We start from the raw sequence: 141,898 nt of genomic DNA, 5'->3' as shown, positions 1-141,898 counted from the left end.
TCGGATGAAGACCCTAAGGCTGGAGAGCAGATGCCAACGCCATGGCCCACAGGCAGCTAGAGCCAATTCTCCTGAAGGCAGAGTGCTCACCACAGGGGGGGGGACAACCCCCAGGCTGGTCTTCCCCAGGCCTTCTGGGGACGCTCTTCCGGTACTACCCCGGAACCTCCAGACTTGCTTCTTCAGGGTCCAACTCAGCCAGAGCCAGTTCTGGTGCTCACAACGGCCAGGCTCCTTGCCTACCACCATGGCCCTTCTCCGTGAGAAATGGGCCACCCCAATGACACAAGGGCTGAACACGCAACGGACGGCCAGGCAGCGCACAGCTCCAGAGCCATCACCTTGAAGTTCACATAAAGCCAGAGGCGGGGAGGGAGCGGCAGCAGTCTTTCTTGGCCTCAAAACCTGCCATCTGGTCAAGCTAAAAATAAATGCCCCATTTTCAAGCAGAAGTTTATCAAATGTGACTGCAAAGGCCCCAAAAGAGACACCGGGGCTCTGGGGGAACCACATACTCTGAAACCTTTAGCGCCCTACAGGCAGCTCCCCTCCTCCACATAGGAACCCAGAGCAGCGTTCCCTGGAGGGCTCGGGAGCCTGTGGTGGTTCCTTACAGTGAGAAGAACTCAAAAGGAGAGCTCTGAACACAGCATGAAAGGCCAGCCAGGTGCAATTATGGGAGCAGCACTGCCCCAGGCCCACCCATCCCGGCCCATCTGCCCTAACCCATCTGCTTCTGTAAGCAAGCATTCTTCCCTGCTCACCTTGCTCTAGCCAAGATGTCAACAGAGGGTGTCCTCTGTGCTGGCTGCCAAAGTGCCTGGGAGGTCATGCACATGGGCACACACACACACACACACGCACACGTATGGCTTCCTGAGCCACCAGACAGAGCAGAGCACACATACACACACAATCACACCTCCCACCTCCCCAAGCACTGACTGCTACTTTCAAAGGCCAGCTGACCAAGGGCATGCTTCCTGCCCTCCAACCCCTCAGGAAGATCCGCCCTGTGGGACAGCTCTGCTTTTCTCACAAACTGCCTTAGCTCAGGGCAGAAGATGACAAAGATTCCCCTCGTGGCCAAACTCCAGCCAGGCAACTCTCAACCCTCTTCTCAACAAGACCTCAAGCCTGATCTAGAAAACGAGACTCTTACTGTTGGCTCACACTTGCATCCTAGCTACTCATGTGACTCAGATCTAAAAATTACAGTTCAAAGCCAGCCTGGGCAGAAAAGCCCATGAAACTCTCATCTCCAAATGACCAGCAAAACGCCAGAAATGGAGGTGTGCGTAAAGTGGCAGAAGGCCAGCCTTGAGCAAAAGAGCTAAGAGACAGAGCCTGGGCCCTAAGTTCGAGGCCCGGGACCAATACAAACAAACAAACAAAATTAGACCCTGTCCTTCCCAGGTGTGAGGGTCATACCTGTAATCCCAGCACACAGGAGTCTGAGGCAGAAGGATCACAAGTTCCCCGCCAGTCAGGACTAAGTTATCTGACAATCTTCATCATAGACCCTCCAGCTAAGAGCTTTCACACTCCTCTCCTTCCACATGGCTGAACGGGTGACAGTTCTGGCAGCCACACGGGAAATGCCCACACTAGTGACCTGTGACCCCGGCGGGTCGGCCCTGCACCCAGCGCCTTGGCTATGAAAGAACCCGCTGTGGATGTGTGGCACCTAGGAGGCGTATGAGGCCAGCTCGGTCCACCCGGCCAGGCCAGGCCCCTCCTGGCCACGCCCACTGGTCAGGCCAGCCCCTCCTGGCCACGCCCACCACCGTCGGGGCCACGCCCCTGGCTATGTCATGTATCTCTGGCCACGCCCACCATCGGCCACGCCTCCCTCCCTCCAGCCCTGCGGCCTTCCTCCTGCCGCGTCCCCACAGGCCGCCCTCACGAAGTCGGTCTCTCCCGCGCTTTTACCGTGGCCGGCATCGGGGTCTTCACCCTCGTCGGTGCCCGCGCGGCTCCTGGACAGAGGGGCCGAGCAGTCCCAGAGACCGGCCGAGCCGCCTCGGGGTCAACGGCCGCTCTTCTCCCACCTTGTGGCTGAAGGAGGCGCAAAGGATGCTGGGCCGGCGGGTCACATGTCTCGCGTAGCCCAATCACAGGCAAAGACCCTGAGCCTATGGTAGGCTCTGCTGGAGGGGGCAGGGCTTCTTCCAGCCAATCCGTATGGCTGAGATGGGCGGGACCAAGGGGGCGGGCGCTCCAGGCCCCGCCCCAGCCGTCCCCGGTGTCCAGGAGGAGGCTGCTCCTGGGGGGCCCCAGAGCTGCAGCGTGCGGCCTGAGGGCGTGGGCTTGGCTGGGAGGCGCGGCTCCACTCGGAGCAGAAGGTCCTGAGTTCAAACGCCAGTGCCTCAAGATCAGCAAACATCAAGTACTGGGAGTACCCTGAGCCGCACCAAGAGCGGCCCCCGGCCTGTCCGCCCTCCCCCCTGCCTCTCTGGGAGGGCGGACGCCCCTGCAGTCCCCTCCCCACCCACTCCCTGGCCTCCGGCGTCCACCTCTCGGACATGGAAGTGTGGTGGCGGCCCACCCAGCGGGGGCCTCAGAACGCGTTCTCCACTCCTCGAGGGGTGAGCCCGAGCCCACACCCACCACCACACTCGACTGACTGGAATTTTCTGGATGCGCCGCTTTCCGCTGAACATCTCATTTCCAGTTTTCAGCGTTCCCACGGCGTGCTACGCCCTGCTCAGCGAGGGTATGGTTTACACATCACCCTGAGACTGCCATGACACACGTCAACCCAGGTGACAGACACCCACGTCTGCGGATGCGAGCTGGGTGTCGGCAAGGCTCGTGTGGGAGACACTCGGGGCACAAGGCTGGGTCTTGGGAGTCTGTGGCCGGGACAGCTTACCCCAGGCTGAAGACACTGTCACCTGGACCCCTGGAAGCTGGCCCGTGTAACATCTTCATTTCATACCTGACACCATGTTTGGCTGGCCTAATAGAGAGCAATTCACAGTCACTTAAATAATGTCTTCTTGCTTCCGTAGGATGCAAAAATGTCTCTCGCAGAGGAATTCCATTTCGTCTGTCTTGTCCATTGTCTCAGTACCTACAATAAAAGATTCCCAAGAAATGTGGGGGAGCCGTGGACAGTCCCCTAATCTGTCCAAAATAACCAGTCCTAAACAGTGCTCAGCCGAAGAGCGAGTACCTGCCTAGCCAGCTCAAGGCCCTATGTTCAAATATGCCAGTCACAGGTGGCCATAATGTAAGAGGCCATTTACATAAAGTGCCCGCAACACACCAATCCACTGAGACAGAGAGTGGCCTCCTGGGGATTAGAAGGATGGACAGCAAATACTGAAAATACATGGTTTCCTTGGGGACGAATTAAACAGCAGAAATGTCACCATAATCTGTAAGTACACTAAAAGCCATGGTGTTATGTATCCTAAATCTGTGAATTGTGGCCATGCAAATAATGCCTCAATATGTCTAATCTTTACGGGGGGTGAGGGGAAACAACAAAAAACGTTTGTTTAAATTCAATGTGAAATCCTGGGTTGGATCTTGGAGTAGCCAAAAAGCACTTAAGGAAAAATGTACGAGATCTAACAAAGACTGTGGTTTAAGAGCATTACACCCCACACAATGGTTTCCCATTTTCATCGGTGTGTTTCTCATTTTCCTAAGTGCACCTAGGCAAGGTGTTAATCTTAGGAGAAAACTGAGTGGGGTATGCAGGAACTCTCTGCATTCAATTTGCACTTCCCTGTAAACCTGAAATCACTTCGCACTTCCGCAGAGAGTTTAGTGAAAGCACAATGGTAGAAGACAAATCTGCCAAACTCTTAACTCCAATTAACCAGCAAAAAGCCTAGAACTGGAATGTGGTGCAAGTCATAGAGCACCAGCCTTGAGTGAAACAGCAGAGAACAGAGGGTCTTGAGTTCAAGCTCCAGTACCAGTACAGACACAGAAGTGGTCGGGATGGCCAGACAGGGACTACACGTGCACATCTGTACTCTCGGCACTCAGGAGGCTGAGGCAGGAGGGTCTCAAGTCAGGGTCAGCCTGGGATACAGAGCAATAACAACTACCAAATACAAGTCGGGTGTCAGTGGCTCACACCTATCATCCTACCTGTCAGAAGGCTTGAGATGTGAGGATCATGGTTCAAAGCCATCTGAGGCAGGAAAGTCCATGAGACTCTCATTTCCAATTAACTAGCACAAATCCAGAAGTGAAGCTGTGGCTCAAGTGGTAGAGTGCTAGCTTTGAGCAAGAAAGCTCAGAGACAGTGCCCACGCCCTAAGTTCAAACCCGAAGACTGGCACACACACACACAAAAAAAAAAATGGGGAAAGCTATTCCAAGGAAATGTAAACCGCTTAAATAAATTAGATCAGCCAGGCACTGGTGGCTCAAGCCTGTAATCCTAGCTACTCAGCAGGCTAAGTTCTGAGGATCACAGTTCAAAGCCAGTCAGTCCATAAGACTCTTATCTCCAAAGAACAACTCAGAAAACGCCAGAAGTGGCACTGTGGCTCAAGTGGTAGAGCGCTAGCCTTGAGCACAGAGAGGCTCAGGGACAGAGTCCAGAGCCTGAGTTCAAACCCCAGAACCAGAAAAAAAAATCCAAAGATCATAGGTAAGTTCTCTAAACAAATGCAAGGATGTTGCTCAGTGCGGTGTCGCAGGCGCCTGCTAGTGCCTGCCCTTCCCAGCAAGGGCGGCTGGCAGCAAGAACCAAAACGGGGGCTGGGACATTCTTCACTGAAATAGAGAAACCAATCCATAAATTCATATGGAACAGCAAAAAACCTAGAATAGCCAAAGCAATTCTAGGCAAAAAAAGCAATGCAGGAGGTATCACAATACCTGACTTCAAGATCTACTACAAGGCCATCATAACAAAAACAGCATGGTATTGGTATAAAAACAGATCGGAAGACCAATGGATTAGAACTGAAGACCCAGAAATAAAACCGCACTCTTACAGCCAACTGATATTCGACAAAGGAGCTAAAGATATACAATGGAATAAACATAGCCTCTTCAACTACTGGTGCTGGGAGAACTGGGCAGCCATATGCAGAAAACTCAAAGTAGACCCAAGCCTATCACCATGCACCAAGATCAACTCAAAATGGATCAAGGACCTCAACATCAGACCTGAATCCTTGAAACTACTGAAGGACAGAGTAGGAAAGACACTAGAACTTATAGGCACAGGAAGGAATTTCCTGAATAGAGTCCCAGGGGCACAACAAATAGGAGAAAGACTCGACAAATGGGACTACTACAAATTAAAAAGTTTCTGCACAGCTAAGGACATAGCCACCAAAATAGAAAGACAGCCAACGATATGGGAAAGGATATTTACCAGCACAGCAACAGACAAAGGCCTGATATCGGTCATCTACAGAGAACTCAAAAAACTAAGCCCCTCCAAGCCCAATAAACCTATTAGGAAATGGGCAAAAGAGCTAAAGAGAGACTTCACAAGAGAAGATATAAAAATGGCAAAGAAACATATGAGGAAATGCTCAACATCCCTGCTAGTAAAGGAAATGCAAATAAAAACAACCCTGAGATACCACCTCACCCCAGTTAGAATGGCCTATACTCTGAACTCAGGAAACAACAAATGCTGGAGGGGCTGTGGGGAAAGAGGAACCCTTCTCCATTGTTGGTGGGAGTGCAAATTAGTACAACCACTTTGGAGAACAGTATGGAGGTTTCTCAAAAAGCTCAATATAGACCTACCCTATGACCCAGCCATACCACTCCTAGGCATCTATCCTAAACAGCAAAATCCAAGATATCAAAAAGGCATTTGTACTACCATGTTTATCGCGGCACAATTCACAATAGCTAAAATATGGAAACAACCCAGATGCCCCTCCACAGACGAATGGATCCAAAAAATATGGTACTTATACACAATGGAATACTACATAGCGATTAGGAATGGTGAAATATTGTTATTTGCAGGGAAATGGTCGGAACTCGAACAAATAATGTTGAGTGAGACAAGCCTAGAACACAGAAAACAAAGGGGCATGATCTCCCTGATATATGACTGTTAACAAAGGGAGACGGAGAGACAGTAGAGACCAAGTCTGTGAATACTGTATATGTTCTTGATACATTGTATATTGCATATATGTCAACCTGACCTAGACAAGGGATAGAAAAACAGGTTGTAAGATATCATAAGAAATGTTCACACTGCCCTACTATGTAACTGCACCCTCTTTGCACAACACCTTGTAAAAAAATTTATGTCCAATTAATAAAAAAAAAAAATTGCTATTTAAAAAAAAAAAAAAAAAAAAAAAAAAAAAAAAAAAAAACCAAAACGGGGGCTGGGGATATAGCCTAGTGGCAAGAGTGCCTGCCTCGGATACACGAGGCCCTAGGTTCGATTCCCCAGCACCACATATACAGAAAACGGCCAGAAGCGGCGCTGTGGCTCAAGTGGCAGAGTGCTAGCCTTGAGCGGGAAGAAGCCAGGGACAGTGCTCAGGCCCTGAGTCCAAGGCCCAGGACTGGCCAAAAAAAAAAAAAAAAAAAAAAAAAAAGAACCAAAACGGAAACACCCAAAGCTTGCCAAGTACCGTGGTTCCCACCTGTAATCCCTGCTACTGGAGAGGTGAGGATCAAGATTATGGTTCAAGGCCTTCTGGGGCAAAAAGTTCATGAGGCCCCCATCTCAACAAATGGCTGAGCACAGTGACTGGGGCACACCTGCCATCCCAGCTATGTGGGAGGCGGAGACTGGGGAGCCTGCTTCCGGGCCAGCTAGAAGCAGGGGGGGGGGGGGAGCCTCAAGTGGTCTTGTCTCAAAAATAACCAGAAAAATAAGCTGGAGACGTGAACCAAGCAGTAGAACAAGCGCCTAGCAAGCCAGGAGCCCTGCATTGAAACCCCAGCGCATACACACTGATAATGAAGGATGACAGTTTCGTATTGTAGCTGAGGATGAGGGAAAGCTAGCAACAACGTATCCAGATTTGCCAAGAGCAGATACGAACCGTGCTCCCCATTCAGCATTTACTGGAGGTGCGTGCAGGTCATCCTACAAAGTACACAGCTTAAAAACATCATGCCCGAGGCCATACACATTATGTGTTATACGTGTCAATTCAAAAACGCAAACGAGAGGAGGTGCGGCGCTCAGGTGAAGAGAGCGGCTGCTCAGCGTGCGCGGACCCCGGTTCCACCCTCAGCACCACGGGCGCACAGAAAGAACAAACCGCCTGCCTGACTCAGCTTACCTGTGCCGAGAAGAAAGTGCGGTGCCTGTGGGGGGAGCTCACGCCCAGTGTTGGGGTGCTGGGCCTGCAGCCACAGGGCTGCCCCAGGCATGGGGGGCCGGAGCAGCACGAGCCACTCTCCCTGTTCTGTAGGAAGTCTGGCTTGGGGCTGGCACAGTGTCCTTCCCTGAGAAGCTACCTCCTTTCCAGGCACAAGGCCTGAGGTCAAACTCTGGTACTGCGAAAATAAACAAAGTTTGTTGGGGGCTCGGGACCCCCTTCCCCCCGTTTCTCCCGGGGGGGATGCCTGATCCCAAACTGTGAAAGACACTCAGCCCTACCCCTCCCGCCGGACTGCGCTAAGCTGAGGAGAAATGGCGAAATCCCCTTCCCCGTCCGTCCCCCTTGCGTGTCCGGAGCCGACGCAGGAAAGAAATTCCGGGGAGTCGGTCTGGATGGTCCACCGGTCTCAAAAGAATCTTTACTCAGGGAGGAGGTTTACATAACGGTAATGGCGGGAACGAAGAGGAGGGACTTGGGTTGACTAGCTGATTGGCTGAGCTAGGCTGCCCATCAGGTGATGTCATGAAACTTCCTCTATGGGCGGAGACCACAGCCCTCCAAGAGCTGGGTCTCTGGGGGCTCCGCCGCCATGATGGCACACACGTGCTTGCCCCCCAGGGGCGGGGACTTCTCTTCTGGTTGAAGCCGGAAGATGGGGGTGGCTAGCTTTTACACTGCTGGGGGAAGGGCAGCGTGAATCCCCAACAAATGTTCACCCCTTAAGGGAAAATACATGAGCTCAAAGCAAGCCTGTGCTTTAAGAGATTACAAAAGAAGACCTTTTGTGTGTGCAGGTCCTGGGGCTTGAATTCAGGGCCTGGGTTCTGTCCCTGAGCTGCTTTTTGCTCAAGGGTAACTAGCGCTCTACCACCTGAGTCACAGCGCCACTTCCCGCTTATTTGGTGGTTGACTGGAGACAAGAGTCTCACGGACTTTCTGGTCTGGGCTGGCTTTGAACCGTGATCCTCAGCTCTCAGCCTCCCAAGTAGCCTAAAAAGCTTTTCCATTGTGGCCAAAGGCCCTTGGCTTCACCATCTCAGCCACTGCCAAGGGCATTGGTCACCACATCCACCTCCAGAACGTTCTCATGCTGTCCCACGGAGCCTGAGTCCCCTCCGTCGGGACTCCTCCAGGTGCCAGTGCCCGCGCGTGGGCTCATAAAGGTACTGGTTCACACCACAGCTGTGTGGCATTTCCCTTACCCCCCCCCCCAGGAGGGCTCGGTAACAGGAAGTATCACTGGACACTAATGGAAGGTGGTAGGTGCTCATGGGAAATCTTCCAGCCCACAAATGGCAATTCAGCCGTCTTAGATAATCTGTAGGCATTAATGGATGATGGTGGTGGCAGCTCAAGGCTACCACTCCACTACCACGTGAAGCATAGCTCCACCTGTAGCTTCTTTTGGTAGTTTATTAGAGGTAAGTCTCATGAACCTCCCTGCCCAGCCAGGCGGGTTTCAAACAGCAGCCCTCACTGTGGATTGACTAGGTCCCTTCTACAATCCCTTTCCAGGCAGCCAAGAGCAGAGCTTGCTTCTCTAGGTTGCAAACAGCACATCACCAGGGGAAACAGAAAACGAGAGGCCCAGGCTCCTTTAGACGGTGCTTTGTTCCTTGCGTCGGCACTGGGGCCTGAATTTAGGGGCTGGGCACTGTCCCGAGCTATTTTGCCCGACGCTGGCATTCCACCACTTCCGCTACCGTTCTTCCAGCTTTTCAGTGGTTCATGGAAAATAAGTCTCTTGGACTGTCCCACCCCAGCTGGCTTCAAACCACAATCATGGTGCCGCAGTGTCACGATTCCGGCGTCCCTGGCACCTGCTGGCCCATCCAGTGTTTTGAACAGAATTCCAAACAGGAGGGGCTGGGGATATGGCCTAGTGGCAAGAGTGCCTGCCTCGGATACACGAGGCCCTGGGTTCGATTCCCCCAGCACCACATATACAGAAAACGGCCAGAAGCGGCGCTGTGGCTCAAGTGGCAGAGTGCTAGCCTTGAGCGGGAAGAAGCCAGGGACAGTGCTCAGGCCCTGAGTCCAAGGCCCAGGACTGCCCAAAAAAAAAAAAAAAAGAATTCCAAACAGGAGACCCAGGGGAGCCTCGGCGTGTCCCGTCGCAGGCCCCTGGGGAAGGGACATTCAACTCGGCTCCCCCCACTCACTTCTGTCACCAGTGATTCTTCTGCCAGGGTCCCACTCTGCCGCCCAAGTTGGTCTCAAACCTGTGGATTCAAGGAACCCTGCCACCGCAGCCTCCAAGGGCGGGATGTGGAGGGGCCGCTGCGTGGGGTACCCCGCTTGTGAGACGTCACACTGCAGCAATCTCCAGCCTCACTGCAGATGGCAAGTGGGCACCGGCCATGCACACAGCAGGGCCCATGACGTGTGGAGCCCTGCGTGGGTGGCCTGCAGGGCAGAGGAACACAGGAGAGCCCCTGGCCAGCCCAGGAGTACCCCCAGGGCACACCCCTCCTAGTGCCAGAGTCCACGGCTGGAACCGAACACCGCGGCAGGACGACCCCTCCCCCCGGCTGCGGCACTGAGGCAGAGCCAGCACGCAGACCAGACCGGAACGCCAGCCCCTCCAGGACGTCGTGTGAGGACGCGGGAGCGGGCCTGACCTGCAGGGCACCCCGTGCTCCCCACTGCCCCCCACCCGCGGCCACGGCTTGCCCGTCTGCGCCCCAGGCGCGGCCCCTCCCGTCGGCTCCCCACCCCCTCACACAGGGTGGGAGGGACTTGTCCACCCGGCCTGCAGGGGGCTCCACAGGAGACCCGGCTGCCCCGCCGGGTGGGGAGGCCGCAGCGGCCGGTCCCATCCTGATCCTCAAATCACAGAGCGCCAGCCTGAAAGGCGGAGGCCCACCGCACCCCGTCCAGAGACGCGGCAGCTCCCCGGCGCAGCCCCAGCTCCCCATGGGGAGTGGCCACCACACGGGGTGCTAGAGCACAGGCCAGCACCCGTGAGGGGCTGACAAGACAGGAGCGCCCGCGAGCTGCTCCGGAAGCGGAGGAGGGAGGAGCACGGCCCCGTGCCAGCCTAGGTCACGCGTGCCAGACCCCGTCAGAAAAAAGAAAGTAAAGCCACAAGGGCTGGTGCGGGGCGCAAGGGAGAGCGTGCCGCGGCCTAGCAAGCACCCAGTACCCCCAAAACGAGGAGGAAAGAGGCACGACCAGAGGGAGCTGCCGTCGGACTTGGGACTCTGGGCCTGTCCCTGTCAAGAGCTTACAGTGGCACGGGCGACACCAGCTCCTGTGCAGGCAGAGCGAGCGCGGGGTGGCCAGGCTCTCCCGCCAGCTCCCACGCAGAGCGATCGCGGGGACGGGGCGGCCAGGCTCTCCCCCCAGCTCCCGCACAGAGCGATCGCGGGGACGGGGCGGCCAGGCTCTCCCCCCAGCTCCCGCACAGAGCGATCGCGGGGACGGGGCGGCCAGGCTCTCCCCCCAGCTCCCGCGCAGAGCGATCGCGGGGACGGGGCGGCCAGGCTCTCCCCCCAGCTCCCACGCAGAGCGAGCGCGGGGACGGGGCGGCCAGGCTCTCCCGCTTCCTCCTGAGGCCGAGGCTGCCTGGACCTGCTCTGCCCAGGCCCACCGGGCCCTTCCGCCTCGGGCTGTGTCCTGAAAGGCAGCCCGTCAGCTACACGGCTCTTGGGGGTTTGAGTTGTTAAATACATTCTCTCTTTTGCTTAGAATTCTTGTTCAAACCCGGGTGGAGACGCGCCCGCGTGGGCTCCGAGGCAGAGCCTTGTGATCACGGAGCCTGCGCGGCTTGCAGGGGCGAGCCGAGCGACCAGATGGCCACAGGCCACGCGGGCAGGGCAAGCTGGCCACCGAGACACAGGGCCCGACGCCCCTTCCACTGCAGAACGAAGGAGCCAGACAGCCAAGGAAATAATGGAATCAAAAAAGTTTATTCTGAATATTTAATAATTAAAAAAATCATACCTATGAGGTGTGCTACAGAAATGCGGATACAACAGGCGCCTATAAAGCCTGTCCCCGGAGTGGAAAGGCCAGGGCTGGGCCGTAGTGCACTTCTGGAGAGGAAAGGCCAGCAGTAAGCTCCATCACTCCGAGTCCCAAGCAGGGAAGGGGCTGCTGGGCTCTCGCGAGGACAGCCCGGTCCAGCCTCCCGGCTTCTCCACGGGGACCAGGGTGTCGCCATGAGAAGCAGCGGGCGGGGCCAGCCACTCGGGAGCAGCTGGGAGAGGCCCCCGGGAGCTCTGCCTCGCCCCCATTGAGTTTCAGCCAAACCCATCCACTGCCTTGTGCTGTGCCGGAATGGTTTGGCGAGCAGCACACTCCCTGATGGGGCAAACCTCTGCCACCCACAGGGGCAGACACGCACTGGGCTGCCAGGCTTCGGGGGCTGTGGGTCTGAGCCCAACACCAGCATCGGGCATGACACTAACACGGGCCTTTTGCGGCGGCCTGGAACGGAGACAAACAGGGAGGGACAGGCCCTGTGGCCCTTCGGGCGGGGGCGGGGGCCTCACGGAAGGCAGGGTCCCAAGGTAGGTGCGGCGATGGAGACGAGGCAGGGAGGTAGCCTAGCGGGGAGCCTGGGTTGTAGCTGTCACGAACCCTGTGATTTCACATGGCGAGACTGGAGGTTCTCGTTCCTGAGGCTGGACTCAGCCGCTCTCCTCACCCAAGAAGCCAGGCTGGCCTTGGCCACCCCCGGCCCCGGTCCACGCCGCACACGTGGCCGTGAGTGCGCCGGCCTGCGCTAGAAGCCACTGTCACCCTGGACACCAGGACACAGCACTCGGCACCGCAGGAAAACTACTGGCCCCAAAGTGGCTGCCCGTGACAGGCAACGTGGCAGAAAAAGAAAAGATTCCTTCAGTGGGTAGAACAATGACCCAAGTCCTCCTAAGAACACGATTACAATATATTAGCGAGTTCTGGGGCATAGACATTTTTGAAAGCATCAGCGAAAGTATTAAATATAAAAGCCGTATGTATATCCCCCTCCCCTCCTTTGGAAACACACAAGCCGAGCCCCGGCGCGGCCAAGGCGTGGCCTGCGCCCCGCGGTGGCGTCGGGCTCCTGGCTACTGCCGCAGCTCCACGTAGTTGGCCGGGAAGAGCCCGTAGCGGCCCTTGCACACCCCCCGCCACCAGCCGTCGTCGATCATCTCGATGTTGGTGATGATGTCATCGGGGTCGAAGGAGATCTCGTCATCGCCCGCTGGGGAAGAGCAGACGGGGGAGGTTCGCGCGCGGCCCCTCCGGCCAGCCGCTGCGGCGGGCTCGGTGCGCCTCAGCCACTGTGCTCCCTCGGCCCCAAGGACAGGGACATGCGACAGTGAGGGCGGCCACCACACAGGTGCTCTACCGGGGCACAGGAAGTCTGAGAAGCCGAGACAGTGGGCCGGCCGGGAAGCAGGGAATGAATGCCCACAACATGGAGCTCCGCGAGTCGTGGGGGGGCCTCCTTACAGGAGACGTCAGGAGAGGTCAGGGGCACTGGAAACGCTGTCAGAGGACCTGCCTGGCACCCCAGAAAGTGCTCCTCAACCACCGTGGATGAGGTGGTGGCACCCACCCTGACAGCCAGGGACAGGTGCAGTGACGCAGGAAGGCACGGGCAAGAACTCGCCATTCACAGCCCGGAGGGCAGGACAGCAGGCGACGTGCAGCGGGCAAGCTGTGTTCCCAGGGGGGCCCTGTCCCCCCAACAATGCCCACTTGAGGCCTTCAAGAACTGAGAAAGCCTACAGAGACTGAGGGGTGGGGGGATGCGACCTGTGAAGGTGGGGGGTGGGGTGGGATCTGTGAAGGTGGGGGGGTGGGATCTGTGAAGGTGGGGGGGGGGTGGGATCTGTGAAGGTGGGGGGGTGGGATCTGTGAAGGTGGGGGGTGGGATCTGTGAAGGTAGGGGGTGGGATCTGTGAAGGTGGGGGTGGGATCTGTGAAGGTGGGGGGGTGGGGTAGGATCTGTGAAGGTGGGGGTGGGGTGGGATCTGTGAAGGTGGGGGGTGGGATCTGTGAAAGTGGGGGGTGGGGTGGGATCTGTGAAGGTGGGGTGGGATCTGTGAAGGTGGGGGGTGGGGTGGGATCTATGAAGGTGGGGGGTGGGATCTGTGAAGGTGGGGTGAGATCTGTGAAGGTGGGGGGTGGGGTGGGATCTGTGAAGGTGGGGTAGGATCTGTGAAGGTGGGGGGTGGGGTGGGATCTGTGAAGGTGGGGGGTGGGGTGGGATCTGTGAAGGTGGGGTGGGATCTGTGAAGGTGGGGGGTGGGATCTGTGAAGGTGGGGGGTGGGGTGGGATCTGTGAAGGTGGGGTGGGATCTGTGAAGGTGGGGGGTGGGGTGGGATCTGTGAAGGTGGGGTGGGATCTGTGAAGGTGGGGGGTGGGATCTGTGAAGGTGGGGGGTGGGGTGGGATCTGTGAAGGTGGGGTGGGATCTGTGAAGGTGGGGGGTGGGGTGGGATCTGTGAAGGTGGGGTGGGATCTGTGAAGGTGGGGGGTGGGGTGGGATCTGTGAAGGTGGGGGGTGGGATCTGTGAAGGTGGGGTAAGATCTGTGAAGGTGGGGGTGGGGTGGGATCTGTGAAGGCAGTAGGGAATCTGATGAAGATGGTGGAGTGATCTGGTGAAGGTAGTAGGGTGGAATCTGGCAATGGAGGATTGGGGGGATCTGGTGAAGGAGACATGGGGGTTCTTGGCAACATATGACCTACTTTTGTAACATTTCAAAAACAGTGTGTGTGTGTGTGTGTGTGTGTGTGTGTGTGTGTGTGTGCAGTACTAGGGCTTGCTTGCACTCAGGGTGCCGTGGTCGTGCTTGGCTTTTTCCACTCAAGGCTGGTGCTCTACCACTTGAGACGCCTCCATTTCTGGCTTTGTGCCAGTTGTCTGGAGGTGAGAATCTCTCGGCTATGTCTGCCCGGGCTGACTTCACACGGAACCCTCAGCTCTCAGCCTCCCGAGCAGCTAGGATTACAGGTGTGCGCCACCGTCACCTACTATGTTCTAAAACCATACCCAGAAACCAGCCGTGGGGCGGCGGGGGGCAGGGGGGGCCTCCCATAATCCCTGGGGACCGCAGTGAGGCCTTGACTCAGAAAGAAGGTTAAGGAATTGTAACCAGGAGTGGCGGCGGATGCTTATGTGGTTCCAACTACTAGGGGCTGAGACAGGCCTGCTTATGCCCCCCTCCCCCGCAGTTCAAACCCAACTGCACAACACAGCCACACCCTTCCAAAAGAGAGGAAAACAGTACAGTCTGGCTTGGGGTGAGACTCTCCGGGAAAGGGGGGGGAGGGCGGCTCACCAGCCTGGTAGTCGTAGAGGGCGATGGCTGTGACACCCAGATCGTTCTCGTACTCATCGTATGTGTTCTCTGAAAGCAGGGTGAGAAAAAGCTGAGCAGGGGGCCGGGAATATGGCCTAGTGGTAGAGCGCTTGCCTCGTATACATGAAGCCCTGAGTTCGATTCCTCAGCACCACATATACAGAAAAAGCCGGAAGTGGCACTGTGGCTCAAGTGGCAGAGTGCTAGCCTTGAGCAAAAAGAAGCCAGGGACAGTGCTCAGGCCCTGAGTTCAAGGCCTAGGACTGGCAAAAAAAAAAAAAACAACAAAAAGCCAAACAAACAAAAGCTGAGCAGAGACTGCAGGCCAGCGCCTTCCCTATTGACATCTTTGGGCAGCACGCCCAAGACTCGTGCCAGGAGGACACGGCGACATCTCCCTGTCTAGCAGGGGTTGGGGAGCAGGAAGTCAAGCCTTAGAGCAACAGAAGGCTTTCAGCTTTGAAGGGCAGACGCGGGCACTACAACCCCAGGCACCCACCGCCCAGACCTCCCACTTCAGTTTGAGAGCAGAGGTCTTAATGACTCAGGAAAGACCAGGATAGCTCTAGGCAGTGGGGGGACAGTGAGAAGACGTCTCACCCCAACACTGCCCTCCAGTCAGGAGTTGGGGGGACAGTGAGAAGACGTCTCACCCCAACACTGCCCTCCAGTCAGGAGTGGGGGGACAGTGAGAAGACGTCTCACCCAACACTGCCCTCCAGTCAGGAGTGGGGGGGGACAGTGAGAAGACGTCTCACCCCGACACTGCTCTCCCGACTGGAGCGGCTTCTGCTCTGGAGCCGGCCCATACTGCTTTGGGAAGGGCTGAGGTTAGACCACCCCACACCTCCGCGGGAAGGGCTGAGGTGGGCGGTCCTGTGTCTCGGGAGGGAAGCACATGTCTACAGCAAGACCTTCTCGGGGTCTGGCCCCGTGTCCGCCCACTGGACATGGATGGGTGGACTGGGGGGTCTCCCCCCCCCCATTGGCAGGGGCTGGAGCGAGGCTCACCTTCTTGGTAGTGGCCGGGGGCTTCCGTGCTCTCGTAGACGGCCTCCGTGGTGTAGGCCAGGCCCTGCTGGCTGCTGGCCTCTGAGAGGTCTGTGGCCTTGGTGCTGTAGGCAGGTTCTGGCTCACTCCCCGCCGCGGGGCCTCGGTAGCTGGGCTCTGCCTTGAACGAGGCTGCATCCTGGGGGGCCGTGGGGACCTCTCAAGGCCCGTTCTGGGGTCCACCCACCTCCCAGGAGCGCAGGCCCGCGCTGGTCCCCAGGTTCTCATCGGGCCACCTTGGGTGGTGCCCGCTAGACACACCCCAGCCCGCCCACCCCCTCCAGGCACTGCCTGGAGCTGCAGGCAAGGGGGCAGCAGGGTTCTGGCCTAACAAATTCTCCATCCCTGCCGGGACAGAGCCACCACAGAACCACATTCTAGAACACAGGTCTTAAGAGATGACCACCTAAGTTATTCAAACCACCGGCCCTTAAGCTGTCTGGCGTCGGAATCAAGGATTCTGCGCAGCCCGCCCTCCCCATGCAGGGCAAGACCAGGAACTCCCCCGGGAGTCTCAGAGAGGGTGGCAGGTAGGGCAACCTCCTCCAGGCAGGAGCTGAGGTCCACCAGAGTTCACGCCCAGGGAGCAAAAGGCCACGCGCTCCCTCTAGCCAGCGCCCTGCCCCAAGGGGAAACATGGGGCTGGCCGCCCGCTTGCGGTGTGGCAGCCTCACGCCGGCCCCTCTCCCGGCAGGGCTGTGGATCATCACACCGCGGCCGCGCACCCGCCTGCGCCAGGCTCCTCCTCACCCAGGGCCCCGGTCTGGGAGGCTGGTGACGTAGGGACAGCTCAAGGCCACACCCCCACACCTGCCACGCGGGGGAAGGGCAGTGGTGCCACAGGGACAGGAGCCGCAGCGCGCCCGCCAGTCACCACAGGGGCTCCTGAGACTCGCTGTGGTTCGAGGACCCGGTGGCCTGGCAGCGCGTGGAAAGGAGCCCCAAGCGCAGACAGTGTGCGAGAGCCAAAGAGGAGACTCGGGGTGGGGGGACAGGCCCAGAGCAGGGTCAGCCCAGGTGGGGGGTGCTGCCCGCCCCGGGCTCCGCAGCAGCGCTGGTCCACGCAGGCGGGCGCGACATCCGCCTGGCACCACCCGGACGGCGTCAGGACGCCGGGCCTCGGGCGGGGAGCTCCTGAACCGAGTGGAAACACCAACCTCGTAGACGGGGCTGGAGGGCGGCCTCTCCTCAGCCGGCTCGGGCGTGGGGGACGCGGGGGGCGTCTGCTTCTTGGCTCGGGCTTGCTCCTGTCACGGAAAGACAGCCACGTCACCCTGCCAGGTCGGCCCACATCCTATCTGTGCCCACAGAACCAGCGTTCGCCAGGACAGCTCTCAAGTGAAGCACAGAGGACCCCTCGCACACCGGGTGAGGAGGGCAGGGCGCCCCGCCAAGGCCATGAGGCCCATCGGGCACTCTCCAGGACGCCCTGGGGGCCACAGTGCCAGGCCCCGCCACACTGGAGGATGCCAAGCTGCCCCACACAGCGCCGGGGCAGAGGTTCCCGCTGGCACGGACCGCTGAGGGGGGCTTCGCCAGGCCACCCGGTGGCCCAGCTGTTCCAGCTGTTGCTGCTCTGGGTCTGGCCCTCACTCACTGAGGTGACGGCTGATGAGCCCTGGGGACCTGAAGGGGGGGAGTGCCTCCCGCATGGGGCAGACATGATAGCGCTACCAGCCAGGCCACGGTGGACAGACAGTTCGTTGCCACAAAGCACTGCACCCCCAGCTGCTGTGACCACGGCCTGTGAAAGGGACTGGAGGTACAAGTGACTGCGGGAGCCTCTGAGGGGAAGGCTGCCCCGGGCCACCCCACCACCTGTCATTCTGTCCTAACAGGAGGGGTGAGCACAGGAGACAGGCCCCAGGCCATAATGTCGAAAGAAGGCACAGGCCAGGAGCCGCGAAGCACAGGCGCCCTCTAGAGGCTGCAGAAACGAGGCAGCCTGGCGTTAGACGGCGTGAAGTGACACCCGGAGTAAGACTCTCGGGAGTAACCGCACGGGAGAGGCCTGTGGAAGGAGAGGGTGCTTGGGGACGTGGGGACCCACCTAATGAGCCAAGCGTTCCTGAAGGCCCTGAGCAGAGCCGCCACGTCCGTGGGCTCTCTGGTGAAGCACCACCCGCTCAGCCCGCGATCCACCCGCAGCCGAGATACCCAAGGCACCGGAGGGCAGGCCCGACAGGCCGAGCAGAAAGCTAGTGTGGAGGCCAGGGCGGCCGGGCTCACCCATCCTGTCCAGACGCCACGCCCAGCCCCTCCCCTTCCCGGGTGCAGCCAGGTGTGTACCCGTGTGCAAAGCCCAAAGGTCACAGGAGAGCCCGCCCCACACGCAGCCCCGCCCGTCCGCGGCTTCCTCACTTCCAGCCTCCTCCTGGCTTCCTCCTGCTCCTGCCTTTCCTTGGCCATCCGCTGAGCTCTCTCGGCCTCCGCCTTCCGCCTGTCTTCCTGCTCTCTCTCCTTGGCCAGGTTTTCAAAGTTGGCTCTGATGTTACTGGCTTTGCTGGTCACTAGAGACAGGAGAGAGGACACCTCCCTCAGAATACAAGCCCAGGACAAAAGCTGCTCAAGGGGAACGCCGACTCCCAGGGGGCTGGCACCCACGGGGCACCACAGCCTCATATCCAGGACCTTCCGCTTGCACACACACACACACACACACACACACACACACACACACACACGCACACACACACACCACGCACTCCCTCGGGATGAAACACAGCGGGAAGTACTGATCACAGTACATCTCCACCCCTGGATACTCATGCTTCCACTGGCTGCTGTGCAAGAGCTGTGTGCCTTTAGTGTCAGGAAGACATGTCCAGTGCCCAGGCACAGTTGGCGGGAAAGTACACGGTGATGTTTGTCATCAGGAGGGAACCCGAGGCTTTCATGCAAACTCGGGGCTTTGGAGAATTTGTTGGGGCCACCATGCACCTTGTAAGGGGCCCTTAAGATTCAGGTGACGAGCTGTATGAAGCAATACATGTCCACAGCGGCACGTGCCGCCCCGTGGGGGAGAGGGGCTCTGCGCTCCCCCCCTCGCCTGCCCAGCGCGGGCAGCCTCCATTCGCTCGCTAGGAGACAGAACGGGACAGGCCACTCTGCTCACTAAGTGTTCTTCCAAGTTGGAAACGGCAGCTATTTTCCAAAAGGAATGTTATCAGGTCAGTGTAATGGCCTTATTTTCAAACTCCTCTGAAACACATCGGCTAAGATGGCCACGAGCACTCCCCGGCCCTCGGAGATTATCGTGCACGAGCGAGCGCTCTGGGACACACAATCAGGCCCTCTGGTGACCCTGCTTCGCCACGCCGTTGATGACCGCTCTCCCGCATTGCACTCTGGCAGCCCGTGCCAGGACAGGGTGGGCGACCCGGTCCATGGCACGCGGTGAGGCGCGAGGCCTCCGCGTTTGCTCACAAGGGGACGCCAAGATGCTTTTCTTCCGCCAGTGGCTGTGGCCAACGAGCTCAGGGAAGTGACCTGTGTGCGGGTCTCAGAATCTGCCACAGGACCCCCGGGGACACAATTCAGACATCTCTCCAGGAAATGCCCGCAGAACAGCCCCACCTAGAGCCCCAGCACTAGGCACGATGGAGCAAGCGGGACGCCGTCAACTGTCCCAGTGTCTCCCCAAAGGCCCAGTAGCCACGTGGGCTGAGGCCGCAGCGCTCCCGGCTCAGCTCCGCACCGGACCCTGAGCACCTTCTCCCTCCGAGCCCACTGTGGACGTTGGGGAAGCGAGACTCACCAGCCTCAACCGGGATGGTCTTCTGGTAGGCGGAGGACACCTGTGCAACCTCCTCAAAGGTGGACGCGTTCTGCACACAGGAGAGGGGAGGACAGCGCTCTTCTCAGACTCCGCGCGCACGAAGCCTCACGGATCAACCACCAGAGCGTCCCCAAGTCCCGACAGCGCAGCGCACGCTCCTGGGTCCCGGGGCCTGGCCCACTCCCTCCGCACCCTGCCCAGCGTGCCTCAGCACCGCACGAGGGCACAGAGACGGCAGGGCGCCGTGCCCGTCATCCTCGCTACTCGGGAGGCTGATCTGACGCCAGCCCGCGCAGGAAATGTCGTGAGACCGTTACCTCAATAAACTACTCAGAAAAAACCAAGTGGCCCTGTGGGGCCAGTGGTAGAGCTCTCGTCTCGAGCAAAAGCAGCTCAGGGACAGCACGAGGAGCGGGGAAGAGGGGGAGCAGGAGGGAGAAGAGGAGGGGAGGAGGAGGGGAGGGAGGAGGGAGGAGGGAGACGAGGAGGGGGAGGAGATGCAGATCACACAGATGCTGCGTCTGCTGGGGACGGGCCAGGGCCTCTTCCGCAGCCCAGCCCGTCCCGCCCGCGGGGAGCCTCTGCTCCGTGGGTGAGGGCCGGGGCGCGTCCTGCCCTCTCCTAGTGGGGGTGAGCTTGCCTTCCTTTCCTTTTCATGGGCTCTCAGTTGGCAGTACCAGGCTGAGCTGGGCGCTGCCTGTCTGTCAGGGCTCCGAGAAGCATCCCACTCCAGGCCTCTGATGGAAGCCGAGGCGGGGCAAACACACCGCTTCCTGCGGCTTCACGCCAGCCGAGGGGCCCGAGAGACAGCCAGGGAAGGCTGGGACGGACACCGGGTCAGGTGGGCGCTCCGAGCCAAGCCCCAGCCCACACACGGAGCACGGCTTCCATCTGCTCACACTTCCGTCCCCCTCCTTCACGGGCCGGAGGAGGCGACGCTGACCTCCTCTGCGTCCACCCAGCAAGCACAAGCTCGGCAGACTATCCCAACCCCAGCACCCGCCAGACAGGACAGCCACTTCCTCAAACCCTGACCGCAAAGCCACAAGCCGCCCCGGGGCCTCCTCCGCCTCCTCTAAGCAGCTGACCACAGCCCTCGCGGGAGCCGGCGCCATCCAGCCCCTCGCGGACTCTGCCCCAACCTTCAGCCCCGCCGCCCTCCACCCCGCAGGCCCAGGGGCCGAGCTTCTCCACTCAATCCCAGCGCGGCTCCCCTGCGGACTGCCCTCCACCCTGCGGCCGGGCCGTGCCATCCACTCAGGACAGCCCTCGCGTGTCTGCCGGCTCCCAGCTTTGCCGCCCTGTTGCACAGTCGGCTCTGCGGCACGGGCAGTGCCCCTGCCCTCGCCCACGGCCGCACACCGCACCCCTGCTCTCGGTCCCTGAGCCATTTCCCACGCGAACTCCTGCTCACCCCCAAAACCCAAACTCGGGGGCCTGGGTCCTCTGAGGGAGCAGCCAGCTGTGAGCTCCACGGAGGCCGGTGTCACCGAGGAGCAGCCATGCTGCGGGCGAGCCCGGCAGAGCGGCGGGGAGGACTCAGTGCCACCAGGCAGCCGAGGACCCCACTTCCGACATCACTAGGCTAAGACGAGGCAGCCCTCACTCCAAAGCTTTGCACTGGTTCCCCAAGGCTTGAAAAGCAAAGACCGGCAGGAAGCTTCACACGGGAGCCCCTGGGAGAGGACTGGCGTCTTTCCACAGGAGCCTTCCCGCGGTGAGGAGCCTCGAATCAGCCTTGCACACATTGCAGGTGCCACACAACTGCAGTTCCAGCACCCAAGAGGTGGGGCAGGACGGGAGTGTTCGAAGCCGGCCTGGGTGAGACAGCAAGACCCCACCCAAAGAGGCCAGCACTGCCCCTCTCTCCAACCATCTGCAGAGGGCCCGATGTGCTTTGTCCAAGACAGTAGCCACTGGCCATGCGCACCCCCCCCACACCCCACCTGGCCACCCCACCCGCAGCCCTACGTGCCCACTCCGGTGTGACCTAGCTCTTCGCACATGGCCAACTCTCCATCTGAGCCAACGGGAGTCACGAGGTCTAAATAGCCATGTGTCCCCAAGGCCCCCACTAAAGTCAATGTCTGGACTCAGCTGAGGCCCCCTGCCCTGACTGCTAGGCTGGGGCCAGGCGGACTCGGCCTGCCTAGTCCCCAACTGGGAAGTAAACAGGTGTGGCTCACAGGGGCGCTGAGGGGCCAAGCGCCAAGCTCCCCAGGGGAACCCCAGCCCTCAGAGCTGAGCAGAGAGAGGACACCGACACAGCGACAGGCACGCCCAAACCTGCAGGCAGAGCACTGCCCGTCTCAAAGCTCACCTTATCCATCCGATCCTTCTGGACCCCGTACTTCCCGCCAAATCCTTTGGCGTAATCTGAAAGGTGGCGAGAGGAGGCTTGCTGTGAGGCCGGGCGCGGGCGGGGCGGGCCCGGGCTCACCGCAGGCGCATGCACACAGGTCCAGAGGCAGCCAGGAGACGCGCCCCGAGCCAAGGGCCGCCAGAGCTACCGGGGGACGGGCCGTCCTGGCCAGGCAAGTGTGGCGCTAGCCGCGGCGTGCGGTGCACAGGCGGGGGGGGGGAGGGGCCATGCATCGGCATTCTCGAGGGACTAGGAAGGGACGGGGCAAAGGCTGGCAGGACAGAAGCCGAGAAAGGCGGGCACAGGACAGGCCTTTGCAGTGGGCCACTTCAATAGCACAGTCTTCCGCACCAGCCAGGGGCCTTACTGCCATCTGTCTCCCGTGCGCCTGCTCAACTGAGCACTACATAGACACTCAGCTGCAGTGCTCTTGCTTTTTAAAAGAAAAAGAAACTCCATGTGGAAACCTTGCCAGCCAGCGGGGCTGCTGCAGCCACACATGTCCACGTGACAGTCCCACTGGCTGGCAGCAGGCGGCCAGGCTGGCCCAGCTCTGTCTCTTGTCTCCATTCTGCCCTGCCCTCTACCGTGGGCCTAGGTCCTGGTCCCCAGGGCCGGCCACTGAGGGCCACGGAGGGCTGCCACGCCAGCTCCGGCCTGCCTACCTACAAGGGTCTTCCTGGCTTTGTGGCTGCCATGTGGCTCTGTGTGGGGCAGGCTACACATGAACGGTGTCGGAAGTACGACACAAACGAGACACCAGCACAGACGCAACACAGAACCGACATGGAGCACCCCCTCCACCTCGGAGGCCGCTGCAGGAACTGAACACGACATAACCTGCCCACTGCCTCTGCCCTCCACCCCCACGAAGCCTGCGGGGCAGGGCACAGGGAAAAAGGGAGCGGGGAGAGGACCCAGGCCTGGGTGCGCAGCTCCCGCTCAGGGCTGGTGAACGAGGCCAGCGCCCTGGCAGGGAACCTGAAGCCTGGCTACGTGGGGCCACACTGCAAGGGGAGGCGGGGTGGGGACAACTGTGCCTTGCTGGGACTCGTGCTTGGCCAGTCTCTCCTTGTAATCAAACCCCACAGCGGAGGAGTCCTGCCTCTCGGACTGAACACCAAATCTGCCTCCGAAACCCGTCTTATAATCTGGAAATCCACAAGCAACAGCGGGGAGAGCAAACCAAGAGCAAAGACAGGTCAGGTTAGAACCACACGAGCAGCACACGCGTCCACGCAGGGCCCGATGGCCTCGGGGCGGTCGGGGAGGTGAAAGGCCCGACGGAAACCAGCATGTCCAAGCTGAGGCCTGAGCCAGCAGCGGGCAACTGAGAGACCCGCGACTACACTGGCAACCGGGCAGCAAGGCCACTCCATGCTGGGGCTGCTGGCCAGAGCGCGGCCCTGCGTGAGACCGGCTCCGCATGGGAAGAGGCTTGGCAAATGTCCCCCACAGCCCTGCTCCCCACTCCCCCCAGGACTCGTTTCCCTGGGACAGGCCACCTATTCTGATCAGGAAACACTGCCATTTCGGAGTGTACTGCACTGGGGAGACGGAGGCACAAGCTTGCCTAAGGGGCTCAAGGCCCTGGGTTCCATCCCCCGCACCACCAAATGAGCCACGGAACAGCCCACAGTGGGAGCCTCCCTCCGGGGGCGGGTGTGGTGGGAAGGCGGGGCCCTCCGGGTGGCACAGGACAGCGTCACACAGTGAGGACAGAACACCACTAGGACAGGAAAACAGTGGACAACTCAGGGATGGACCTAGGGATGAGGAAAGTTCCAGAAGGCCTGAGGAATGTACCTTTTTGGGACTCATGCAGCTGCAGCTTCTCCTGGTGATCCCAGCCAAGGGCACACTTGTCTTGTCTGTCTGTCTGCACACCAAACTTTCCTCCAAACCCTTTCACATAGTCTACGTGCACAACAGAAGGCCACGGTGGCCCGTCAGCAGGGGCGGGGCCCCCGGCAGGACACCGCAAGGAACACGGCCCGCACAGCTCCGGTCGCTGCCTGGCTAGTGTCGGGGAGGAGACCCTCCTCAGGGCGGCCAGAAAGCCAGCGGGTCTGTAACGTCAGGGCCCTGCCAGACAGACAGCCACAGAGCAGCTCCAATGCATGCGGCACGGACAGCACTGCGACCGGGGCACCGGGGGCACGTGCGGGGCGTGAGCCCAAGGCGAGCAACACCAAGACTGGGGCCCTAGAGCGCACACTCGCCCCGTTACAAGGGCATAGCCAACCCACGGCCACCCGCTTTCAGGGCTTCCCTTGTCCTACCCAATGCCCAGCCCCCAGGGAGTCCCCACTAGGGAGGGGGGATGGGGAGGGGAGGGGCGGGGCTCAGGCACCTTTCTGGGACTCGTGCTTCTCCGTCTTGCCCTGGTACTCGAAGCCCACGGCGCTCTTGTCCACATTGTCCTTGTCTATTCCGTACTTGCCACCAAACCCCCTGGAGTAATCTAGGGGGAACAGGAGCCACAAGAACCGTCAGCGGCAGGGTCTCAGGAGCCACTAAGAGGCGCTTTCACTACTCCATTCCTCCTCTTAAGAAGCCGGGCATCGGCTCAAAAAGTTTGTATGTCACTTTTGAGTCCTCAACTTCTACTTCCTGCACAGGACATGGGCAGGATTCTGCTCTACTTTATAGACTAAAATACATCCTTGCTATAGCGAAGTGAACTCCAAGAAAAAGAGGATATTTTTCCTGTATTGTTTTTTTTTCTTTTTGTCTTATTTGTTTATTTACAGAGAGGCACAGAACTGAAGGCACAAAGGGTGAACCACCACAGCAAGTGGTACTCGCTAGACAGTATACTGAAAATGAACTATACCACTGGTGGGTGGGGACGGGAGGGAAAAACTGGAGAGGAGGGAATTAGTGATACTGTCCAAAAAGAAATGTACTCTTTACCTGACAGATGTAATTATAACCACCTGTACGTCACCTTTACAATAACAAAAGTATTCAACACACACACACACACACACCCCCTTGCTACAACTTTTTAAAAAGCTGCTGGGTACAACTGGCTCACGCCTGAAACCCTAGCTACTCAGGAGACTAAAGATCTGAGGATCTCAGTTCAGTCTGAAGCCAGCCCAGGTGGGAAAGTCTTTGAGACTCATCTCCAATTAACCACCAGAAAAGCAGAAGTGGAGCTGTGGCTCAAAGTGGTAGAGCGCTAGCCTTAAGCAAAAGAACTCAGGGACAGTGTCCAGACCTCAGGTTCAAGCTCCAAGACTAACAACAAAAAAAAAGGCTGGGGGGCTGGGGATATGGCCTAGTGGCAAGAGTACCTGCCTCGTATACATGAGGCCCTGGGTTCGATTCCCCAGCACCACATATACAGAAAATGGCCAGAAGTGGCGCTGTGGCTCAAGTGGCAGAGTGCTAGCCTTGAGCAAGAAGAAGCCAGGGACAGTGCTCAGGCCCTGAGTCCAAGCCCCAGGACTGGCCCCCCCCCCAAAAAAAAAAGGCTGGAGATGTAGTTCAAGTACCTGGCAAACACGAAGTATTGAGTTCAAACCCCAATACTACAAACAAAGAAAGGGAAAATGAGGAGGGAAAGAGAGGGGAGGGAGGGAGGAAGGAGGGGAGGAAGGGAGGGAGGGAGGGAGAGAGGAGCGGAAGGAGGGAGAGAGGGAGGAAGGATGGATGAACGGTGCGCTTAGGCACTAGGATGGGAGAGATGTGCACCTTTCTGGGACTCGTGCTTCTCCGTCTTGCCCTGGTAGTCGAAGCCCACAGCGCTCTTGTCCACCCGGTCGGCCTGCACACCGTATTTGCCCCCAAAGCCACTGGAGTAGTCTAAGGCGACAGGACAGTCATCTTGGTGATGTTTCGTTTCGTTAAATGAAATCTGTCTTTAGGGTTACAGCTCCTAAGAAGGGTAGTATTCTAAAATGGACACGCCGCCCACAGCTCCTTCAGGGTGATATCGGCACGATGGAACTCTGACTCCTCCACTGCTGGGGGCCTTCATCTGTGCTGGCCAAACCCACTGGAAACTGACTGCTCAACGAGGATACCAGTGGCTCATCCTCGTTACTCAGGAGGCTGAGATCTGAGGATCTCAGTTTGAAGCCAGTCCAAGCTGTTCAGTCCATGAGGCTCTAATGTCCAATTAACCACCGAAAAGCTGAGAGACATCACAAGGCCCTGAGTTCAAGCCAGGTCAGCAGCTGAAAGCCTGGGCGGGGAGGTGGGGGGGCCCTGCTGCCTGGCTACACCCACGCCTCGCCCCAGTGCACTGCTTGTGGGCTGGGAGCTCTTTCCTGCATCACAAGCCTGCAAAAACTAACTGACTCCTCAAAAGGCGGAAGCAGATCACGAATGCCAGGCCAACCTAGACTAGAGACCTGTGTAATCCCAGCCTGAGAGGCAGGGATTAGAAGAGTAAGGCTCAAGGCTAAACCAGGCAGAAAATTAGTAAGATCCCGTTTCAATACACCGGGCATAGAAGTTTACACCTCTAATCCCAGATACACAAGAGGCACAGGTATAAACACTGAGCTCTGAGGCAAGGCCTACGCAAAAATCTAAGACTCTATCTTAAGAAATAGAAAGAGAATGGGAGCATGGCTGACGTCTCGACTACCGAGTGTGAGATCCTGAGTTTCAAACACCAGTCCTGCCAAGAAATGAGGCCGTGCAAACCACACCCTGCGCTGCGGGCGTGTGCGCGTGATGACGCAGACCGGGGGGCACCGCGCGATGAACGCTCAGCACCCAGCGGCGCGGCGCAGGGGCGCTGCCCACACCTGGCCGGGCTCACCTTTCTGGGAGGCGTGCTTCTCGGTCTTCCCCTGGTATTCGAAGCCTACAGCAGACTGAAACCACAAAAAAATGCAAGTGAACACATTCTTTAAATGCCTCTAAAACTATCACTTTTTTTTTTTTTAAGGCCAGGACCAGATTAGGAGAAAGCTTTTTTAAAGACAAAATCATGCTGTTGTTGTTGGTTTTTTTTTTGGGGGGGGGGGCAGGGGGTTTGACCCTTGGTTTCCTAAGCCAAGTACCAGTGGCAAGCGTGGCACCGTGCCCTTCCCCACGGCTCCACGGTGCCGCACGGCCCCCACACGCTCTGCTAGCCATAAGCAGGGTGCACGGCCCGAGCTGGGGACTCCCGTCACCCCACGTTCCAGGCACAGAAACGTGCAGCGACTAGGCCACAAGCCAGTTCTCGACACCTCAGCTCAGCCAGAGCACCCACCATGAAGAATCTGACAGCTAAAGAGGAGAGAGAAGGTGGGGGCCCCAGTGCAGACCACAGCCCTGAGACACATGTGCAAAGCATGCGCAGAGGACTGGACGGAACGTGGGTCCTGCTGGCCCACTGGGGCCCCATCTCATCAGGCACCTGCAGAAGAGTTGCCAGGGGCCATGTCCACAGCCATCACAGCCGGGGCCTTCCTTTCCTTGCATTATACCGGCCTGCTGCCTCCCTGTTGGTGAGGGCAGTGGGCGCGGAGGGCCTGGGAGGTCGTGCTGCACGTGGCAGCAGCGTGTAGGGTGTGGGCACCGTAGGCAGCGCGGTCCCCAGGACACATCACACCCCTCCCCCGCCTTCCCCGAATCCCAGCACTCACCTGATCAACTCTGTCCATCTGGACACCAAACTTGCCCCCAAAACCCCGGACTGAGTCAACCTGCGAGCAGTGCTTGGAAAGTTTGGACTGGTACTCGTGGCCGACGGCGGACTGGAATGGAGCACAAAGACAAACCGCATGTCACCGGCACACATCCATCTGTGCCACACTGCCACCCACCCCCACCCCCCTCAGTGTCACCCACACCCACCCCCCTCATTGTCACACACATCCACCCCCGTCACCCACACCCACGCCCTCAGTGTCACCCACACACATCCACTCCCCTCAGTGTCGCCCACACCCACACCCTCAGTGTCACCCACGCCCTCAGTGTCACCCACACCCACACCCTCAGTGTCACCCACGCCCTCAGTGTCACCCACACCCTCAGTGTCACCCACACCCTCAGTGTCACCCACACCCTCAGTGTCGCCCACACCCACGCCCTCAGTGTCACCCACACCCTCAGTGTCACCCATGCCCTCACTGTTACCCACACCCACGCCCTCAGTGTCACCCACAACCTCAGTGTCACCCACGCCCTCACTGTTACCCACACCCATGCCCTCAGTGTCACCCACGCCCTCAGTGTCACCCACACCCACGCCCTCAGTGTCACCCACGCCCTCAGTGTCACCCACGCCCTCAGTGTCACCCACGCCCTCACTGTTACCCACACCCATGCCCTCAGTGTCACCCACACCCAGGCCCTCAGTGTCACCCACACCCACACCCTCAGTGTCACCCACGCCCTCAGTGTCACTCACACCCACGCCCTCAGTGTCACCCACACCCACGCCCTCAGTGTCACCCACGCCCTCAGTGTCACCCACACCCACGCCCTCAGTGTCACCCACACCCTCAGTGTCACCCACGCCCTCAGTGTCACCCACGCCCTCAGTGTCACCCACACCCTCAGTGTCACTCACACCCACACCCTCAGTGTCACCCATGCCCTCAGTGTCACCCACGCCCTCAGTGTCACCCACACCCACACCCTCAGTGTCACCCACGCCCTCAGTGTCACCCACACCCTCGCCCTGTCACTCATGCCGTGTGTCACCCAAACCCTCAGTGTTGCCCACACCCACACCCTCAGTGTCGCCCACACCCACGCCCTCAATGTCACCTACACCCTCAGTGTCACCCACACCCACACCCTCAGTGTCACCCACGCCCTCAGTGTCACCCACGCCCTCAGTGTCACCCACGCCCTCAGTGTCACCCACACCCTCAGTGTCACCCACGCCCTCAGTGTCACCCACGCCCTCAGTGTCACTCACGCCCTCAGTGTCACCCACGCCCTCAGTGTCACCCACACCCTGTGTCACCCACACCCTGTGTCACCCACGCCCTCAGTGTCACCCACACCCACACCCTCAGTGTCACCCACACCCTCAGTGTCACCCATGCCCTCAGTGTCACCCACACCCTCAGTGTCACCCACACCCTCAGTGTCACTCACGCCCTCAGTGTCGCCCACACCCTCACTGTCACCCACGCCCTCAGTGTCACCCACACCCTCACTGTCACCCACACCCTCAGTGTCGCCCACACCCTCAGTGTCACCCACACCCTCAGTGTCACTCACGCCCTCAGTGTCGCCCACAGCCTCACTGTTACCCACGCCCTCAGTGTCACCCACACCCTCACTGTCACCCACACCCACACCCTCAGTGTCGCCCACACCCACGCCCTCAGTGTCACCCACACCCTCAGTGTCGCCCACACCCTCAGGGTCATCCACACCCACGCCCCTCAGTGTCACCCACACCCTGTCCACAGTGTAGTTCACATACACCCACACCTTTTGGTGTCACTTGTACACACGCATGCAGCAGTCACCCACACACATTCACTCCCCCTTAGTGTCACCATGTCCAGAGGAGACAGGGAGTCCCCTCCCCCGAGGAGGGTAGCAACCCCCCTCCGTGGGGACATTTCCAGGGACACAGGTCTCCACTGAAGTCGGCACTTCCAACCGCATAGCCCGTGACTGGGACAATGCATCTGCCTGGCTAACTGCAAGGCAAGGCAGGAGCCGGCCTGTCCCCGGCTGGCACAGCACATTCCGTGACCCCATCCGTGAAAGAAGAAGGTGCGGGGGCCTCCTGGTCACACGTGGACCGTGGGACATGACGGCCAGGATGCCGCACACACCCCACCTGGCGTCAGCCGACACTGCCCGAGGTGCTGCCCCCGCGTGGCCCAGCCCTCCCGCAGGGCAGCGCCCCCGCGTGTGGAGAGGGCGCGTGCCCCCACGGGGTCACCTGAGCCAGCCTTCTCACCCCACCGGCCAGATCCTCGGGACAGCCAACCCGACCCCGCGGGCCTCCCCTGGCTGTTGACCTACCAGTGCGAGGGACAGCGGGGCCCTGAACTTGGGCAGTGGTCACCACATGGGGGACACCTATGTCCCTCGTCCTGAAAGACTTTGGAGCTACGATGCTGTCCTTCCCGGGCCCATGCTGAGCCCATTGCTGTGGCAATGATCGGGCCACGGAACATGCCCCCCCAAGCCCCGGAGACAGCTGCCCTCGGCCTCTGGAGCCTCACCCAAGACAGGTGGGCAAGGGCCACAAAAGCGGCCCCACCACAGGACTCGTCAGCACGCTCCCCGAGAAAGGAGCCGCGAGGGAGCGGTTCTAAGAGCGTGGCGGGCGACTGGGCTTCGTGGCTGGCCTGTGGTCCCGCGTTTCATCTCCCAATGCCAGGGCAGCCAACGTGGGGACAGGTGGGCAGGAAGCCCGCAGGAGGGACCCTGACCACCTCTATCCTGAGAGAAGCGCGCCGTGAGCTCAGACAACGGCGTCGCGGAGCGGCAGGGGCGCCATCCACACCCCGCTCGCCGACAGCACCGTTCTAAAGCCGACACCACCTCAGTGCTCACCGACGGGACCCAGCCTTCTTTCAGTTTCTAGAGCGGACAAATTACAAACAGCCAGGCAAATGTTCCTGAGAGTCTTGCAGCACTGCCATGGGGGGTGGGGGGAACACCCTAAACCAGCAGGGTGGAATGGACGGCGGTGGCGGCGGTGCCACCAGCAGCACCCTCGGCGCCTCCAGGACAGACAGGGCCTGAGCTGCAGGTTTAAGGACTGGTGACATCAGCCAACAAGGGGACCAGGCGGGTACAATCACAGCTATCACAGTCCCCAACCCAGACCTGAGAGCCCAAGTTCTAAAAGAACTCTGTCATGTCTGGAACTGCATTCCGTGCCTGCGAGCCTGAGCCGCATCGGGATGGCGGGGGGCGGGGGGGGGGCCCTTCTGGTTGACAGATGGGTCTGCTCGCTCACCTGGTTTTCATTTTGCTTTCTACTGGTACTGGGGCTTGAACTCAGGGCTTCTGCTCTCCCGAGACTTTTTTGTGATTGTGGCTGGTGCTCTACCACTTGAGCCACACCTCCACTGCAAGCTTTTTGGGGGTTAACTGGAGATAAAGAGTGGAGGAATTTCCTGCCTGGGCTGGCTTCAAACCAAGATCCTCAGATCCCAGCCTCCTGAATAGCATTATAGGCATGAGCCACCAGTGCCCGGCTTGCTCTGGCTGTTAAAAGACCACTAGACTTCTTCTAGAATCCCAACAATTCTTCTCTCACCCTCTCTCTCTCTCTCTTTTTTTTGCCAATCCTAGGGCTTGAACTCAGGACCTGGGCACTGTCCCTGGTTTCTTTTTGCTCAAGGCTAGCACTCTGCCACTTGAGCCACAGCGCCACTTCTGGCTTTTCCTGTATATGTGGTACTGAGGAATTGAACCCAGGGCTTCCTGCATGGTAGGCAAGCACTCTTAACACTAGGCCACATTCCCGGCCCGACGATTCTTCTCTCCACATTGCCTGCTTAGCGAGGGTACACACGGGAAGAAGGACACACTGACAGCCAACAAGCGCTCTGTCCCCATCAGACTACAGCTCTGGGCACTCTCTGGCTGTGGTGGAGGTGCCTGGGCCCCCAGTCCACTCTGCTTCCTGAAGCAGACACTAACCAGATGCAGCATGCAGCAAGGGAGGGGGGAATGAAGTACCACCTGACCCTCACCCCGCTTCTGCCGCCTGTTAGAACAATCTCATGGGTCTCGGACACAGAAATTCACCTGGACAACAATGCCTGCGCAGTGTCAAGACCTGCTTTACTGAAGAGGTGCCCACGCTCACCTGTCTACGGCCACTCCTCCGTGAGGGAACCAGCTGAGCCTCCTGGGGGAACACTGGCTCCCCTTTCCTAGGAAGAGAGGTCCTGAAGCCCCTTACCTCGCCACTGGGCGCCAGTGGCTCACGCCTGTGTCCTAGCTACTCAGGAGGCTGAGATTTAAGGATCGCAGTTCAAAGCCAGCCCAGATAGGAAAGTCAATGAGACAATTCTCCAAAATTAACCACTGAAGAGCCAGAAGTAACAATGCAGCCCAAATGGTAAAATGCCAGTCTTGAACTTAGGAAAGCTCAGGGACAGCACCTAGGTCTGGCACGCAAAAAAAAAAAAAAACTTGCTAGGTTTAGTCCATAGCTTCTGTTGCCATCTGCAAGGCAATGGGCGATCACTAGGACTGCTCACAGGGGCTCACCAGAGCTGTTACCCAGAACATACCTCCCCCCGCCTGGCTAGCACTCAGGCGCCCCAGGAGGCCCAGGCTGCTCCCTGAAACCAACAGACGCACATGGGCGGTTGGCCAGGAGGTGGTAGGACTGTTGTGTGTGATGCAAACACACAATGGCTGGTGACACTGGCCAGTGGGCAGGCACCAAGCAGCGGTGAGCAGGACGTCTGTGGTCAGGACTTGGCCCTGCCCACAAACCCTGCCTACTCACCGACCCTCCCCAGCCCCTCTGACCTGTCCAAGAGCTGCTGGAGAAGGGAGCAAGAGCCGTGGACGGTCCAGTCAGGAGGACGCTCAGCCCCTGGCCTCCGCAAGCCGCTCGCACTGCGCAGCTAGGTGGTGACTCCCCGCACGGCCGCCCCGCAAGCACTTACTTTATCCATCCTGTCCTGCTCCACACCAAACTTCCCGCCGTAGCCATGGGAGGCTTTGGGTCCCGTCTCCAGCTCCTTCTCCTTGAGGGTCTGGTGTTCCTGGAAGACGTTTTCTCTCAGCTTGTGGATGCTGGAGGCAGAGACGAAGGGGGGGACCATCAGACACACAAACAGAGCTGCCCAGGGCAAATGGAGCCAGGTGCCAACATGTCAAATGCCACGGCACCGCCCTTCCCGCCCATTTCCACCTTTCCCTGACTAGGGCCCCTCGTGTGTCCATGGGTCACCCCGCAACCTCAAGCAGCTCTGCTGTAACCCGGGCTTCACATCATTTGGGGAAAAGCTGCTCAATTTAGTAGCTCTGTGAGGAGGAGGAAACAAGTCAAAGGTCCCAACCTCAGATCCCCAAGGCCACTCCCTGGACGAGAACCGGTGGCACTGAATCCTGAGTTAGCCCTTATTTTTATTATTTTTATTGGTCATGGGGCTTGAACTTAGGGCCTGGGTGCTGACCCTCAGCTCCTTTTGCTCAAGGTCAGCACTCTCCCACTTTGAGCCACAGCTCCACTTCCGGTTTTCTGAGGGTTAGCTGGAGGTAATAATCTCATGGACTTTCCTGCCCAGGCTGGCTTCAACGCAGTCCTTAGAAGTCAGCCTCCTGAGTAGCCGGGGTGACAGGGGGGAGCCACATGTACCTGGCCCTTTTGTTCATTTCTGGTAGTGAATTGGCGCTAAGAGCCTGGCGAGGATGCAGCTCCGTGACAAAGCACTTGCCTGGCAAGACCAACATCCTGGCTTTGACATCCAGTATAAAAAAAAAAAAAGAACTTTCCTTCCAGGACTGGCCTCAAACAGCAATCCTCAGATCCCAGCCTCAAGTGTGGCTAGGATTACAGGCAGAAGCCACTGGGACCTGGCCATGAGTTCATCCTTTTAAGACTCCAAAAGTATGATAGACTACACTATCATTGCTGCACTATATTATTGCTGCACTAATCAGCACAGCCAAGTATGGAAAGTCTAGAGGCCCTACAATGGACAAATGGATCAAGAAAATGTTTACATACATATATAAACATTTATATATATACATACATACACAAACACATTTGTTTATATATTTATATGTATAAAAACATTTATTTATATATTTACACACACACGTGTGTTTGTGTATCTAGTCATCTATGAGGAAGATTATGTCATTTGCAGGAAAATGGCTAAACCTAGAAAAGTTATGAAGTGAAATGTCAACTCAGAGACAAAAGGATGTGTATTTTCTTTCGTATGTGTAAATTAGATTTAAAATATAAAATAAAAACAGAGAGCCGGGCACCGGTGTCTCATGCCTGTCATCCTAGCTGGTCAGGAGGCTGAGATCTGAGATCGCGGCAGTTCCAAGCCAGCCCAGGCAGGAAAGCCCGGGAGACGTTTATTTGTGGGAAGCACCACAGATGTCGGGAACTCGCCCTTCCCTCGTAGTCCTGGGGAATGTGACCCGCTTAGAGACCAGCTGCATTCTCCCATCCAACCCAGGCACATCAACAGGAAGCAGAGGGGCTGAGCAGAGGTCTGCAGATGGGGCCAACAACCCAAGGCTACCCTCGACTCCCGGCCTTCCTCATTCCAGCTCCTCTGCAACCTGGCCCTGAGCTGCAAAGATACAGGGCTGGCATTGATATAGTTCCACAGACACACTCGCTCAGTTCCCCTCCACACCTCAGGCGATTCCGAATGGCTGTAATTCAGTTCTCATCACTCAACTATTAAATCTGCAGGGCGCCAGAGCACTGCACTCCCAGGCCCCTTCTGGGGAGTGTGGGCAGAGCAAGCAGAGGAACCAACGTGAGTCTACAGGCCGCCACGCACACTGCCTTCTTCTGGAGGCAGGCCCTAAACCTTCCTCAGCCAAAGACATCGCAGGGAGGCATGTCAGGGGTTCCCCGAGACTGAGCGGGTCCTCCCCTCAGCGAGGCTACAGACACAGGTCGGGACTGAGAAGCCCCTCTCAAGCCAGCACAGGTTGAAGCCGGCAACGGTCTGTGTGCTGTGTGAGCCTGCGCAGGCCTGCGCACTCGGCAAATGTCTCTCCATCTGCACTTCCTGACCAGAAAGCAAGTGGCACACACTGCCGGCTCTTGTTAACAGGATCGCGTCCGAAACAAGGACACGCTCCCGCCTCCCGTTTCAGGCTTCCCCACAGCCTCCCACTCAGCTCTCACCATACTCAACCACCACGGACTGCAAGAACAGGGGCTTCTGGTCTGCTCCTGGAAGGGCCCCACCCTTCTAAGGGAAGAGCTGTAACTAACTCCACTTCTAAGGGAAGAGCTGTAACTAACTCCACTTCTAAGGGAAGAGCTGTAACTAACTCCACTTCTAAGGGAAGAGCTGTAACTAACTGTTCCTTGATACAAAGCCCCGCATGTGCAAGTGGAGTCGGCACAAAGAGAACTGCACAGGGAAACGTCACGGGATGCCTGTGCATAAAGACAATCAATGCAGGCATCGATGCGTGCGTCCTGTCCGCCTCCCCCTCCGGAAGCAGCAGTAAGCTAACCCAGAGGCTTACTTGATGTGCTCCTGGTGCCCAGACCCCTGCACGGTTTTGGCGCCCCATCTTTGCTCCTTTTCACTCACATCATTCTGCAAAGAAAAACAAGCAGTAGCTGGCGCAGTCCACATGGGTGAACAAGCAAACAACCCAACCCGACAAAAACCCGGGAGAAGGCCACGCAGACTGACTCCTACCACAAAATCAGGGTCAGTCTCCCAGTCATCAGCTCCCCCGTCGTCCTGGGCGATGGACACGGCATGGCCTGCCGACGCTTTCCACATCTGCAAGGGCAGCACTGAGGTTAGAGAACAGCACGAGAGTCAGGTGCTAACTGCCACCGGCTCTGTTGCAGGCGGCGACAGAAATACTGTGGCTTCACTACCACTCCGTTAAAGCTGCTTCCAAGCAGAAAAAGACGTATTTGGGGCTGCACACAGGGCGAATGTCACGTTACATTTACTTTACCACCCGTTTAGAAAGCACTCATTCTGGCTGCAAGTACTCAGTGACTGTGCTCATTTACACTGGTAACTTAATAAATGTTTCAAGCCAGCGAGCGGAGGTTGGCTCTGCCATCTACTCAGGACAGTCCACAGCACTCGGGAAGGCCAGGTCTCCCCGTCCCAGGGCCTCCAGAAGCGACATCACCGGTGTCGTCTGCCAGAGGCAGTGACGTATCTCGAGACACCAACACACAAGTCCCGCTTCCTGTAACCTCACGCGCCGGAGCTCTGTCGGGGCGTGCATGGACTCCTTCCCCACCAGACACAATCTCCCTTAGGCCAGGAAGGAATGGAAGAGAAACTAGATCAACCAGAGCTCCGGCCAGGGCTCGGAACACAGGGAGCCCGATTCCCTCTGGGCTCCCCACGGGGGTGTGGGCCTTGAATCCCACGGGACAAACGGTCTCGGCTAGCTCGAAAACCCAGCTTCTCCGCTCTTCCTGCAGCTCTGCCAGGCCTCAAGTCCACACCCAAGATGCCAGTGAGGGTTGGGACAAGGGGAGGGGCACAGTGAAGATCTGTGCCACCAGGTGGAGGGGGACATAAAATGGCCATCTTGAGCTTTACCTAGAAGCCCCTCACGTGGCAACAGCTTCCCAGACAGGCTCAGCTCCCGACAGGACTTTAGGGAGCAGAGGAACACACCACGAGGCCAGACCAGACAGCCCCCTGGCCCCCTGGGTGGGTACCAAGGACTGCCCCTGGGAAAGGCTGCGTGGGGGGCCGCGGTGCCAAGTGTGGACGTAGGGGGCCGCCCTCCATTTCGCCCACTGGGGGGCTCAGGGAAGGCGAGGCCGACTCACGAAGGTGGAGGAGGGCAGCTCCCGCCGACTACCTCTCATTCCCATCGGGGAAAGGTGGGAGGAGTGGGACCTGTCACCTGGGGCCTCCCAGCTCCCAGGAGGTGGTGCGGAGAAGAGGCTGGCCAGTCCCCAGGGAGACGGCAAGGTCTCCAGCTCCTCCGTTCCAGAGCTGTCTGCAACTCCCTTTATCATCTTTTTCTTTTTCTTAAGGGGCACAATTAGGGGACGGACAGTACTGAGGTTTGAATACCGGACTCGAGATTGCTAAGCAAGCACTCGACCACCTAAGCCGTGCCACCAGTCCTGCTTTTTGCTGGTTTTTCAGGCAGGGTCCGGAGCTAACTGCTTCTGGGGTGAGTCTGGAGGCTGTGATATGTCAACCTCCTGAGCTGCTGGGGTTACAGGCGTCGCCACCATGCCTGACCTGACCCCGGCTGGCTTCAAACCTCCAGCCTCAGACCTCAGCCTCCTGAGTAGCCAGGAGGCCCGGCATGGGCACCGGCGCCCGGTTCTGATTTTAGTTTTTAAGCCATGACATTTATTTTCAGGAAAATCCCAACATCCCAACGCAAAGAACAGCCCCAGGCCCCCAGTGTACTGAGGGGATTTCACCCTCACTCCTAGAGGAGAAAACTGGGGTGTTCGCCATCCACACACCTTTCTTTCTCGCTGTCCGGAGGCAGAGGCGGCTCACCGTGGGTTTGAAACTCGGTGATGCAGCGAGGAGCCACCGGGCATGGGGAGCACTCTTCTGTAGAGACAAGGAGGAAGCACACAGGCTGTCAGCTGGCAGCCTCCGCACAAAGCCCCACGTGTGGAGGCCTTAGGGGAACCTCAGAGACGCCCCAGACATAACAAGGTTTCTTAAAGCACTCTGGACAGAGGGCAGGAGGCTGGCATTCTACTAATCCAGACGCTCAACACAACAGCTAGAGAGGGAAGCTCAAAGACCTTCCCAGTGCATGCCATCTGTTCTCAGGGCCTCCACTGTCCTCCCAGGACTCCTGGGCTTCCAACTTAGGACATTGGTAAAGATAATAAAATCTTACTACTACAAGGTTTTGTTTTATTTCTAGGAACAAAAACCAGAGGCAGGACAATTTCTAGTTCAAGGCTAGCATGGGCTACACAGCAAGACACGGCCTCACAACAACTCAAAATGATAACAAGATAATAAAAAGAGGAAGTGGCGCTGTGGCTCAAGTGGTAGAGCACTAGCCTTGAGCTGAAGAGCTCAGGGACAGCGCCCAGGCCCTGAGTTCAAGCACCACGACCAACAAAAACAAAACAAACCCCAAATAATAACAAGAAATCAGCATGGAGTGACGATGGCTCATGCTTATAAATCCTAGCAACTCAGGCAAAGATGTGAGGGTTGCAGTTTCAAGTTAGCCCTGGCAGAAAAGTCTAGAAGACTCTTAGCTCCAGTCAACCACCAAAAGGACAAAAAGCCAGAAGTAAAGCTGTAGTTCAAGTGGAAGAGTACTAGCTTTGAGGGAAAAAGCTCAGGAACGGCACCCAGGCCAAGTTCAAATTCCAAGACTGGAACCAAAAAAAACAACAATGTGCTTCAAAAGCCACCATCAAGAAAGCACAAAGAACCAGGCACACAGCACGCGCTGGCAGTCCTAACACTTGGGAGGATCAAGTAGATCTGCCTGAAGCCAGGAGGTTCAGCATAGCGTGGGCAACAGAGACCCACCTCATGAAAGGGTTTGGGGGCGCAGTGGGCTGTCTGTAGCTCAGCGGGGCTACACAGTTCAGCGGTAAAGCACATGCTCCGTATGTTCAAGGCCCTGTATTCCATCTCCGACACAGAGAGGGGGAGGGGGCACGACAGGGTTATGGGTTATGGAGAAACGGGGTGTCAAACGCTGACATACAGTGCTGATGGGAACTGAGGATGGGAAGATGGGTTAGCCGCAGGTACCACATGGCCCAGCAACTCACAAGAGCAAGGAGAGCCAAAGTCCACACAAAGCCTTGCACGTGGATGCTTAGATAGCGGCAGTGTGGAACAGCCTGAAAGAGGGAACTGTGCCAACACCCACACACCAAGCAACATTACAGCTGCACAATGGAATAGTAGTCAGTCATAAAAAGGAGTAACTACACACTGCACTGTGAATGAACCCTGAAGACATGAAGCCCAGAACAGCCTGATCCAGAGACCACAGGCTGCAGCCTCGTTCATATGCAATGCACAGAGCTGTGGACAAAGTACATCAGTGGCTGCCCACTGGGAAGTCATGGCTGAAAGGTACAGGCTTCTGTCTTTTTGAAGGGCTGAACTCTCGCTGTGGCTGGGACTACTCTGTGCTCCTATAGTTCCTTCTAGCGGTGATAAAACTGTCCAAAAGATGACAAGAAGGGATGGTTGCCCCCTCTGTAAATATACAAAAAAAACAAACAAAAAAACCCCACTGCAGAGTACATTTGGGGTGGGTTTTTTGTGTTGAGGAAGGGAAGGCTGTGCTATGTAGCCCTGGCTGGTCTTGTTTTCTTTTCTTCTTTTTTTTTTTTTTAAGTGACAATACAATTACTTCATCTTTTTATAATCGTCAAGTAGTTGTATTATAAAAGGGTTTCAGTTGAACACTGTCCTTGTTTTCAAGGCCTCCAGAGTGCTTGAACTGCACTCTCTAAATGGGCAAATCGCATGGTATGTGAATTATATTGCAATAAAGTGGTTACAAAACACCCTGTTGAACAGATAATGCTTCCACCCAACAGGAATGCTGTCTTCCTTTCCCTTCCAACATTCCCACATGCCGAGTACACTGCGCCAGTGGTCCGCTCTGCTGCATACAAGCAAACATCTCCGCCCCATCACAGAACTTTTTTTTTTTTTAATGGATGTGGGTCTTGAACTCTGTGCTTGGGCGTTGTCCCTGAGCTCTTCAGCTCAGGGCTAGCGCTTTACCACTTGAGCCACAGCACCACTTCCTCAAAGAACATCTTATTGGCCTGACGAACACACAGCCCAGAGCCAGCTTTCCAGAAACCTGTGTACCACAGCACAGCAAAAAGCTAGAGAGCGCAAATGCAGCCGGTTGGCCCAGGCAGCCGCAGAAGGCCCTTCCTAACACCCCAGGATTCAGCAGTGCACCCTGCATTTTAGGGCCAGGCCCAGAGAAGGGACCACTAAAGGGCAAGCTGGCCCCTGCTGTCAGTTGCCCTGGACAAAGAACCCCACACACAAGCCAGGGAAGGGCTGGCAAGACCCAGGGACCACTGTGTACCTCCAGAGGGCACAGACAGGTGAATCACCATTGTGCTCAAAGCCTTCTGTAAGTGTGGGTCTGTCTGCCAGGCCTGGAGTTTATACACTTCTCCTGGCTTCTTCCATTCAAGGCTGGCACTCTCCAACTTGAGCCACAGCTCCATTTGCAGTTTTTTGTTTATTAAATTGGAGCTGAGTCTTAGGGTGATCAAATGGGATCCTCAGCTCTCGAGCTCCTGAGTGGCTAGGATTACAGGGGTGAGCCACAAGGACCTGGCTTGCGCTCACAATTCCAAGCCTTGTGAAGACCCATCCATCACAGACTCTCCATTCAAAGCCCACCCAGCACTGGCTGCTCAAGGAGATGAGATCTAAGGATAATAGTTCAAAGCCAGCCCAGACGGGAAAGCCAATGAGATTCTTGTCGACACTTAAATACCCCCAAACCAGAAGGCGTGGCTCAAGTGGTAGAGTGCCAGCTCTGAGTAAAAAAGCTGAGTGCGTGACACCGCCTAGGCCCTGAGTTCGGGCCCCGGTACCCGCGCCGCGCGCGCACGCAGGCCCGCGGCTAGGGAGGACCGGCGATCGGAGGCCCCTCGGCACCCAGCTCTTCATTCGGTGTCTGACCTGACCGATACCGCTCCGACCCGAGCCTGGCGTTGACTCAGGCTGGAGCCGGTGACTCACCGCGCGCGCCCCAACCCCGGGAGCCCGGCGGCGCTCCCACCCTCAGCGCGCCCGGCCCGGGGAGCCGGGGGAGCCGGGGAGCCGGGAGCGCAGCCCCAGGCCCGGGCCGCCCAGGGGCGGGCGGACCCCCACCGCGGAGCCCGGCGGGAGGGACCACGGGCCCCGGCCCCAGACCCCCGCACACCCCGGCAGCCCCGCCGCGGCGCAGGGCGGGCCGCCGACCCCCTGGCGGGGCGGCCCGGGCGCGCGGGGCCCGGAACCCGGTCCGCGGGCGGGCCCGGCTGCCGCGGACGCCGCGGACCCGGACGCCCCGTCCCCGCCCGCCGCGACGCCCGGCCCCCGCGCCCCTCGGGCCGCCGCTCGGCTAGGCCGCGGCGGGCTCCGCAGCGCCCGGGCCCCAGCTCCACAGCGGCCGCGCCCGCCCGCCCGCTCCCCGACCCCGAAACCGCGAGCGGAAGCGCGGCCAGACGGCCGCTTCCGCCCCGCTCCTCGCGGCTCCCCGGGGCCTCCCGCCCGCGTCCGCTCACCGCCGCAGTCCCGGCCCGCGCCCGGCCCGCGTCGCGCCCGCAGCTCCCGGCCCGCTCACTTCCGGCTCCCGGGGGCGGGGCCGCATCCGGGACCCGCGAGGCCACGCCCCCTCCGGCGCGCACGCTCCCGGCCTGGACAGCCAGGCCTCCGCCGTCGGCCCCGCACCCAGCCCCAGCCCCAGCCCCCAGCCCCGTCCCGCCCCGCCCTTCCACCCACCGTCCACCCCGCACCCGTCCCGCCCTTCCACCCAGCCCCCACCCCGCACCCGTCCCGCCCTTCCACCCAGCCCCCACCCCGCACCCGTCCCGCCCTTCCACCCACCGTCCACCCCGCACCCGTCCCGCCCTTCCACCCACCGTCCACCCCGCACCCGTCCCGCCCTTCCACCCACCGTCCACCCCGCACCCGTCCCGCCCTTCCACCCACCGTCCACCCCGCACCCGTCCCGCCCTTCCACCCACCGTCCACCCCGCACCCGTCCCGCCCTTCCACCCACCGTCCTTGTTAGGTGGCACATACGGCCTGACCTAACGAGGGACTGCTGGACTTTGGGCCTGTAGTCCACAATCCCAGGTTCAACATCAGAGCCAGAAACTGGGGTTGTCAAGATCAACTCAAAATGGATCAAGGACCTCAACATCAGACCTGAATCCTTGAAACTACTGAAGGACAGAGTAGGAAAGACGCTAGAACTTATAGGCACAGGAAGGAACTTCCTGAATAGAGTCCCAGGGGCATAACAAATAGGAGAAAGACTCGACAAATGGGACTACTACAAATTAAAAAGTTTCTGCACAGCTAAGGACATAGCCACCAAAATAGAAAGACAGCCAACCATATGGGAAAGGATATTTACCAGCACAGCAACAGACAAAGGCCTGATATCGGTCATCTACAGAGAACTCAAAAAACTAAGCCCCTCCAAGCCCAATAAACCTATTAGGAAATGGGCAAAAGAGCTAAAGAGAGACTTCACAAGAGAAGATATAAAAATGGCAAAGAAACATATGAGGAAATGCTCAACATCCCTGCTAGTAAAGGAAATGCAAATAAAAACAACCCTGAGATACCACCTCACCCCAGTTAGAATGGCCTATACTCTGAACTCAGGAAACAACAAATGCTGGAGGGGCTGTGGGGAAAGAGGAACCCTTCTCCATTGTTGGTGGGAGTGCAAATTAGTACAACCACTTTGGAGAACAGTATGGAGGTTTCTCAAAAAGCTCAATATAGACCTACCCTATGACCCAGCCATACCACTCCTAGGCATCTATCCTAAACAGCAAAATCCAAGATATCAAAAAGGCATTTGTACTACCATGTTTATCGCGGCACAATTCACAATAGCTAAAATATGGAAACAACCCAGATGCCCCTCCACAGACGAATGGATCCAAAAAATATGGTACTTATACACAATGGAATACTACATAGCGATTAGGAATGGTGAAATATTGTTATTTGCAGGGAAATGGTCGGAACTCGAACAAATAATGTTGAGTGAGACAAGCCTAGAACACAGAAAACAAAGGGGCATGATCTCCCTGATATATGACTGTTAACAAAGGGAGACGGAGAGACAGTAGAGACCAAGTCTGTGAATACTGTATATGTTCTTGATACATTGTATATTGCATATATGTCAACCTGACCTAGACAAGGGATAGAAAAACAGGTTGTAAGATATCATAAGAAATGTACACACTGCCCTACTATGTAACTGCACCCTCTTTGCACAACACCTTGTAAAAAAATTTATGTCCAATTAATAAAAAAAAAAAAAATTAAAAAAAAAAAAAAAAGAAACTGGGGTTGTGCTGTGCTAAGGCACTGGGTCTGTCGCGACTTGTGACTGACAGGAAACTTGGCCCGCCCAGCCTATGGAGGGTGAGATGTGGGACTTGTTACAGGCCGGGCCCAGAAGCCAGCCCGCCACCTTCTCCTGTATTGCGCAGGCACCCGAGTCCCAACTGCAAGGGACGGTGGGAAATGACGCACAGCTGCTTCCCCTGCCTGCTGGGGGCAGAGCCGGAGCCTTGCCGAGCAGCTCGGGGGCACCGCTCCCTGCACGCCCGCGGGCCGGGCTGGTGCAGCAGGCTGCGTTGCTGCCCACTTTTCCGGTTGGTTTAGAGACTAGCCACTCCTTTTTTTTTTTTTTTTTTTTGCTTGCTTTTAATGCTTGATTAATGGAATTGCAGGGCAAAGGACCAGACTCTGAGAATCCCAACGGGCCAGGCCCAACAAAAGGAGCACACCCCGTACCTGTAATTCCCACCACTTGGGAGGCCGCGGCTCTGGAAGCCAGCCCGGGCAGGAAAGTCTGTGAGACTCGTTTTTGCAGGTCGTGGGACTTGAACTCTGGGTCTGGGCACTGTCGCTGAGTTCTTCAGCTCAAGGCTAGGGCTCTACGACTTGAACCACAGCTCCACTTCCAGTTTTCTGATGGTTAGTTGGAGATAAGAGTCTCATGGACTTTTCTGCCCCAGCTGGCTTTGAACCGGGATCCTCGGATCTCAGCCGCCTGAGTTGCTAGGATGACAGGCGTGAGCCACCCGCGCCTGGTGTCTGTGAGACTCTTACCCCCAGTCATCCACCGAAGAGCAAGAAGAGAAGCTGTGGCTCAAGGGGTGTTAGCCTTGAGCCCAGACGCTCAGCGGTAGTGCCAGGCCTTGCGTTCAGGCCCCAGGAGGGCAACTGGCAGCGGCGAGGAAGACTTAGGGACTCTGATTTAAGCTTTGGATGACAAAGGGCGGGTTGGGAAGCAGGCACTGCTGACTGGTCTTGACCGGTCTTGGTCACAGGCGTTTCTGGCTGATGATTAACTCAGACTGGTCACTTGGCCTGGCCCTGAGAAGCCATTAGCTGCCCAGGAAGCACTCTGGACGCTCCCCAGAAGCCGAGGTGACTGCGGGAGGGCACACTCCAGTGCGAGGAGGGCCCAGACGGCGGAGTGAGCTAGGCGGGGGTGGCCCGAGTCCCCCTGCAGTTTAACACCCTGTGGCACTGCACAACAGTCACCCTGGTCCTCAGAAGCTAGCCACACTCCTCAACCCTGCTTGGCTGACACTCCAATGGCCTCGGGGGCGGGGGGGGAGGGAAGCAGGGAGGTGGGGGAGGGCGCGGCTGGCCTCTCAGGGGAAATAAATGTCCTCATGTTCAGTGGCGAGGGGTGCCCAGTGTACAGAGCCTCCTAAACTGTATGCTGAATTTTACTTTTTTAAAAAAATGATCTCTCTAGGGGCTGGGGATGTGGCCTAGTGGTAGAGCGCTCGCCTCCCATACATGAAGCCCTGGGTTCGATTCCTCAGCACCACATATATAGAAAAGTCCAGAAGTGGTGCTGTGGCTCAAGTGGCAGAGTGCTAGCCTTGAGCGGGAAGAAGCCAGGGACAGTGCTCAGGCCCTGAGTCCAAGCCCCAGGACTGGCAAACACACACACACACACACACACACACACACACACACACACACACACAAACAACTCTCTAAGTAGTTGTACAAAGGTGTTTCAATTCAACCTAGCAATTTCTAAGTATAATGCTAAGCTGTACAATTTAAACAGGGGTACTGTAGCTCCTTAGGTGATGTTGAAGGGAAATGAATCTCCACAAAGGAATCTCACCCTGCCTCTTCCAGCGTGAGCTCCCCCCTTCCAGTTCACACTCACTCACACTCAAAAGACAGGTCTACCTCCCACCCCCAACGCTATGGAAGAGACCCCATGTGGCAAAGTGGGTATCTTGAAGGAGGGCTGGCGCGATTACCCCTGGCCCCTAAAGGCCCTCAGAGATCTTGTAGGATGATCTGCTCAGCTCTCCTCAGCAGGGAGGCCCTGTGAAGATGGGGCCTTACATTGAAGGTTGAGGACCCCCCCCCCCCCCAACACACACTCGCGTCTGGGAGAAGCGGCCCTGCTGACTCCTTGACTGTGAACTTGGCCTCTGGAACTGGCAGAGATTGAATTTGCTATTTGAAGGGCACGGGCCCTTCTAGAGCTGCTCTTCTGAGGGAGGCTGGCGCCGTTGAGCTCCCAGGGCTCAGGAAGGGGACGTGGCCTCTGGGATCCCAGCCCCGCTCCCCCCGGTTCTACCTTCTGGAGAGAGCAGGCTGCGGGGCCTTGGCCTACAACTCTGATTAGTCTCCTCGGGGAAGACAAGGACGGGGAAGCGTGGGGCTGGGGTCTCCCCGGCGAGTGGGAGGGCCCTGTGACCCCTCCTCATCCTGAAGGTCTCACCCACGTGCTGCGCATGCTTTCTGAGCTTCGTGGAGTCACCAGACCCCAGCACTTGGGAGGCACTTCCTGCACGCTGGCATGGCTGACGCTCAGAAAGGCAGCGGCTCCCGCGTCACACAGCACCTCGTGGCTCGCGTTCCCGAGGCTCTGCGCTCCCGGGGTGCTGGCGGCTGCGTGGCGTGCATTCCCGGGGTGCTGGCGGCTGCGTGGCTCACGTTCTTGGGGTGCTGGCGGCCGTGTGGCTCGCGCTCCCGGGGTGCTGGCGGCCGCGTGGCTTGCATTCCCGGGGTGCTGGCGGCTGCGTGGCTCACGTTCTTGGGGTGCTGGCGGCCGCGTGGCTTGCATTCCCGGGGTGCTGGCGGCCGCGTGGCTTGCATTCCCGGGGTGCTGGCGGCTGCGTGGCTCACGTTCTTGGGGTGCTGGCGGCCGAGTGGCTTGCATTCCCGGGGTGCTGGCGGCTGCGTGGCTCACGTTCTTGGGGTGCTGGCGGCCCCGTGGCTTGCATTCCCGGGGTGCTGGCGGCTGCGTGGCTCACGTTCTTAGGGTGCTGGCGGCCGCGTGGCTCACGTTCTTGGGGTGCTGGCGGCCGCGTGGCTCGCGCTCCCGGGGTGCTGGCGGCTGCGTGGCTCGCGTTCCCGAGGCTCTTCGCTCCCGGGGTGCTGGTGGCCTCGTGGCTCCCGCTGCCTGCTCTAACCACCGACAGCGGCTTCCCAGGCCACTTCCGCCTGCCCCAACCTCTGCCAGCACGGCTGCTTCCCAACCGGGTGGCGCTGAGAAGCAGGCTTGCGGCCGCCCCGTGCCCACGCAGAGTCGCGCGGGGACCTGCGGGGGGCCAGCACCCCGGGGTGGACACGGCAGGGCGGCCAGCCCAGGAGGGGAAGAACCAGGAAGCAGGGATGGGAGCGGGTCCCCGACTCAAAGGCGCCCCAGGCCTAGGCTGTAAGCGAGACTGCAGGGTGGCGGCAGGAGGCCCCCTCCTCCCTCGCGGTTGGGAGAGGGCGGCTGCAAGGATGGACAGAGCCCCCCCGCCCCCCCACTCCAGCTTCTCACTGCTTTCCAGGGGGGCGGCAGAGCAGGCAAGGAGCCCCGCAGCCCATCCCAACCCCGCCTCGGTCTCGGCACGCTGGACTGGCAGTGGAAAATGCTCCAGTACTTTATTGAAAGAAAGCAATAAATAATACTGTGATAAAAATAGTTCAAAAGTAGACTGTACATTAGTTACATAGTTGGGAAGTTCACAAAAGATTAATAGAAAAACAGAATGGTAACAATGAATTATACAAGTGAATTAAAAGCAGAACGGATGTCAAAAGGCATGCTGCCTCTATGGACCAGCTGCAGAATAAATAACGCACCTTGATCGGACTCGCCTCCCGCTGGCTTTTTTAATTTGCCATTTAAAAAGTAAAGGTTACATGTGCTACTTGTACAATCCAAAATGGCTATACCATCAAAATCTAAAAATGTAGGACTAGGTTCATTCTTGAAACATGTTTAGAAACAAATGTAAAAAGATGATTTACATTAAGAAAAATAAGGCCTTTATTAGAGTGGCAGGGAGAGCGGCCGCGGGCCCGGCAGCCCTGCTCTGCGCTCGGCTGTGAATCACAGTGCAGTGCCCCGTGATTGGTCCTCAAGGAGAGGCTTTCTACCCCCCACCCCCACCCCCACCCCAGGGGGGCGACCCAGCCGTGGCTCAGCTCCAGAGGTGGAGCTGGGGAGGGGGAGCAGTGCCCGGGGTGCACGGGAGTGGACTCCCACGCCAGGGCTGAGGCCAGGCCAGCACCCGGACGCCGCTGCAGGAGAGGCTGCGCTCCGTATGGACTGTACACGTAAGGCCGGTCGCTCCAGGCCCGCCACGCCGTCTGCAATGGGGCCTGCTCGCTTGGAGAGCAGCTGCAGGGCTGGGTAAGGGAACCACACTGCGAGGGTCCGGAGGACTGGATGAGTGCTGTCAAACTCTCTCCTCTGTCATGGTTTTTCATGAAGAAATTAGACAGTGATAATCACACGAATGCATCATTTACAAAACCCCTCTATTTGTTCACAGGATTTATACATACAGGCGTTACAGTACATTCGTTCCAAAGACTAAAATCAGATATCGGAACATGAATTTATTCAAAAGGATATTTATAGCCGGGATATACATGAAAAAGTAAGTAGCTATATAAATGAAGACCATAAGTTTACATAAATATAAGAAACATTAAATTCTAAAATATTTTCTCTATGATATTCATGGATTTTTCACTAATTTAAAAACTCTGTAATAAAATATCTTCAGGTCCATATAACAAGATTCCACTGGATGAAACGCAGTCCCCGCTGGGTCCCTGCTGCAGGGTCATCTGTAGAAGTAGTGCGGGTAAACTGGAAAACAGAGCAAACAGAAGGCCACTTGCCAGGGGGCCTTAGACACACGCAGATGCACAGCCCACCCCGGCTGCCCGCCCCAGTCAAGCAGGAATCACTGCATCACACGCACACGCACATGCACACACACACACACACACACGCAGGAATCACTCCATATCACACACACACACACACACACACACACACACACACACACACACACACACAGAGCTAATTCCAGATTCCAGCTAGGTCCCGGGGCTTGGGCAGAACAGGCGAAGCTGTCTTCCGCTCTCTGGAAGACGCAGGGCTGGGCTGGAAGGCTCTGCCAGGCCGAGGCGCACACTGGCAGGTCACCGTCACTGGAACCCAGGCACAGTAATTGAGCTTTGTGTTTAAAAAACAATCAGAACTGAAGGCTGTGTCACGTGCTCAGATGTCACCCAGTACAGGACACCCAGCAAGCAGCCGGCCTGCTTCACAGTGGACAAAGCTGTCCCCATCCTGCTCCGGACCCTCCCTACCGTACCTGGCCCACCCACCCCAGACCCCAGAGCCCCACAGACACAGAGAGCGAGCCAACATTCTCAGGGTTAAGGAAGACATAGAAATGAATCTTTCCCTTAAACTGATGCCACACTAAGAGCCAGCGGGTTAAGATCTTCGAGCGGGCGCTCTGACCCCAGGGCCAACACCTGGCCCACTGCCAGCCGCAGCTCAGGACAACGCCTAGGTTCCAACTGTCTACTCACCGACGGGACAGGAGCTCTAGCAGGAGTAAGTCCTGACTGTAGCAGAATCCAATCTCTGTGTCGCTGACACACTGCCTGTCTCCACCACCGTGAGAGGAAGCGTGCAAACACAGCGTGCAGTTAGTCTTAGAACACCACAGAGGGCACAGACACATCCCACAACTCTGATGACAGGCGGGGGAGGGGGAGCGGCCTGGAGCGCCAGCCGGAGACAGCCGAGGGGCACCACGGACGAGTGACTTCAGACCGACCTGTGCACGGTGACTACACACGACGGCTTGGCTCTGCTTTCACTGAGTTTGCACCCCAGAATCGGTCCTGTCTGCACCTCAGATGTGAAGGTGCAGGAGGGGAATGTGCTGCACTCATGCTGTCGGGATAGGCTAGAGGGAGGCAGGCTGACAAGGACAGTGGGCCAAGGCAGCGACTTCGCTGGGCAAACCCCAGCTTCAGCCTCAGTGTCAGGCCGAGCTTTTGGCTCCGGCTGCAGTAAGGCAGCCCCTCCACAGGGGAGCAGCTGCGGCATCCGCGGCCCAAGCTGCTGTACCAGCTGCAAAGCACCTGAGCTCCACAGGGGCAACGTCCTGCCACCTTCTAGAAAAGATGCTGAGACAGCTGGCACTGGGAGTGATGATGCAGAGTGTCTGGAAATAAAGGCCTCGGGCACCTGCGGGGGTGGCCTTTACCCTCCCCTCCCCGACGAAGCCAGTAAGGTCACTGTTTTCAAGGGCCTTCATGATTTATAAGAGTGAAAAGGCTTCAGCCTAAGAAATTTACTACCACACCTTTTTCTTTCTTTTTTGGGGGTAGGGGGGGGTGGTGGTGGTGGTCATCGTGAGGCCTGAACTCAGGGCCTGGGCACTGTCCATGAGTTGTTCTGGCTAGCACTCTACCATTGTGAGCCATAGCACCACTTCTGGTTTTCTGGTGCTTAATTAGAACTAAGTCTTCTGGACTTTCCTGTCTACACTGGCCTTGAACCACTCTTACATCTTAGCCTCTGAGTAGCTAGGATTACAGGGCGTGAGCCACCCACACCCAGCTTCGGTTCTTAGTAGGAGCACTACACAAAGGAAAGTGAGCTACAACAAGGCAACGTCCCCCAGGAAGGCAGCAGCACAAGCTGAAGGCCCAGGCGGCCACAGGGAGCACTGACAGTTACCTGCAGGCTCCTTGAAACAATGCTGACTCTAAAAGATGCTAGTCAGGGCCTGGGAATGTGGCCTAGTGGTAGAGTGCTGCTTGCCTCGCATACACGAAGCCCTGGGTTCGATTCCCCAGCACCATATATACAGAAAAAGCCAGAAGTGGTGCTATGGCTCAAGTGGTGGAGTGCTAGCATTGAGCAAAAAGAAGCCAGGGACAGTGCTCAGGCCCTGAGTTCACGCCCCAGGACTGGCACAAAAAAAAAACAAAAAAAAAAACAAAAAAAAAAACAAAAAAAAAACCAGATGCTAGTTAGAAGACACACTGGGTTTTCCCCTGTAGGTATATTACTCAACTCAGGCAAAAGAGCTTGCTCTGTTTTTATCTAGGACACTGAGAGCAAAACCTACTTGTGGAAGGGACTAATGGCAGAGAAAAGCCAGGCAACCCTTGCCTCAACTTTTAAACACACACGTCCAGCCGCGACCTGCTCGGCACGAGGGGGAAGTCTGTGCGTGGCAGGGACTGCCAGCAGCCACATGCACACGCTGACACAGGTTCAGACTTCCCAGCTTCCTATGCGCTTTGTGTCATCGCCAAAACCACCAACGACTACTCTACTGCTGCGCTAGGCATGGCACAGATGGGGAAACTGAGGCGGGGCACATCTTATCCTAGTATCTCCAGGCAGCCCGGCTCTGGGCCCCCAATGGCTCTCAGCAGATGGGCACCATGTCGGAGGGGAGATGCCCAGCTCAGCCAGCTGTGTTCTCAAGTCAGCGTGCTCACCACAGTGGGTCCCCAAGTCCCCGGCCTCATCAGCTTCACTCCCCAGCTCCACCCCCGAGGCTCCAGCCTTCCTTCCCTGCCTTCCTCTAACGTGAAAGGTAAGAGCCAAGGGCAGGAGACAGGAAGGGTCGAGCTCACAGGCGGTGAGAACTGGGTCAATGCAAGTCCGCTGAGCCACTCTGGAGAGATGCCCAGGGAGCAAGCCAGCGGAGTTCTAGCTGTCACCCTGCAACGCTGCCTGTCACACACATGGACTGAGCCTAAGACAGGACAGGTACTAGCTTTATTAGTGATTCAACAAGACAGGAATTTAAAAAACAACAACCTCTGTTATTGTTAATCCTTAATAAACGAATGTTAGGATTACTTTTCAAACCCTTCCATCTGGGCATGCACCCCCACCCAAATGCCCTGAGCACACGTGGCAGCCACTCTGGGCGGCCCCCGTGCCCGCTGGCAGGCGGGGCGGCGAGGCTCCACCTACCGTCCATCTGCATCTTCTTTGGCTGCATGGAGGGGGAAGACATGGAAGAAGTGACCCGGAAGTTGGCCGGCAGCGTCTCTGCAGACCCAGCAGCCAGGCCGCGGAGGTCCTTGGGTCGGAACTTTTTCCTCCACGAGGGTGCTCTCCTGAAGCTCTTGTCGTCGTCCTGGCAGACGAAGAGGCGCGCGAGTAAAGCACAGCAGATGCATCCGCCGCCGTCTCTGCTCTACATGCAACGTAGCCCCTCGCTTCCCGGGCCCCGATGCCCACTCTGACAGAATTGCTGACCGTGCTGGGCAGCCCCACAAGAGACAAGGCTGGTCCCGGTCACCCCCTGCATTCCTACACCCGTCACCAGGGTCACACTTGCCTTACAAAAATAACTTTTATGGGAAATAACTCTTCCCTTGTCTTGGGAGGTTTTAAAATTTTCCATTTGGCTGTTTGTTCCTTCCTTTTACAGTGCTTGGGACTGGAGTGGGGGCTTCCCCAGGTGAGCCCCACGGCGGGGCTTGGGACTGGAGTGGGGGCCTCACCACGTGAGCCACCACAGTCGGGCCACACCAGGACAGCCCTTGTGGTTGAGTTTCTTTTTCAGATAGGGCCTCCTAGCTGACTTTGTCCCAGCCTGCTTCCCTCTGCTTCCAAAGCACTGGGAATTATAGGCTGACACTACCCAACCCTGGTTTTACAATGACATTCAAGATAGGAGCAAACTTGCATTCTATCAGGATATTGCCAACAAGTGCTATGTCTCTAGAGGTAGCTCTGATTCCCCATCAGACCCAACAAAAATGCCCCATTTTTATTTTTATTTTTATTTTTTTTTGCCAGTCCTGGGCCTTGGACTCAGGGCCTGAGCACTGTCCCTGGCTTCTTTTTGCTCAAGGCTAGCACTCTGCCACTTGAGCCACAGCGCCACTTCTGGCCATTTTCTGTATATGTGGTGCTGAGGAATTGAACCCAGAGCTTTGTGCATGCTAAGCAAGCACTCTACCACTAAGCCACATTCCCAGCCCTGGCTGCAGACATTTTAGGATGTAGAAATCATTTTTGAAGGAGATCAAAAATTAGCAAAAATGGGGTTGGAGGTGTGACTTGTGGTAGAGTACCTGCCCGGGAAATACAAGACCTGGAATTGTAGCCCCAATACCACAAAAAAATGGAATAAAATAATCAGCAAAAATGCAAATAATCTCAGCATCTGGAAGGCTGAAATAGGTGGAACCACAAGTTAAAGGCATATGACTATTTTATCAAAAACAGTCTTTTGTGTGCTGGTGCCAGGGCTTGAACCCAGGGCCTGAGCATTATCCCTGAGCCTTTTTTGCTCAAGGCTAGCATTCGACCACTTGGCCTACAGCTCCACATCCAGCTTTTAGGTATTTAACTGGAGATAAGAGTCTCAGGGACTATCCTGTCTCGGCTGGCTTCGAATCACGATCCTTAGATCTCAGCTTGTGAGTAGCACCAGTTGGCTGTGTGTGTATATGTATGTGGGATATATTAGGAGTTTACTTGCTAAGGAGTGTGTAAGATCAAAGTGCAACTCCTAAAGCGACATTACTTATACATGGTCCTAACTATAACAAAGAACCTTACTCACCATAAATTTAAGCAAACATACCAGGTGTCAGTGGCTCATGTCTATAATCCTAGCTACTCAGGAGGCTGAGATCTGAGAATCATGGCTTGAAGCCAGCCTGGGTAGGAAAGTCCATGAGGCTCTTATCTCTAATTACCAACAAAAAGCCAGAAGTAGAGCTGTGACTCAAGTGTTAGTTCACTAGCCTTGAGTAAAAAAGGTCAGGGTCAGCATCCAGGCTCTGAGTTGAAGCCCCAGGATTGGCACAAAAAAGCAAACAAACAAAAAGACCCTAGTACAACCCTGAGTAAAATTCAATGGTAGAGCACTGGCTTTGATCAACAGCATCACAAAAAACAAAAACAAAACCCCAACCAACCAAGCAGCAAAAATTCCAAAACCATTAGGCTGAAACTTACTTCATCAAACCTTCTGTCAGTTCCCATGACTAAAAGGTTGTTAAACTCTCTTTCCAAGACCGTGCGAGCCTGAAATAACAAAACCCCAAACCTTCATCAATGTAGTTTGAAAATTATTTACATAATGCAATTATTACTATTATTATTTTGTGCGACTTGAACTAGGACTTGAACTCAGGGCCTGGGCACTGTCTCTCAGCTTTTTTGCTCAAGGATGATGCTCTATAGCTTCACTTGAGGCTTTTTGGTAGTCAGTTAGAAATGAGTCTCACGGACTTTCCTGCCCTGGCTGGCTATCTTCCGTTTTCTGAGCAGCTAGAATGACAGGCATAAGCTACCAGCACCTGGTCCTGCATTTAGTTTTTAAATCAAGTGCCTTATAAAAGGCACTTACTGAACCAAGTGCCTGTGGCTCACACCTGTCATTCTAGCTACTAAGAGGCTGAAAGAGATCTGAGAACTGCGGTTTGAAGCCAACTCAGGCAAAAAAGTCAGTGAGACACTTATGCCCAATGACCACCAAAAAGCTAGAAAGGGAACTGTGACTCAAATGGTAGAGTTAGCACTTAAAAAAAAAAAAAAAAAAAAAGCTCAGGAAATGCGCCCAGGCTCTGAGGTCAAGCCCCAGAACTGGTATTAAATAAATAACTAAACAAATAAATAAATGGTATCAGTACTAGGAATGCACTGACTGATTCATGGTAATGCTTGAAATCAGCAACCTGGAACCCATAATGTGTTGGAAATTACAAGCTTTAGAGTGTGCTGTGTGGGTTGGTAGAGGTATTAGCAAAAGGTAAATAAAAATTTCCAAAATCTCAAATGTGTTCATGAGTCATGAAGAATTACATAAGAAAATTACCACAGAAGAAAATGAATGAAAACTTCCATGTGGCATACCTAAAAATATTTGTTTTAATCAGGACTACATATATCATTTTTCATATGCATACACTGGAATGAAAGTCTCCTTACTCTGTTGCTAAGAGCACATGCTTGCAATAGAAAATGAAAAGATAATAGAGAAAAGTCATGAAAGACAAAGCGTTTGATGATTTGGAACATTACTACAGATTACGAGAAGGGATTGCCAGTTGTCTGAGGGCTTTTTACCCTTTAAATAAATAACTCAATGTCTACCGTGGGAGCCCCGCTGAGTGGGGTAGAGATGCGGGAGGACGGGGTGTCACCTGTGTGTTCTGCGTGGGGATCTGCAGCAACAGGGCCAGTGCGCTGAAGTCGAAGGTTTCATCCAAGGCCAGCAGAGCTCCGTGGACGCCGCTCTCCACGAGGTTATTGGCGTATTCTTTGAGGCCGATGGACAGGATCCACCGCATCACTCGGTCGTTGCTCCAAACGAGCACATCTGAAAGAGTTGAGCAGGTGTCACTGCGGCCTCCCAACCTGCTTCCGCGCACACATTCCCGCCACGCAGGAGAAAGGGTCTCCGGTTCTGAAACCAGGCATGAGGCCCAGGGGCTGGAGATGCTGCCAGATAACAACCCGCAACCTGCTTCGCCCCATCATGCCAGGCAACATTTCTGCTAATTATTGCACAAAGCCATGTAGGGTAGTTAAGAGGAGCAAAGTTGAACTGGGTATCCTGGCACTTGCTGGCAGTTCTAGAGACTCTGAAACCGAGGCCAGGAGTTCGGACCAGGTAGAACTTGATTTTTAAAAAGGGTGGGGAACTGGGCACTGGTGGCTCGTGCCTGCAATCCAACTCAGGAAGCTGAGATCTGAGGATCACAGTGTGAAGACAGCCCAGGCAGGAAAGTCCATGAGACTCTTCTCTCCAATTAGCCACCAAAACACTGGACTTGAGAGATAAAGCTTAGGGACAGTGTCTTGGCCGAGTTCAAGTCCCAGGGCTGGCATTAAAAAAAACAAAAACCCACATCCTACTTGAGTGAGTCCTTATAGTTGAAGGTTTTTTGAAAAAATTGGAATTTTCGGGGCTGGGGATATGGCCCAGTGGCAAAAGTGCTTGCCTCATATCCATGAAGCCCTGGGTTCAATTCCTCAGCACCACATATATAGAAAATGGCCAGAAGTGGCGCTGTGGCTCAAGTGGCAGAGTGATAGCCTTGAGCAAAAAGAAGCCAGGGACAGTGCTCAGGCCCTGAGTCCAAGGCCCAGGACTGGCAAAAAAAAATTTTAAATGGCATTTTCTATGTTCCCTTCAGAATACTATTGTCAAGGGAGATACAGTAGTTTTTTTGTATTTTGAGACAAGGCCTGTCTCACTTGGGTCTAACACAGTGTCTCCAGCAGCACTTCCTGCAGCCTTGTAAGTAGGGAATGAAGTTGCTGTGGATGTCCTACTTCCAGAGAGAAGGACAGGATAAGGGGCCAGGCCCAGGCAGGACGGAACCACAGCAGCTAAGATGCAGGCACGTTCACAGTCTCCACAAAGGTTCCTTCCCAACACAGAAGGAGCTGCTCAGTTAGCCTGGGCATCTTGCTTCACTTTTAACACCTTGAACACTTTCAAACTCTCTCCATTTATTTTCCAGCCAGGATCTCGCTATGTAGCCCAAGAGGGCCTCAAACTCAATTCTCCTGCCTCGGCCTCCTGAGTACCGGTATAACAGGGGCATGTCAACATGCTCAACTCTTCCACTTTAAAAAGAGGAAAACTTCATGTATCCACACATTGTAGACCTTGGAGATTTTTACAATTCAATTTGCTCTCGTTGATATCTAAGTCCTATATTACTGATTACCCATCACTTTCAGAAACAGAGTTTACCACTTATATAACAAGAAAGAACTAGCTAGGTGCCAGTTGCTTAAGCCTGTAATTAAATACTAGCTACTCAGGAGGCTGAGATCTGGGGATCATGGTTCAAAGCCAGCCCAGGTAGGAAAGTCTGCAAGACTCTTATCTCCAACTAGCCACACACACATACACCAAAAAACCAAAAACCAAAAAACAAAACAAACAAAAAAACCGGAAGTGGAGCTGTGGCTCAAATGGTACAGCACTAACCTTGAGCACATAAGCACACACACACACACACACACACACACACACATGCACGTGCACATGCACACACACAGAGCCATTTCATTTCCAAAGCCTTTTCTGGTAGGAGGCCACATGCATGCACTGTTGAAGTATCACACTTCAAAATGACTTTATCATGAGTAAATTGTCCTTCAGGTATGCCACCCTGCACATGACCACCGAGCTACAGTTAAGCAGCACAGCCCTCTCAGTGTGTGTGTATCCAGATCTCCCAGATGGGACAGAAAGGAATGTGGACCAGCCCGTGGAGAGGATGCAGGTGAGCATGGAGTGTCCTGAACAGCACCTGGTGGGCCACCCCCCACCCCCCGCCCCGTAACTGCTTCACCAGGGCTTTCCCACCATGGCAAGTGTCATCACTGACTTCCTGACCGCCCAGGCTCCCTCCTGGGCAAATGGAATGTCCCTGTCCCTGGAGGGGTGGTGCGAGGGAAGCAGAAGGTCCCCGCAGGACTCCCTGCTCCTCCTTCAAGGACTGGCTGGAAGCTGTGTGGGCCCGTGTCCCCTGCTCTGAGAAAGAGCCACATAATGCTCTTTGTGCTACCGCAGTCCAGTGAGCAAGCAGCGGGGACCCCACCACCCCAGTTCTGCTGTGTTCCATCTAGTAAGTAGGCACGGCCTTTATGAGTGAGAAAATGCGTGCTGTACACAACAAAAGGAAAACTAAAGTCACAGGAAAAACACCACCCACGTACTCAAGATCTGCCCAAGCTTTCAAGAGCATTCCTCCCCCTGTCCCTCCCTCCCAGCATCATGCTGGCCGGCACCCACCCTAGGCCATTGCAGAACAAGCAGCGGCAGAGACCACCAACCACAGCCGACTTACCTTTTACTTCATTCTGACTCTCTTCTCTTTTTCTTTCCAGTTCCTTACGGTCATAATTTAACCTTCTCAGGCACATAATTCCACACTGGAAACTGTTTCTATTTACAGGAAGAAAGAAAAACGTTGGGTGGCAACTGTAAAGAGTCCCTTTTGGGGTCCACGAGCAGGACCTTTGCACTGACTGACCTGTGGAAGCTGTCCACCATTTTCAGCTGTCCCCGCAGGTCCTTCTTGGTCAGGTGGTCCAGCATCCTGGCATCCACGAGGCACTCCATGAAGTAGCTGCGGTACTGCGGGAGCCCCAGGCTGGGCAGCCACTCGTTGCCAATCCACTCATGGTTCATGTCCCCGTAAGCGAGTGTCTGCTTGGAAGAAACGAGAGCTATTAGGCTCAGATTCTTAACCCACTCCACGTTCCACTATAGATGAACGACAACAACGCTCTCAATTTCCAAATGGAATTGATCTCTGCCCCCACCTTTTAAATTTGTTAGTAAAATTTCACATAAAAGGAATCATACCATTAAGAACTTGCAATTCATTTGAGATAAATTTAACAAACCACACTAAAACTGTAACTACCAATAAATTCTCTTTCTTAAATAGTTTTGATTGCAATAACATAACAAGAAACGGTCACGACTCATGAACAAGTTTGAAGGATCAATTCACCTTTCCTCATTGAAATGATCTCTGTCTGGTTTTAATTTTAATACTTTTGCTTTCCTAGATAAACCATCTCTCATTATTTCAACCTTAGTGGTTAATTGAAGAATAGTTTTAGAAAAGTGTTAAACCAATGGCTAACAGGACCGAATTGGGAAACAAGCAAATATACGATTGTAATCAGAATACAAATATTACCAGGAGACTTCAACTCTCTTCCTGAGGAATGGGAGGAGGGGAGGAGGGAGGAGAGGAGACTCATGACAGATGGAGACTAAAGCAACACTATCAGCCAACTTAACCTGCTTGTGCCTTATAGAGTCCCCACCCAGCGGAGTATTCGTTAGGTAATTAATTAACGACTTAGAGGGATCCTGCCACGCTACCTGGCTGGAGTGCAGAGGCCACTCACAGACTCGCTCCCACTCCTGACCACCGACGGGAGCGCAATACCGGTGCCAAACTTAGCAACTGATGGGCGCAGTGCACTACAGCCTCACACGCCTACCATCAAGCGGTCCTTCTGCCTCAGCCTCCCAAGCAGGTGGGACTCAGACATGCCCCCATGCCTGGTTTCAGAACATACCTCGGTTGTATGTGTGGTTCTGGGGATTGAACCCATAGCTTCACACGTGCTAAGCACACATTCTACCACTGGTCTTAGTATACTTACACTCTAAAATCAAACAGTGTGTATTCTCTGACCTCAAGAGAAGTAACTTAGGAATCAACAAGCCAGGTGCAGTGACACACACCTGTAGCTCCAGCTACTCAGGAAGCTGAGACAGGAAGACTGCTTAAGCCCAGGTATTGGAGGCCAGCCTAGGCAAAGTAGTGAGACCCTGTCTTAAAAAAAGACAAATAAATAAAAAGTAAAATATCTACAAAACCACCATAATAGCCCATGCAAAAAACTTAACAAAACATTAGCAAATCAAATCAATAATATATTAAAATAGAAGCTACAGCCAAGGATACATAGAAACCCAGGTTGAGTCAGTATTTGGTGGGAAAAATAGTAAAAATTTCCCCATGAATAGACTGACAAATCGGACTATGTCACTACAAACACGTGTGCAAGTGCCACACTGAAATTGATACGCAACTAACGTATGCTAATGGAAACAAGAAAGATGCAGGAAAAACCCCATCACCCACCAAGCCCCACGAGCTGCAGGGATGGACGTATACTTGGGGGGAGGCCAGAGGCGCTCCCTACGACGAGGCACCAAGCATCAGCACTGCCCCTCAAGTTCTGGTCCTTGTCACAGAAAAGGAAAAGGCAGAACAGTCGTAGGAGGTGGAAAGAACACAGTTCCTTTGGCGGAGCAGATGGCACCATTACCAGTACGGAAAAGGAGCCTGTGAAATTAGCTGGCAACACTATGCCATGAGTCAGCAAAGGTGCACAATACACAGTCCCGACGACAGCTACTTCATCACAGCAATAATGGCTGCATCCCAGAATGCAGGCCTGGGCGGCACGAGGAGCCAGGCGCGAGGGGCCCCCGCACACCACGGGAAGGCCCTGTGCCCTCTCCATCATGCCCACAGGAGCCCCGCACAGCCTGCGGCACCCTCCCACTCACTTTGCCTCTGCCTTTCACAGCGGCCTCGCCAGTCCCACGCGAGAACAGAACGGTGGAAAGCTAAGGAGGAGGTTCCAAGTCTCACAGGAAATGCTCGTGACTTCCTCTGAAGAAGCAGAGGGAGGGGCGGCCGTGGGGGGAGGCTCGGAGGTGCTCCCTCTCGAGTCCTCAGTTGGTGGGCGTGGCCAGCATCTGTGAGGTGAAGGGAAGGAGAGGAAGGCAGCGTCCTCTCCCTCCTCCTCACTTGCACACATCCACCTCTACCCGCGGGCGTGGCCGCGTCCCCTGCCAGCCTTCGGGAGGAAGGGAGCACACAGCACAGCGGGCTACGGCTGGCCACACGGTGGAGACCCAGGGCAGGGCTGCAAGGGCCAGCCAGCTCTGTGCTCCACCAAATGTTGAGCACGGCAGAGCAGGAGGCTCGGCGGTCCCGCAGCTGCAGCAGGGGCGGGGGGGGGGGGGGATATGGGGATGGCGTCTCGCGGCTGGGGGTACTCTTCTGACTCGCACAGTGACAGCAGCCATGGCTCTGAGGTCGCCCGGCACTGAGAGGCCCCGAGAGACTTTCTGGCTGAAGAAAGGTGGTGGACAGCAGAGCCACTGGGGCTTCCTCAGGACATAGACAGTGAGCTTCTAATTCTAGCATCCCCTGCACCACCCTCGCTTTAAAAGATAAAAATGAGGGCTGGGGATATGGCCTAGTGCTTGCCTTGTATACATAAAGCCCTGGGTTCAATTCCCCAGCACCACATACACAGAAAGTGGCCAGAAGTGGCACTGTGGCTCAAGTGGCAGAGTGCTAGCCTTGAGCAAAAAGAAGCCAAGGACAGTGCTCAGACCCTGAGTTCAAGGTCCAGGACTAGCCAAAAAAAAAAAAAAAAATGGGATCTGACACACTTGTATTCATACTGCCGTTGCAAAGCATGCTACTCTTCTTCAATCTGCACTTTCACGTCTGCAATGCACACTGCTGCTCACACTGAAGTGAGACGTCTGTCTTGTATGTACATGTACAACGTGTAAGGAAGGCCAAGTTGGCCCTGGCTAAACTTGCTGACGGACACTGCACGGCTGACTTGGTAAAGGAAAACCAGAAAACCAGGTTTTCTAGGTGCTCTCTTCCCTTGTTAAAAAACAAACAAGAAGGGGTACCACCAACTGCACCCGAGAAGTCCGAGACAGAGAAACAGCGGCTGTTTCGGTGGGGCCTGCCATCAGGGGAGCTCCGAGCAGCGCCGGGGAGGAGGAGACACCGACACACTCGCTGCCGAGTGTGGAAGGGAGCTGTGCAGCTCCGGGAGCTCAAGAGTTGGCAAAAAAACTCAAATATACACAACACAAGAAGAGGCTGAATTTCTGAGAATCAATCCCCTTAGTAAGATCTTTCAATCAACATGCTCCTAGCAGTAAAACACCAGCATAAAGACAGAGGACAAGGAGCTATGCTAACATTGGGTTTGGAGAGTTCACTCAGGCTTTTCTACCAGTAGGTATTGGAAGTAAAGTCACAAGGAGTACCAGGTACAGAATCTCAAAAACTACCCAAGCCAGGAACTTTGTGTAAAAGGCCCTATGATAAACAAAGTGACTTACACTAATTAAAAGTTATTACCATAGTGCCCTATGAGAAATGTTCAAAATTGTCCATGAGACGCACTTCAATCCTATGTGTTGCTTGACTGATGCTTTCAAATAATTAATACTACAAGTACATTAAAACTAAAAATATCCAGAAATGCAAGTGGCACATTTTCACACTCAGGTGCTTTTTGTTGCTCACACACAGAGTGAAGAATAGAGTATAGAAAGACTCCAACCTGAGCCCAGCTTCCCTCCTCATCTTCCTGACGGTAGGTGGTTAGGAATGCAAGAGAACACAACTATTAGTATTGGTGAGCTGTGGTGGTATCAGTGGTTAGCTGTGCAGGAAACCGGGTAAAGCAGTCGAGTATGATAGCATCATGCAAATCCATGCAACCCAACCATCCCATGTTCATGCAAGTTGCAGACTTTCCATGCCAAGCCATCCATGAAAGGAGAAAGCCAGGGTGACACAATCACAACAGAGGCAAACACCGAGGTTCTTCAAAAGGAGAGAGAAATTAAGCCCATCCTAAGTGATCAAGTCTGCTATTTTAAGTTACTGACAAAATCCAGAACACATACAGATACTATTTTACACGTTTAGCTAATAACCTAAGGGAGCGCTTATCTTCAGTAGCACTGAAAAGGGACACAACAGGGCAAACGACCACGGAGCACAAGCACCAGGGAGCGTGAGCGAGGGCCGCGGCTTGACTAACCGTTTGTGGCGTGGCTGCGAGCGTTTCCATCTCTTCATGAGTTAACCAGACATTTCCTGTGGTCTAAGGTGACCCCGTCCACCAGCCACATCCAGGGCCAGGGAAGCGTGACAAAGAGGAGAGGGGCACACACATAAGACGCAGCCCAGAGAGGGAGCCCTGAGGCAAAGGCCACCCTTCATAGGAAACCAAGCCCGCCCCAGGACAAAGCCACACCCAGTGAACACTGCCATTGACAAATGCCACCTCGCTTACCTCAGCAGTTAAGCAAACAGAAGAGAGGAAAACACGCTTTATACTTCTGAAAGTTTGGCACCATCCTCCCAGTTATTAACAGTAAGACTTAACAGTCTCTCCGGGCGGAAGGTGGAACACTTTATGCACAAGGCCCTGCACTGGATCCCCAGAGCCACAAAAGAAAACTTGGAAACCCAAAAAGCAGCTTCCCCATGGTGGATTCAGGAGGAGTCCCAGCTGCTTTTGTCAGGGCGAGGCCCACAACTAGAGAGCCCACAGGCTCAGGGCAGGGCACCACCCAAGAGGAGGAAACCCAAACAGCAGCCATGGCCCCCTGACTGCTTCCAGGAGCAGCGGCCACGCAGTGCCCAGTAGTGCCCATGGCACCTGCACATCAGTTACGGTCACACGAACGTTACAACGTGCACCCAGGTTAGAAAGCGTGTTTCTGGAAAAAGAGGTCTCTCGGCCAGAGGCAAGAAGAATGGCTCAGTGCTCATTTCTTTTTTTTTTTTTTTTTGGTTGGTCGTGAGACTTGAACGTGGGACCTGGGCACTGTCCCTGAGCTCTGGTGCTCACCGCCATACCACTTGAGCCACAGCGCCACTTCTGGTTTTCTGGTGCTTAATTGGAGATAAGAGCCTCATAACTTTCCTACCCAGGCTAGTTTTGAACTGTGATCCACAGCTCTCAGCCTCCTGAGTAGCTAGGATCACCAGTGTGAGCCACCAGCCCCTTGGCCCATAATTTTCTTTATTTTGGTGTCCGTACCGGGGCTTGAACACAGGGCCTTCAGCTCTCACTTGGCTTTTTCACTCAAGGTTTGCACTCTATCACCTGAGCCACAGCTCCACTTTTTTTTCCCTGCTAACTAATTGGAGATGAGTCTCAATGACTTTTCTGCCTGGCTGGCTTTGGAACCATGATTCTCAGATCTCAACACCTCCTGAATAGTTATAGGTGTCAGCCACCAGGCCCAGCATCATTTCCATAATTCTTCTGCTAAGAAAAAACAACTAGAGAAAAACCCCTCAACCTATATATTACAAAGTAACAGCAGCCTGGGATCAGGTCTTAGAGTTCTTCCCTCCAGAGTAGACTAAGGCAAGGGTGGAAGCACCCAATGTGCAAAGTCTCAACTTTGCCAACGAGAGGACCAGACCTCATCTTTGATAATCATCCACCAGAATTCGCCAGAATGTAACGTGAACTCAGGGCCTTGAGTAAAGGAAGCTCAGGGACAATGCCAAGGCCCTAAGTTCAAGCCCCAGGACTGGCAAAAATAAATGAATAAAATAAACATAATGGTAGTAGAGTCTGGGGGGTTAATTAAAGAAATCAGGCAGCGGAAGCTGCATATCTTAAGAAAATTATGCAGTGGGAAGTACCTAACATATACTCGTGATAGGTCACTCCTGGACTCACAGTCCAAAGGAAATTTATAGCAAGCTCTAGGGAGCAAGGTGAACGAAAATATGTTTTGGAAAAGTTCTGATTTTTAACTTTATTTTTATCATAAAGGTACTATACAGAGAGATTACAATTACCTGAGTCAGGTAATGAGTACATTTCCTTCTGTATAGTCTTCCCTCCCCTCATTCTCTCCCAGTCCTTCCTGTCTCCACCCACAGTTGTATAGTTCACTTTCATCAGTGCACAATCCTACTTTTATGAAGTCTACAGTCTCAAAAGGATTCAGCCCTTGGGGAGGGAGCATTAGGGACCCTGACCCTATATTTATATTTAAATAAAAATCTAGTTGGGGGCTGGGAATATGGCCTAGTGGCAAGAGTGCTTGCCTCCTATACATGAAAAGCCCGGGGTTTGACTCCTCAGCACCACATATATAGAAAACAGCCAGAAGTGGCGCTGTGGCTCAGGTGGCAGAGTGCTAGTCTAGCCTTGAGCAAAAAGAAGCCAGGGACAGTGCTTAGGCCCTGAGTCCATGCCCCAGGATTGGCAAAAAAAAAATTTTTTTTTAGTTGGGTGCTGGTGGTTCATGCCTATAATCCTAGCTATTCAAGAGGCTGAGATCATAGTTTGAAACTAGCCTAGGCAGGAAAAGTCCATGAGACTCTTATCTCCAATTGATCACCAAAAAGCTAGAAGTGAAGCTGTGGCTCAAATCCTAGAGTGTTAGCTTGAGCAAAAATGTCAGGGACAGCGCCCAGGCCTTGAGTTCAAGCCTCAGGAGCATCACACATACAAAAAAATAAAAACATTTACACTCTAAAATCTGATTAGCCAGTATCCTTATAGTGCAAACAGTAATTATGAATTACAAAATAAGTAGAAAATATTAAAAGTACAGGGCTGGGAATATGGGCTAGTGGCAAGAGCGCTTGCCTCCTAACACATGAAGCTCTCGGTTCGATTCCCCAGCACCACATATATGGAAAACAGCCAGAAGGGGCGCTGTAGCTCAGGTGGCAGAGTGCTAGCCTTGAGCAGGAAGAAGCCAGGGAAGTGCTCAGGCCCTGAGTCCAAGGCCCAGGACTGGCCAAAAAAAAGTACAAAGTATATACATGAAATACTAATTTTTATTTTTTTCTTCCTTGAAAAGCCTTGTACTAACTCAAGTTTGATATATCCAAATTTATTTATTGATTTGCCAGTCCTGGGGCTTGAACTCAGGGCCTGAACACTGTCCCTGGCTTCTTTTTGCTCAATGCTAGCACTCTACCATTTGAGCCACAGCGCCACTTCCACCTTTTTTCTGTGTATGTATTGCTGAGGAAATGAATCCAAGGCTTCATGCATGGTAGGTGAACCTTCTACTTCTAAGCCACATTCCCAACCCTAAATGCAAATTTAAATTTATCAACTTCGATTGTTTTCTTTGGGTGTGTATGTGTGTGTGTGCTTGTGCGCACGCGCATGCATGCGCTCAAGAGCACCTGAATCTGGGATCCTGAAGTCAGCTTGGGCACTGTTTCTGAGTTTTTGTGCTCAAGGCTAGCACTCTACCACATTTTAACCACAGTACCATTTTGGGCTTTTTTGCTGGTTAACTTAGTCTCATGGACTTTCCTGCTCAGGCTGGCTTCAAATGCAATCCTCAGATCTCAGCCTCCTGAGTAGCTAGGATTACAGGTATGAGTCAACAGTTCCTGGCTCCTTTTAGCTGTGTAATAACTTCTTTTGGGGGGGAAGGGGTGGATTTGGTTGTGGGGCTTGAACTCAGGGCCTGGGCACTGTCCTTGAGCTCTTTATACTCAAGGCTAGCACTCTACTACTTAAGCCACAGTGCCACTTCTGGCTATTTCTTTTTTTTTTTTTGGCCAGTCCTGGGGCTTGGACTCAGGGCCTGAGCACTCTGCCACTTGAGCTACAGCGCCACTTCTGGCCATTTTCTGTATATGTGGTGCTGGGGAATCGAACCCACGGCCTCATGTATATGAGGCAGGCACTCTTGCCACTAGGCCATATCCCCAGCCCCACTTCTGGCTATTTCTATATATGTGGTAGCGAGGAATTGAACCCAGGGCGTTGTGTAAGCACTCTACCACTAGACCAAACTCCTTTAAAAAAAAAAAAAAAAAGAGGTCTTTCTGGCCAAGAATGTTGTCCAGGCTGGTCTCAAATTCACAGTGTGGTCCAGGTGGCCTTGAACTCTGAATCTCCCCTACCTCGGTATCCCATGTAGCTGCCACCTAATTATAAGCATCTGTCAGCATATCTGGCTCTAGTTAAGTTTCCACAAAAGCTTGTTTTTGGTGTACTAGTAGGGGTTGAACCGATGGCCTTGTGTGTGTTAGGCAAGCATTCACCCACTGAGTTACATTCTCAGCCCAAAGCACTGTGTAAAGTTAAGTTCTTTAGACCACTCACTTCCCACAAACTAAAAGCCATACTAAACTTGAATACTGATATTTTAGGCTAGAACTGTCCTGGGTGTGATTCTGAAGACTTGGGAAGCAAGGCAAGGATGCTGCTCCCTTCTTCCCCAGGGCTTACCGTCCTGGATGTGGGTGGGGCAGACGGGCTGGTCAGCGACATGATCTCCTGGATGGCCAGCCGGAGCTTCAGCCTGTGTAGGGGGTTGCTGATGCCAATCTCCCGCTGGATCTCCGTGTCAGACAGAGCTGACATGATGGCTCCACTTTTAACATTTGCTCGGCAGGCTGCCACATACCAGGCAGGCATCCCAACCCAGAGCTGGAGGCAGGAACAAAGAGGCCAGAATGTCAGGCATACAGCGCAGGGTGCACACACAAGTTCACAAGACAGAGCATATAAAAGGGAAGTACCTCTAGCCACACCACCACGGTGGGCCCGTCCCACTGAGCAAAAGGTAAGCCTTGCCTTCGGGCTTCCTCCAGCAACTCGTGCCTATGATGAAATGCATTCAAAAGAATCACTGTTAGATGCGAGTCTGAGCGAGTTCATGGATGGATTCCTTTGAGCCTTTCAACAATGTAACGATGCCAGATGCTGGCGGCTCATGCCAGTTATCATAGCTAATCAAGAGGTTGAGATCTAAGAATTGTGGTTAAAAGCCAGCCGGGCAAGGAAATCTTGTGAGACTCATCTCCAGTTAACCAGCAAAAAGCCAGAAATGAGGCTGTGGCTCCAGTGGGAGAGCACCAGAGAATAGACAGTGCCAAGTTCAAGCTTCAGGACCACCCTCCCCACCAAAGCCTAACAATACAACTTGTCATTGTTCCCCTTTAACAGTCTCTACAGCCTTATGGAATGGCTATTTTGTCTCTTTGTTTCTTTCCTCTCCCCTCACAATCCCCCACGAAGGTCAGTTTTACACACATTCCGAGAATGTCTGTGTGAGGACATCTTGGCTGACACAATGAATCATCTCACAGAACCCAACAAGTACATTGGGGATAAACACAACTACTATTCCTTCTTAAATAACGTCTAGCAAGAAGAAACTATACCTGGATCAGGACATGGGCACTCATCTCTGTGAGAGCCTTCAAAAAAAAGGTAAAGTGTAGGTTCCTTTTTTGGTTGGTCATGGGGCCTGTCCCTGAGCTTTTTTTCTCAAGGTTAGCACTCTTCCACTTTCCCTTATGGTTTTCTGATGGTTAACTGGAGATCAAAGTCTCACAGACTTTCCTGTTCAGCCTGGCTTTGAACCACAATCCTCAGACCTCAGCTTCCTGAGTAGCTAGGATTACAGGTGTGAGCCACTGGCACCTGGCTGTAGAGTGTGTGTGTGTGTGTAGAGTGTGTGTGTGTGTGTGTGTGTGTGTGTGTGTGTTTCCAGTCCTGGGGTTTGAACTCAGGGCCTGAGCACTGTCCCTGGCTTCTTTTTGCTCAAGGCTAGCACTCTGCCACGTGAGCCACAGCGCCACTTCTGGCTTTTCTGTTTATGTGGTACTGAGGAATCAAACCCAGGGCTTCATGTATGGTAGGCAAGAACTTTACCACGAGTCCACATTCCCAGCCCCAACAGGCTTCCTTTCTAAAAGAAGCCTAAATCCCAACAGCTCCTTCAGTGCAGAGGGACCAAGGGCACAAGAATGCAAGAGAGGGGCTGGGAATATGGCCTAGTGGTAGAGTGCTTGCCTCGTATACGTGAAGCCCTGGGTTCCATTCCCCAGCACAATGTATATAGATAATGGCCAGAGGTGGCGCTGTGGCTCAAGTGGCAAAGTGCTAGCCTTGAGCAAAAAGAAGCCAGGGACAGTGCTCAGGCCCTGAGTCCAAGGCCCAGGACTGGCCAAAAAAAGAATGCAAGAGACCAGCCTTGTGGCTAGAAGTACAAAGGAGGCAGGCCTGCCACATACTGTGTCACAAGTCAAAATACTCTACAGGGCTCAGTGGCAAGCTCAAGACGACACTAGAAGCTCAGTGTATCTTATCTACTTCCACCAGTTAGAAATGAAAGGCCTGGAAGGCAGGTCAGCATTAGAGCAGAAATAGGTACATTTAATCTGCCTGCAGACACACCCTCATGTCAATTTGACTTCTCTTTGGTATGGAGAAATGAACCCAGGGCCTTGTGCAGGCTAAGTGTACTCTACCACTGAGCTAAATACACAGCCCTTCCTCCCAGTCACCGGCTTGTGGTCCCAGGATCAAGGCTATACCCTGCCCCCAGCCCAGAGACAGCATCCCTCACATGCTCTCGACAGAGCTAGATGCTCTTGATAGAAGGGACAGAGAAGACACTGACGTCTGGGGAAAGCAGGGCCATGGGGAGGACAGGGGCCACCAAGGCCACCAGACTAGAAAGACGGTCTCAGAAGCTCAGTGTAGACCAGAGCCCGGGGTGACTGAGGGCACCCCATAGCAGGCCGCCCTCATAGAGCGTGTACTCCACAAGGAGAGGCAGGAGGAGCTCTGTGCTAACGCTGCACAGGGAGCTCAAGCGCAGGCCTGCTCCAGCTATGGAAGAGAAAGAAGTCTGGCCTCGGGGCCCTGGCTAGATCACGGTGAGCACCTCAGCACCACAGCAAACCCAGTGCCTCGTAAAGCATGACACAAGCTGGCCAGCAAGCTTGCCCAGGCCTGGCATACTCTTCTGGTACAGGTACTACCTGTATCAACTTGGAAGTCATGGGCACCCCCTCATGGCTGGTGCTAACTCCCAAGTCAGAGTACCCTCTCAGGTAGCTGACAATGTAGCCAACAGCATTGAGAGACACAAACTTTTATTCTTATGTCCAGAGTGCTCAAGCAGGGCTAGCAAAGGCCTTGGTGATAAAGTACTTAACTAACACACCAAGGCCCTACGTCCCAGTCCCAGCACCCAAGAAAAAAAGAGAAAGAATAATATCCAGTGTTCAACTATACTGTGCATCTGCACAATGCAATACTTTTCTGGATGTCAAACTTTTCTTATTCGTTTTTATCTGTCAGGGGGCTTGAACTCAGGGCCTGGGTGCTACTCTTGAGCTCCTTTTGCTCAAGGCTAGCATACTACCACTTTTGAGCCATCACTCCACTTCTGGTTTTCTGGTGATTAATTGGAGAAAAGGGCCTCACAGACTTTCCTGCCTCGGCTGGATCCTCAGATCTCAGCCTAGGATTATAGGCAGGAATCACCCGCACCCAGCTAAACTACTCATTATTGTAACTAGAGACATTTTCACTGAAATCAATGTTATTCCAGTTCACTGACAGGCAATGGTGTCAGCTGTAGTCAGATGAGCAACCTTTGTACTTTGAAGCATCCCTTATTTGCTAGCCAGTGTATTTCAGAACCTACACATGCTCTCCACACCTGGCTATAAAGACTCAACCGAGACACAATCACAGTCACACAGAAAGGCATCTGAACACCATGGCCACGCAGTCAGGCATGTGAACTCCACGGCCACACAGTGGGCAGAGATCAGAACTCCACGGTTCAGGAAAACCTTGCCCTATACCACCACAGATGCACAGGCACGTGTGTGCACAAGCACACACACCCGGCCCAGGCTCAATCATGCGCTCATTTATCCTCACCCAGCTAATACTCAGGAACATCTCCTGAGGGCCGGGAATGTGGCCTAGTGGCAAGAGCGCTTGCCTCCTACACATGAAGCTCTCGGTTCCATTCCCCAGCACCACATATATAGAAAACGGCCAGAAGGGGCGCTGTGGCTCGGGTGGCAGAGTGCTAGCCTTGAGCAGGAAGAAGCCAGGGACAGTGCTCAGGCCCTGAGTCCAAGGCCCAGGACTGGCAAAAAAAAAAAAAAAAAGAACATCTCCTGAGAATTATAAAATGTATTTCAGAGAAATAATGCATTTTTGGCAAGTTTATGCTATTTTCTTCTCGCACATGAAACACAGGATGCAGGGTGGAATGAGAAAGTCACACTGCCAGAGACTATGCTGTGATAAAACACCTTTGCTAAGAGGTCAAAGGCCCAGTTTCATATGAAGCTACAGAAGGCCAAAAACTACCCAAATTATTATATTATTATTAGCACTAGTGCCCGTCCTAGGGCTTGGACTCAGGGCCTGAGCACTGTCCTTGGCTCCTTTTTGCTGAAGGCTAGCACTCTACCACTTGAGCCACAGCACCACTTCTGGCTTTTTCTGCAGATGTGGCACCGAGGAATTGAACCCAGAGCGCCGTGCATGCTAGGCAAGCACTCTACCACTCCATCTCTCAACAAGACAACTTCCTGTGGCCAACTGGGAACCTATGCGAGGGCTTTTAAAGTGAGTCCTCCGGAAAGTATAAAGTTCCGAAGGCTGCAGTTACTCTTTCAAAAGATACTGCACGTACATAGGTATGTGCTGTGCTTAATAAACAAACGTTTATGTATAAGCAGCAAAAATCTCAACACTGTTGACCCTGGAAACTGCTCAGTGAGATACAAAGGTAATAAAAACTTACTTTTTCTGAAGTTTGCGGTTTTTCTCAGCCTGACCTCCCAACTTGCTGAGCCCTAAGGCATCTTGAGATGAGTTTTCTGTCTCTGAGAGAGCAGCTGTGAGGAAAGAGAACCCAAGGTAACTCCCAGCAGGCAGGAGGCAGGCAGCTCTCTGCCACGCACACAACAGTAAGTAATGCGTGAGGCTGTTTCCAACCAAACACATAGAACCGCAACTCGTTTCTGAATTGCTAACTGTTCCTAGCAAGTGGACAAAAGCAGCAATCGAGTCTCTGGTTCACATCAGCACTGACGAATGGGACAATGGGTCCAGCCAATGGCACACAGGCATGGGGTGAGAGCCCACCCCACGCTTGCTGCAAACTAACCAACCTTGTCCTGGGGACTCTTTGCCCATCTGTCCAGGCCGGCCCTTTTCCTTCTTGCCAAACAAGCGGCCAATAGAAGACTTGATGCCTTTCTTCTTTGGGGCTTTATGGAGGGAGTCCTGGCTGCTGTTGCTGCTGCTGGGGTTGCTCACAGGGCCATCCTGGGAGCCTGTCGAGCTTCAAGGAAAGAAATCAGGTCTTTGTCATATGCCTTATCACAACGCTCCAATCACAGGCACTACAGAGGTGATTTTTTCCCCCTTCGGGTTTTTTTTTTTTTCAGGCAAATCTTGGTATGTATTCACCCAAGACATAGGAATACAGCCATGCGCCACCATGCTCAGCCAATGGCTCAGCTTTCTGTTTCTTTCTAAAGCATAGTAGTAACGAGGAGATTCATGGTGACATTTCCCCACATGCATATAATGTACCCCCAATCAAATATACCCCCCTCTATCAACCCCTCTCACTCTCCTCCCATCTTCTTCAAACAATTCTGACAGGCTTCATTGTTCTATTTTTATTCACACATATAAACTACTTCTACTCTCTTTGCTCTCTGCCGCTTCCCAACTACCCCTGGAGCCAGTAGCTACTTACTTGCTACTTATTCTTTGTTTCCATTATTTTTTAGTGCATATTAATTGTACAAAGGGGTTCTACCATGGTAATTCATATGCACCTATAAAATTCAGTCAGATTAACCTTGTCTATTGCTCTTTCTGGCATTGCTTGGTGGAGACATGGTGTTGAAGTTGGAGATTATCCAGTTTCAGCCTCCCTAACTGGGATTATAGGCATAAGCCACCACACCCAGCTTACTATGCACTTTGAATACTTGTTTCTCAGACCTAAGAAACCTTTCCAGTCTCTCTTACGCGATGTATGATGCTCTATAACGCAGCCACGGCTCAAAGAACACCAGTTTCTGAAGCCAAGATTTCTTGTCCGGCGGTACTCCCTTTTGGAGCAGGCCTGGACCAACGGGCTGACCCAGGATCCCCACTGATGGTCCTTCTCAGGAGCCTCCCTCATCCCTCATCCCGTGAGAGCTGCTCGCAGGCCCAGAGTTGAGGGCTGGCAGCAAGAACACAGCCTTGGAGAGAGGGCAGCGCTCCTGCCCCCTCAGCAGCTGTGTGACCACCGGCATGGTGTGCCCTCCCCTAGCACGGCCTCACCCAGCAATGGCAGGATGGCAGCCCAGGGTGGGGAGCAAGAAACAGAGGGTTGAGATGGCATGCAGTTCTCAACCACACATAATCTGAGGGCGTGCAAGGACGCGAGGGGAACTGGCTATCCACAGCGGGGCATACTCGACATCAGCAATAGAAAATTCACAAAGCTGACAGTTGAAGGAATCTGAAGTAACAAAAGCTGACTTCACCTGACACCCTGCTTTCCAAACTCTGGCCACACAGAAGAATCTCCTGCTGGGGGCCAGGCCGGGCCGGCAGTGGCAGCCTTCCCAGGGTTAACATTCAGCAATGACAGCTCAGCAGCAAATGCTAGTAACTGTTTGAACCCAAGGCCTTGTACTTACTAAGTAGGGGTGACACAACTTAAGTCACACTTCTGGCTTTCTTCTTTTTTGGGTGCTAGCCCTGCAGCTTGCATTCAGAGCCTGGGCATGCTCTACCACTTGAACCAAGATCTACTTCTGGCTTTTCAGTGGTTAACTGGAGATAAGAGTCTCACAGACTTTCCTGCCCAGCTGATTTCATTTATTTATTTACTTTTTTGGCCAGTCCCGGTGCTTGAACTCAGGGCCTAGGCTCTGTCCCTGAGCTGCTTTTGCTCAAAGCTAGCGCTCTACCACTTGAGCCACAGTGCCACTTCTGGCCTTTTCTGTGTATGTGATGCTGGGGAATTGAACCCAGAGCTTCATGCGTGCTAGACGAGCCTCTACCACTAGGCCATGTTCCCAGCCTTAACAGCTATTCTTAGGCCTGGTTCCTTACTTTCGCAGGTCCCTGATGTCTTCGTGGCTGACCGTATGGAGTGCGCCTTTGTGCATCCTGTCTAAGCGCAGGGGCCTCGGGGAGGAGGGGGGAGAAGTTTCACATTTTATGGTTGTCTTGTCATCTCGTACCTCTTCTCTAGACGCTGGCAACTGAGGGGTAAGACGAGAGCAAAATCAGTTAACAGCAGACTGTTCAGAGAAATCACACAGGCTTCTAATTATGCTCATAAACGTCCTTAAAAACCTCAGGCAACACTTTCTGCTAGCACAGAGAGCCTCATTTTCATTGTGCCACTGGAAGGAGAAGAGGGAGCCTGTAGCACAGAAGGCCGAGAGCAGTGGCCTCCATGCAGGAGGACGGGAGCCAGCAGACTCGAGGATGCCTGCTGCCTCCTCAGCTCAGGCCCTGCTCTCCCAGGCACATCCAAAGACAGTCATCAGAGGGCAGCAAGGACATGTGCAACACTGCCAACGGCACCCTCAGCAATGTAAGGGGCGGCCCAGCCCGTGACGAGGGGCCACGGCAGCCACGTCACTTAGGAGCACTGGGAAGGGGAGGAATCACACGGAGAAATGGCCAGTACATTTTTGTCTGTGGGGAGATGTAGGAATGGCTTGGACCATGACCCAAACACGTAGCCATCATGTGTCTGGCCTGGAATCATTGGTCCATAGCTTAAACCCTTGGGCTGCCTGTGTTTAGAAAGACAATCCTGGGTTTGTCTTTAAAGAGAACCTGGCAGATCCAGTGGCTCTTCCTGTCATGTGCACCTGAGTGCCCCAGGGGACACAGGTAGTGGACAGGTCAGCGCTGAGGCAGGTCCAGGCAGGCCTTACAGAACAGCCTGTGCTCCTGGTGTGAAGTAGGACTCGGAGATGAGCAGCCTGAGGCAGGCACTGCACAAACACTGGGACCTGAGCAGCTAGCTTCCCCTGGAGAGCGAGCACGGTACTAGGGCTTAAACTCAGGTCCTTGTACTTGCTAAGGCATACATGTGTGGTCCACTACTTGAGCCATGGCCCCTGCCCCTGCCCTTTTTGTTATAGATGATTTTTCAGATAGGGTCTCGTGTTTTTTGTCCTGGGTAAGCCTGGACTGTGATTCTCCTGCATAGCTGGGATCACAGAGGCACGCCAAGCTAACTTCTTGTTTGGGATGGCATTGAACTGTGATTTTTCCAGATTTCTACTAACATTTTAAATGGGACTGCATGAAGTACACTGGTCTCACTAAAGCCGAATGAGAACCACTGGATCTGGCTTGGTGGAGCTGAGTGAGGTCAGGATACACCCTAGCCAGCAGCAGATACCTCTGCGGTATCCCTACAACAGAACGGATGTCGAGGCTCGGTGCTGGCTGGAGTGCCTGATTGTGAGGCTGGTGGCTCTGAGGTCTAGCCCCAGCACTGCCCCCTTAAAGGCCTAACAGCCAGAGGTTATCCATATGAAATGTAAATATTCAGGTGGTGGCTCACACCTATAATCCCAGCTACACTAGAGGTTGAGATCTGAGGATTGTGGTTCAAAGCCAGGAAAGTCTGTGAGACACTTATCTCCAATTAAACACACACACACACACACACACACACACACACACACACACACACACCAAAAAAAACAGGGGCCTGGGGGCAGAGTGCTTGCCTCTCATACATGAAGCCCTAGGTTCTATTCCTCAGCGCCACATATATAGAAAAAAAGCCGAAGTGGCGCTGTGGCTCAAGTGGTAGAGTGCTAGCCTTGAGCAGAAAGAAGCCAGGGACAGTGCTCAGGTCCTGAAGTCCAAGCCCCAGGACTGGCAAAAACAAAAAACAAAAACAAGCTGGAAGGGGAGCTGTGGCTCAAGTAGTAGAGTGCTAGTCTTGAATACAAAAGCTCAAGGACACAGATTTCAAGCCTCAGGGCCAGGGGAAAAAAATTCAGGTCAAAACAATCATGTGCTTAAAACAAAAAATGTCAAAGAACTGGCTGGGCACTGTAGCTCACACCTTTAATCCTAGAAACTCTAGAAGCTGAGCCAGCTGGGGCAGAAAAGTCTGAGAGACTCTGTCTCCAATTAACCAGCAAAAAGGCTGGACTAGAGGCATGGCTCAAGTGGTAGAGTGCCAGTCATGAGTGGAAAAGCCAAGGCAGCGTTGAGGAACCGGCAGTTCAGTGCTGGGAGATAAGCTAAGAGGTCCAAGCTGGGAACTCCGTGCCCCACGACAGCACAGGGCTCCTCAGTGGGACATCTTCAAGGAGCCGCCTGGCTGGTCCAGCCTGGCTTGCACTGCCCTCTGTGCTCCAGCAGTAAGGGGGGCACAGACCTGCTCTACTCGTCTCAGACAAGAGGCATGAGAGCAGGGAAGCTCCTAAGTCTCGCCAGCAGCACTAAGGACAAGAGGAAGCTAACGGTTCCAGCAGGTAGTATCTGGCCCCAATGCCACCCTGTGGATATAGTACTAGATCAACCCACGGAACCCCCAGGCAGGCTGCTCCAAGTCTTTAGGCTGCACACTGAAAGCATCAGTGGTAAGAACACAAGATGATCATGCCTGAGCGTGATCGTGCTATAAATATAAAAGCCAAGGTCCGAGCCCACTACAAGTCAGCTGTTCGGATGGTGTGCCCAAGGTGAAACGAACACTACAATGGACTAGACGAAGCCTGGTGCCTAGAGCAGAGCAAGAGCTTACCAGTCCTAGTTATACTTCCCACCTAGCTAGAAGGGCAGGCACATGCAACCACACTAAGCTTCTATCAGCTGAGATGAGTTCTCATAAACTGTGCAAGCTGACTTCAAACTGCAATCCTCTGTATCTTAGCCTTGTGAGTCGCTAAGATTTCTTTTTTCTTTTTTTTGGGGGGGGCAGTCCTGGGGCTGAACTCAGGGCCTGAGCACTGTCCCTGGCTTCTTTTTGCTCAAGGCTAGGACTCTGCCAATTTGAGCCACAGCGCCACTTCTGGCCTTTTCTGTCTATGTGGTGCTGAGGAATCGAACCTAAAACTTCATGTACACAAGACAAGCACTCTTGCCACTAGGCCATATTCCCAGCCCTTCATTCAATTTTTTTTTAAACACTCTGAATACCATTCCTACTATACACACGCATATGATGATTAGCTGCAGAACCAGTACGCGAACACCACTGGTTCCCACATCCCAGCACAATACTATCCTTGTGAAATAGGATACTCTTCAACCATTACAGAGACAGGAAGGCAAGTGAAGCTACTAAGTAGTTTACCTTTCTACGATGTTTCCTTAAATCACTAGGCTGATAGATGCATGCAAAGAAATGAAGAAAAATCAGATTTACCACACACTTTGAAGTTAAAAAGCATTAATACAGACAAATATATACTAAATGGAAATGACAGGGCAGATATAAGTGACAAAGGATTTAGAAAAATACTTTTGTAAACAGAATAAACAGAACACATTTTCAATGTAAACTTAAACGTAAGTTACTCACCAGAGAACCACTTACATTATTATTCAGAGATAAAATTCTATTTTGAACACATTGTAACTTACTGAAACACAGCTTCTACAATAAAGGGCTCTAATGATTATCTTCTCCAAGTCAACCCTCTGTGTAACTTAGCTTTAATACAAAACAGACTTTAGAATATTCTAAATGATCCAAACTTATTTTAATACCTATTATTGAACAACACAAACTTACTTTTAGTTAATAATATATCTAACATCAATGCAAAACCCTTACCTAGAATTTGATTTACAACTTGTTAAAAATAAATTTATGGGGCTGGGGATATAGCCTAGTGGCAAGAGTGCCTGCCTCGGATACACGAGGCCCTAGGTTCGATTCCCCAGCACCACATATACAGAAAACGGCCAGAAGCGGCGCTGTGGCTCAAGTGGCAGAGTGCTAGCCTTGAGCGGGAAGAAGCCAGGGACAGTGCTCAGGCCCTGAGTCCAAGGCCCAGGACTGGCCAAAAAAAAAAATAATAATAAAAATAAATTTATCATGTAAAGCAAGGTATCTCATGAAAATACCTAAGAACAAAAGCTAACGTAGTATCAGGTAAAATCTTACATCTTACGATGCATGTAAGACATCTAATTAAAAATAGTCTATTACAGATAGCTATCTCATCAGTGAGCTGATGACACTGACATCTCGACCACAACCACCAAAAGCTGAATGCACCCTTTATGCATGGAGTTTCAGTTGATTCCACTCACCAGCTCATCTGTTTATGTAGGAAATGTCTCACTGCTGATTCACACAGATCGTAGGTGTGAAAACACTCAACCAACTATCCCATGATGGTGTTCACCTTTATAATGCAAAGGGTTTGTTTTTTCTTTCTTGAAAAATCTCCACCAGCCACTGCCTAGGCCTAGTCCAGCACAGACTCGCCCCGACAGCTGGGTTCCCATGCAGGTCATGAAGAGAGCCACAGCACGGGGTGCTGGATGGACACATTCTAAATGATGCAGACCTGAGGCCTGGCCCCAAGTGATAAAAACAAGGAGAACCATACAGTCTAAACCAATGACGGAAGCAGATACCAGCAGCTAGCATACTGACTGTGAAGCCAGGAAAACCCACACAGTCACTGTTAAAGCAGCAGAAAGGAAATAAGGACGCAGCCACAAAAGAACCCATTAAAGAGTGTAAAATATTTCCTGACTAGCATGTGATGTACATTATAAAAACTCTAGGTCAAAACAGCACCAAGAAGACTGCTGACCACTTACCATGCCACTAAATGATTAAGTTACATGGGCAACAATGAGCCACAGTGCAAATGGAGAGCAACAGAGGAGGGGACGCAGGTGTGGCTGACAATAAACCTGCTTCACTGCAGTCATCTCGCAGGCGGGACAGCACAATCCCAGGATGGAAGGGGTCCTAACGACGGGTGACGCCCACCTGCTTCTAAGGAGGCCCTAGGTTGGCTGCTAACAGCCTCCTGTGCGGAACCTTAGCCTCGTTTCCTCACTCTTTCTGGAGCCTCGTGCAACATCCCTACAGTAAGCAGATGCACACCACTCCAATAGAGAGACATCTATCCACATTTACTTTGCTCAAGTGTCTATTCCTACAAAACAAGACGTGTTTTCCCTTTTGGCTGCTGTGCCTTGCACAAACCCCTGTCCTATGTTACATAACTAAACGGTGCTCTGATAACTTGGTCATCAAAATAATAAAATTTACTTGGCATAGTTGAATGATTAAATACTACCTAGCCAAAAAAAAAATGTACCTCTTAAAATAACAAATCGACTTGCTTTTCTTCTGGGTAAAGAGACAGGCTCCATGTTTAACTTCACACAGGGTGCTTACCAGAGTCATGACGCCCAGTCTGTCCACCTCCCGAGCAGGGCTGTGAGGCACCCTTCTCGGGGTGGAGCGGCCGCTGCCTGGAGGGGAGGAGCTGGCAAGCGAGGAGGCTGGGTAGGGGGGAATGGAGCTCATTGATCTAAAACGACCAAGGTTGTCTAAACTCCCACTGCCGACTCGACTTTCGATCTCCTCTGCCCGCTGCTCTGTGCTCTCCTTCTCTTCTTGGATCAACCTGAAATCAAAGCAACCACAGTCACCCTCTCTCCAGCAGTGAACGAACAGAAGGGCGGATGCAGTGAAGAGCTCTGCTCTGTATCTCTGTGAGCAAAACTCTCCTTAACCAACAGCAAACTTCCCCTTGCTAAGCTGGTTCTATCATTTGTATTTGATTTGACGTAGTCATGCCCGTCTTGGAGGGGACTGGTTGGGACCTGCGTCTATGGTGGTAGATACTAATCTCCTTGACGAGCAAAGCTTGACAAGTTAAGCTTTGTGACTCTCACCTCCCTGTTCTTACAGCAAAGCGCTACGTTCAGCCACAGATCCCGCTGACCCAGGCGGGAGTGCGCAGCCCTCACTGCACACTGCGCGGGTCTCGGTGTGGGCTGCAGTGGTGCCCTGCTCTGCCACACAGCACTGGGGATGACCCGACCCAGCTGGGATACCCAACTATGCCGATATCTTACCGTCCTTATCAGACCAACTTGACGGGTAAAGGGGAGTATTTTTATCAAGTAAGAGACTGTTAAAAGTAAAAGCTAGATGGGAGTAGCCTTCTCCATTCCCCACGGCAGTGGGAAAGGCTCTCCTTCCACACCTACCAACTGCAGACTCCACTAGGGAAGTCAGAAACCAGGCCGCAGCTGACTTCACGAGGAAGCCCGTGTCCTGAGGGGGCACCACCCCCTCAGCACCCCAAAGCAGGTACCTAAGGCCTCTCAACCACTGCATGGGCAATGCTTGCATCCAATTCCACAGACAGCCCACTGATGTGCCATTTTCCATTGTAACAACTACCTGAGTTGCCAAAGAAAAAACCTTTGAAACACTGGTGACACTAAGAAAACTCAGATGAGGCCAGGAATGTGGCTTAGTAGTAGAGTACTTGCCTAGCATGCATAAAGGCCTGGGTTCAATTCCTCAGCACCACATACACAGAGAAAGCTGCTAGTGGCGCTGTGGCCTAAGTGGTACAGTGCTAGTCTTGAACAAAAGGGACAGTGCCCAGGCCCAGTGTACAAGCCCCAGGACTGGCAAAAATAAATAAAACAAAACATTCTTTTGGGCTGGGAATGTGGCTTAGTGGTGGAGTGCTTGCCTGGCAGGCAAGAAGCCCTGGTTTCAATTCCTCAGCACCACATACACAGAAAAGGCTGGAAGTGGTGCTGTGGTTCAAGAGGTAGAGCGCTAGACATGAGCAAAAAGAAGCCAGGGACAAAAAAAGAAAACTCGGGTGACAGCTTTTGGCCACTCATCCATCTCACCGTCCTTCTGAGGATGGAGTGGGAAACCCGTGGCCAGGTGGAGGCGTGCAACAGGAACTGGACGGCAGGCTGGAGGGCACACTACTGTGGGCTGACAATGCTAGGGACGTACGGGACTGCGAGGAGGCAGGGGGCACTCTGCTTGGTCAGGCTGGTAAGCAGCAATCTACTTCCCACCACACCCTCCCTCCCTCCTCTGCTGGCACGTCTCCTTGTCCCGCTATCACCCAGCACTGGCTGACGGCTCTGGTTACAGCCAGCTAGGGCACACACACGCTCGCACACGCACACATGCACGCATGCACGCACACATGCACACACACACGCACACATCTTCCCCGTGCAGCACTGTCCTTCAAGGCACAGCTCTCTCTGCATGGCCCTGGGCCCTCCAGCTGGGTGTCTCCATTTGACTTTCACCACTGGGAAGGGCACTAAATACCTTCCTCCCCAGCAGCCTATACAAAAGCCTGAGTATTGAGGCTGTAGGGAGGCTGTGTGGGTTATCTCAGCTGGAATCTAAACGTCTCAACATTGGCTCTAAGCTCTGTTACGGTGGACCACTGGGACAATGGGACAATGCTGGCCCTATGTGCTGCAGTCGCCCCTGGGAACAGGGCCCTGGCATACCTGATCTCCTTATTGATGGCATCCAGCTGTTCCTGAAGCATCATGGCCAGTGTTTGTGCATCGGCCTGCCCACTGGGAGACAGCAAGTCCACCGAGCTGAGCAGTGTGTCCCTGTCATCTTCACCGTCGGACACATCCACGTCACTCTCGAACGCCTGTGCTACATTTGCCAAGACGCTGGCCTGCTGGGCTCGTTCCCAATCCTGTTCATTGAGAGTTTGCACCTGTCAATGGGAAAGCACATCTCAGCACACTGAGCAACAGTGCCCATCGGTCATCAGAAAGGCCAACGTGTGAGGAAAGATAGCTCACACCCTCAGGCTGCTGGCACAGGCTAACCAGATGGTATTTGAGAGACAGGAGATGCTGGGCACTGGTGGCTCACACTTGTAATCCTAACTACTCAGAAGGCTGAGCTCTGAGGATTGCATTTTGAAGCTAGCCCAGGCAGCAAAGTCCATGGGACTCTTATTTCCAATTAACCACCCAAAAACTGGCAATGACAGCTCAAAGTCATAGAGCACTAGCCTTGAGCAAAAGAGCTCAGGAATAGCACTCAGAGCAAAGCTCAAGCCCCATGACCAAGAACAGGAAGAGACAGAAAGAAAGACAGACAGACAGACAGACAGACAGACAGGAGAATGGTCATCCAATCACTCAGGCTATGAAAAAAGGACTGAAATCAGGGCCATTCTGGGCTACACAGTGACATCTTGACTCAACAAAATACTGAAAGGAGACAGGTGCTGGTGGCTCATGCCTGTAATCCTAGCTATTCAGGAGGGTGAGATCTGAATCTAGCAGTTCAAAGCCAGCACAGGCAAGAAAGTATGTGGGACCCTTATTTTTAATTAACCACTACAAAACCCGGAGTGGCACTGTGGCTCAAAGTAGTAGAGCACTAGCCTTGAGCAAAAAGAGCTTAGGGACAGTGCCCAGGCCCAAGTTCAAGCCAACCAACCAACCAAACCAACCAACCAACTAAATAAATGGAAGAAAAAGAACTGGTGTTCTTTCTCCATTGTTTAGACCACCTTGTGTGCATGTGAGGCATTCCTAGGATGACTCCCAAATGGGAAATGGCTATCAAACAAAACTTAACATTAAAACACAGAAATCCATCCAGGCTCCAATTGGCTCTCTTTAATGGGAAGCAAAAAATGACCAAACTTTTCCAGTGCCAATGAATCACATCTCTAATCCCAGCTATAGGTAGGAGGCTGAGATCTAAGGATGGCAGTCCAAAGCCAGCCCAGGCAAACAAAGTCAAGAGACTCGTATCTCCAGCTAACCAGCCAAAGGCAGAAGTGGAGGCATGTCTCTAGTGACAGAGTGCCAGCCTTGAGCACAAAACCAGAAGAGAGCGAGAGGCCCTGAGTTCAAGCTCCAGTATGGAGAAAGCACCAAGGGACTCGCTCAGGTCCTCAACTACTACCACACCGGGGGGGGGGGGGGGGGGCCAGCAGTGCCACGGCATTCTGAGTTCCCGCCTCCCTCTCACGAGCCTGGTGCGCTGAGCCCCCAGCTGGCAGGCAGCTGGCAGGCAGATGGGGTTTGTTTTTTTTGAGAGAAGCCGCTCATGTACAGGACTTGAATTTGTAATCAGGACACACACAAAACAGCTGTGTGTGATAATTTCACACCCTCTTTCTCACCCCCATTCTGCGGGGTGAAGTTGATTGAGGCTTGCCCCACTCCCTGGGGTTCCCTCCCCCTGGACCATTGGCGCTCACTGCTCCATCCTCCCGAGCTAAGAGTAATAGCAGTTCCTCTCGCCTTCTACCTCTAACGGTCCACAAAACCTTCACCCCCACTCCAGTGCCCTGCCACCTGCCACCCCACTTCTCTCCGCTGCCTGAGTAAAACCTCTGTGGCTGTCTGTTCCCTCGCCCTGGGCAGCTTGCACTCCAGCAGAACGGCAGCAGGGCAGCACTGCCAGCCCCCATCTCTCCTGGCTTCCTCCTCCCTGACAGGCGCCGCTCTGGCTCTAAGCATGGTGCCTCCATGGACCATGGACCATGGCCCTGCCAACAGCTTCCAAACAGACCAAAACGCCTACAACCGTGACTGAGGTAAACCCCTCCTCTCAGATATTTGCTCCGGTAGCAGAAATGTGAATTTTCACTAAATCACAATTGTATGTATTCACTTAATCAAAATTTTTGTTTAAGAAAAAACACACCAACAAACAAAGCAAGCATGACCTTCAAGTAACTCAGCCCGAAGTGGCAGGAAAGGGAAGAGGGAGGGGAGACACAAGCAGCCCGGGAGGCGGCTGTGGGGGCGACAGGTGGGGGCAAGCTCAGGGCAGAGCGAGGCCTTGCCTTGGAGGGCTCGTCCCGCAGCGCTGCCAGTCGGCCTTTCTGGGGACGCCGCAGCACAGCACTGGTGCTGAAGGCATCCATGTGCCCGTCCGCCACGGGGAGCCGGAAATCCGGGACACTGCCCAGGTGGGGGCGGCTGGAAAGGAAAGGAAAGTTGGTGTTAGAAGCAACTGTACGGCCTACACGTGGCGAAGCACACAAAGGTGATGAAACACGCGGGTTCACCCGCCACCAACATACCCGTGGAGAAGCGAGGCGCCCCGCAGTCTCATCTGGTCGAGCTCGGCCCTCAGTGCTTCAATGTTGAGGACTAGCTGGTCCTGTAAGACGGCAGATGGCCAGATGACTCATAGTAAAAGCTCTTTTATGTTTAAGAACTATTTGCAGGGAGAGAGTGAGGGAAGGGGTGACACTGACCAAAACGAAATGTACTCATTTACCTGAATTTTGTAACTGTAACCCTTCTGTATATCACCTTTATAGTAATAAAAAAAATTTTAAAGAACTATTTGCATTGAACACGTGTAAATGTTAAACATAACTATAACAGGTTAAGTTAGCAGTTATAAATACCGTTTCCCAGCTGAGAAAATTTCTCCCTGAGTTCTGTAATAAACAGACCACCAAATGAACCTACCGCCTGTCGAATGAAAAGGTGTGACTTAGTCACAGGAATGTGCCTGAACTGCAGGGAAGAGAACAGCACTGTGCTGTTCCTCCCAGACCCACATCTCTAGACAACGCTGTCCTTTCTGGGTCTGCACTGTTCAGTGCAGAGACCACTGCCACACACGGCTTCTAGGCCATGAATTCACAAGCCAAATGACACGGGCAGTGACTCCACAAGACTGAGCGTGAAGAAAAACTGTAAAGCAGCTCATTAATGTCACACTGTGCACAATGAAATGATAACATTTGGATATATTAGGCTAAATAAAATTAATTTCACCTATTTATACTTCAAATGTGGTTACTAGAAAGTTCAAGATTATATGGGGTCCATGATGCATTTGCTTGACAGTGTTCTTTTATTCTGAGGGCTTTTTTCTTGGTTTGTGTGGAACCCAGGGCCATACAAAGGCTAGGCAAATTCTCTACCTCAGAGCTACATCTACAGCTCTTATAGCGCTGTTTTTGTTATTCTTTTACGGTTGTTTTATTTTGGCAGTACTGAGGTTTGAACTCAGGACCTCATACTTGCTAAGCAGGCATTCTACCCCTTGAACAATGCCCCCAAGTCCCTGAAAAGTGTTTTTGATGAAAAAGTTTATGCTAATTATTTTACTCTCAACCCCAGGACTCAGGATTCTGAGCATCACGTTATAGATCTTACACTGATGGACTGACAGCTCTCTGAGAGAGTTGATCTCAGTCAGCTTCCACTAAGCGTTGGTGGTAACTTCAACTGCAAGAACCCAGCACCAGTCAGCAACTAATGGCGCTCAGTGACTCAGAGAGGACCTAAGTACCTTATCGTGCTGTGTTTCTTCTAATTGCTTCTTTGCATTTTCAACTTCTCGTAATAAAGAATTCTGGAAAAGACACAGAGTACTTCAGTGTGGATGCTTTAAACACATTCCACAACTGTTAAAAACTACAGTACCGCACAAAAGGAAAGGTCAGATGGAAGCACGAAGGAGCAGCACCCAGCCCAAGTCTGGCCACGAGGCAGTGACAGTTATCCCATTGCTCATAGACAACTGGGTCCTTTTCTGATCAAATTCCCAAATGTAAGCATGCTGAATGAAGTTGTAACGTGTAAGTCAAGGTGTGAGTTTGTTTAGAGCAGATAAACTGGTTTATACTGACTTTCAGGTTTTGCAATTCATTGGTGACTTGAAAAACATGAAATTTAAGTTTCACATGTAAAATAAAAACATTCGTACCTAAGGTTAAGGTTGATCCACAGGCAAGGGGGTGGGAGTAACCTCCCTGTGTGGTCTCTAAGAATGCGGTGTGTGAAATACAGGTGGTGAGTGGTAATCATCAGTCTCTGAGCCGGGTCTGGCTCTCCCTTGTGTGCCAATCTCAGGAGGACTTCGAGCCTCACCCCGGGGATATAGCGCACTCATCACGCTGCTGCCTGCCCAGCCATCTGGTCTGCAAGAACGCTGGAAATGGCCAGAGAGCTCTGCACCTCAAGGGCTGGGAGCCAGGCTTATACTGTGGGCGGCGGGAGGGTGCTCAGCCTTCTTAAACCAAATGGGAGAAGAGAAAGAAGGCAGGGCCTGGTACAGAACAACATTTGGTTTTACTATTATGTCACATGCCTAAAATGCTCTATGTTCAAGGGTTGGGCCAGATAGAGATTCTAGTGTAGAGAACGGCAGACTAGGGTTTACTGGCCAAATTCAGCCCACACTGTTTCTTTAAAGTTAAAAGAAGCATTTTTTTTTTTGAGGCCAGGCCTTGTGATTATAGCACCCAGGCTGACCTTGAACTCATAATCTTCCTGCCTCTGCCTTGTGAATCCTAGCACTTCAGGCCAAGCTTCTAAGTAAAATTTATTGGAACATTCATTTATGTGCTATCTATGGCTGTCTGTATGCTGAATGTTAATTACCACAAAATTAGTTCACTTATTTACACATGATTAGTAGAAGCCTAAACTATTTATTATCTGGGTCGTGTGTGTGTGTGTGTGTGTGTGTTGTGTGCGTGTGTGTACACACACGCACTCATGCATGCACGCCAGTACTGAAGCTTGAACTCAGGGCCTCATGATCTTACTCAGCTTTCTGGTCACAGCTGGTTCTCTACTGAATGAACCACACCTCTAGTCTTTACCTAGCCGGGCCCTGGAAGAAACCACTTACCTGCTTCTCTCTGGGAGAACAGAAAATAAGAACAAATAATTTGCCCCCAAACAAACATAGGAAGGACACAACCAATAAGAAAGTCAGCTCAGTGACTGGGTGGCAGCTTGTGTGTTGCTTCCTGGGCTGTCTACTGTGCTTTCCCTGCTCCCCAACCTTCTCACAGTAGAGGACAGGCACTATTGGGGGGGGGGGCAGTGCTCTGCAGGGCAGCTGCCTGACTACCTTGTCTTCCAGAGCAGCCATTCTCTCCTTCAGGTGGAGCTGAAGCCTCTCATTGGACTCTGAAAGAAGCTTGTCCACAGTGTCTGATAAACGTTTATTATGCTCCTCATTCATCTTTTCTCTCTGCCTGGCCTAAAATAAGAGAAGCAAAGACTTCAGATGTGAAGCAGACATATGGTCATTCCATAAGAGCAACAGGACCCAGCACTGAGTCAATACATGTGCCACTGCTCCTTCCCACTTCCATCCCTAGTCCAGATGCAAACAAAGCTTGGAAAACCACTCCATGGGAGGGGATCTTCTGGAAGTGCTGCTTCCATTAAACAAAGTACTAAGGGCTTGAGGAATGGTCTAGCCACCAGCTGTCAAATGGATGTACAAGGTAGACTCATGAGCATCAAGTTGATATCTACATGCTGGCAGAGAAATTACTGGTGCATAAATAAAAGCTTGGGTCCATCTGAGACAAAAGATGAGTTAGGCCAGGTGCAGGCAGCTCATGCCCATAATTCTAGCTACTCAGGAGGCTGAGATCTGAGAATCACAGTTCAAAGCCAGTTCAGGCAGAAAGGTCTGTGACACTCTCATCTCCAATTAACCACCAAAAAGTCAGAAGTAGGGGCTGGGGATATGGCCTAGTGGCAAGAGTGCCTGCCTCATATACATGAGGCCCTGGGTTTGATTCCCCAGCACCACATATACAGAAAATAGCCAAAATTGGCGCTGTGGCTCAAGTGGCAGAGTGCCTTGAGCAAAAAGAAGCCAGGGACAGTGCTCAGGCCTGAGTCCAAGCCCCAGGACTGGCCAAAAAAAAAAAAAAAAGTCAGAAGTAGAGCTATGGCTCAAGTGGTAGGGCAAGTGGTAGCCCTGAACACAAAAAGCTCAGAGACATTGCCCAGGCCCTGAGTTCAAGCCTCAGGAAGAAAGAAAGAGGGAGGGGGAAAGGAGAGAGAAAAAGAGAGAGACAGGGAGGGAGGGAGGGAGGGAGGAACGGAGGGAGGGAGGGAGGGAGGGAGATGTACTGAATTACCAGGTGGCTCACGTCCATAATCCTAATTGTGGTTTGAAGCTGGCCCAAGCAAGAAAGTCTGTTGAGATTCGTACCTCCAATTAACCACCAAAAGCCATTAATGGAGCTGTGGCTCAAGTAGTAGAGCACTAGCCTTGAGCACAATAAAAAGCTCAGGGACAGCCAATGCCACTAGCTCACTCATGTCACCCAGCTACTCAGGAAGCTGAGATCTTGAGAAGCCAGCTCAGGCTGGGAAGTCTGTGAGACTCTCATCTCCAATTAACCACCAAAATGTCTGCAGTGGAGGTGTAGCTCAAGGGGTAGAGTGCTAGGCTTGAGCCAAAAAGATCAACGACAGGACTCAAGCCCTGAGTTCAAAGCCCAGAACTGGCATTAAAAAAAAAAAAAAAAGAAAAAGAAAGAAAAGAAATGCAATTGAATTACAAAGCAGAACTGAAAAGTGTCAGCAGGAATTGGGAGACTTTTTTCTGCCACGCCTGGGGCTTGAACTCAAGACCTGGGAACTGTCCCTGAGCTTCTTCTGCTTAAGGCTAGTACTCTACTACTTGAGCCACTCCCATCTTTTCTGTTTATGTGGTACTGAGGCATCAAACCCAGAACTTCATGCATGCAAAGCAAGCATTCTACCACTGAGCCATATTGACAGCCCTGGGAGACTTTATCATCATCATCTTCTCCTCCTCCTCCTCTTCTTCCTTCTTTCCTCCTCCTCCTCCCCCTCCCCTCTCCCTCCTCTTCTTTCTTCTGGTCCTAGAGCTTAAAATCAGGGTCTGGGCACTGTCCATGAGCTTTTCTGCTTAAGGTTGGTGCTCTACCAACTGAGCCACACACCTCTACTTCAAGCTTTTTGCTGGTTAATTGGAAATAAGAGCCTCCTAGACTTTTCTGCCTGGGCTAAATTCAATCTTCAGATCTCAGCCTCCTGAGTAACTAGGTTTACAAGTGTAAGTCATAGGCTAGGGATGTGGCTTAGTGGTAGAGTGCTTGCCTAGCATGCACGAAGCCCTGGGTTCGATTCCTCAGTACCACATAAACAGAAAAGGCCGGAAGTGGCGATGTGGTTCAAGTGGTAGAGTGCTAGCCTTGAGCAAAAGCAGCTCAGGGACAGTGCCCAGGCCCTGGACTGGCAAAACAAAACAAAAAACCAGTTTAAGTCACTAGTGCCTGGCTTGAGACTTCTTTTTTTTGCCAGTGCTGGGGCTTAAACGCAGGGTCTGGGCTCTGTTCCTGAACCTCTCTGGGCTCAAGGCTAGCGCTAACCCTAACCCTAACCTTAGCCCTAACCTTGGATGCTCAGAGGCAGCATCCAATTCCCTATCACCAGAATGCAGTTGGTGTACACTCAGGGGCTCCTTGCAGCCACAGAGGACCCTCAGGCTGTGCTGCCCAGGCAGGAGAGCCGAGTCCACAAGAACTGGCCACAGTGCCTGCAAGATCCACAATGGAAAACATGGGTAGCATGCCCCTTGGCTCCCAAGGTCGGCATAGTGTTAAATATAAAGCCCTCAGAATGTGCCTAATAGCTCACAACTGTCATTATCTAAAGAGCCACATACCCACATACTTCACAGGACACAGAGGATCCGATGTCCTTTTTCCTGAAGTGTTTGCTTATTCTGTCAACATATCATTGTTAAAGGAAAATAGCTCAATTTCCAGTTATACACATCCACAACACAACACACTTGCCCTGCATAGCTCCATGAACTGGCTCTGACAATATGTAATGTGGTGTTCTCTGCCTACAGGGCAACAGTGTGTAGAGGTAGGAGGAGGAGGAGAGGAGGAACTGCGCTTCATAGTGATCAATTCCAGGGAGGTAGGCTGATTCTCTGCAGTACATGGCCATGAATACAGGCTTCTACTTATGAGTGGGTATGGAGGGAAAAACAGGGAAGAGAGTGAGGGAAGAAGTGACATTGTCCAAAAAGAAATGTACTCTTTACCTGACTTATGAAACTGTAACCCCTCTGATACATCACCTTTATAACAATAAAAAAATTTAAGTTGTTCTTCTCTCAAAAACTCAGGTAAATCTTCATATAACAGTTAATAAAAAATCAAGTAGTAAGCCCAGCAGCATTGGTGGCTCCCGCCTGTACTCCTAGATACTCAGGAGGCTGAGATCTGAGGATCACAGCTCAAAGCCAGCCCAGGCAGGAAAGTCCAAGAAGTGGCACTGTGGCTCAAAGTGGTAGAATGCTAGTCTTGAGAGGGGGGTGGGAGGCCCTCAAGGACAGTGTGCAGGCCCAGGGCTCAAACTCCATGACCAACCCCTGCCCCCTCACAAAATAAAAACAGAAACTAAGAAATTAAAGAAAGAATACAGGCTTCTTGTAAAAACAAGGTCTAGCAGCCTTAAGCTAATGTCAAAACACTGGCTGATGTGGAGGTACGGGGGCTCTACAATTGGACACCAATGCTTCCTCCTCCATCTTCTTGCTAAAAACCTCCCGGAGACATGCGGCTGGGTGGCTTCCTGGCTGCGCCACTGGGACAGTGGCTCATTTCTGGCAAGGGAAACTTGGAACTGACACCACCTTCCACCATGCTTCCAAAGGCTCCTCTCACTGCAGCTCCTCTGGTTCCAAAACACTCCTCCAACACCTTCCAACAACTCTCCATTTGGGGACAGAAGCCAAGCCTCTGGTCTGAGATTTTGAATGACAGTGTCACATGCTGAGCAAGTGTACAAACTTGCTCAGGGCTTCTGCAGGGTGTTACCATACTGGGGGCCTGTAGGGTTGTTCACCTGGAGCAGTCCCGATCGTTAGATGAGCAAGAAACCTTCCTGGACTTGGTGGTCCTGCCCATTCTATAGCACTGCCAATGGCACAGATCTCTTCTGCTGCAACTTATCCTTAATCTGCCAGTGTGTGGGGAGTATGCACATCCAGGCAGTAGAGATGAGGCCACAAACAACAGCCTACAATAAGAACCACAGCTGGGCTGAAGTGGGAGGCCACAGGGGAGGACCAGCAGGAAGGAGGCCCAATAGCTCTGCCTGGGTCGCACCTCAGTCCTGGGTTCAGTGTCTGCTCAGTACTTCCAGCTCCATACATACCCGTTGCAGCTCCTGGTTCTTCTCCTCCAGCTGTGCCTCCATCTGCCGCAGCCTCTCCTCAATGTTGCCGTGTCTCTCCTCAGCCTGCCAGCAAAGACATGGTGAGCTCACCTACTCACACCTCGCCGCCGACGTGCTATATACTACCGCAGCAGCAGCAAGCACCACATGCTGTGCGTGGACTTCAACCCGATGGCAGGGACGGTGTTTACTCGTCCATCACATCCTCTGTGATCCCGTGTGCTGCACTGTGAGCCAGCTGACCTCTCAGCGTGCGGGTGCCAGCAAGCCGTTGTGTCCCCCCACCCCAGCTGACTTCCGTGGACTCAAGACTCCCCATCCTCAGACTCATTCTGTGAGCCAGCATGGAAAGCAGAAAGCAGCAAGCATGAGAGAGGAGCAAGGTACACATTCTACCTTCCTAAGCTTGGAAGTAAGTTCCAACAGTTTAGCTTCCTTGGCAGCAGAGCTCCCAGAAGACAAAGGGTCAGACTATAAAGCCGACAAGGACAGGCAAGACAGTAGGGAGGAAAGAAACGGAAGACTTTAAAATAGGTCATGGAGGGGAGGCAAGGTTCTGATACGGCGGAGAGCAACACGCTTGGCCGGGGGCAGGGGGCAAGCCTGTGGGTGCTGGGGACCACCAAGTGCACCCTAGGTCTCCCTCACCCGCTGGGCACACTCTCCTCTCCCTGGCCCTCCCTAGCAGCAAAGTCCAAGCCAGTGCAAACAGGATCCTGCCAGGCACCAATATGGTGCGTGCTCGGCCGCTTCTGGGCCGGCCGGCCCAGCCAGCCGACGTCTCTTGCTGAGCCTTCCTCGCCCCGCTGGGGACCGCCTGCGCTGAGCTCCCAAGCCTTCCCCACAGGCCACCTCTTCACCTGCCTCCATCTCCACAGTGGCGGCACTGTTCTTGTGCAGGCCTTGCTCGCGCTTGTTGAACACATGAATACAGATTCCTTGAAACCCATGTATTTTTTAAGCCAGAAATGATCAAGTGCACCTGTAGTCCAGCTAAACCGGAGACAGAGACAGAGGAACTGCTCAAGTCCAGGAGGCTGGGGCCAACCTAGGCACTTTAACAAGACTCCGTCTCAAAATAACACATTTTTAAGTAATTTCAAAACACAAAATTACTTAAAAATTTACTATAAAGTTTATTCAATTGTCTTTAAAAAAGAATAGCATTTCCCTCTGTTTTTCTCATTTTTCTTTTCTTTTTGCTGGAACTGGGGCTTACTTTTGCTAGTGGCTGGCACTTTACCACGTGAGCCACGGCTCCGCTCCTGGCCTTTGGCTGCCCTGGCTTTAAACTGTGACTCTCAGACACCAGCCTCCGTGGCTGGCTGGGATTCCAGGCAGAAGCCGCCAGTGCCCAGCACCGCTCTCCGTTCCTGACAACTCTACTATCCTCCTTTGCCACACAGCTTCCCGTGTACGCTTTAGGCTATGACAAGAACCACAGCACTGTGGACATACAACACATTCCTGGCAAACAGGAGGGCACTTCAGGGAGAGGACAAGGGAGGACACTGTCGGACAGTGAGAAGCAGTCTCGCCTCTAACAAGCACTGACAAGAGTCAGAGCGACCCTAGGGGTTCAGGGGCACTGACGAGAGAAACCAAGTTCTGGCTCTTGACCTGTTACAGCCCAACGCACCTTGGAGAGCGCAGCCACCCTCTGGGCCAGCTCAGCCTCCACCTCCGGTAAGGTCTCGGCTTTCCGCAGGGTCTGCTGCAGCTTCTGCTCCGCCAGCTCCAGGCGCTCCTGTAACTGCCGGTTTTTATCTTCCGTCTAGAGGAGAGCTCAGTGTGAGAGTACAGCGGTCCAGCACTTGCCATGCGCAGCAGAAACAAGTGGAATGCGTACCGCCACAGGCAGCAGGCCTCTGGGTAGCAGCTTCAGAGTGAGGCTTTTCTCATTTATCTTTTTGGGCTTGATGAACAAACTTACTTCACAAAACATCTGCTTCTTCTAAATATCTTTGAAGAAGCTTTATTTACTTTTGGTGCAGGTCCCTGAGCTTTTTCACTCAATCATAGTGTTTTACCACTTGAGCCGCACAGCTCCATTTCCAGCTTTCTGGTGTTAACTGAAGGTAAGAGTCTCATGGACTTTCCCACCCAGGAAATCTTAATCCTCCTGATCTCAGCCTCCTGAGCAGCTAGGATTATAGGCATGAGACACAGGCACCAGGCTAAGCTGACTTATTCTTATAAACAACTTAGGGTAAGAATACTTGGTACTAATCCTGGTCAAAAATAAACAACCTCAGACCCCTCAGTACTAGCTGGGTGTCGTGACCACTGCCTGTCACCGCAGGACTCTGGGAGGTGAGGCAGCAGACTCTCAAGGTTGAGGCCAGCCCAAGCTTCATGGTGAGGCTCTCTTGGAGGGGACAGCTCTGCCAAGAGCACAGAGCAAGCTTCCAATCTTCCAAGAGCATACTTACTCAATGGCAAGCTATACCGACTACTTTGTAAATGACATTATTACAACACTGCTTTCTTTTTCTTTCTTTTTTTGCCAGTCCTGGGCCTTGGACTCAGGGTCTGAGCACTGTCCCTGGCTTCTTTTTGCTCAAGGCTAGCACTCTGCCACTTGAGCAACAGCGCCACTTCTGGCCATTTTATACACACACACACACACACACACACAGACACACACAGTGCCACTTCTGGCCATTTTATACACACACACACACACAGCGCCACTTCTGGCCATTTTACACACACACACACACACACACACACACACGGTGCTGGGGAATCGAACCCAAGGCTTCATAGATATGAGGCAAGCACTCTTGCCACTAGGCCATATTCCCAGCCCAACATTACTTTCTTTAAGGCAAGGTGTCACATGATTTAGCATAAGCTGGCCTCAAACTTTCAATCTTTCCTGCCTCAGCTTTCTGAGTGCTGAGGCTACACGTGTGTGGCTGACTCAGGTTTTTCTGGTTAATTCTCAAGCATCTGAGATTACACAGAATCAAGAGTAAGGGTGGTTTGTCAATGAGTACAGAGATGCTAATCTTATGACTGATTTCTTTTTAACTTGCCATTCTCATATTGTTCCCAGTTACCAACAAGTAATTATCTTGAAATTCTCTGTCACTCTGCTCATTTAGTATGAATGATTAAAACTTTATTTATGTATTTATTTTTGGCCAGTCCTGGGGCTTGGACTCTGGGCCTGAGCACTGTCCCTGGCTTCTTTTTGCTCAAGGCTAGCACTCTGCCACTTGAGCCACAGCGCCACTTCTGGCCATTTTCTGTATATGTGGTGCTGGGGAATTGAACCCAGGGCCTCATGTATATGAGGCAGGCACTCTTGCCACTAGGCCATATCCCCAGCCCTGATTAAAACTTTAAAATAAAGACATCATTAAAAAAAATCAAGGACTGAAGCTCTATGAAATGATTTCACCTTTTGTTTTCCAGTGCTGGAGGTGGAACTCAGGGTGTTGCACATGGATTAAACCTCAAATAAACACAGCTTCTAAGCTGAAGTAACCCGCCATCTCCTCAACATAATATGCTAAGATCATAAAACTGCTACTGGACTTGACTTGCCACATGCAACTTTCAGCACAAAAGGAACTTTAACTTCATTAATAATTAACTGAAGCCAAAAACAGGCCCATGAAGTCCATTACCTGCCGGTGCATAGAATCCTTATTTGCAATCTCGTTTTCCAGTTTGTCGTTGAGGTCGTGTACCGATGTGGCCTCGCGCTGGGCAGCAAGGTAGCGCTTTTCAAGGGTGGTGATCCTCTCCTCCATGTCCTCCTTCTGGGCCATGGCCTGCAGTTCAGAGGGAAAAGGCAGGTGACGATATGCAACATCTGCAAACGCTCTATGGAGAAAACACCTGGCAAAACATAAAGTTGCGGTCCCCCAAACTAAAATGATACATGTCCATTTTCTGAAATGTGATTGAGACGGACCTGCCTCAGACATCAGACACATCCGGCTGTGAGGTGTGACTAGCACAGGTTCATCTGGCGTAACATACTTGATGGCTTATAATGTCATCAATTTTATTCTTTTCTACATATGAAATGTATTAAAAAACACATACAAAAATAAGCTTCACGTCATCAAATATATTTTAAAATATGCACAGTAAGCCACCCCAATACTGTAAGAACCCAAGCAGATGAAGATAACCCCAGTGAGGGGTGGCCTATGTCTGCCCCAGCTACAAAGGAGCTTTGACAGGATGGGGTGCAGCCTTCTTAATGGACATAGCAGCAAGACTCAGGTCTCAATTTTGTGCAGCAGAAGTTGTATAGAAATCTCATGCAATTTACAACATACAAACACATTGAAAAATGGGAATGGAAGTCAAAGTTTAGTTAGATACCACTGAAGTTTGTAATGAAATTAATATTATGCACTACCCACTACTGAGACCAGGACACATAAATTATCTAATGCAGGCAAAAAACTAATATAACCTAGTAGGGTCTGTAATATATGGGAATATTTTCCTTTGGTCTGCACTCTTGCATAAAATTATTCATGCTAAGCTTCTCTGCTCCCCACACATGCTGAGCAGCAAGGAGACCCCATGGATAAGTGCCAGACAGTCTCCAAGCCCAGGCAGAAATGCTGTTAGAAATGGGTACATCCAGGTATGTTCTTACACTATGGTCCCGAGGACCAGGTGAGAGTGAACATCCCACTCTTAGCGCTGGCCTGACCTCTGATAGCCAACACCATACCATCCACTAAAGAGGCACATCAAAACACAAGGTGGCCTGTCACAGACCACCTCACACCACAACAGGATGGCCGATACCAAGTCTACTTGCTAGGTGGACAGGAGAAAGACACCTAACAAGGCAAAGGACACATGCACGGCGCACAGTCTGAGGCAGCGCAGGAGGGAACCCCAGGAAAGCCAGTGTGTGCCCTTCTCTACCCCTCAACATCTGCACAGGAAAAGGCTGTGTTGCCACCATGGCATGAGGCAGCCAGTTCCTGTTACTCACACAATAGTGCAAGGTGGAAGAAGATGGGCGGGCACAAGAGAAAAGCAGCATGGGAAAGGGGACTTGAGCACACTGCAATCTTTGCCACCACTCACTTCTCGGACATCTCGTTGCAACTTTGTGTTCATCTCTTCAGACTTGATGAGATCCTTTCTGGCTGTGTCCAGATCTTCTTCCAGCTCTGCCACATGACTGGAGAGGGCGGCCAGACGCTCTTTCATCTGGCTCTGCTCTCTTGACTGCTTGTCTATGACTTCCTGGAGCTCCATTACCTTCGCAAGGTCTTCCTCGTGGCTAAGGGATCCATCGGAAGATCTCTGATGGAAAAAAGATAGACCCTTACAGACAGACATGTTTAGTACACTCTATGATAAAACACTTCCAGCAAGCAGGGGCTACCCAAGTAAGATTTCTACAGTCTGCAGACACTGCATGCAGGTGCTATATTTTCAGCATAGCTGCTCAACAGCTCCATATAGATGGCGGGGACCAGGAGTACCAGAAGGGAAACCAAGAGAAAGCCCAGTGACTTGCCTTTCCATTCGTGCTTGGTGTGTTTTCCTGCTCGTGGTTGATGTCAAGCACCCCATCTGTTAGTGTTTTCTTCTGATTATTCTGTTCTTTAAGAATCATTAGCTAAAACAGAAAACTTGAATATGAGGAGGGTAAAACATCTTAAATAAGTTAAGTGAGTAAAGATAGCAAAATGCCTTTGGGAAAAGCAAGACTATACACTGCTAAACAAAGAATAAAAAGACAGCATAAGCCCAGGCTCTCCTACTGAACACACACAGGTTGTTAGAATTCATACCTACAGGATAAACCATCTATTCAAAAGACTGAATGCTGACATCAAAGTCTAGCAACCCCAGCAGAATGGTGCACAACTAGAAAAACACCTCTGACGTCTGGCACTCTGTATGCTTAGGGATAGTATTCTATTAACCTCTGACAGTGCCTCAAGCTCACCTCTTTGTGTGTAGCACCCAGTTCTTCTTCTAACAAGCTGCACCTCTCCAGTGCTACTCGGAGCCGCTCTCGCACCTGGAAATAAAGGGGTCACTGCATGCATTTACTTCATAGGTACATATAGGTACAGTTACCTAACGTGGTATTAGTGAGATGGAAGAATAACTGTAGTATCTTTCATTGACATTTACTGTCAAAAGACTTCCTTACGAATGAATTTATTTTGTTTTTGTTTTCTGGGATAAGCTCTCACCAGGTAATCCAGGTTGGCCTGGAACTCATACTCCTCCTGTCTCACGCTTCCCAATACTCAGGCGGCAGGTGAAAACCACAATAACTTTCAACTTTAAATCTGGGAAAATTCTGCCCCTGAATAGATTACCAAAATCGTAATAGCAAATCAATGCAGAGAATTCATCAATGTTAAGACACATGTGCCAGCTGGTGCTTGCTAGCCATGTAGAGCACTCGTCTTCTAAGAGAGATGTCTTTGTAAGAATTCAAGGAACTGTTAACTACAGTGTTGGTGCCTCACTGTGCTGATACCCACAGCATGTCGGTGTTCCTAGTGTCAGTGCCCCACAGGCACCGGTGCCCAGTGTCGGGGCCCCACAGGCATCGAAGCCTCCGGTGTTGGTGCTGCCCCACAGGCTTCAATGCCCCGTGTTGGTGCCCCACAGGTGTTGATGCTCACAGTGTTGTGCCCATGGTGCTGATGCCCACAGCATGTCAGTGTTCACAGTGTCAGTACCCACAGTATTGGTGACCCATAGTGTCAACGACCACAGCATGTTGGTGCCCCACAGTTAGAGCTTGGCAGTACCTTCTCATCCAGGGCTTTGTGGTGCTCAAACAAGGACTTCAGAGCTTTGAGCACCTCCACCTCACTGGACACACCGGCGGGGGACTGTGCTTGTCTCTTCACCACTGTCATCCTAAGAGATCGCTCATGCCTGGACACAAGGCACTCCAAATGCTCCAGCAGCAGCTGAAACAGAAGAATGGAAGAAAGGTGACAAGGAGCAACTCCCAATCACCTCTGAGTCCTCTCAACCAAGTGTGAATCCCTTGAAGCCAGCAGAAAGGTAGAGCTATTCCCTCAGCTCTCAAAGTCTCGTGCCTTGTCTGACGCTGTGCTCACAGAGCACAGTCAACTATGACCCAGGCAGGAGAGCTGTCTGTCTCCTTCGAGGACAGCAACACTGGTCCCCACACTGACTACAAAGGCAGACAAGAGGGCTGGGGATATGGCCTAGTGGCAAGAGTGCTTGCCTCGTATACTTGAGGCCCTGGGTTCAATTCCCCAGCACCACATATACAGAAAATGGCCAGAAGGGGCGCTGTGGCTCAAGTGGCAGAGTGTTAGCCTTGAGCAAAAAGAAGCCAGGGACAGTGCTCAGGCCCTGAGCCCAGGTCCCAGAACTGGCCAAAAAAAAGGCAGACAAGACCCAGAACCAAGACTAACCCTGGTATTGTTCCTTTCTGCTTTCAGCTCAGCAATTTCCTCTTCCCTCTCAAGGAGCTGCTCCCGGCACACATTCAGTTCTTTTGTGAGCGCTGCAAACTCCTAGAAAGCAGCAAAGGAAAAGGACAAACAATCACATAGAGAAGGACTTCCATTAGCCTCCACAGTCTCTGATTCTCTAGAGAGAGGGGAAAGAGCCACCAACAGGCCAGAGACCAAGATTCCCTCTGGATCAGCCCCCAGCCATGTGCCTTCCCACCACCAGGACCCTGGGGTACACATGGATGCACAGCAGGGGGTGGGGGGTCCAAGCCCCCCTCCTCAGCATCCACAGAAGATCAAAGTAATTCCAAAACTGGGACCTGGGATGAAGCAAATGAGGACATTTTTAAGTGACTCACAGTCACATGACCTAGAAGGGAAACAGCTGGAAGGCAACCACCTGGTCTGCCTTCTTGTCCAGATGCTGAGTCTCCCCTGGGAGATCGTAAGGCTTCGGAGATTCCCCAAGGGAGAAGGCTGAGCAGTGTCTCAGACCCAGTTTCTTAAGTCTGCAGAAGTTGCTTAGTCAACTCTACAAGATGGATTTTTCACAAGTAGGGGGGAGCCTTTTGCAAACTGTGGGAAGGCTGCTCATCCATTTGGGTGAGCTATCACAGGGCTGGCTGTTCCCGTGGCGTTGCCATTCGCTAGCACTGCAATACTGCTCTGGACACAGCGGACAGAAATCCACAGCCACCCTCCCTTCCTCCTTCCCGAAAGGAGTAGAAAGCTGCATCTCTGGCCAGTGACCCACCCCTGGAGGTTTCTCTTCTTTTTCTTTTTGTAAGGGTCCTGGGGCTTGAACTCAGGGCCTGGGCACTGTCCCACTTCTGGCATTTTGGTAGGTAACTGGAGACAGGAATCGCATAAGACTTTCCTGCCAGAGCTGGCTTCAGACCACAACCCACAGATCTCAGCTTCCTAGGGTTAGAGGGCACTGGTGAGCCACTGGTGACCAGCTGTGTGTGTGTCTGTGTGTGTGCACGCACGCAAACTCATACTGAAATTCCACTCAAGAGCCTTGCACTTTGTAAGCAAGCTCTCTTCCACTTAACATCTCTAGCTCCTCACTCATATTTCAATGGAACAAAAGACCTTCAAAGTAAGTTAAAGCTTAGCTGGGCACTGGTGGCTCATGCCTGTAATTCTAACTACTCAGAATGCTATGATCTAAGGAACATGGTTCAAAGCCAACCTGGGCAGAAAAGTCCCTGCAAGACTCTTATCTCTAATTAACCACTCAAAAACCTCAAGTAGAGCTATGACTCAAAGTGGCAGAGCACTAGCCTTGAGCAAAAGAGCTCAATGACAGCATCCAGGCCTTGAGTTCAAGCCCTACAACAAACAAAGAAAAACTAAGTTAAAGCAACTGCCAATGTTTCTTTGTTTTAGTGTTTTCCTTTAAAGGGCAGAGGAGGTTTGGTAAACCAATCAGCCCTTCCATATGGAGAGTGCATCAACTGGAGAACTAGGAAAGAATGGACAATTGCATAAGTTGCGTTCTACCCATCCTTCATGACCCAAGGCCAGTGTGGGCTATGAAGGAGCTGAAGCTCTACCTGTGCTGTATGGGACAGAAGAGTAGAATTAAACAATGTATTGCTTCTTGACCATTATTTCAGAGGGAGACTTTGCAGAGACCCTGAAGGACACTGAGTATTTTCATGGTGTGGTAAGCTAGCAGTCACTTTCATTTGCTCAATTTCTCTTAGAAGAAACCACTGTTTCTCTTGCAGGCACCAGAATGTGGGTAATCCACTCCTAGTCTGGCAACAGGAGGACCTCTGGGACCTGCCCCCCATGGGAAGGTAGAGAAAGGGGTGAAAAAACAACTCTTCAAAGCTCCTGGCAATTGCTCCCCATGCAACTGCAAACGAGGAATATGTATCAACGGGTGGCTCTGCACAGTACCTGGGAGGCTGAGGCAGGAGAATTACAAGTTCTCCCCTGCCTTGGTTAGCTTTCACACACACACACACACACACACACACACACACACACACACACACACACACACACGCCCTGGTTAGCTTACACACACACACGCCCGCCCCTGCCCCTGACAAGCCGTGTTCAGAAAAGTCTGTAAGAGAAGCAGGGATTCTTGATGAGAGCAGAGTCCAATCTGAGAAGACAGGCCCAGGTGAAGAATGGAGTCACTGCTTTCTGAGAACAAGTGAATAGGGGAAAAGTGTGCTGAATGACAGAGCTAAGCATTCGATTTCAGGCATGCTGAATACGGGAAGATTATTGTGCAGTTCCAAGCATGAAGTTCTTAGCAGTGTAGGGAAGTGGGTGTCCAGTGAGCTTCACCCCGTGCAAATTACTAAGGCACCAAACGCAGCCTGGGGATGGGGTTCAAACTCTAGAGTCTGCCATCAAAGGGCACCAAGGAGCCTGGGCCTGGCCAGTGAGGCACGAGCAGAACCAGTACACCCGGATGCTGGCAGGTCGAGTCAGCTAACTCAATGCCGACTGTGGCATGTGTTTAAATGGAGACCAATAATGACCACCACATGGTTATAGGAACTGTTTGCTACAGCAGTGGGCTGAACAAAACAGAATGGGGAAAGGAGAAATGCACCGATCTGTGCCATACAAGAGAAAGAGAAAGAAGACAGTGGCTGGGTCACAAATGCCCTTTCAGAAGATGAGACAGATGTTTGCATGTGATGACAAGAATCCAGGAAATGGAAAACAGACTGAGTGGTAACTGAGCAGCTTCATGAGGACAGGGCCAAGTGGCTGAGAGGCTATCCTCTTCAGAGCTCTCCCACAGTATGAGAGAGGAGACGGGAACATCAATCCAGACTTGGGGGGGGGGGGGTGCTGGAGTTGAATCCAGAAGTTCCTTCTGGATTTCTTCCAATTTCACTAAGAAAAATAGATGCACTGTCATTGCATTTATGATTGGGAAGGAACCATCTGGAAGCAGACAGGCCAAGATGTCATTGAGAAGAGACCTAACCGTTGTCCCTCGCTATATCACTTATTGATATAGTTCACTTATTGAGGCTTTAATGTACTGCAGGCTTTTAAAACAATACGTAGTGATCCCTCATCTATTGCAGGAGCTATGTTCCAGAGACCCCGCGATAGGCGAAAACCTGCAAAGTAGCAATAAGTAAACCGCGATATATAAGAGACGGCTATATAATGCTGCTATACTTTGTGGGTTTTCAACTACTGAGGGATCTCCGGAACATAATTCCTACAATAGGTGAGGGGTCACTGTACAGTCAGCAGACCGTGGAGTAAACAAGAGTAAGCTGGGCACAAGTCTCAGCCAATACATGCAACAAAGTGAGAGAGATGTGGGATGCACAGGACTCAGATGACAATGCTGTCACAGGATTTCAGGTGGGCACGAAGCACAATGTGGTAGCAGGAGCCTAGGACATAGGACTCAGGAAGGCAAAGTGGCACATTTATTTTAACAATGAGGCTGGAGGCATGGCTGAAGTGATAGAGAGCCTGCCTAACAAGCTCAAGGCCCTCAGTTCAAACTCCTGTAGCAGTGGGGGGAAAAAATGTCTACAATGTACAAATAAAACAGACAGACAGACTTGGAAGCTGGGAGGGCACTTGAGATGTAGGTATCAAAACCGCTGGACACCGAAAGGTGAGCATGGCCAAATTGCCCCTAGCACAGGCCTCTGTGTCCCTGTTGTCCATCTTTGTCTTGTTCACACCCTTCCCTAAAACTCTGCTGACCCCACACCATCTTCAATCACATAATGGTTAGCTATGCCCACTAAATCCAAAATGGGTATGCTCAGTGGCAGAGTGCCTGCCTAGCACACACAAGGCCCCAGGTTTCATCCCCAACATTGACAACATATACAGAGATACAGATGCACTGTTACTACAGTTCACTCCTATTATTTTGGCTAAATTATAGGTATTTCCAATAAATTCAGTACCAAAACCATCCCCTTGTACAAAGATCTACTATGGGTTAAGAGCAAAATTCATGGAACTTGCCATTATTTTACTCAAAGAAAAATCTTTCTCTTGGGCTGGGAATGTGGACTAATATAGAGTGCTTGCCTCATATACATGAAGCCCTGGGTTCGATTCCTCAGCACCACATATACAGAAAAGGCCAAAAGTGGTACTGTGGCGCAAGTGGCAGAGTGCTAGCCTTGAGCAAAAAGAAGCCAGGGACAGTGCTCAGGCCCTGACCTCAAAGCCCAGGACTGGCAAAAAATCTTTCTCTTTACTCAAGAAGTTGACAACTGAAAATGTATTAAAAGAAATTTAATTTAGGAGTTCAGATAAAAAGTAAGCAGGAAATTCTAGAGTTTAGGATTACAAAACCCAGGCTCTGATGTGAACTGCCTGTATTGTTACTGAAAAAAAAATGACTACAGCAAGCCAAGCGCTGGTGAGTGATAAAATGCTCAAAAAAACCCTCTGTATTACCTACTCGGGAGGCTGAGATCTGAGGATCCCGGTTCAAAGCCAGCCTGGGTCAGGAACGTTCCTGAGACTTATCACCAAAAAAACCAGAAGTGGTACTGTGGCTCAAAGTGGTAGAGCCAAAGTGGTAGAGCTGTAGCCTTGAGCTGAAGAGCTCAGGACAACACCCGGGCCAAAGGTCAAGCCCCATGACCAAAAAAAAAAAGACTACAGCAAACCTCAAACAGAGCCAATAAAGATCAGTTTGATTACCATCATAGTAATCTAATGGTTAGCATACATTGTTTTTTCTTTAATAAGTTAAAGAGAGGGAAGGGTTAACATTATCCAAAAAGAAATGTACTCTGTACCTGACTTATGAAATGGATTATAACCCCTTTGTACATTACCTTTATAATAATAAAAAAATAAATTTAAATAAATAAAACCACATACACACAATTTAGCCAGGTGCCAGTGGCTCGTGTCTGTAATCCTAGCTATAGCTGAGATCTGTGGATCACAGTTCAAAGCCACCCTGGATAGGAACACATCCACGTGCCTCTTTTCTCCAATTAAGAAACAAAAACTCAGAAGTGGAGCTGTGGTTCAAGTGGTAGAGCACTAGCCTTGAGCACCAAAGCTCAGGGACAGTGCCCAGGCCCTGAGTTCAAGCCCTAATACTTTCTCTCCGTCTCTGTCTCCTTGTCTCTGTCTCTGTCTCTCCCAGGCCCAGAGTCCAAGCCTCATAACCGACAAACAAAACTTCACCAACACAACCATTTTAAAGTACATACAGGCTGGGAATATGGCCTAGTGGTAAAACTGCTTGCCTCGTATACAAGGAGCCCTGGGTTCGATTCCTCAGCACCACTTGTATAGAAAAAGCCAGAAGTGGCGCTGTGGCTCATGTGGTAGCCTTGAGCAAAAAGAAGCCCGGGACAATGTTCAGGCCCTGAGTTCAAGTCCTAGAACTGGCAAAAAACAAAACAACAATAAAGTACATACCCAGTCTGTTCATATGCTACAAGCCAGAGCTGGGAGGGAGAGAGGGTCAAGGAGCAACCGGTTTTCAGTAACACTTTGTGGGCCCCAGCCCCATCTGGAGCAGGGAATTACATCTCATTGGAAGTGAGGATGGATCAGCTGGCTTGCAAGATGACAATACTTCACGTCTTCTGTAGTCAATAGCTTACACAGTAATGGCTTGTTATTCCGACTGAAGTCACAGTCATTAACTTCTCTCTCATCACATACAAATGACACCCACTTATACTGATTGTAACAACACAAGTTTTCACGCAGCAGCCACCTCTTTATGCTTCCAGACTTTCTTCTGCAATGACTGATCATCTTTTCAAGCCCACCCATTTTGAGGAAGGACAAACATCCGCCTCATGTCTTCTAGATAGTGCTCCTGCCCAGACATTCATATAATGAAATACTCTACCCTAAGCCAATTTCCTTTTGTCTACTTATACTACAAGAAAAGCACAGCATTGATTTTCTAACATTACATAATTAGATAGATCTTTTAATAAATGTCATTTTAAAACAAATATAACCATTTAAAATATTACAAGAAGGAAGTATTGGATTGCTCTAAGGTGTACACCTAGAAACAGACCTGCTGGATCTGTTATGTGTTTTTCAATCCTTCCAATGTTATAAATTATAGACTATGTCCTAAATACTTTTTTTGCCAGTCCTGGAGCTTGGACTCAGGGCCTGGGCACTGTCGCTGACCTTCTTTTGCTCAAGACTAGAACTCTACCACTTGAGCCACAGCGCCCCTTCTGGCCTTTTCTTTTTATGTGGTACTGAGGAATGGAACCCAGGGCTTCAGGCACGCTAGGCAAGCACTCGACCACTAAGCCACATTCCCAGACCCTGTTAGATTTACGTGTTGTGACAAAACAAAAGTTCAAGACCACAGACACTCAGATGATGGAGTGTAGAGACTCCACTGCAAGGCCAGCTTGACATCCCTGACTAGGACTTTCTAAACCTAAAATGTAGGGAAAGAGACAGGGTTAGATTTGTAGACACTAAGTTCAAGTCTAGAAACACCAAAATAAATACTTTTTAAAAAGTGCATTTCTTGGGGCTGGGAAAGTGGCTTAGCAGTAAAGTGTTTGCCTAGCATGCATGAAGTCCTGGGTTCCATTCCTCAGCACCACATAAGCAGAAAAAGCCAGAAGTGGCACTGTGGCTCAAGTGGCAGAGTGCTAGCCTTGAGCAAAAAGAATCCAGGGATAGTGCTCAGGCCCTGAGTTCAAGCCCCAGGACTGGCAAAAAAAAAAAAAGTCTTAAAGACTTTCCTCCCCAGACTGGCTTTGAACTGTGGTCCTCAGATCTCAGCCTCCTGAGTAGGCTTACAGATGTGAGCCACCAGCACCCAGCCAGTCCTTTGGGTGTTAATGGGCTTTCTGTCACAGACATGAATGATCACATCCTGGCCCCAGCGGACCAGCCTCCAGGTCCTCTCCTCTTCAACTGCTTATACGCAAGACACTTGCCACTTGGAAACTCCAAAGGTTTCGGAGCTGTGAGTGAGGGGCAAAGGACCCCTCTCCCTCTCCCTGCCATTGTGATCATTACAATACAATGTCAGTGGCTGCCTTCAAGCTTATGTTAGCAAATCTCCAGAAAAACTGTGGCATATGCACAATGCTGTTTACTACCAATTTTCATTTGCCTTTTTGTGGTTCTAGGATTTGAAGTCAGTGCCCCACACTGGTCAGGCAGGCTTTGCCCACTTCCCATTTTTCAAGAGCACTTAAGAAAGCCACAATGGAGGGTTGTTTTTTGTTTGTTTGTTTTTTACATGTGATTAAGCAATCCGCAAGCTATCTCCCAGGTGCAGGTCAATGAGAGAGATGGCTGGAGAGCTCTCTGACAGTACTTCCCAAGGCTGTTCAGCCAGTGCTAGCACATGCAGAGGTTAGGAGCCAGGCCCAGGCAGTCACCACCAGCTGCGGGAAGCACTAGTGATGGGAGGGACACTGACACACTACAGGGTCACACAACACTATTTCTGCCTGGGGTGGAGAGCTGAGTTCAGACACACTGAGAAATGCTGGCCAGCCCTTTAATAGACTTGGTCACAACAGAAAACCAAGCCTAGAGGGCGGGGGCAGGAAGAATGAGGCAGGCCACTTTCCTTTTGGTATCTGGTACAGCTTTGGACACATCAGGTGAAAGACAGCAAGCTAAGGTTAATAAGCAGATATTCCAGAATGAATCAAAGGCACTCGTATAAAACCCCTCCTGAAAGCTTTCTGGGAGGATTCCCTCACACATGGAATGAGTGGGCCTCTAGTCCTCCCACTACACTTACTACGCTCTGCTGACAAGTCAAAGAGGCACAAATGCCCCACTGTGTTAAGACCATATATCTAAGGAAGGCTGAATGCAATAGACATAACTGAACTTGAAAAGGCTTTTGATTCTCTGTCATGCAGTTTTCACAGCCAGAATGACACTGCCTACGGAAAGTATGCTGATTAGTGGAGAAGGTAAAGAGAATGGGCTTATTATTGTCAAGCAAGGAAGAGTCTGGACACGTCTGTCTCCAGCCCTTCACAGCCCTGCCTCCGCCAGTGCAGACCACATCTACCGTGATCCTCCCCACGAGAGGTTCTTCCTGTGAGCTCGCAGCTCCCTACGCCTTTCCTTCTCCCACCACCTACCTCCTGGGTGCAGCACCTCCGTCAAAGGACCCAAATTTTCTACACCGCACATCTAGTGTGTGTTCCTCTTGCTGAGCTCTATTCCCACCGCTGTCCAGGCCCCAGGCCCAGGCCCGCTGGCCTCCCGTTACCCTGACTCTGTGAAGGATCTCCAGATCCTCCCAGGGAGAGCGACAAAGGATCGTCTGAAGGCCCCATAGCACTGCCAATGCTGTCCAGTGCTTTCCTAAGTCCACGTGGGTTCTCCATCTCTTATAGGAAAGTGTCTAGCAGAGTGGAAGTGTCCACACTTGAGTACACATGGAATTACTATCTTAGACAGCGAAAACTTCTACCATGAAGTCTTTCTCCCTCCACTTCCATGTTCTGCATACAAAAGAGCCCCCAATCATAAGCAGTTTATCCTCTAACAATCAGGTATATTAAAAATGAACCAAAGTCTAGATAAAGAACTAATGAAGATAGTTTATTAAGTTTTTCTGCCAGGCGCCAGTGGCTCATGCCTATAATCCTAGCTACTTAAAAGGCTGAGATCTGAGGATCGTGGTTCAAAGCTAGCCAGGGCAGGAAAGTCCCTATGAGACTTCTATCTCCAGTTAACAACTCAAAACCCAGAAGTGGCACTGTGGCTCAAGTGATAGAGCACTAGCCTTCAGCACAAAGCAGCTCAGGAACAAAGCCTGAGTTCAAGCCCTACAACCAACAAAAAAAAAGTTTTCCTTTGTGGCTCAAGTAAAGCTAAGTTAACAGCAACTTAAGCTCAAGAATGAATAGTTTTGGGCCTTTGATGCTGTTGTGGTTTTTAAGAGAGGGCCTCAATACGTAGCCTAAGCTAGCCTCCAACTCATGATTCTTCTGCCTTGGTGCCTCCGTGCTAGGATTACAGGCATGCACAGGAGTGAGGCAGGAGTACAAGACACTATGCTCAATACACCTAAGACACAAACTGTAGTAACTCTGTATTTGGTTAATTTTTATTATTTTCAAATTGTTTTCATATTATCTCATCATATTTTATTCTCAGCAACACCAGTAAGGCACAAGCAATTATTACCTCATTTTACAAATAAGAATACAGAACCAGGCAGCTTAGAAAGGTGCAAAGGTCTCCTGGTAAATAAGTGGCTTAAGACTCAGAAGCCACAGAAAACATTACATTCAGGGAAGAGCTCCCAATACTAGTAAAGTCTCATTAAGTGTCACCAAAGCTTCCCCAACGGCAATGTGGAAGGGGCTAAGCTGAGGGATTGGCAGACAGGGGCCTGCTCCCTGCTGGATGGCCATTTTGTGAGGGTGTGAGCCTCACTAAATCTAGCCCTCACTAAATCACATACTATTGAAAAATAAATAGTATCCCAACTTTACAGACAATAAAACTCTTATTGGGGGCTAGGAATGTGGCTTACCAGTAGAGTGCTTGCCTAGCACGCATGAAGCCCTGGGTTCAATTCCTCAGCACACCAAGTCACCTTGTCACTGAACTTGTCCTTGAGGTCCTCTGAGCAGCAGCAGTTTCCAGGCCCACACAGCAACCCTGCTACCAGCTAAGACATCTGCTAACAAGCAGGCTATTGTACAAGCACAAGCAGGTTCACTCCAGGCAAGAGGGCTTCCGGTAGCACCTGGCCTCCCTAACAACAGCCATCTATAGCAGAAACACAACTCAGGGAACAGAAGAGGAAAAAAAGGAAGCACCAGGCTTTCAAGGTTTGTGAAAGGCACAAAAACTCTATCCACAGGAATGTGCTTTCATGCAAAGTCTTAATTCACTGCTAAGCTGTTTTTGGAACAAATATTTCTATGGTTTGCACAAGAAAACAATTATGAACATACATTTTCCCCCATTCCAAGCCTTATTCTACCCACCCACTACCATTTCCTGCACATTCTACCATTCAGCCGTCAGATGCCTCGCTGGTCGCATACACGCACGTGTCTGAGACAGCCTCCTTTCTGTCTCATTGAGATGAATCAGGAGGGGATGTACAAGGGCAGCAATAGCGTTAACGGAAGGAAGGAAATCTGAACAGCTCACTAGGGACAGATGGCAAGTTGTCCTGATCCAGCAAGGATGCACAGATCTCTTGCCTGACAGTGAACTAGCCATTTGGTGCTACCATATGCCACCCAACACCTGAGCCTCCTCCTATGACTAAAGGTCCACCCTTGAGGAACAGCGACTGACTCCAAGGGGCAGCTGATGCGCCAGCCTCTGTGGCCCTCACAGTCACTCTCCCTCAAGCTGCCTCGGAGCAGGAAGGGGACTATCCCTGAGCAGCCACTCAACCCGCTGGGCCCTGCGGTGATGTCAACGGCTCAGGGTGCAGTACAGGACAAGCAGCTTCCCCAGGATGGGCCATGCAGCTCCAAGCCTCATCGTCCTCCCACCTTCCCAGAGACAGTGTGGTCTACTAAAAAACTTCCTGGTTAGTTGGTCTGCATCTCCACACAGGCAGTCTTTTTTTTTTTTTTGGCCAGTCCTGGGGCTTGGACTCAGGGCCTGAGCACTGTCCCTGGCTTCTTCCCGCTCAAGGCTAGCACTCTGCCACCTGAGCCACAGCGCCCCTTCTGGCCGTTTTCCATATATGTGGTGCTGGGGAATAGAACGGAGAGCTTTATGTGTAGGAGGCAAGCGCTCGGGCCACTAGGCCATCTTCCCAGCCCGCACAGGCAGTCTTAAATAAGCCCCAATTGTCTTACTCTCCATCCTGTTCTCTTCTCAATGAGAAGTAAAAATGCACATTTAAAACACCACTCCTAGCAGGGCATAGTGGTACATGTATGTAATCCCAGCACTCCAGGGAAGCCGAGGCAAATGGATCAAGAGTTCAATACCATACTGGGCTAAATAAAACTCCAGGCCAGCTGGAGTAAGATGCTATCTCTTAAACAAAAAGCATCCTCTACTCTGGACATATTGCACGGAGAGACACTGTTACTGTGGGTGTCAGTATCTCTATGATGTTTGCAACTTCTCCCCATTTTTTTTCTTTTCTGCCTACTGATCACCATCAACTTTATCACCAGAAAAGCCAACCTTCACTACCTCAGCAAGCGTAATGACAAAATGGCCACAGCTGTGGAGTGCCTGTACCACAGCAGCCTGTGCCTTGCAGTCCTGAAATCCTGAAGCAGGCCCCGAAGTGAGCCGCAGAGCTAAAGTGACAGCCCTGACAGAGCCCACGTTCCACATGTGACCAAAGCCTCACCCCACCACCTCTCAACACCGCAGGTACCCACCAGGAAAATTCTCTTTCGGCTCCTGGCCTGCCCCCCGCCGTGTGTGTGTGTGTGTGTGTGTGTGTGTGTGTGTTTGTGTGTGTGTGTGTATTCTCTTTCGGCTCCTGGCCTGCCCCCCGCCGTGTGTGTGTGTGTGTGTGTGTGTGTGTGTGTATTCTCTTTCGGCTCCTGGCCTGCCCCCCGCCGTGTGTGTGTGTGTGTGTGTGTGTGTGTGTGTGTATTCTCTTTCGGCTCCTGGCCTGCCCCCCGCCGTGTGTGTGTGTGTGTGTGTGTGTGTGTGTGTGTATTCTCTTTCGGCTCCTGGCCTGCCCCCCGCCGTGTGTGTGTGTGTGTGTGTGTGTGTGTGTATTCTCTTTCGGCTCCTGGCCTGCCCCCCGCCGTGTGTGTGTGTGTGTGTGTGTGTGTGTGTGTGTGTGTGTGTGTGTGTGTGCTCATCATTGTTGGTCATAGGGCTTGAACTCAGGGACTAGACAAAGTCCCTGAGCTCTTTTGCTCAAGGCTAGTGCTCTACCACTCACATACTTTCCTGCCTATGCTGGCTTTGTTTTGTTTTCTTTTTGCCAGTCCTAGGGCTTGAACTCAGGGCCTGGGCACTGTCCCTGGCTTCTTTTTGCTCAAGGACAGCACTCTACCACTTGAGCCACAGCGCCACTTCCAGCTTTTTCTGCTCATGTGGTACTGAAGAATAAAACCCAAGGCTTTGTGCATGCTAGGCAAGCACCCTAACGCTAAGCCACCTCCCCAACCCTCCTAGGCTGTCACACGATCCCCAGATCTCGGCCTCCGGAGTAGAATTACAGACATAATCCACCAGCGCCTGGCTTTGGCCCTTCTCTTGAAACTACTATTCCTACACTCAAGGTAGAACTACAACCTCATGCAAGAGTATCTGATGCTATTGACTCTTAGGTGGGATCATTAAGGCCCCCCTAGGACCCCTTCAAGGGCTACTGTAGAGCGGGAAGCCAAGAAGCAGAAAGAAATGAAGTCTCAGCAGGTGAGGCTTCAGGAAGACTACCTGTTATATGAGTCCTGTGCAATGGTCTGTTTACTCACTGGGCATTGGTGGCTCACATCTATGATCTAACTACTTAGAAGGCTGCTATCTGAGGATCGAGGTTCAAAAGCCAGCTTAGGGATTCTTACCTCCCAACAACCACCAAAAAGGTCTAAGTGGAGCCATGGCCCAACTGGTAGAGTGCCAGCCTTGAGTGAAAAAGCTAAGGGAGAATGTAAAACTCTGAGTTCAAGCTCTAGTACCAGAGTGAGCGCGCGCACGCGCGCACACACACACACACACACACACACACACATCTCAGAGATGGGATTCTTCTAAAGGGTTTTAATCTACTGGGTCTATTCAACATCTTGTTCCACAGAGAAGGAACCTCAGAGGTTAGCAGTGACAAACCAGAGCCAGAGCCACCCCTCAGCTGCTAGCACATGTGCCTCCATAGTCTGCCTCCCTGCACTCTACCTATATCAAAGGCAGGGGACAAGGGAAGACCGTGCTGACTGCAACACAAAAATAATGCCTGGCTCATCTCTCATCTTCCCAAATATCACTCCATTTCCCTCTATACTGCCCTAGTAATTTGTTTAGTTACCTTTAAAATACTCACAGAGACATATGCCAACAAGTTTTAAGTTTACAATGGGCCAAGAGTTGATGGACAGGAAATAAAACAACAGTGACAGATGCCTGCAGGAGGCTAACATATGGCATCTTAAACCCGTGGCCTGGCACAGGGAAAAGTTTCCGGGAAAAGCAATGAGGAAAGAGAAATAATCAGAACTCTAAAGTTCTTGGATTAATCAAGCTAGATAGAACTAGACATCTAACAGGTGACTTAGAAGACTAGCCATGAGAGAAACCAACTTCAGATTTTTTCATAATAATTCGATTAACACACATTATACAAGGGGCAGGTGGGCTTCACTGTGACATTTCCACACATGTATACAAGGAATTCCAGTTGGCCAGGACCTCTCCCTCTACCCAGAGATCATTTCTTATTTGATGACATGCTGCTAAGTGCCCTCTGGGTGCCAGGCCACATAGGAAAGCCCCTGGCTCTGCCTCAGGCCTACTGCAGGCAGAGGAAGCTTGTGCAGCGGTACCAAGGACAGAAAGGCAGCTGGCTGGGAGCTAAGACCCTCTGCCCAGAACGATGGGACAGGCCCAGAAGCACCTAGGGGCGGCTGAGGGGCCCTGCTTTGGCCTATCTTGTCCTATAGTCAGACAACTCTGGAGCTCAGAATACTCCAGCACTCAGTACCACTGAGCTAGTCCCCAGACTTCTCTGCCTCAATGTCCTTCGTGAGGTGAGCACTAACATCACCCTGTTTCAGAGCCCCATAATGGACACCAGAGATATTTAGGAAGATGAGAGATGAGCCAGGCATTATTTTTGTGTTGCAGTCAGCACGGTCTTCCCTTGTCCCCTGCCTTTGATATAGGTAGAGTGCAGGGAGGCAGACTATGGAGGCACATGTGCTAGCAGCTGAGGGGTGGCTCTGGTTCTGGTTTGTCACTGCTAACCTCTGAGGTTCCTTCTCTGTGGAACAAGATGTCGAATGGACCCAGTAGACCAGGAGGCCATGAACGGTTAAGTTTTATGTCATCGAATCTCCCAGGTATCTCTATTCTCAGCTTAGATAATGCCTAGCTCCTAACAGACCGTAAGTATTTGCTAAATGAAAACCAATAACTGTCATCCCAAATTTGCTGATGAGAAAGCTGAAGGCTCAGAGATCAGGTGACTTAACAAAGGTAACAAGGGATAGGTGAGCTGTAGTCCCACTTGGCTTTTCTTCACTCGCCCCTACTGACCTTGTAGTTCATGTGAGGAGAGGTGGGGGCAGGGTGCATCTTAAAGACACTCAGAAGGGTAGAGGCACTGTGGTGCTGCACAGTGACAGGCCCACAGAATGTGACCTGTCGTAAACGACTCACGTCAGTCCCCTGAACCAGCCATAACAAGGAATGGAGCAAGGGAAAGGTGCTTAACTGTTCTTGCAAAATGCCTACCAACAGCATGAAGAAGAGCCAGCTCCCCTTCAATGTGCACACACGCATTCACAGGCAGCGGAGACGACCACAACACAGCAAAACTCCACACAGTGCTGCTTTAAACCTCTTTGCTGCAACTGGACTTGACATTTGATCACAAAGACCTTCCTATTTTAATCTGCCTCAGATTACTCAGACACTCAGACTGTGAAATCTTGCCACCTATCTACCCTCTATGACCATGCCTGCTGCTCACGTCTTCTCTGTAAGTCATATCTGAGACAGAGAATTCAAGAAAGATCAACGGCTCACTAGTACTGACCAAGCCCAGGCAGAGCTTTAACTTTTCTTTTTACACATGCTAAGGACAGAACTCAGGGCATGCATGCACGGAAGAGCCAGAAGGGCTGAGCCCTACCAAGCTCCAGCTTTTCCTTTTCTACATATGAGTCAACAACTCAGTATCAGAGCTTGAACTTAGTGCTTCATGCTCACTTGGCTTTATTGCTTATGGTCAGTACTCTACCACTTGAGCCACACCTCCAGTCTGGCTTTTTATCTTTCATTGGTCAATTAGAGTCTCAAGGACTCTTCTGCACTGACCTTGAACTGTGATCCTCAGGATCTCAGCCTTCTAAATAGCTAGGGTTACAGGCGAGAGCCACCCGCATCCAGCTCCATTTTTACATTAGGACTGGCAAAGGTTTAAGACCACATAGGTGGGAAGAGTAATCAGCCTATTTGAAAAGCAGAAAAACTTGGAATGAAGGATATGCTTCAAGTTCCCTAATTTATTTTTGGAGCAAAATGAAATTCCCTCCCCTGAATAAGAATGAGACTCTGTGAAAAGCAGGAATACAAACTCCACAGAGGACCTGCCCTGCCAGGAGAAAGAACCACAACCCAAAAGTCTCGAGACCTCAGCCAAGTACTTACTTTAGCTGCAGTGAAGAAAAAAAACCTACCAAGTGGAAACATTCTGTCCACATCTCTACATCAGCACTAGCGGGGCCAAGAAAACCTTAGCTGAGAGCAAGAACAGGCACTTCACTAACTGCTCCAGGGTGACAGTACAACTCGACCCACGGCCACGCTCTGCGGGGTACTTAACCTTCTTGAGTTTATTTTTTCTCAGGAGCAGTTGTATAAAAATGTACACAGAAGCCGGGCACTGGTGGCTCACAGCTGTAATCCTAGCTACTCAGGAGGTTAAGATCTGAAGATCACAGTTTGAAGCCAACCTGGGCAAGAAAATCCATAAGACTCTTATCTCTAATCACCAAAAAGCTAGAAGTAGTAGTTCTAGTGGTAAAAGTGCTAGCCTTTTTTTTTTTTTTTTCTTTCTCAGTTGTGGGGCTTGAACTCAGGGTCTGGGTGCTGTCCCTGAGCTCAAAGCTAGCACTCTACCACTTGAGCCACTGCACCACTTCTGGGTTTTGAGTGATTAACTGAAGATAAAGAGTCTCACAGGGACTTTTCTGCCCTGGCTGGCTTCAAACTGCAATCCTCAGATCTCAGCCTCCTGAGTAGCTAGGATTACAAGTGTGAGCCACCAGTGTTAGCTTAGTCTTTTTTTTTTTTTTTGCCAGTCCTGGGCCTTGAACTCAGGGCCTGAGCACTGTCCCTGGCTTCTTTTTGCTCAAGGCTAGCACTCTGCCCCTTGAGCCACAGCACAACTTCTGGCCGTCTTCTATGTATGTGGTGCTTGGGAATCGAACCCAGGGCTTCATGTATATGAGGTGAGCACTCTTGCCACTAGGCCATATTCCCAGCCCAGCCCCTTAGTCTTAACTTTTTGTTTTTATCTATCTATCTATCTATTTATTTATTTATTTTGGCTAGTTCTGGCACTTGGACTCAGGGCCTGAGCACTGTCCCTGGCTTCTTTTTGCTCCACGCTAGCACTCTGCCACTTGAGCCACAGCACCACTTCTGGCCATTTTCTATATGTGGTGCTGGGAAATCAAACCCAGGGCTTCATGTATATGAGGCAAGCACTCTTGCCACTAGGCCATATTCCCAGCTAGTCTTAACTTTTTAATAAAGCTCAGGGACCTGAGTTCAAGTCATAAGATCAGCACAGGGGGGAAAAAAAAAGGTAATTCAAACCCTAAAATTAAGAAAGGCAGATGCTAATAATTCATGCCTACTATCTGAGTTCAAAGCCAATCCAAGTAGAAAAGTCCTCAAGACTCCATCTGCAAAGCTAACCAGAAAGAAGCTGGGTCGTGCCTATAATCCTAGCTACTTAGGAGGCTGAGATCTAAAGATTGTGATTGGAAACCAGCTGGCAGGAAAGTCTAAGACTGAGATTCTTGTCTCATTATCTCAATTAACCACAAACAGGAAAGAAAAAAAAAAAAACAGGCCAGAGTAGAGCTGTAACTCTAGTGGTAGAATGCCAGCCTTGAGTGAAAATGCTAAGGAACAGTGCAGAAGCCCTGACTTTAAGCCCTACTACCTGGCATACACAAAATTAAGTAATTAAATTAATTGTTTTTAATTTTTAAAAAGCTGGGGGCTAGGGATATGGCCTAGTGGCAAGAGTGCCTGCCTCATATACATGAGGCCCTGGGTTCGATTCCCCAGCACCACATATACAGAAAATGGCCAGAAGTGGCGCTGTGGCTCAAGTGGCAGAGTGCTAGCCTTGAGCGGGAAGAAGCCAGGGACAGTGCTCAGGCCCTGAGTCCAAGGCCCAGGACTGGCCAAAAAAAAAAAAAAAAAAAAAAGCTGTGCTGACAGCATGGCTCAGTTAGCAGAGTGCCAGCTAAGCAAGCAAGCTGGAAGCTATGAGTTCACACTCCAAGACCACCAAAAAAACAAAAACAAAAACACCAAGAAAAAGGAGTTGGGTATTGGTGACTCACACCTGTAATCCTAGCTATACAGGAGGCTAACATATGAGAATTACAGTTCAAAGCCAACCTGGCCAGCTAAGTCCGTGAGACTCTCATCTCCAATTAACCACCAGGAAACTGGAAGTAGAACCGTGGCACAAAGTGGTAGAGCACTAGCCTTGAGCCAAGAAACTCAGAAACAACACCTAGGCCCTCAGTTCAAGCCCCATAAAGGAAAAAAAAAAAAAAAAGAGGGCTGGGAATTTGGCTTAGTGATAGAGTGCTTGCCTAGCATGCATGAAGCCCTGGTTTTGATTCCTCAGTTGCACATAAACAGAAAAAGCCAGAAGTGAGTAGCACGCTCGCCTTGAGCAAAAGGAAGCCCAGAGACAGCACCCAGGCCCTCAGTTCAAGCCCCAGGACTGGCAAAAACAAACAACCAACAAACAAACCAAAAACACCATAAAGAAAGAAAAGGAAGAAAAACAAACAAAAAAAGAAAACAAAAACCCATTTGTGGTAATATAATTAGACCTGGAGATTGTTGGGGTAACAAAGTACAAGCATAAAATAAAGGAAAAATTGAAGTTTTAATTGATGAAGTAAGGACTTTTCAATGAGTCATTTTCCCTACTCTGTCCACTGCAAACCCAGAAGAGGCCAACCGCTGTGACTATGAGCACTGTCTGCTGTGATCAGGAGCACGGCACGATCCACAGACCGTGACTGGCTCAGGGGCTACCGGGAGGGAGCCTGGAAGAACACCACAAGAGGGGCCTGGAACAAACTGTGCTAAAAAGCAATGAAACCTTCCCTCCACACTATGCTTGGTGCTGGCTGGAGGCCACTAAGAGCATGAGGGACGAGGTTCGGAGGAGGGAAGACCCAGCGTCCCTCCTCACAGACTGCATCAGCTGACAAGCCCAGGAGCTACAGTTCAGCCACAAGGCTGGGCTCCAGGAACAGGACTGAGGAGAGTCTGAGGAGAGGTCAGCAGTCCAAGTATGGGAGCCCTGAACAACAGTGTCCCCGAAGGAGAGAAGAACTGGGGCACAGCAGGTGGAAGACACACACACCCTCTACAGTGGGAATTTAATTTAATTTACACATTATTTGCCCTGTAATTCGTCTACCAATAAACTATGTGAAAATCTAAGCTTTGAGGTAAACACCATTACACACACCTCTTCCAGGAAGAACTGTTGCCCTTAGACAAAAAAACTGCTTAGTCAGAATATGAGTGAGGATTGTTTTGTTTTCATGTGTGTGGTGCTGGGTGGGGGTGGAATCCTGAGCCTTTTGTGAGCTACCACTGAGCCACCCCACCCCCCCGCCCCGACCGAATATAAGCATTTCTGAGGAACTTTGGGACATAGAGCAGAACTCCTTCTCCAGAAAGCTGTACTAAATCATTTAGCCCAAGTTAGCATAGGGCTGGCAAGCAGAAAACAGGATAACAAAGGCCTAGGCTTAAAGAACAGACCATCTGGCCAGAAGCTACAAGGCAACAATGAGCCAGGTGCCGGTGGCTTATGCCTATAATCCTAGCTATTCTGGAGACTGAGATCTGAGGATCTAGGTTTGAAGCCAGCCTGGGTAGAAAAGCCCATGAAATTCTTATCTCCTCTTAACCAGCAAAAAAAAAAAAAGAACTGGAGGTATGGCTCAAGTGGTAGAGTGCCAGCCTTGAACAAAAAAGCCAAGTTCAAGAGAAGAAGGCCCTGAGTTCAAGTCCCAGTACAACCACACACCCCGAAAAAGAAAAATGAATCAGCACGTGAGGCACTACTAGCAGCAGTCAGAGAGGCAGGGAAAAGTCAGGAACATGTCACATGATGGACGCGCTAGGAGACGTCTTTAGCCTGACCCAGATGGAGACCTGAAGCATTTTAAGCTAAAGGAAGCTGGATTTGTTGTTGTTGTTGTTGTTTTAACACGGTCTTGCTACATAGCCCACGTGCAATCAGTCTCTGGAGTGCTCCTGGGTGGATCTGCATTTCACCAAGATCACAACAGCCACTGGAGTCAGCCCAGTAGACACAGGGTCCAGATCACACTGGCAGGTCTCTGAGATGGAAAGGTTCCAAACCCCTAGCAAGATGAGGTCAATGCAGAAGAGCTCCAGCTGCTCCCAGCTGTGTCTCCCAGCACAGGTTGTCTGACCACTAGTAGGAAGTGGCACCATTCACAGGAAGAGGGAGTGATCTGGGGAAAGATGGGTTTGGTCAGTACTGACTTAAGAAGCTTAACTGGAGTCAAAGTTAAGTAATAGTGCTTGCCTAGCAAGTGTAAGGCCCAAGGTTCCCTCTCCAGTTGAGGGAGGGAAGACGGGCAGGCAGGAAGGGCCTAACATCTGCCCAATGGAACTACAGACAAGCAAGTGCTCTCTCCACGTGTGTGAGACACTGAGCTGTGACAATGAGGGCACAGTGGGTCACTGGAGCAGGGAGAACCACTTGCTCCTGTACTGGCCACGTCAGCACAGATGAACAATGCCAAGTCTCCCCAGGGCTGTTCAAAGTAGAGTAATATGGAATCTTTCTTTCTTTTGTCTTTTTTCTCCCAGGTAAAACACATTTGAACTACATCACCATTATTACATATTGACTATTCAGCACCTAGAACAGTGCCTAGACCAAGCAGGCACTCCATAGTATACTACTGGAATGTTGATGGGTTTGTTGTTGTTGTTTTTTGCTTGTTTTGTGCCAGTGCTGGGGCTTGAATTCAGGGCTTGGGCACTGCTCCTGAGCTTTTTGTTCAAGGCTAGTGCTCTACCACTTGAGCCACAACTCCACTTCTGGCTTTTTTGATGGTTCATTGGAGGTAATAAAGAGTCTCAGACTTTTCTGCCAGGGCAGGCTTCAAACCATAATCCTCAGATCTCAGCCTCCTGAGTGGCTAGTATTACAGACATGAGCCACCCACCGGTGCCATAAAACACATACACCAAGATATTAAGTCTATTAAATTAAAATATTAACTGGCTCTTTGGCGCAATAGATAGTGCATTGGACTTCTAAATTAAAATATTATGCATTATGTACATAAATGTAAAAGTGTTCTGTGGTTTAGAGATAGGTGATGCTAAGGGGGTTTTAGCATTTGCCCAAAGCATGAATGTTACAGCCCAAATCATGTCTGGAGGTGAGCTTCCTTCCACAACCACTCCTGCCTCATTCCCAACCTACCACCCATACCTCACTAGATCACCTCATTCCTGACTGCCCTCCACCAAGCACACCAAGCACAGAGACCTCCAGGACGCTTTAACAAAACAACTTCCTGTTAGGCAAAGTGGTTGATACTCTCCCCGGATACATAGCTGGAAGCCTACCTGGTTCCAGTTTTCCCTTCCCTCCAGGTTCAGGAGCAATGACTCTGCTCTTGAGACCTGAACATCCAAGTTCCTCTATGCCTCAGCCCATTCCACACTGCCCTGCTGCGAAGAAATCTCTCACACCTGGCGCCTCCTAGCCTTCAGCTCACAGGCAAAAGCCACCCATCAAAAAGGTCTGCCTCCCAAGCTGGGTGCTGGTGGCTCACACCTGCCATCCTAACTACTCAGGAGGCTGAGATCTGACGATGACAGTTCAAACCAGCCAGGCAGGAAAGTCCATAAGACTCTTATCTCCAATTAACCACCAGAAAACCAGAAGTGTTGTGGTTCAAGTGGAAGAGCACTAGCCTTGAGCTGAAGAGCTCAGGGACAGCGCCCAGGCCCAGAGTTCATGCCCCATAACCAAAAAAAAAAAAAAAGAAATAGAAAGGTCTGCCTCCCAGATAAGCACACACTAGACAGTATCCTGCATGCACTCAGGCACACATGCGCGCGCGTGCGCGTGCGCACACACACACACACACACCATTTTGTTGTCAGGAGTCTCTTACAGCCTGTGGTAAGCACAGGCATATAGGACCTTGAGAGCTTGTTTGGAGGTTCTAGCAGGGGAGCACAGCTACTAGTATACCCTTGATCGAAAACCAGTCCTGCTCTATCGGGGATGGTCATCCTCTTCAGCTGAGCACACAGCTTCGGGAGGGACACGCGTGGAGGAAGGGGACACCCGCCTAGCTAGCCAGATCAGCCTAATCAACCCTAGTGACAGATGTCACCGCCCTCACATCCAGCAGAGGTATACAGGAAGGAAGGCCTCCATCTCCACCAGCACCAGGGGCTTAACAGTCATATTCACACAGGGCTCCAGAGTGCAGGAAGGAGGGGCAAGAAGGACAGGCTGCTGTGGAAGTGACAATGGACAGTGCGGGCACAAGAGGAGCTGCGCATCTTGATATAAGGTAGACTTAATTGTTTCACAAACCACAAGCAATGGCCGAAAGCGTTATTTTAAAAGGGTTTGCCAACACACCACAGGACATGATGGAGGCTCAAAGCTGTCAATCCTCACCACCTGGGTAAAGACTTGGCAGCTTTCACACAGTGCTGATGCTCCCTCAGTTGGATCAGCAAGCAGGACCCAGCCCTCAGCAGTGGCACTGAGTGGTAGTTCCACCGTGCCTGACAAGTGCCATCAGTGCTTCTGCTTAGGGTCCAGACAAGTCTTTGTGGTGGGCCCCACTATAAAAGGCTTCAGAGCACCCTTACCCCTAGTTCTGACATGCAAACTCCTCCAAACACCAATAAGCCGCCACACTCCTCCACCCCCACCGACACTGCCCAACTTGACCTGGGCAATTCCTCTAGGGCCACCCTTCTGTCCAGTGGATCTTCTCCAGCTGCCCCTCAGACTCCAGTGCTCCTCCACGACAAATCTCCTGCCCACAACACAGAAAGCGCCTGCACCTGGCCTCTGTGCGCACTTCCTGCCTGCCGGCCCAGTCCGCTGACCCCATGACCCCGACAGCTTAACCTCCACCCACTGCTTCCACCAGGCACACACCTGACATAGACACACTCGGGGTTATTTAGGACCTCACTCCTCACAGCCTTCTGGTTCCGGTCTCAGGGGTCCTCACATTCCGCACGAGACACAAACAAAATCCTGGGCCCACTCTGCAACTCAGCCCCCACAATTTCCCTTTTGCGGCTTTATACACTTCAAGTGAAATAACTGAAAAGAATTCAAAACCACTTTACCAGACTATGAATAAAATCTGCAGTGAAAATGCAGCTGAAACTTTATAAACTGAAAGCACCTAGCTGCAGTAGTACCTTTGTAGTAACAGGGCTCAAACTCCGGGGCTCGTGCTCGCTAGACAGGCAATCTACCACTGAAACTACTCGTCTAGCTCTTAGTTGCTTTAGTTATTGTTTGGATATGGTCTCACATCTTTGCCTGAGGCTAGTCTCAGATTGCAATCCTCCTACCTATACCTCTGAATAGTTGGGAATACAGGTATGCATCACCACACACAGTAAAAGCAATATTTTAAAGAAAATTCAACTCCTGGGGCTGGGGATATGGCCTAGTGGCAAGAGTGCTCACCTCGTATACATGAAGCCCTGGGTTCGATTCCCCAGCACCACATATACAGAAAATGGCCAGAAGTGGCGCTGTGACTCAAGTGGCAGAGTGCTAGCCTTGAGCAAAAAGAAGCCAGGGACAGTGCTCAGGCCCTGAGTCCAAGGCCCAGGACTGGCAAAATAAATAAATAAATAAATAAAAGACGAAACTAGCCTCATTTATAAAAAAAAAAAAAGAAAGAAAAAAAAAGAAAATTCAACTCCTTACGACCTACATGTGATCTGCTCCCAGAATAAGCCTCATACATCTCCACTTCCCTGCCCTCCACTTTCACCACTACCTGACTTGCCATTGTAACTTCCCTGGAGACTTCGGTAGGGTGGGGTGCCCCACACTGAGGCCTCCAAAGCTGCTGGGGGTAGCCTCCTGCAGGGGACCTGCACTGGCCGCTGGCTCCATGTCACCCCCAACAGTCAGGGATTCTGATTAGAAACTGAACAATGAGCAGTGGGCAAGGATGAGAGAGCTGTTTGCTCTCAGACCAAGCGATGCTGTGATCGGTGATTACCATGTCTTTCTACTGCTGTTGGAGATGGAAAAGGCACGCCAGCTTCTCTTCCACTTCTAGTTACGTGTATGGGCAGTCTGATGCACATCAACCCACCAAGATCTAGAAAAGTTCACTGTGCTTGCTACAAATCTGTCTGGCAGATGGGAAAACCCATACTCAAAGTCTTCTCTTCCCTCCAGAGCATCAAGGCAGAAGACAACTCTGGGAAGGTTGAGGGCAGTCACCAATAAACTGGAGAGAAAAAGGAGCAGAAAGCCACAGCTATGAGAGGTCTGGCTGTTCTCCTGGGACACAGAAGGCAAAAGCAGGAGTACAAACCTGACAGCTAGGACTTAAAGGGGAAGATCCTAAAGAAAGCAGACAGACAATGGGCCACAAAGCCTGCGGTGAAGCTGCTTTCCTAGTCTCAAGATGGCAGGGAGACCAGAACTGGGACCTGCTCAGGACCTGCCCTGCAGTGAGGAACTGGGGAACACACACTCCAGGACTTCACCCTGCAAGTGATGGTGACAGCGGCCATGGCTTGGAAGACTGAATTCCAGCCTCAAGCCATGTGATCCTCCCTGAACTGAAATCACTGCCTTCCTAGAACCCAACATGAGACAAGAGGAAGACAGTGCCACCCAACCCATCATGCCTACACACCCTGCCTGGCACTCAAAGAAGCAAAATCAGTGTTTTGATAAAGAAAGGCAAGAGAAAAACCAAAAATGAAATCAAGCTGGGTGCCAGCAGCTCACACCTATAATCCATCATGGTTCAAAGCCATCCCAAGCAGGAAAGTCCATGAGACTCTTATCTCCAATTAACCACCAGGAAACTGGAAGTGGCTCTGTGGCTCAAAGTCGTAGAGCACTTGCCTTGAGCTGAAAAGCTCAGGGACAGCACCTAGGCCCTAGGTTCAAGCCTCACGACCAACAAAAGGGGGAAAAAAAGTAAAGGCGAAACAGGTTTTTCAGACAAATATCATTCAGCTCATCACACAGAGACATGAACTAAGGGATATGTGAAAGAAAGTTCTTCAAGGAAAACAAGACAATCCCTCATAAAACATGAGAAAGAAAAGCGGTGAAGAGCAATAAAATGGATAGCTATGGCCGGGCACAGTAGACTATATCTATAATCTCAGCATTTGGAAGTCTAAAGCAAGATAACTGTGAATTGAGGCCAGCCTGTACTACACAGAAGACTCGATCTTTTATTTTTTTTAAGTAGCTATGAGAATAAATCTAAATAAAATAAACAGTAACAGCCCAAACAATGTTGACAACATAAAAATAGTAAAATTATAATAATGATACAGATTGGAGGCATTAATTGTAATTCAAATACCTACAGCAACGGCAATGTCTGAGAAGCAATAAAAAACTAAATTTGAGGAGTTGGAGATATGGCTCAGTTGGTAGAGCACTTGCCAAATAAGTGAAAGCAGCAGGTACCAAGTTTGGGTCCCAGTCTCAGACCTAAAAAGAAAAATTGAAATTAAGCCAGGTGCGTGTGGGCTCATACCTGAAATTCTAGCTTCTCAGGAGACAGAGATCTGAGAATTATGGCTCAAAGCACAAGCAGGAAAGTCTGTAAGGCTCTTATCTCCAATTAACCAGCAAAAAAGCCAGATGTGGAGCTGTGGCTCAAGTGGTAGAGTGCTAGACTTGAGCAAAATAAAGCTCAGGAACAGCACCCAGCCCCTGAGTTCAAGCCCCAGGACTACACCAAAAAATAAGAGAAAAAAACAAAAGAGCAAAGCAAAGCCAGGCACCACTGGCTCATACCTATAATCCTAGCTACACTGGAGGCTATGATCTGAGGATCAAGGTTTGAAGCCAGCCCAGGCAGCTAAGTTTGTGGGACTATCTCCAACTAACCACCAGAAAAATGGAAGTGGCACTGTGGCTCAAAGTGGTAGAGTACTAGCCTTGAGTGAAAACTGTCAGAGACAATGGCACCAGGCTCTGACTGCAAGCCCTACAACCAATAAAATTGAAGATGATGATGATGATGATGATGACGACGAAAAATAGAAAGAGCCAGATACAGGTATAATCCTATAATCCTAGCTACTCAGGAGGCTGAGATTTGAGGATCGCAGTTCAAAGCCAGCCTGGGAAGAAAAGTCCATGAGACTCATCTCCAATTAACCAATTAAAAACTAGAAGTGGGGCTGGGAATCTGGCTTAGCAGTAGAGTGCTTGCCTTGCATGCATGAAGCCCTGGGTCAATTCCTCAGCACCACATGAACAGAAAAGGCCGGAAATGGTGCTGTGGCTCAAGTGGTAGACTGCTAGCCTTGAGCAAAAAGGAAGCCAGGGACAGTGCTTAGGCCCTGAGTCCAAGCCTCAGGACTGGCAAAAAGTAAAAAAACAAGCTGTAAGTGGTGTTGTGGCTCAAGTGGTAGAGCACTAGTCTTGAGCACAAAGAGGCTCAGGGACAGTCCACACCCAGGCCCTGAGTTCAAGCCCCACCACCAACAACAACAACAGCAAAAAAAAAAAAAAAAAAAAAAAAAAAAAAAAAAAAAAACAGAAGAAAAAGAACAGACCTTAAGCAGGGCACCAGTGGCTCATTCTTGCAATCCTAGGTATGTGAAAGACAAAGATGGGAAGGATTGTGGTACAAGGCAAGCCTCAGCAAAAAGTTTACAAGACCATGTCAACCAACAGCTGGATATCCTTGGACATGCCTGGCATCCTAGGTACAACAAAAAATCTAAGTAGGAAGATTGGCATCCAGGCTGGCTTGGAAAAAAAATAAGTGAGATCTTATTTTGAAAATAATGAGAGCAGGGGCTGGGAATGTGGCTTAGTGGTAGAGTGCTTGCCTAGCATGCATGAAGCCCTGGGTTCGATTCCTCAGTACCACATACACAGAAAAAGCCAGAAGAAGTGGTACTGTGGCTCAAGCGATAGAGTGCTAGCCTTGAGCAAAAAAGAAACCAGGGGGCTGGGGATATGGCCTAGTGGCAAGAGTGCCTGCCTCGGATACACGACCCTAGGTTTGATTCCCCAGCACCACATATACAGAAAACGGCCAGAAGCGGCGCTGTGGCTCAAGTGGCAGAGTGCTAGCCTTGAGCAAAAAGAAGCCAGGGACAATGCTCAGGCCCTGAGTCCAAGGCCCAGGACTGGCAAAAAAAAAAAAAAAAGAAACCAGGGACAGTGCTCAGGGCCTGAGTTCAAGCGCCGGGACTGGCAAAAATAAATAAATAAATAATAAAATAGAAATAACCAGAGCAGCTGGCTCATGCCTATAATCTTAACTACTCAGGAGGCTGAGATCTGGAGGATCATAATTTAAGCCCAATGTAAAGAGAACAGTTAAGATTCCATCTCCAAAATAACCAACAAAAAGCCAGACTGACAATGTAGCCCAAATGGTAGAATGCAAGCCAAACAAGAAAATCAAGGAAGCTCGAAACCCTGAGTTCAAACCTCAGTACTAGCAAATAAATAACCAAGGCTGGAGGCATGGCGAAGTGGCGAGTACCTACATAGCAAGAGAGAAATCCCGAGTTCAAACTCCTAGTATGACTGCTTTAGAAAACAAAACAAAGCACATATTGCCCATCTTAAAAAGGAAGCGGAGTGCCGACACTCATGCCACTAGAGGGAAAAAAGAATGACTAAGCGAGGGACATCACTCTAGATGGATATTGTAAACCATGTTGCTCACTTATTTACTTGTGTGCTGTAGTGTACTAGGGCTTGGACTCGCCTTCTGCTCTCACTTAGACTGGCACTCTGCCACTTGATCCACAGCTCTACTTTTTTGACTTTTTGCTCATTAATTGGAGATAAGAGTCTCATGAACTTTCCTGCCTAGGCTGGCTTTGAACCAAATTTTTCAGATCTCAGGATTGTAGGCATGTGCCACTAGCACCCAGCTATCATAAAGCATTTGTTTGTATGTGTGCCAATCCTGGGGTTTGAACTCAAGAGTCTCGGTGCTGTCCCTGAGCTCTTTTGATCAAGTTGGTGCTCTACCATTTGAGCCAAAACTCCCCTTCCAGCTTTTTGTGGTTAACTGGAGATAAGAGTCTCACGGACTTTTCCTGTGTAGGATGGCTTCAAACCATGATCCTCAGATCTCAGCTTCCCGAGTCGCTAGAAGTATAGGCCTGAGCCACTGGCACCCAACATTATCACAAACCATTTTAAACTTACAAACTGGAAAGTTTGGGTGGCTTAAATAAATCCCTAGGTAGAGAATACCTTGCCTAAAAGACAAGAAGACATACTGTATCAGAAAAATCCTAAATTAACTGGGCTAGTGTAAAATTGATTCTGAAATGTTTCCTTCTTACAAGGAAAATCCCACAACCATCTGGCTTTCCCAGTGACTTCTTTCTAACAAGGAGGAAAGACCAACTTCATCACAGGAAGCCTTCCAAGAACAGAAAACTAAGCAACAGTGTCCACCTTGTTTTTATGAGACCAGTGGACTCCTGATGCCAAAACTCAGCAAGGAAGTAAAAGCACAGGCCAATCTTCCTCGTGAATATAGACAGTAAGAGGAAAACATAAGAGACAAGGCTGGGATTGTTCTAGAAATTCATCTTAAAAAGCTAAATCATGGGGCCAGGAATGTGGCTTAGCGGTAGAGTGCTTGCCTGGCATTCATGAAGCCCTGGGTTCAGTTCCTCAGCAACACATAAACAGAAAAAGTCAGAAGTGGCACTGTGGCTCAAGTAGTAAAGTGCTAGCTTGCCTTGAACAAAAGGAAGCCAGGGACAGTGCTTAGGCCCTGAGTTCAAGCCCCAGGACTGGCAAAAAAATAATAAAATAAGATAAATCACCACATTAGTAGAAAAATCTTTTGACTACCTCAAAAGATGCAAGAAATGCATGATATTCTGCAGTTATTCATGACTTTCCAAATAAACTAGAAAGTTCCTAACTATCAAGTTTGGGACCAGCCGAGGCTACACAGTGAACTCATCACCAGAAAAACCTCTTAGCAAACTTAAGAATCAAAAAGAATTCTGATTGAGAATATATGCAAAATGCTGCCAATTCATCTCATTCATGGGCAAGACTCGGGCAGCACCCCAACACCACAAGCAAGACAGGACGCTTGTACCCACTCTGTCCCACCGGCCCCAAAGGCCTCGGTGCAGTTCAGCAAGGCAAGGAGACAAGGACAAAAACAAAAAGGAAAAACTGACGAGTATGCAAAAACTTAGTTCTACCACTATACACTAGTAAATGATTACGGACTAGAATGATTCACGGACTAGAAGATCAATACTAAAAATTTCTCTTTTCTTCCCACAGTAGTCTATACAGCAAAACAATCTCAGTTAAAATCTAGCACTTTTTTTTTTTTTTGCTGAGATTGCCAGCACATTCTACTTTGATGTGTGTGTTTTTTTTTTTTTTTTTTTTTTGTTTTTTTTTTGCCAGTCCTGGGCCTTGGACTCAGGGCCTGAGCACTGTCCCTGGCTTCTTCCCGCTCAAGGCTAGCACTCTGCCACTTGAGCCACAGCGCCGCTTCTGGCCGTTTTCCGTATATGTGGTGCTGGGGAATCGAACCTAGGGCCTCGTGTATCCGAGGCAGGCACTCTTGCCGCTAGGCTATATCCCCAGCCCCTTGATGTGTGTTTTTGAGACAGGGTCTCACAATGTAGACCTTGCTCACCTCAAACTCACCATCCTGCTGGGTCAACCTCCCAGGGCTGGGACTTCAGGCATGCACTACCACACCCAACTCAGATTCTAAAACGTATCTGAAAATGTAAAGGGTCAAGGTTAACTAAGGAAATGTTTTGTTTGGCTGTTTTTAGGGTCCAGCTATTGTAGGTCAGGCTGGCCTTTAACTCAACAATCTTCCTGCCTCAGTCTCCCAAGTGCTAGGATTGTAGGAATGTGCCTCTATGCCTAGAAATCTTGGAAGAGCTAAGGTGGAGGACTTAAATGACCAGATGTCAAGACAAGCCCTGCAATTTAGACATGAGAGTTGTGCAGAGGATAGAAACATCAATGGAGCAAAGCCAAGCCCATCCATGCCCAGTCACTGCACCACTGAGACACACCACCACCCCAGCCTAGAAGATGCATAAATGTGACATGAGCACGAAACATTTCTGAAATTGCTGACCAACTGAGCTACATGAAAATGCAAACCTTTTACTCATCCAGAGATACTGGAAGTGGCTGGGCTGGGCCCGGCATGTGGGCCATGTCTGCAACCCCAGTTACTTGGGAGTTTGTGGCCCCAGGACTTTGCAGGCCAGCCTGAGCTACATAGTGAGCTCACAGCCGTAGGCTGCATAGAGATCCTGTCTAAAAAACCACCAATAAAGAAAGAAAATACTTACAGAGAATGAAAGGACAAGCTAGAGTATAAAAATAATCTGTCATGTACACATGGTACTAGACTGTACAAACAATTCCTCCAAACCATTAAGAAACAGACAACAGTGTCAACAAATGAGCAAAGACAATCATTTCACAATAAAGCCAGTGAGCATCCTGTGGAGAAGCTCAAGCCTGCATGCTGGCTTCTCACAAGAGAGCAACAAGACCACACGCAGAGCCACCTCCCACTAAACACCACCAGGGGAGGACACACACACACACACACACACACACACACACACACTCTACTGGTAGTGATCCAAGATGACAAACTGCCACTTGTGACAATACTGCACAAAGCTGAGTAAGCACAACTATCATTCTGCAATTCTACTCCTCTGAACACACCTGGTAGAAATCCCTACCTATCTGTACCCCTCGAAGAGCAAGACAGTCAGGGCAGCATCTACAAAGACTAGAAACAACCTGATGTTTGCCATGGAAAGAAACCATTGCATGCCTGTGTTCTGGATGAGTTGTGACCAGGAAAATAGGTACAAATGAGAAAACATAGCTGATCCTCACACTCAGTGTTCAGTAAAAGACCAAGACAAAAATACACACTTCCTTCTACCTCCATCACAAGCAGGCAAAGCTCATCTATACTACAGACTAGGGCCCTGCTGACAACTGGGGACAGTTCTTGGGACTAAACTGGGAGGCTGATAACATCTCATCTCTTGACCTATGCAGTCCCACAGGTGACACCTAGGTAGGGTTCAAGAGGTCACACTTCAGGCTGTGTGGGATGTGCTCCAGTTTAGGTGTTCAAATGAACACTCTGACATGCTTGTCTAACCTGCCAAGAGTACTCATGCACACACTCCTCCGGTCACACCAGGGACTACCACAGACAAGCCTGATTTCTGCAAGGGCAAAGTCTAAAACAAGTTTCCTTCATGCTCCCTGTGCTTCTAAAATGCTGGACTCAGGAGCTCAGGTGTGATGTGTGCCATCATCACCACTACAAAATCCTCTCATAGGCATTTACAAGCTGCTTCGCTGAGCAGTAGCCAGAAACAAATCACCAGGCAACCAGCTAGTCAGCCAATACCCACTGCCAAGACTAACTGTGCAAAATCCCTATCACTTCCGACACATCCTGGGTTCCCATTCTTCCCCAAACTACTTTATCATATACCTATGTATTAAACACTTCAGAATATGTGCCTGAAGTTACATTACAATAGCCAGGCACTGATGGCTCATGCATGCAAGCATAGCTACTTGAAAGGCTGATGGAGCGTGGGCAAAAGTATTCCCAAGACTCCTTCTACACCAATTAGTGGATGCAGTGGCACAGGCCTGGCAGAGGGTGTGACCCCCCATCTCACAAGTAACTAGTGGATAAATGGGCTGCAGGCCTGTCTCAGCAGTAGACCATCTACACAGCAAGTACCAGGTGCTGAGCTCAAACCCCAGTACTGGGGAGAGGGGGGAAAATACAATTATGAGAACAAAATCACCAGAAATTTACAAATATGTACAACAAAATCCTGGTAAAACATAAATTGCCAATCCTTATAAGTTTGGGGCTGGGGATATGGCCTAGTGGCGAGAGAGCTTGCCTCGTATACATGAGGCCCTGGGTTCGATTCCCCAGCACCACATATACAGAAAACGGCCAGAAATGGCGCTGTGGCTCAAGTGGCAGAGTGCTAGCCTTGAGCAAAAAGAAGCCAGGGACAGTGCTCAGGCCCTGAGTCCAAGGCCCAGGACTGGCCAAAAAAAAAAAAAAATACAGCCAATCCTTATAAGTTTGTGGTAATTAAAATCTGACCTAGGCAGACTTGCTAACTTATAAGATTTCAATTTTTAAAAATGCCTCTAACCCCACAAAAAAATGGAGCAGATAGAACAACAGCTTATTGCTTCTAAAAATGAAATTCATATATATACCTTATCAATCTTTCAGGAGAATTGACTACAGCCAAGAAATGCATTAAGGCTAGTAACCATTCATTTGCTAATCTACCACTGCAGACCCATCATGAGGATGTAGGCACGGTTACTCAGGTCTACTTGAGTGCACCATAAAGGCATCTCCTCTAAGTGATGTGGCATCTGGACAGCTCACAAACTTCTAAGCAACCTACTTATCTCCCACTGTTCTGTGAGTCGTTCACTTCTTACTCGTCTCCACCACTTACTCCCCTCACCAACCATTAAATTCTCCTTTGCAACACTGGTCCAAATAGGACCTACTTAGACAACTGCTTCCCTTGTGCCAAGAAGGAAGTTCCATCTTTTATGTACCCTAAACAAATTTTATTTGCAAATCACAAGTGTTCTGATAAAGGTGTGCTGTGGAAACACTTTTTCGGTTAAATCAATCCATGAGATGCAGCTAATGGGGAAGACACACCCCGTCCCTGAGATACAGTGCACAGGAAGTCTGCAGTTAGTAAGAAAAAAATGTAAGACAACACACTGGAAGACACCCACAGCTTGGTTACTTATGCTGTAGGGCCCTTTTATAAATACTTCAAAGCACTTTCCCAGATTTAGGCAAATCCTCACCGACAGGGATGAGAGTAAGGTACATTCACAGGACGCTGGAGGACTCCAACTTTTCTAAGAAGTAACTTCATGTGTATTTACCAACATCACAAACCACAATCTCACAAATGCGTTATGCCACACACTCAGCTAACACAGTAACAAGAGATACCATCAGACAGAGACAGTGGGAGAACACCATAGTTTCAGGTTGAACACAAGCATACCTGTGGAAGTGCAGTGTTGAGTTGTCTCTGCAAAGAGTCTCTTTCGTGTCCGACCTCATGTAATTTCCCCTGGGTTAAGGCCAGCGTTTCTTGGGTCTCTCTCAGCGTGTCCAGGAGACGATCCCTTTCCTCTAGCATGGACACCATGAGCTGTTCAAAATGGGAATCTGCATCTGGCTGTGATGGGGAGCCTGACCCATGGCTCCCACTTCCTCCTGGGGGGCCCTCTGCTTCACTGATGGTTGGCATCACCTCGCACATCATCTTGAAAGAAAAGACCCAAGCTGGAATCACTGAGTGCAAGATCCAGGTTACCTGCAGCCTTCTGAGTATCTGCAGCTAACAAATAAAATGCAGCCAGCCAGAGCTGGTGGCTCCCGCCTGTGATCCTAGCTACTCAGGAGGCCGAGATCTGCAGTTCAAAGCCAGCCTGGGAAGGAAGTCTGAGAGACTCTTATCTCCAATTAACGATCAAAAAAGCCAGAAGTGGGGGTGTGGCTCAAGTGGTAGAGCACTCGCCTTGAGTGAAAAGTTAAGGGACAGTGCTGGGGCCCGGTTCAAGCCCCAGGACCAGCACCAATAAGGGAAAAATTTAAAAAACACCGCACTGACAGCCTGGCTATCCTCAGCAATGTTAGGCTTCCGATGCAAACACTCCTGGAAAACAGGCACAGACAAACACCGGGTGAAGATCACAGGACTCGAAGGCAGTTAAAAAACAACAACAACAACAACAAAAAGCGGTCAGAAAAGACAAGGACCAGAAGCGGCTATCGCTCACGTGAGGAGCCAACCACGGGAGTGGAGTGTGAAGTTGTAGGAAACAAGTAAGCCCGCCGCCACCCGCTTTCTCCCCCTATTTCCCAGTTCGGGGGGGGGGGGGGTGTCCCCCAGTCACTGCCCAGGACGAGCGCGGGAGGGGCACGCCGCCGAGCACCCACTCCATCAGGTGTCTCCCGGGAAGGGCTGGCGGGCTCCTTCGATTCTCGTCGGGATTCGGTGCGCGCGGCGGGGAGCGGCGTCGTGGGGCCAGGAGAGGCGTTTTCCAAGGGCTGCGGTGCGCGCTGGGTCAATCGACCTGACTTACGTAAGTTTGCAGTGGAAGGAGGAGTGTGGAGGAGGAGGAGGAGGAGGAGGAGGACTCCCCGGCGGGAGTGCGGGAGGTCGCCCGCGGCCCGGCGCCGGGACGGGCAGGGAAGCGGGCTGCGAGCCCCCGCCCCGTCTCGGACGGGGCCCTCGGGGCCGCCGGCGCTGGCGGGCAGGGCGACCCCCGAGGCGGCGGCCCGGGGTCGGCGCACCTGACGCCCGTGACCTCCAGCCGCCCGCCCCGCCCCGGCGCCGCGGAGCCCCGGGCCCCGCCGCCCGCCGCAGGTGCGGCCCCGTCCCGGCGCGGGGGGTCTCGGAGGCGTCGGGCCCGGGGGGGGGGGTCCCGTTAGGCCCCCCGGAGCGGCCCGGCGCCGGGGCCTCGCCCCCCCCCCCCGGCCTCCCCGGCGGCCCGGCCCGGTGACGTTCGGGAGCGCGCGGCCGCCCGGCCCGCTCGCCGCCCGGCTGCCTCCGATCCCCGCGCCTCACCTTGCTCGCCGGCGGGAGCGGCGAGGGGGCTCCGTGGAGGCCCGCGGGCCGCGGCTCGCCACGCGCGAGCTCGAGGGCGACGAAGGCGGCCCGCGGCGGCGTCCCTGCCCGCCCCACGACGCGGCCCGGGGCCCGCCGCCCCAGTCACGAAGGCCGGCCCGCGGCCGGACACTGGCTGGCGCGGAGGAGCGGGCCCGGCGGCGCGTCGCCGGCGTCAACGTGCCCGACGTCGGGCGCGTCGGCGCGAGCGTCAGCACCGCCCCCCTCCCCGGCGGGGGGCGGGGGGCTCGCCGAGGACCGCTTCGGGAGACGGCGCGTGCGTCACCTCCGCGGGCGGGAGCGGGCGCCGCATCCGGAGCGCTGATTGGCTGCGTGCCGCGGGAGTCCCGCCCCGCGCCCCGCCCCCGGAGCGCCGCCGGCGGAGCCTCAGGTGGGAGCCCGGGTGGGACTCGGGTGCCGGCGCCGTGACCGGCGTGGGCCGCGGGGGCCGTCTGCGGGCGGCGGCTGGCCAGACACCGCCCGGACCTCGCGTCTGCCCCGGAGGAGCGAGCGAGGCCCGGGTCGTCCCCGGGCCTGCGTGGGGACCGCGCGACTCCGCCCCGGCCGCGGGGCCGCCCCACGGGCTCCGAGGGACGACGCGGTGGCGGCCGGGCGCAGAGGAGCTGGGCGGTGTGCGGTCCTGAGCCCCGGGGAGGCGTGTGGAGGCGGCGGCTGCAGCCGGCCCAGGCCGGCCGGGCCCCCCCAGGACCTGCCGAGAGGACGGATGATACAGCGTTGCCGGCGCCCGTGCCTCGGGCCTGGACTCCTAGTTACCCCACTCCGGAGGCTGAGATGGGAGGCTCACAGTTCGAAGCCAGCCCGGGTAGGAAAGTCCGCCTTGCTCTGATCTCCAGTAAACTGCCTCGAAGCAAGCCAGAAGTGGCGCTGTGGCTCAAGTGGCAGAGTGCTAGACGTCAGCAAAAAAGAAGCCAGGGACAGCGCCCAGGCCCTGGGTTCAAGCCCCAAGACAGACACAAAAGGAGCCATAAAAAAGTCACCGAGGTACATACAAACGAGTGTTCATAGTAATCCCCTAAGTGCAAAAAAGAAAGCTACCCGTGTCTAGGTGAGAAAGTGTTGCATCAAATGTAATGTCGTGTATGTGAACACCATAGAGTGTTATTAAAGTGGTAGTTTGTTTTTACACTTTTTATTAGCATACATTAGTTGTGCTAGGGGATGTTTCACTGTGGCATTCTATACATGCATGCAATATTAAAGTGATTGTGTGCTGGTCTTGGGTCTTGAACTCAGGGTTGAGGTGCTGTCCCTGAGCTTTTTGGCTCAAGACTAGCGCTTCGCCACTTGAGCCGCTGCTCTACCTCTGGCCTTTTGGTAGTTCACTGGGGATAAGAGTCTCATGGGCTTTCCTGCCCCGGCTATCCTCAAACTGCAGTCCTCAGACTTCAGTCTTCTAAGTAGGAGTACAAGCATGAGCCACCAGTGCCCAGCAAAATGATGAGATTTTACAATTAGTTTTTGTTGGTCACTGGTGGCTTGTGCCGGTAACCCTAGCTACTCAGGAGGCTGAGATTTGGAGGATGGCAGTTCAGAGCTAGCCCTGGCAGGAAAGCCTGTGAGACTCATCAGTTAACCACCAGAAAAGCGCAAGTAGAGCTGTAGCCCAAAGTGGTAGAGTGCCAGCCTTGAGCCAAAGAGCTCAGGGAAAGCACCCAGGCCCAGACCCCCAGTTCAAGCCTCCAAACAACAACAAAAATTAGTTTTCTATGAACTGAAATATTCTTTAAAACCCTAAATTTAAATGAAAAAATATGTATATACTTGGAAATGTTCCTACTGTTTTCCATTAGTTTCTCTGCCCACCCCCCATAAATATGTATATGCATCCTTTCCTCTCTTTCCCTCCTTCACTTCCTCCCTCCCTCCATGTATATATTCCTGGAAAGAGATATATCAGAATATTGACTGTGCGTCTCTTGATGAGATTAGTTTTCATTTCCTTTTAAGTACTAGTCTGTATTTTGTAGATGATTCATTGTGAACATGCACTGTTTTTATCATTAGAAAAACCACCACAAATGTTACTTTGATAAAAACCTAGGCAAGAGAGCACAGTGAAGAATTGCTTTCAGGAGGCTAAAAATAGTCTGGTACAAGAGTGCTTGGTGGCTCACGCCTGTAATCTTAGCTACTCAGTGGGCTCTCTGAGGATTGTGGTTCAAAGCCACTCCTGGCAGGAAAGTCTATGACACTCTTATCTTCAGTCAACCACAAGAAGCCAGAAGTGGAGCTGTGGCTCAGGTGTAGAATGCCAGCTTTGAGTTAAAAGGCTAAGGGATGGTGCCCAGGCCCCGAGGTCAAGCCTGGGTGTGGCACACAGACACAGATACACACACAGAGCTACACTATTCATGTGCACTACAAAACCCACCACAAAGATGAGGGCATCCCTGGGAGGCTCTTCCTAGAGCTGGTGCCCAGTGGCTCACACCTGTAATCCTAGCTACTTGAGAGGCTAAGTCCTAGAGGCTAAGTAAGTCCCAGTTTGACGCCAGCCCATGCAGAAAAGGTCCAGAGACCTTCTTAACAGAGACCTGCATTTGAACCTGATGGCTACACAGGGAACATAACAGCAGACCGTGCCCAGACAGGAGACAAGACTCCTATATTAAAACCAGAAAAAAATCAGAGCTAGTGGCATGGCTCAATGGTAGCCTAGTAAACATTTAGTCTAGAGTTCAAACCCTGGTGCCACCCAAATAAATAAAGAGTTTGAAACAAATTTCCTCCAGTTCTAAAGGCTTGGTAAGAAAAATAAATGTGTGGTAGGCATAGGGACATAAGTGGAGACACCTTTAAAAGGTGGGGCCTAGGGGCAAGAGTGCTCACCTCGAGTACATGAAGCCCTGGGTTCGATTCCTCAGCACCACATGTATAGAAAACGGCCGGAAGTGGCGCTGTGGCTCAAATAGCAGAGTGCTAGCCTTGAGCAAAAAGAAGCCAGGGACGGTGCTCAGGCCCTGAGTTCAAGCCCCAGGACTGGCAAAAAAATAAAAGGTGGGGCCGAAGCAGGGCGACATAGGCTCACGCCTGTAATCCTAGTTACTCAGAAGACTGAGATCTGAGGACCATGGGTCAAATCCAGCCTAGACAGGAAAGTCTGTGAGACTCTTACCTCCAGTTAATCACAGGAAAGGCCAGAAGCAGCACTGTCACTGGGCAGAAAAGGATCTCCTAGGAACAGCGCCCAGGCCCAGAGTTCAAGCCCCACAACCAGAAAAAAAAAAAGGCAGGGCCTAGTGAGGAAGTAAAGGAAGTAAGGTAATTCCTGGGTGGTGAGTGATTATAAAACAAGCAAGACCAGCTCTTCCTGCTCCCCGGTTTTCCCGTCTACCAGTGTTATCTCTACAATCTCTTCAGCATTCATTCCCACCACTAATGCCACCCACTCTGAGGGTGGCAGGCTTCCAACAGAGTGAGCTAAATAAACCTCTTTTACACTGCACCAGCCTTGGGTCTTTCATTACAGCAGCAGAAAGGAGACTAAATACAGTTATCAAAACAAACATTAGCCGGGTACTGGCAGCTCACACCTGCAATCCTAGCTACTCAGGAAGCTGAGTACTGAGGTTTGCAGTTCAAAGCCAGCCTGGGCAGGAAAATCCATGAGACGCTCATCTGCAATAACATACCCAGGAAAGGCTGGAAGTGGTCCTGTGGCTCAAGTGGTAGAGCACTAGAAGCTTAGGGATAGCGTCCGGGCCCTGAGTTCAAGACCCAGGACCGGCAAGGAAAAAAAAAAAAAGGAAAACAAAGAGTATTGCCCCAGAAAACCTCTTCATCCCCCAAATAGAAGCAATCCAGGAAGAAAGGCTCCTGCTGATATTAGGGTACGGCCTCATCTTTCTAGAACGGGGCGACGCGCCCCAAGGGCAGGACTCTAGGACAGCATGTGCTGGAGGGGCCCGGCCAGGGGTGCAGTGGAGGAGGCAGAGCTGAGGCCCAGAGACACACACAGGACTTGCCAGGAGACAGACGGCCCAGGCCAACCCACGGCAGTGCAGTCAGTCCTGCCGCTGTCCTCATCTTGCTGTGCCCAAGGGAGATGGCTCTCAGGGACAAGTGACGCTTACACGTTCGTCACTGTGTTTTGCGTGCCCCGGAAGTACTCCGGGGCCCAGGACCGAGCCAGCTTCCTGTCTCATGTTTGAAAGGATCTGGGTTGGGTTGCTGCCTGAGTTCTCCGTCTTGTAGCCCAGGACGTGGAGGGCCCAGTGGCTGCTGAGCTGGACGTCCTGTGTCCCCTGGGAGTTCCCTGCGTCACGTAAGCCAGTGGGTTGAAATGGTCCTCCGTGGCAAACTGCATTTATTTCCACAGGTCAATCTTAACAATAGGGAAACTACCATACATGGGTGGCTCATGCCTGTAATCCTAGCTATATAAGTGGCTGAAATCTGAGTTCAAAGCCAGTCTGGGTAGAAAAGTCTGTGAGCCTTTTTTGTTTTTGTTTTTGGTCAGTCATGGGGCTTGAACTCAGGGCCTAGGTGCTGTCCCTGAGCTTTTTTGCTCAACCTAGGGCTCTACCACTTGAGTCATAGCTCCACATCTTGCTTTTTTCCTGGTTAATGGGAGATAAGAGTCTCACAGACTTTCCTTCCTGGATGGGCTTTGAACCATGATGCTCAGATCTCAGCCTCCTGAGTAACTAGGATTACAGGCATGAGCCACCAGCAACCCGGCCTGGAAAAACACGTTTATAAAGCATCTTATAGGGAAGTCCTTTCCTACCCAACACCACAAATGCTCACAAGGATAGTCCATGTACTTTCACAAGGAAGCACTCTGACACTGTAGTGTGTGCACTATTTGGTAGAGCTTGGACTTGAAGCTCTTGGGGTTCACAGCCTGTATGTACTCTTGTGGCCATATCAAAAAAGATCCCAGGGCTGGAGGTGTAGCTCAGTGGTAGAGCACCACCCTAGCAAAGCCCAGTACCACCATAAAAAAGGAGAGGGCCAGCTGGTGCCATTGGCTCAGGCCTGTAATCCTAGCTACTCAGGAGACTGCTGAGGACCTCAGTTTGAAGCCAGCGTGGGCAGGGAAATCCAGGAGACTCATATCTCCAGTTGGAGATGAGAGGTTCAATGGTAGATCACCAGCCTTGAGCAAATAAGCCAAGTGGGAAGCCTTGAGTTAAAATCCCAGTACCAGTGTGCACGCACACAAAGGAGAAGGTCTCCAGGCTCTCAAAGATGGGGTCAGTGATGGACCACTGACCCCCAATGCTTCCCAAATTCTGTGATTTGGTCTTATTCTCTTGTGCAACATGGCTCCATGATACCACCAGACATAGGGAAGATACCAACTCCTAGACAACTCTGGCCACCAGCATGGGGCACCAACTCCATCACTTAGTGTATAATTAATACATTCTTCCCCCCCCCACCTCCCCCATGCTGGTAGTGGGCTTTGAACTGTAGGATTCAAGATTTCTCAGCCTGAGAAGCTGGGAATGTGGCTTAGTGGTAGAGCACTTACCTAGGATACATGAAGCCCTGGGTTCGATTCCTCGGCACCACGTAAACAGAAAAGGCCTGAAGTGGTGCTGTGGCTCAAGTGGTAGAGTGCTAGCCTTGAGCAAAAAAAAAAAAAAAGATTTCTTAGCTTGCTTGACTGGTGCTCTACACTTGAGCCACATCTCCAGCCTGGCTTTTGCTATTTACTTTGAAGATGAAGTCTTGCAGACTTTTCTGCCCAGGCTGGCTCTGAACCCCAGTCCTCTGGATTCAACCTCCTGAGTAGCTAGGATAACAGGCGTGAACTACTGGTGCCCAGCAGTGCATAATTATATTCTGAAAGGCAAGTTATAACATTTGTCCATTTGTTTCACTTGAAAATCTAACTATATTCATCAAACAAAGTAGCCTAATAGATCTATGCAGTTATTACAGGGACAAGGCTAGTCCAACCTCTCAGAAGTCTCTGCCGACCCCAGCTCTTACCTATGGCTAGCTCTCTACCACTTGGGCCACAGCGCCACTTCCAGCTCTTTCTGTTTATGTGGTGCTGAGAAAGTGAACCTACCATTTCATGCATGCTAGGCAAGCACTACCACTAAGCCACATTCCCAGCCCCTCCAGGAAATTCCTTTCTACTATTTCTTATGGTTTTTTCCCAATACAAATAGCAAGAAAAAAGTAGGCAAGAGACAGGTGCTGGTGGCTGGCTCCTGTAATCCTAGCTATCCAGGAAGCTGAGATCTGAGGATTATGGTTTAAAGCCAGTCCAGGCAGGAAAGTCTGTGAGATTCTTATCTCCAAATAGCTACCCACAAGCCAGAAGTGAAGCCGTGGCACTAGTAGTAGACAGCTAGCCTTGAGCCAAAGAAACTCCGGGACAGTGCCCAGGCTCCGAGTTTAAGCACCAGAACTGGCACAAAAAAATATATAGAAAGAAAGAAATGTACTCACTACCTTACATTTGTAACTGAAACCCCTCTGTACACCACCTCGACAATAAAATTAAATTAAATATAAATAAATAAATGGCAAGAAATGGAGAAAAGTGGGGAACGTGTTGTAATTCTCTTTGGGAAATTAAATTTGATGATCAACACAGAGAGGCTTATGGTTCAAAGGACCCCCAAATGTCAAGTGCTCAGGTACCCAGAAATCCCGAGGCTGAGATCCAGAGGACTGAGTGAAGAAGGCAAAAGGAGCTGGGAACGGGGGCTCACGCCTATAACCTTGGGTACTCAGGAGGCTGAGATCTGAGGATCACAGTTCGAAGACAGCCAGGCAAGAAAGTGCAAGACACTATCTCCTAACCACCAAAAAGGCACCAATGGAGTTGTGGCTCAAAGCGGTAGAGCCCTAGCTTTGAGCAAAGGAGCTCAGGAACAGGGCCCAGGCCCTGAGTTCAAGTTCTAAGACACCCCCCCCCAAAAAGCCAAAAGATCATCAAGCCCTGAGTTCAAATCCCGATTGCCCTGCCCCCCCCCCCACTAAAAAAGTAAACTGAGAGAAGACCCTTCAAAGCAGACACAAGGGCTGACCGTGGTGGGGTTCCGCAGTGTGGAAAAGCGCGTGAGGCTCCTCCAGATTCCAGGAGACCAGAAGTGCAGCAGTGCCTGGCTGGTGGGGGGCGGGGGGAGGAACATTGGGGTTCAGTGGGGGCAGAGTTTCAGTTTTGCAAGATGAAAGAGCTGGGGGGTTGGCGGTGATGGGGGGCGGTGATGGTTACCCCACATGAGCTCAGTGGCCGAGCGGGGTAGGAAGGATGGCTAAGATGTTCAGTCTACTTCACCACAGATTTCAAAGGCAGCCACGGGCTGGGGGTGTGGCTGGGAGGTTGGCACCTGCGCGGCAGGCTGGGGACGCACCTCGGGGGAGCGCTGCGGGCCCTGGCCTTAGTATGATGATGTAACCGCCCCACAGCCCCAGCAGCGGGCGCTGGGATGGTGCCCAGAGCCGCCTCCCGTGGGCCAGGCAGGCGCCTAGGTCCTAGTCTCACCCTGACATTTGGAAGGTCGTCCACATGAAATGAATGGATTTTTTTTTCTTTTTGCCAGTCCTGGGCCTTGAACCCAAGGCCTGAGCACTGTCCCTGGCTTCTTTTTGCTCAAGGCTAGCACTCTACCACTTGGGCCACAGCGCCACTTCTGTATACGTGGTGCTGGGGAATCGAACCCAGGGCTTCCTGTATATGAGGCAAGCGCTCTACCGCTAGGCCACATTCCCAGCCCCACGTATGGACTTCTCAGACAGCGACTTCTGTGTGAGCGCCGCCGCGCCGAGTGGCCCAGGCAGCCCTTTGCTGTCTTCCCGGCGGGCTTCTCCTTGCCCCGACGTTTGAGGCGGGTTCCGGAGCAGGGAGCGTGAGCTGCAGCCGCGCTCCGCGGCCGCTCAGGCGGAAGTCCCCGTGCCGCGGGGTGCCGTGCGGGGAGGGGCAGCCACCACCCGTTCCCAAGAGCCGCATCCGTGTCCCACGGGGCGCCAGGCGAGCGCGCGCGGGGAGGCCGGGAGGGCGGGGCCCGCCCTGTGACTCAGCCCTGGGCGGCTCGGCGCACACGTGTGGGCCGTGTGAACGTCCTGCAGGTGTCAGGGCGACTGTCGCCGGGTTGCCTGTGCGCACGGGTGCTCGGGGCTGCAGAGGCCTGGGGTGGGGGAAGCTCCTCTTGCTGGGCTGTGAGCGAGGGGGGGGGAGGGGAGAGGGGGTCGCCTCCCCCGCCCGCCCGCGTGGCTCTCCACTTGGAGCAGGTGCTCAGGCCTCGTCCACGGGCAGCTGCTGCTGTCGGCCATGAGACCACAGAGTCCTTCCTGGACGCCTCCCTGGGGCTCCCCGCACCGTGGGGTGCCTCGTGCCGGGTGGGCAAGCCCAGGTCCCGCCCCCCCCCAGGTGGGCCGCAGGCAGGAGGGCGGGGCCGTGCTCGCTCTGGTCTCCTGGGCAGACCTTGGAAGCCTCGTGCATTCTGGGTAACCACCTCCGTCCTGCAGGACAGCTGTGCTACCAGAAGCCACAGAGGCGGCCGGGCGCGGGGGGGCTCACGCCTGTAAACCCCCAGGAGGCTCAGACCTGGGGACCACAGTTCAAAGCCAGCCTGGGCAGAAAAGTCTGTGAGACCCATGACCCACCAGAAAACCAGAAGTGGCGCTGCGTGTGGCTCAAGGTGGCAGAGCGCTAGCCTTGAGCGGAAGTGCGTTCGAGCCCGCCCCAGAAGGAGGCCACGCCAGGCGCGGAAGGGCTGCTCTCAGGGCCACCCGGATGCGAGGTTAGATGGGGCCTCGGGCCGCCTGGGAAAGAGGAGGGCCAGGGCCCCGGCACTTACCCCCTGGCATGGAACCAGCGCCCCTCCCTCAAAGGCAGCCCACGCCGGGCCCTGGCGTTGAGCTCATTCCACAGGACGGCGTCTGTGGGGGGGCGAGCTGTCGAGGCTCGGGGAAGGCATCCCGGGCCGTGTGAGTGCTTGGGCAGCAGACGCAAGCATTGTACACTCACGCTCTGTGGGCAACTGTGAGCGCGTGGGGCGTGGGCAAGAAGCAGGGGGCATGCGAGGAGAGGGCCGGGGCGGGGGCTGGCGCCCGGAAGCCCCGGCTGCTCGGGAGGCGGAGATCTGAGGATCTCAGTGTGAAGCCAGACCGGGCAGTTAAGTCAGCAAAGCCGCCGGGCCGGCACCGGCAGAGGCCAACCACGCTCCTTGGCTTGTGGCACACTTGGAACAACACCTAGAGCCCTTCCGGCCTCCCTCCTCCTGAGCCTCTGCGTGCTCCTCCAACCTGCTCAGCTGGTTCCTGCCCCAGGGCCTTTGCACTTCAGTTACTCTTCCTAAAAACACACCGACCCGGCCCCTCCTTTGGGTGGCGGGCTCAGTCACTGCGTTCTCAGGCCGTGAGGTGACTTCTTTCATGAATCGCCCCGCCAACAACCCCGTTGCCTCCTGCGTGCGTCCCCTGCGTTCCCCGCTCTGTTCCTGACCTCAGTGAGGAGGCACGAGCTCCCGGCGGCCGACCGCTGCCCGCCGGTGTGCTGCGGGGTGGGAGAGGCCGCCGGTGCCCTCCAGGAGGACGGCCGCGTCCGCGGGCGGGGAGGCCCGTCTGGTCTCCAGGAAGACTGGGGGGGGGAGGGGGAGGTTCATCCTGAAGCAGGTGCGACAGTGAAGAGGCGCAAGTGTTCGCTGCCTGGGTGGGGAAGGCAGAGGGACCGGCCGGGCCGGGCTCTCCCTCGGGGCCAGCCTGGGGCCCCTGGCGGGGCTGGCAGGGCAGGGACCCTCCCCGCTTTCCCACGCCCGCCGTCAGCGCGGGCGGCGCGTGGAGCGGGCGCAGGCCAGCGGGGACTTGCCCGCCCGCGGACAAGGGGCTCCCGTCACCCGTGGGAAACAAGCCAGACCACGAAGGCGGGAAGCCCAGCCCGCTGCCGACGCCTGAGCTAGGAAGGGCCGGGCGGGGGCAGGGCGTGCGGGGGGGGGGGCAGGGCGTGGGGGGGCGGTCAGTAGGCTGCAGACAGACCACTGGGCCAGGCTCGGGCTGGAGGAGCCCCCCAGTTCTCAGCACAGCCCCAACCGCTGGCCCCTGGAGAGGAAGCCCCGTCTCCCGTGCCCGTGCTCGGGCCCCACGGGGGAGAAGAGCCAAGCGGCCGCCGGACCCCACGTCTACGGGGCTCAAGCACAGGGCCGGCCTGACGTTGACCCAGGCCCCGGAGCGTCCGTGCTCCGTCCATGCCGTGAAGCCTGGGCGCCAGGCCCCGCCGTCCTGGGGTTCCCTTCTGCCCTGGGGACACAACAGCAGCGCTTCCGGCCGGTCCTCCCCATCCCCCCATCCTGGTCCTCCCGTCCGCACCCCCGCAGGGCTCGGTGCTCCTACACGTGGCCAGACGCGGCTCCCTTCGGGTTGTGCGGCCGGGCTGCGGTGTGGGCTGCGGCGGCCTCAGAACCCCGGGACCCGCTTCGGTGCTGACTGTCCCCCTCCCCAGGCTCGGGTGTAGACAGCGCGGCCTCTCCAGGCCTCCCGTGGCAACCGGGGGTGGCGGGGAGCCGGGGAACACCGAGGCTAGCGAGGGCTGTGGAGCGGGTGCTGCCGGAGGTCACAGCTCGGGACGCCTGGGCGCCGAGGGGGCGCACGAGCCCGTGCAGACATGGGGTGCCCCCTTCTGGGTCACGGTGGCACCTGAGCCAGGGGCGCTGGGGAATCACCTGGGTCAAAGGCCAAGGCCCACACCTGGCCCGGGTGGGGACGTCCGGCCCTCCCCGCCTGCCCAGCCGAAAGCAAGCATGCCCCCCACCCGCCCGCCGCCATGCCGGCTTATTTGTTCTGCACTCTGCAAACAGACAGAGCCTTTCTCACGCAGCCACCGGGACGTGGGCTGGGCCGGGCAGGGCAGGGCGGGGCAGGTGGCCACAGGCCGGCGGCAGGGCGGGCACGGCTGCCCGGAGCAGCCGCCTGGTGGCCAACTGCACGTGCCACTGAGGACAGGGCCGTGGACCGGGCCGCCTGCGGGGGACAGAAACTGGGAGCAAGGGCACAGCCCAGTCTTGTGGAGCCCGTTTTGAGCAATGAAAGGCCACGCTATGTGCACATCTGGATATGAGCTCATGCCTGCAGCTGTTGTACACTATTAACCGCCAATAAAACTTCCCGTTGGGAGAGGCGTACAAAGCTAGTCTACACGGGTGGCGGCAACTCCACGTGTGGCACAGCACTTGCACCGTGGGGAATCACAGGGCGACCCCCGGCCGGGTGCAGGGGCCTCAGACCTACTGCCCTCAGCGGCCCGGGGCCCGGGCACACATGCTCCCACTCGCCGGCTCCGTGGCCTGCGCCCACCTCGCCCTCCGTCACTGGGCTTTAGCTTGGGGAGGACACGGCACGCCCTGGTTCTGTGTGCTTTGTGTCTCCCTAGTTAGCAGGACTCACTGCACATTCCTGCTGGGGTGAACCCCGTCTCAGTGCCCGCAGCCCAGGGCCCGAGCACAGGCAGCCCCTGCCATGTTCGCCCACCAACTTCTGGGCCCTCGGTCCACGGGGTCAGAGGAGCCAAGCACATGACTCAGAAGAGCGACCAGCTCCCAGGGCAGCGGTCAGCTTGTGCTTCTGGCTGTTGGAGGGGGCAGGGGACGTGAGTCGGGGGATGGGTGTCATTCTTGGCGGGGTGACAGGTGCGGTGCAGGGCCCAGGAGCTGGTGGGGAGGAGGGACACCAGGCGTAACTGGGCACCATAGGGCAGATGTGCCCCTTCCCAGCCCTGACTTGGCAGGAGGGCTTCTGCACCGGGGCCCTGTCCCAGTGCGGACCCAGGAGCCCTGGAGGCAAGAGCGTCAGAGGGCTGGAGGAAGCGCCCGAGTCACACGATGGGGTGGCCCGAGCTGGAGCAGCCCCGGCTTTGGATCCCGGGGAAATGGAAGGACAATGAGTTGGTGGTTGGTGGGAGGGGTGCTGCAGCCCCCCACCGGGCACCTGGAAGCCCTGGGAGCAGGTGGGAAGGCGGCAGGGTGTGGCTGAGGACCAGAAGCGCGGAGCTGACAGG

At 52.5% G+C, this 141,898-nt stretch overlaps 2 protein-coding genes across 8 annotated transcripts; both read right to left on the bottom strand.

The window, feature by feature from the left end:
* Positions 1–11,184: 11,184 nt before the first annotated feature.
* Positions 11,185–40,710, bottom strand: Cttn (cortactin). Of its 4 annotated transcripts, XM_048359705.1 has the most exons (18): positions 40,653–40,708; positions 36,873–36,966; positions 35,104–35,190; positions 34,925–34,998; positions 32,353–32,482; positions 27,379–27,489; positions 26,565–26,619; positions 25,487–25,597; positions 24,138–24,248; positions 23,591–23,701; positions 22,825–22,935; positions 21,743–21,798; positions 19,402–19,471; positions 18,006–18,154; positions 16,802–16,891; positions 15,606–15,783; positions 14,574–14,642; positions 11,185–12,486 (listed from the first exon to the last, which is right to left on the bottom strand). In XM_048359705.1, the coding sequence occupies exons 3-18, from the start codon at positions 35,188–35,190 to the stop codon at positions 12,350–12,352; spliced, it is 1,650 nt and encodes a 549-aa protein (XP_048215662.1). In that variant the 5' UTR covers positions 36,873–36,966; positions 40,653–40,708; the 3' UTR covers positions 11,185–12,349. The 4 variants fall into 4 exon arrangements, with proteins under 4 accessions (XP_048215662.1, XP_048215664.1, XP_048215663.1 ...); XM_048359707.1 differs by lacking the exon at positions 24,138–24,248 and having other exon boundaries at positions 40,653–40,710; XM_048359706.1 differs by lacking the exon at positions 22,825–22,935 and having other exon boundaries at positions 40,653–40,706.
* A 6,192-nt stretch (positions 40,711–46,902) lies between these two features.
* Positions 46,903–130,086, bottom strand: Ppfia1 (PTPRF interacting protein alpha 1). 4 transcript variants are annotated; one of them, XM_048359665.1, is made up of 29 exons: positions 129,880–130,086; positions 128,308–128,571; positions 96,004–96,105; positions 95,362–95,526; positions 94,539–94,613; positions 94,104–94,205; positions 93,665–93,886; positions 92,230–92,376; positions 90,231–90,365; positions 88,571–88,654; positions 84,474–84,605; positions 82,902–82,964; positions 81,673–81,752; positions 81,433–81,568; positions 79,109–79,332; positions 76,995–77,226; positions 71,693–71,844; positions 69,739–69,911; positions 69,369–69,462; positions 65,323–65,404; positions 65,030–65,230; positions 60,836–60,898; positions 56,464–56,639; positions 56,278–56,375; positions 53,611–53,786; positions 52,421–52,489; positions 50,417–50,582; positions 47,998–48,072; positions 46,903–47,260 (listed from the first exon to the last, which is right to left on the bottom strand). In XM_048359665.1, exons 2-28 carry the CDS (start codon positions 128,569–128,571, stop codon positions 48,014–48,016), a joined length of 3,672 nt encoding a protein of 1,223 aa, XP_048215622.1. In that variant the 5' UTR covers positions 129,880–130,086; the 3' UTR covers positions 46,903–47,260; positions 47,998–48,013. The 4 variants fall into 4 exon arrangements, with proteins under 4 accessions (XP_048215622.1, XP_048215623.1, XP_048215624.1 ...); XM_048359666.1 differs by lacking the exon at positions 47,998–48,072; XM_048359667.1 differs by lacking the exon at positions 60,836–60,898 and having other exon boundaries at positions 129,880–130,085.
* Positions 130,087–141,898: the final 11,812 nt, after the last annotated feature.

This window comes from Perognathus longimembris, chromosome 13 (assembly GCF_023159225.1).
Source record: "Perognathus longimembris pacificus isolate PPM17 chromosome 13, ASM2315922v1, whole genome shotgun sequence".
NCBI classification, from domain to species: domain Eukaryota; kingdom Metazoa; phylum Chordata; class Mammalia; order Rodentia; family Heteromyidae; genus Perognathus; species Perognathus longimembris.
Note: the sequence above shows the minus strand (reverse complement) of the source record. Positions and strands in the feature narration are given on the sequence as shown.

Excerpts from the sequence above, each read along its gene's own strand:
- Cttn (XM_048359705.1), bottom strand. The coding sequence starts at position 35,190 with ATGTGGAAAGCGTCGGCAGGCCATGCCGTGTCCATCGCCCAGGACGAC. Across the intron at positions 24,249-25,486 it reads GAAGCACGAGTCCCAGAAAG|ATTACTCCAGGGGGTTTGGT; the intron begins GTGCACATCTCT and ends TGTTCCCCCTAG. Across the intron at positions 15,784-16,801 it reads CCTCCAGCCCCGTCTACGAG|GATGCAGCCTCGTTCAAGGC; the intron begins GTTGGTGTTTCC and ends ACGGCCCCCCAG.
- Ppfia1 (XM_048359665.1), bottom strand. The coding sequence starts at position 128,571 with ATGATGTGCGAGGTGATGCCAACCATCAGTGAAGCAGAGGGCCCCCCA. Across the intron at positions 56,640-60,835 it reads TCGCAGCCACGCCACAAACG|ACACTCGCTTACGGGGACAT; the intron begins GTTAGTCAAGCC and ends TCTTCCAAGCAG. Across the intron at positions 52,490-53,610 it reads TCCCCACGCAGAACACACAG|GCTCGCACGGTCTTGGAAAG; the intron begins GTGACACCCCGT and ends TTGTTATTTCAG.